This window comes from Gouania willdenowi (assembly GCF_900634775.1).
Source record: "Gouania willdenowi chromosome 24 unlocalized genomic scaffold, fGouWil2.1 scaffold_320_arrow_ctg1, whole genome shotgun sequence".
Taxonomy (NCBI): domain Eukaryota; kingdom Metazoa; phylum Chordata; class Actinopteri; order Blenniiformes; family Gobiesocidae; genus Gouania; species Gouania willdenowi.
In genome coordinates, this window is record NW_021144848.1 from 3,636,273 (window position 1) to 3,773,772 (window position 137,500).

Here is a 137,500-nt window from a genome sequence, read left to right on the forward strand (position 1 = left end):
GTTTCAGGTTCTTGAACATGTCCAGGTTCTGCTGCCGGTACTCAAAGTACTGGGCCAACAGGCGGAACGCCTCCGGGTGGTTGAACTTCCGGGCCCGGAGGAAGCGCAGGATGAAGGCGTCGTCCGTGCGCAGGAAGCCGATGTCCGGACGGGTGATGATGAGGTCGCGGACCTCCTGGATGTCCTGGTGCAGAGAGTCGGGGTTCTCCTTCAGCTCCACCTTGGCCTTCTCCAGCGTCTCCGCGGACAGGCCCGCCTGGAGGTGCGTCATGCTCCGCGGGCCGTGCGCGTGCGTGCGCTCCTGGTTCGGCTCTGTGTGTATGTGTGTCGCTGTGCACGCTCACTGGGGTGTTCTGGGAACCGGCTCAGCCTCCGGGAGGGGGCACCGACGCATGGCCAACGCTCGCGCCTTTACGCACGCTCCTGGTCCTGGTCCTGGAGCTCCGAGCATGGCGGAGCTGCTCCGGGTCCTGGTCCACAAAGAAGGAGTAAAACCACCTTCAGACTGATGATGCTGCTGCTCTTCCTCCTACATCATCATCATCATCATCTCCATCATCTTCTCCATCCTTCTCAGAAGGCCTCAGACCAGCAGCAGCACGAGCTTCATCCTCATACTGGGTTCCCTGCGTGTGCGCGTGCGTGTGTGAGAGAGAGGGGGAGGGGGAGGGGGGCTACCGTCTGTTGCTGGGAGGGTGACGGACATGTGGAACAGCTGGGGGAGGGGCGGAGCCACGAAGGGGAGCATTAAGACATTATCTAGTGGTTCACCATCATTCACAAAATCATGTTTGATTATTATTAAAAGCAATGTTTTTCAACCTTGGGGTCGTGACCCCATGTGGGGTCCCGTGGAATCCCTTAAAATGTTTAGGAATTGATTAAAAAAGAGTTACTGTTTACATTTTTTAAAATCTTTTATAATATTATTCTTTTCAAAATTAAATTACAACACAATCTTAAAAAATTATTCTCAACCCTGGGGTCGGGACCCTATTTGGGGTCGTAAGACTCTGGGAGGGGGTCCCCAGATGCCTTCAAGAAACTAAGAATATTTTCTGAACAATTTGAGCTTTTTTTTTTTTTCTTTTAACATTTTTTTCAACTCCACCAAACTCACCATATTTTAATCTATTTTCATCACTTTTTCTTGCCATATTTTTGCTCCTTTTAATGTATTTTTGTTACATTTCTCCCATTTCTGACACTTCTACATCACATTTTAATATCTTTTCTACACATTTTTTCCACTTTCCAGACATGTTCATCACTTATAAACCATTTCTACCACTTTTACACCTAATGTCACATATGTTGACCCATTATTGTCACTTTTAACCACTTTTCACCACATTTCATGATTATTTTTGCAAATTTAACCACATTTACAATTTGTCATGCCCATTATTTGGCAGTTTAAACTAATTGTTTAAATATTATGTTGGGTGTGGGATACATATGTATGTGTATATACGTATATATGCATATGTGTGTATCCATAAAATGAAGAGTCCGTCCTTAAGACTGCTCTACTGTAAAGTGTCTTGAGATACCATTGGTTATGATTTGGCGCTATACAAATAAAGATTGATTGATTGATTGATATTAACACTGTATGTTCTTTCCCACTCTAATTTGCTGTGGTTTTTAAAACCCAATTTTATCACCTTTCCACCATTTTTTGTCACTTTTAAAATTTAACCCATTTTATTTGTGATTAAAACAAGAATTTACATTTTAAGATGACTATATGCTATGGCCTAAATAATACTTTTATTATAGATAGATTAAATTAAACTACAATGTTTGCAGGGTTCACTTTTCCCAAGTTTGTAGAACTGAATGGAAGTAATTTTTTATCTCAAATTGTTGAAAGAAAACAAATTTTTCCAAAATTCTGCTCAACCCTCAAATTATTAGACAATATTTCCTCAAATTAAATAATTATAGTCTCTACCTGTCACCTGTTGGTTGGATATTGTCTGTGCCTTATATAATACATACTTTGTATCATTTATACATGGAAATGCAAAGTAGCACTAATGTGGAAATGGTTTGATTCCCAACCTGTGTTGAAGGACATTAGGATGAACACCAGGCTACAGTATTTGGCCCCTGACCTACAGGCTCACACTGCCCTCTGCTGGACCTCACAGTTAATCATGGATCATAGGGATCTGTGTGTGTGCCAGGAGGATATGACGTCATCAGACCACAGGCATTATATGTCGAGTACAGATGTAGAGTGCACGTACTGGCTGCGCACGTGGAGCGAAATGCAAATGGTTTCATTTCATTTTCTCTGTGAAAATCTCAAATTTTTAACAATTTGTTTCTGAATCTTTTGGAAATGACGTCGTTGTCTGAAAAGAAGAAAAAAGTGGGGCCAGCCTCTCTTGTCTTTTAATTGTGTTTGCACACATTAGTTGACCTGGAACTGAGGGCTTAGGGCTGGGCCGCCGCCGCCGCCAGAGGCCTGGCGATCAGCCATTCTCGTGTCGTTGGTGTATGAGAGCGAGCTGCTGACCAATGGGATTCCACCACCGTTCATGGCAGAAATGACAAAGGAAAAATATTTCAGAACAAGATAAAGATGTTTGTTAGTGATAGAGGACAGAAATAGTGTTTATTTGGTGTCAGAGCTGTGACTAATACATAAAACTTATTCTGCAGTGATCAGTGTGAAATGTGGAAGAAAAATCGTTCTGAGACGTGATGTCATATCCTGATGAATCTTTATTTTAATCAAACATGAGCAACAAAGAGACACAACTTTAACTTTAAAACACACCCAACAAATGTTCTTAGAAAACTTTAACAGGAAGTTTATTATTATAAGTAAAAGGTAGTAAAACACGTGTTGGTAAAATCACAAGATAACATGATCACCAGCTGAATGGAAGCACCAACTGATCAGATCGTTTCAGTTATAAAAGTGGGCAAATTTATCACCAAAGGGCCACAAAAATGTGATTGTCTGATCAAAGGGCCACATTATCAGTATTTAGAATATAAAAACAAAGGTTTTTCTCTATTTTTGTTGTTTTGTTGCAGGTTTTGAGTCCTTTGGTGTATTTTTGTTGTAATGTAAATATTTTTCACTCAATTTCTGCTTTTTTGTTGTCATTTAGTACATTTTTTATGTTGTTTTGTGTATTTCCCTCTCATTTTCTGTTGTTTTTTGTGTGTTTGCTTTGGGAGCCGTACAGAATTAGACCAAGGGCTGAATGTGGTCCCCAGGCCACAAGTTTCCCATCAATGTTATAAATAGGATTATTTTTGATCTTCTCTTTTTTCACCTTACCTTCTTATTTGTTCTTTTTGCTGTTTCCTCCTCCTTTCCTCCCTTTTTTTTCCTTTCTTCCCCTCTCCTTACTCCTCTCTTCTATTTCCTCCTCTTCTGTCTTTTATCCCTCTCTGTTTTGCTCCATTTCCTCCTAATATTCTCCCTTTTTTCCGCTCTTTTCCTAACCCGTGCCTACATCCCACAGCAGAAGCCGTCGTTTGTCTGTATTTCACGTCATCGCCACAGTTGTTCGTTGGCCACACAGTGGGCGTAGGCGTCCTGGTCCAGGTAGAGAACCGCACACACCTGGTTGAGCCAACACGGACCCTCACAGGTGAAGCTGCTGTCGTATCCCACCATGAAGTGTCTGAAGTACGTGAGGAAGGCGTCGCTGTGAGGCGTCATCAGCTCCAGACCCAGCTTCAGCAGACTCTGAGGGCGCAGGTCGCTGAGGCCGAACGCCTCCGTCATCACGTACTCCAGCCTCCAGTCGGAGCGGCGCCGCTCGTTGGCTTCAGTCAGGTTCAGATAGTACTGCCAGATGTCCTACAGGAGCAGAGAAGAAGAAGTAAAGTGTGTTTCAATGGCGTTCCTTTTAAACCATAGCTCTAAACTTACAGAATGTCAGGATATCTGTAACTTCAGATTTACTTATTTTGAATTAACCAAACTCAACTGTCAATCTAGAAACTAAAGCTCAGAACATCTAGAATAACTACAGTGACTAATCCCATGGAGGATCATTTAATCTAAGTTAACCAAACTCGAGCAAACTTGAGGCTTGAATGTCAGAAAATGTTCACCTTCAGAGGATAACTTAGGTTGAATTAACCTAACTCAACCAAAACTTTAAAAGCTGCAGCTCTGAATTTAACTTCAACTTCATCCTTTAAGCTACACTAAACCACACCTCTAAATTTAAACTGGCTTTACGCACCTCAAGTAAAGGTCAGGATATCTTGAACTCCAGAGGATAACTTAATCTAAATTGATCAGACTCAAACGTTTGGCGAAAACTGAACCGTAATCTAAGTTACCATGGTGATTAACCTGGTAAGAAGTTAACCAGCATCGTAGTACAGGACATATGAAATAAATCCTGAACTTATTGCGATAAGAGGAAATCCATCTTTGTGGAACAGGACCCAGAGGATAACTAGACCGACCATGGCTTTTCCAAATCTAAAAATTTCAGCTCAAAACTTTAAGAATGTGAGAATTACTACAACTCCAGAGGATCATATAATCTGAAATTTTCCAAACTCAATTTGAAATCTAAAATCCAGAAAGTCAGGATAACTTAATTTCTTGAGAATAACTTAATCTGACTTTACCAAACTCAACCAAGACTTTGTGAAATCCAAAAACATGCAACATGAAAGTCAAAGAACATCAGGTTAACTTAAACCTCCCACGCTCTCCCTGGGACTAGGAACCCTCCATCGTCTCACCATCACACCGTAATCCTGGGGGTCGTACACGTAGAGGCGAAGGCCCGGGTTGTTGGAGAACGGATCTTTAGCATCTTTGATGGGCGTAACCGCCGGCGACACAAAGAGCGAGTTCACCGCTTTACCTGTGGACCAATCACAGAGCTTGATTCATCTATAGAGTCAGAACAACAACAACTTCAAAGGATAACTTAAACCTAACCAAACACTGCATTAAACAAACCCACAAATACAATCATTATGAAACAGAAGATGATTATCATAAATGATCAGATTATTATTATTTCCAATGGTTGTTGTATTTATACAATTGCCATAATTTATGATAAACATAATATGAAAAAATCGACTAGATGCTCAGAGTTCTTTTGTGACCTTGGTGGTTGAGGAGCACCATGACGCTGTCGCGGTGGGTGTGGCCATAAAACTGTCCTGTGATGACATCACTGTACTTCCTGTAGATGGACAGCAGCCTCTCGTTGTGTTCTTCTCTGATGGCCGTCGTGTTCCTGGCGTACGGAAGAAAACCCACGGGCACATGACCGATGATGAACACCTGAGAACACACCACATGATCACCTACTTCCTGTTTACAACACATGCTGCTAACAAAGCCCCACCTCTTTACCCTCTGACCCTGCACAGACTGCACTGCTATGTGGTAAGCTAACCAATCATGTGGGACTGGTGGCTACGTGCTAAGCTAACCCAAACATGTGGGACTGGTGGCTACGTGCTAAGCTAACCAAACAAATGGGACTGACTGGTCGCTACATGCTAAGCTAACCAAACATGTAGGACTAGTTGCTACATGCTAAGCTAACCCAAACATATACGGACGTCAAGCAATTTGACTCATTCTCACTTTTTTTTTTTCATGATAATGAACTTTGGTCCTCATGGCTTGCCGTAGCTTGAGTAACTTTGATTGACTGACCGAGATAACCAATCCCAGACCAATCCATGTCACCTTGTGCCTAAATCTAACCAACCATAGCAGGCATCACACAATAATGAACCAATCAGAAGCAACGTAAGGCGGGTCTTGACAAGCTGTCTCTAGACACCTCACACAACACGCACCGAGTCATCGACATGCTTTCAGAAAGAAAGTGTTTCTAGAACACAAACTCTGTCTGAGATGGTATGTACTGTAACTATACCTAATTATGTTCAGTGTTTATATTGCTCTGTGTGTGTGTGTGTGTGCGTGTGTGCGTGCGTGCGTGCGTGTTTCTCTTCTCTAACTAACTCTGCTGCTGCTGCAGCTAACGGGGCTGTTTACACATTCTTAAAGAGACAGTGTCCTGAATGTGATTTACTTTAAAAACTACTTTCAACAACTCAGAGCTGCCCTGAAAAAATCATCTCTACATCATTTAATCACATTTCAGCCTTAATGAAGGAAAAAGTCCAAATGTAGTTATTGTGCTGCTAGTGATTAATAAAAGGGTCTTTGTGGTTCCACTGACTTTGACCTATTATTGTTTTTATTGTAAAACTATTGATAAAAAATAAATGGTTTATATCACCTATTGTCATTTAGAGTAAAAATATATAGATATGAATATTGGTCCATATCACCCAGGCCTAATGTAACCAAAGCAGTAACGTTTTATCTTGTAAATGATATGATTGTATAAACTGTGTGAAATGAGGCGTTCAAACACTGATTAAAGTAGGATTTTATTATTATGAGTGTATTACCTCAATAACTAATAGAAATCACTAGACTGATATACTGACTTGTTATGTAGCAGTGTTGCTAATGCTAATGCTACACTACTTTAGTTAAACAAAGTAAAAACACTGTGACTATAAGAACATGTCAGACCTTTAGTTTAATGTTAATTATACTTAGAACCAGTTTGAAAAATTTCTTACATACAATTTAAATACATATTTGAAAATGATCTTGTCTTAAATTATATTTTATTCTTTTTTCCATTTAGGGCCATGATTTAAAGTAAGTGGATTGGTTTGTTTTATTGGTAAATAACTTTAAAATAGTCTGAATTATTTGAATGAAAAAAATTGTGATATGATTTTTCCCCATATCACCCACTCCTACATGTGTATGTCTGTGTTAGACATTAACTTAAATGAATTAAAACTCTTAATCAGCTACTACCAGTGTTATGAACACTGGTAGTAGCTGAATTACACTTGTAGGTTATATCATCATAAATACATAATCTAATGTTCATTTGAACTGTTCTTATGATTATTATTGTATGTAATAGTGTATTTCTATAGACATTGATTCAATGAAAAATGACTTGATGTTTGAATGTTTTTTACATGATGATCTTTTTAATGACGTCCTTTCTGTTGCAGACAAGGAGAGCTGAGGTAAAGGTAGCACTGCCTTGGGCCACAGTGTTTTAAGTGGGAGCCTCTGTCATCATCAACATCTGTGATAAACACCTACAACATGAGACATGTCCCCAGATAAATGATGGACAGTTGTTGATATGAAATATTAACTAATAAATGTATTAATTTGTGGTTGATTAAAACTAGCATTAGGAGGACACAGTGCAGGAAGAGCTGCTGGTATGGAGGTGATGACATCATTCTGAAGGTAGAAATCAACGTTAAAACAGGACAAAGTCATGTTAAAAAAAAACACTTTTTTTGCCGGAACGTATCAGGTCACTAAAGTCTCACTATTGTCATTTTCTGAAACTTGGCAGCCCTGCGTTAAGCTAACCCAAACATGTGGAACTGACTGGTGGCTACGGGCTCAGCTAACCCAAACATGTAGGACTGGTCGCTACGCGCTAAGCTAACCCAAATATGTGAGACTGGTCACTAAATGCTAAGCTAACCTAAACAAGTGGGACTGGTGGCTACGGGCTAAGCTAACCCAAACATGTAGAACTGACTGGTGGGTACGGGCTAAACTAACCTAAACATGTAGGACTGGTAGCTATGTGCTCAGCTAACCCAAACATGTGAAACTGGTTGCTACGTACCAAGCTAACCAAACATGTAGGACTGGTTGCTATGTGCTCAGCTAACCCAAACATGTGAAACTGGTTGCTACGTACCAAGCTAACCAAACATGTAGGACTGGTTGCTATGTGCTCAGCTAACCCAAACATGTGAAACTGGTTGCTACGTACCAAGCTAACCAAACATGTAGGACTGGTTGCTATGTGCTTAGTTAACTCACACATGTGGGACTGGTCGCTACATGCTAATCTAACCAGACATGTGGGACTCATCTAGGGTATGTGGGGGTCAAAGGTCAGACCTTTTCCAGGCGCTGAGCGGCTCCAGCCAGAGTTTTCTCCAACCAGAGGAACTGTCCTGCTGGGTCGCTGCCATTCCCTACAGCTTTGTTGGGACCGTAGTAGAGGATGGTGTTTACACTGAGCAGCCGCAGACCAGGTTTGACCAGCTGGGAGTAGAAACCTCCTGCAGGTCACAAACATCACGCTAATGACAACAGCAAAAAGATAGAAACGTCATAAAGAGAGAGGGGGAGGGGCACCTTCAGCCAGAGTCAGCAGAGCATCGTCTTTCAGCCAATCTCTCCACAGCTCAGCAGCAGCTCTGTAGATCTGATTAGTGAATGCTGGCAACTGGTCCTGAGGGCGTAGAGAGAGGGCGTGTTCACGCCAACCAATCGTGGAGCGGCTAAAACGCTCTAGCAATAGTTTAGTGTTAGGCCTGGCCGATATATCGAGTTCTCCATTTTTTCTTTAGTATTAAAAAACTTGTTTTAGGAGTCGTTGCTTTCACTCTCATAACAACATGATAAGTTAGATGGATTTCAGAGTGCATCCTAACAAACCACACTACAGAACACACTCACACATGCTGTCCAGGAAAAAAGCCAAAAGTGGCTCTTGCACTCAACAAAGGCAGACTTTTAGCTCTGCTCCCTCCCTCCCTATCTGCCCGTGCTGCTGCTTGCTTCGTCTTGTGCTGTCTTTTTGTCTCTTTACATATCTATCTAAAACCAAAATTATGGAATGAATCAGCTGGTCTCTCAATGCAATCGACCAAATTTTTTCAACAAAGATTACGGGAAGAGGCGAGCCCGCCTGTCCTGGTGGAACGTTTGTGGTGGGATATGCAATGGACTCCTCAGAAGTGGAGGATCGTATGTCTATCTATCCTTTCCTTTGAGGATGTAGAAGACATTTACATGATTGGAATCATAGTAGCAGGCATGCTGCTGATTGGAGCTGGCAGTTTTCTGATTGATCACAAAGTCCGGATTACGTCAGCAGATGTTTTGGGAAGGCTGCCAGTTTCTGATGGATTGGACAGGGCTCTCAACCTCATGTGATAAACAAACTCAAAACTAAGCAGGATGCTACTTTGGAACGGAGAAGTTAACAGCTCAGCTTTTGAGATAAGGGCCACCATATTGGATTTACTGCTTGAGAGATGGACCCTAAGATGATGGAAAATTGTGCTCAGCCTGCTGAAAACAAATCCTTGTCTTCATTCGGTCTCCCCTCATTTATCTATTCTCCAGGATATTTGTATCGAATGATGCTCCGCAACCACCTGTGAACTTTGTTTCTGAACTCCGATCTACCCAAGGTCTTTTCACGTCATCTGCGCCTGGGCTGAACTGTACGCATTTGAAGCTAACCCCCCCAAGCATACATGCTGTGTCCTCAAATTTTGTTGTAAATGTTTTTGACAGGCTTATGTGCTGAGGAGTTTATACCTCGTGCTACACTGACTCCCCTAAAGGAAAATAGTTTAGGATCTGCCTTTTCCCCCCTCTCCTTTCCTCTCGTTTTTCCATTTTTCATCTAAACATGATGGAGCCGCAGATGGCTGCCTTGGTGTGTTGGTGCTCATGTTCTTCACACCAACTGCCAAGTTAAATTCCTTGTGCTGTTTTAAACTATACCTGGCGAATAAAATCCTTTCTGATTTCTGATATTGTGCAGCTGTTCCATTATCACATTGTGTATTTTTTCTCTTTTTGTGTATTTCTTTGTTTGTTTGTCTGTTTTATTGTTTTATTTTTTCTCCTTTTGTCCTATTGAGTATTTGAGTTGTTCTTTTGTGTATTTCTCTGTTAAATTGTGTGTTCGTAGTAATTTAGTGTATTTTGTGCGCTTACTTTTGGGGACGCTAGTTGCCCATGTTTGTGATACACAAGTATCTTTTTTTTTTAACTAATCTTAAAGCACTGGGATGTTATTTTAGTCTGTGTGGTATTTTGCATCAGCAATTTAACCCAGAATTGTCTTCCTGGTCAGACTTTATTTAAATTAAAATGATTGAGATTAATATCATATATCGCCAAAAATATCTAAATCTGAATTTTGGTCCATCTGGTCCAGCCCTAGAGTGGATTAGACTGGAGAAGACTAGAACTAAGAAAATGTTTGTTTGTTTTGGCGCCACCAATTGCCCAACGTTGGCTCCGCCCTCTCTGTGACAGTAGCCGACCTGCTGACCCAGCATGCTGCAGTACCATCCCCCCACACTAGGTGGCGTGTGTACCTGAGGCCAGTAGTCATGGTTCCCGATGGACGGGAAGACGGTGGTGTTGGGGAAGTGCTTCCTGAAGGTGAGGGTCATGTTCTTCATCAGCTGGATCACAGCGTCTGTGGACAGCTTCTCTGGAGACACGTGAGGAGGGCTGTCCCTGTGAGGGGGGAGGGGGGTAGTAACCATAGTAACCACAACAACACGACAGGTTGAGTTCGTAACCATTTGACGTCATTTCAACTAATGCTCAAGACATCCCACGCACTTTGGTATCAAAAAGTTCAGATTTTTGTTGATTATTGTTCTGTGATTATTTAATATTCACACAGTAAATGTTTAGTTTGATTAGATGAACACTTTTTGAAATATGGACAATTTAGTGGGGGGGGGGGAGTGTATGTGTCCTTATTTTTCTACCATCTTCATTATTTTTTCAGACCAAAGTGCGTGGATTTTTGTTGAAATGTCATGAAATGACCCTATAGTAACCATGACAACAAGAGGGGGGGTTCTGACCCGGTCCAGATGATGAAGTCGTGGGCCTGCACCAGAGGCTCCATGTGGCTGAAAGCTGATTGGATGAGGCGATAAGGCGAGTCACACAAAAAGGCTCCGAAGGGGCCGGCGTCGGAGGCTGGGCTTCCTTTGGAGGAGGAGCACACCTCCCTGGGGTCAGAGGTCACATGGTAGGTTGGGTCGAGGTGAAGATCGGTGATGTGCCAGAACCGAGCTGAGAGACAAGTGAATACATTAATATAAATATATTAGTTCAACTAACATCACTAAAGTAAAAAAGATCATCTGATTCCTGGCTTTTACACTCTGTCAGAAGTCCGTTTATAATTTAAAAAATTGAAAGTATTTTTTCTCTTTGCAAAGAAAAAAATGTACTTTTTAACATTTATTAAAAGGACATAAATCTAAAGCGTCTTGTGGAATGTGCGGCGTGAGTCACGTGTTCACAGAAGTTCCGGTTCTAATGCTAAAGATAAAAATAATACAAACTTTACTTAAAAACACACAAATAGGGACCGCACAGCGTCACCAAACAAAACAAAACCCCTCAGAGAAGAACGTGTAACGTCACCGTCTGGTTGTTTTGGCGTAAAAATGACGTCATATTCTGCCTCACCTGAGTCCCCCAGGTGCGCGCTCCCGGTCGGAGCTGCGGCGCGCAGCCGCAGAATCAGCACGAGACACAGAAGTTTGTAAACAAACATGATTCAAACAATAACAACAACACAGGACCGTGTGACGTCAGCAGGTGCAGGAAGTCCGAGGGCTGGTCATGTGACCGCAGAGGAGGCGGAGCTTAAGGAGACAATCTGGTCAAGTGACTGTTCTTTTCACACACGTAAACAGCTATGGGCAACGTGCGGCCCGGGGGCCACATGCGGCCCTTGGCCTAATTTTATGCGGCCCCCAAAGTAAAATACACAAAACAAAAGAAAGATTACAAAGAATTACAACATTGCAGGAAAAATGCACTGAAAATACTCCAAAAACACACAAAACTACTAATCACATGAACAAAACGACAACAATAATATACAACATGACTCAAAATCATACATTTTACAGGAATACGCAAATCAAAAACAAAATGATACAAAAAATATACAAAATTACAAAAAAGGACAACAAAAGAACAAAAACTAGAAAAACACAAAAATTACTCCGCACACCCTCGGTACTAACATACAGTACACAAAAATTACTCCAAATAGTGCAAAATGACAATGTAAATCCTCAATATGACTTCAAAAAACACATCATACAAGAAAAATAAACAAAACGACATACACAAAATGACAAAAAAAATATGCAAAATTACAGAAAATTAAAACAAAAGTAGACAAAAACACAGAAAACGACTGCAAACACACAGTAACAAACAAGCAATACAACAAAAATACACAAAAATTACTCCCATTTCTGACACTTCTACATCACATTTTAATGTCTTTTCTACACATTTTTCCACTTTTCAGCACTTATAAACCCTTTCACCACTTTTACACCTAATGTCACTTTTACACCTAATGTCACATATGTTGTCCCATTATTAACCTATTTTCACCATATTTCATGATTATTTTGCCAATTTAACCACATTCACCATTTGTCATGTCCATTATTTAAAGTTATTGTTCCATTAGTGACACTTTGAACAATTTTGTCCACTTTTTCTGTCTGTTTTTATCCACTCTAATTTACAACTTTTAACCAATTTCTGTGGTTTTTAAAATCCGATTTCAACACATTTTCCACCATTTTTGGTCACTTTGAACCATTTTATTAGTGATTAAAACCAGGAGATGACTATAAGATAACTATAATAATAATAATAATAATAATAATAATAATAATAATAATAAACTTCCCTCTGTGTTCAACCACCTTCAGCTACAGTGGATGTCCCTGAGCTCTGGAAAAGTTTGTGTGTGTGTGTGTGTGTGTGTGTGTGTGTGTGTGTGTGTGTGTGTGTGTGTGTGTGTGTGTGTGTGGGTGTGTGTGTGGGTGTGTGTGTGCGTGTGTGTGTGCGTGCGTGTGTGTGTGTGTGTGTGTGTGTGTGTGTGTGTGTGTCTATGTGTGTGTGTGTGTGTGTGTGTGTGTGTGTGTGTGTGTGTGTGTGTGTATGTGTGTGTGCGTGTGAGTGATTGGACTTGAACATACCCTGTCTCATGAGATCATGTGATCTTATGCATTGATCACATCAAAATCTGTCAATTGTTAAAATTTAAAAACTTTTTAAATTCAATTTTTTTAGAATTCAAAATTTTAATTTTATTTTTAAATTTCAAATGTTTTAAATTTGAAATATAAAATTAAAAAATGAATTTCAAATTCTAAAAATGTTAGACTTGAAAATTTGGAATTTAAATGTAGTGATTTAAAATCAGAATTTAGATTTAACAACTGTTTTAAAAGTGTTAATATCAGGTCGATCAATGCTGATTCATTTTTTATAAATGCAAAACATGTTTTTTTATTTTAGTCGACTAAAATTTGACTATAACTGAAATGATCCTGATGACCAAATTTTGACTAAAACTAAATGAAAAATGTGTTTGTGTTAGCTTAGCATTTTAGCGGCCATTCCCACATGTTTGTGTTAGCTTAGCACGTAGCGGGGCTAGCTGTGCTGTGTGCTGTTAAAGGGGCGGAGCTATGTATTTAGCGTTTCTCTGTGCGTTGATGAACAACAGAAGTAATATGATTATTGTGTTTGAAGTTGATGTAAAATGAAGGAATTCTGTGTGAAAATGTTGTAAAGTCACTGAAATGTGTGTGTGTTCAACAGGACGTTCAGTGTGTTTGTGTGTTGAAAACGGATCAAATGAATTTGATGTAAAATAATGATAATGTTTGGAGAATTATTCTAAATCTCTCAATATATTTATGCATAAAATAAATAAAGCTGATGTATTTTTCCATCTTTCCCATTCGTCCTTCCTCTCACTCCTTTTCTACGGAAGCAAATTAGGGACAATTTGGATGGAGAAAATATCAAGATTAAAATTGAAAATTTGAGAATAAAGTTGAAATATAATGTTGAGATTAACGTCATCATGTTCTGTAGATTTGATTTTATTAGCAAACCTTTAACTTTTAACACGATATTGTATTTTGAGTTCATTTTCAAAATTTCAATTTTAATGTCGTGTTTTTGACATTAATCTTGAGATTATTTTTCAACTTTATTTCATTTCAGATTTTATTCAATTAATTCTTGATTTTTAATTGTGGTATTCTAAGGCCTAGGTTCCCAAAGTGGGGTACGGTACCCCCAGGGGTCAGCAAATTGTCATAGGGGGTACGTGAATAAAAATAAAAAAAACAGATTCATTTACCCATATTTGTACTTTACATGACGTATAAATCATACATAAAGTATGTGCGGCGCCAACAATATCTGAGCAATAAGTGACGTAGCAGTCATTGCAGGATTTTCTCTTTTAAATTTCATTAATTTTGAGACTTATTTGCATTTGATTTGTGGAAATTATTAAATAATTGCAGGAAAATTAACTTCTTTAAACAATTTTACATTTAAAATGACTGCAATCATGGGAAACATTGAATTTGTGTATCTACTGTAGATATCTGAGCTGATTTATCTACAACTGAATTATTTGGTCGTCTGGACAATAATTTATGTTTTTTCTGTTTTTTTAACTTTCTCCTTCAGCCTGAATTTCATGGTTTAAAGGATCAGATTTTAACTGTATATGACATTACATTATTATGTTTTTAGGCATGCAGGAGTAGGGGTACATGGGTTCAGGTTAAATGTCTGAAGGGGTACGAGACTATGAAAGGTTTGGGAAGCACTGGTCTAAAGATAATGTCAGTATCATGATTTTTATTTTTATTCTTACATTTCAAAGAATGAAATCATATTTCTGACTTTTAATCTCAGATTTCTCATATTTAATATATTTCTGATTTTATTTCATGAGTTCTTGGATGGAAAATCATTGATTCTTAGTTTTCTAATTCTGATTTACTCTAACGATGATGTCAAAATTAGGATTATTTTTGCTATAATGATTTTTATTTGTATCTTCACAATTCAAAGAGTAAAGTCATTTTTTGACTTTAACTTGTATCGAGAAAAGAATATCTTTATTGTTGATTTTTAAAACATTTACAACGTAATTACAATTTCCTCCCTTCAGTGCACATTCATAAAAGTACCATAAAAAATAACAACTAAATAAATAAAATCATCACTTAAAGCCACATGACACATTCTGTTATTTAACAATGCCTCATAACTCATGTTTAATATCATAATTCAGTTTTTTATTACACTAATTATTGGATTAAAAAGTTTAATTTCTAAATTTCCAAAATCAAATGATGATGTCAAAATTATTAAATAAATCTCAAATAAAATTTCGTACTTTTATTTCACTTTTTTCCCTCCAGATTTATTAACTTTTATTTCCGAATTAACATTTATAAATCTTGAAGTTCTGAAAAATAAACTCATGTCAGACATATATAAAAACCCTGCTATTTATTTTCCTTTTGTAAAGTTTTAATTTCTATTGTTTTACATCTCTACCATTGTATGATTTTTTTATTTGTTTATTACATGTTTGATCTAAATTAGACTAAGATTTCTGACTTTTAATCTCAGATTTCTAATATTTAACATTATATTTTGGATTTTATTAAATGAGATCCAGATTTTTGGTTTCCTTATTCTGATTTTTATTCGTGGTACTCGAACGATGATGTCAAAATTATGATTTGATCAGGATTTAGATTTGCACATTCATAAAAGTACCATAAAAAAGTAAATAAATACGAAATAAATAAAATAATCACATGCAACATTCTGTTATTGCACGAAACCTTTAAACTCATGTTTATTGTCATAATTCTGTTTTAATTAGACTAACTATTGGATTAAAAATAATACATTTCAAATATCTGACTTTTATTCTGGGATTTATTTTACTTTTTCCCTCCAGACTTTTTTTTTTTTAACTTTATTTCCTATTTCACATTTATAAATCTTAGACTTAGAGTAAAATAAACTCTTAAATCAGATATTTTATGTTAGATATTTATTAAAAAAAAAAAAAAAAAAAAAAAAAAAAAATGAAACATTCATCTATTTCCGGTGGCCCTGATTTTAAATAGAAATAAAATAAATAATTAAAATACATCATGAATAATTTAGTGTCTGTTCAGTAAAACAGCGCCTCCTACAGGCTGGTGGTGTGGATCCCGGTGTGTGACGTCACGGAGCCGGTTCCCAGGCCTGCTGCGGGGATCGGAGGCTGCTGGGCGGGGAGACTGAGCAACGGGCTGCCGGAGTGAAACACCCTCCTCCTGGAGACACGGCTCAGCCTGAGACGGAGCGCTCATTCCCGGCCTTTTATCTGGGACACACCGAGGGGGACGCTGCCCACCGAGCCACCGGCGGACACTGGGGAGCTACACCCAGAGCAGGTGAGCGCTTATAGCGGGGAATCCGTGCTTCCTCCTCAGGGATGGGAAGCTAGCAGACGGCTACAGCACATCCAGTCACTCCGGTGCTGGTGGCCGTCAGCACAGAGCTGATTCCCGGCAGGAAAAAGCGTTCACTGCGTTTCTAAATGTACCTGTTTAACAAAACCTTCATCTTTATGTCAAAGTTTGTATTTTTAGCTGCAAAAACGGTGTTTGTAAGAGTAGCTTTGTTTAAAGGATGGGACACCAGGCCCCGTTTAAAAGCTTTCAGTTTTTACATTTTTCTAACTTATTAACAGGATAATTTATAAAGGTGATACAATGCTACGTCCAGTTAGTATAAGTATGTGTTTATCTTAAATACGGCTGTCATAATAAGTGACTTTTAAAGAAATGACTTGTTCTAATTAGTGCCACACTCCCATGTCGCCATAATGAGAAATCCCTTTGCAGGACTTACAGAGAATAACAGGCGTAGCCTCATTAAACGTGGGAATGGAGGTTGGAGGAATGTTTGCTGGTAGAATTCTCCGCCGAAAAAAATAAAACTATTTATTGTGTCTGGAAAACTGATGATTCATTGTTCACAGTCAGGTGAATGGAAGGCAATTGGCGTCAGGGACGAAATCCCACTTTTTCTGAATGAAGTTCGGTGCGTTGAGCAGCAAGCAGCTCTGAAGGCACCATGGAGTGTTGGGAAGGGGATGGCAGTGGGCTGGGCAGGCTGTAGTGGTGCGTTCATGGTACGGGAGGCTGCAAATATGTTGGGACTCACAACACTGGCACTGCTGACACACGCACACACACGGCCTGGGGCAGGTTGTGTGACACACACACACTCATTTTGCATAAGTAAACGCACAGAGGTTGTGTTGCAGGTTGATGGATGAACCTTGTGTGTGAGAGATTATGTAACATCTCTGTGTTAGCATGAATCAACATGACGTGTGTGTGTGTGTGTGTGTGTGTGTGTGTGTGTGTGGACTTTGACTCTCTCTCTCTCTGTTGTACAGGAAGCACTTTTATGTCTTTATTGTCTCTGATGTGTTTTAAAGCCTGTCTTCATGGAACTGCTGTAGAATTATTGTCCTAGAGTCTTAAAAGTGTTAATTAGTGACAGTAAACTGTTTTCATACGATACATTTAAAGGGGTGGAGATAAAGTTTGACACATAGATAAGATGTTGACCTCGAGCACAGTGCAGCGTTTCTATCTCCCACCCCGACTTAAACTGGGCTAAACAAAGCCAGGATCATTAAAACTAGGATTAAAGACTGATTAGGGCTGATATACAGACTTTTTTCAAGATCGGCCAAAAAAAGAATTATTATTATTATTATTATTATTTTTATTATGTGACCATCAGCAGCCCTCCCTAAGGAATGATAAGAAACACTTAATTATAGGGAGGGAGGATATAAAAAGTATATCAGCTTTAGGTATTGGCCATCGGCTGAATTTCTTTTGGTAAAAATTGGCATCGACATTAGAAAATCCCTCATTGGTCGACCTCTAAAACTGACTAAATTACGGCAGAATGAGTTCTCGTTAGCTCACTAGCAAAGAGGCGGAGTCTGAGCCCAAAGCAAACATATGGAAGCCCAGTTGCAATAACTAACCAATAACATAAACCAAACAAAAAGTGGTAATAGTAAAATAATAAAAACAATTCTTAGCTCATAATCATGAGATACTATTGCATACTAATAGAGTTGTCACGATACCAAAATTAGTAAAAACGATACTATACCAGACAAAGTATCACGTTTCTGGGTAATACCACGATACTGAAGTCTTTTTTTTTATTATTAATATTTTTATGAACTGCAATGTATTTGTAGAAGTTAGAAATACTTATTAATTACTTGTAGTGTTATTTGGTGCATGATAAGAGTACATAAACAAAAGCATATAAGCAATAAAAAAACTAGTAAATGAAGTTAGAATTTATACGGTTGAAATTAAAAACTGATTCCCTGAGAAAACTGTATTTGTACATTTTCTGGATGATGTCACTAGTGTATTATGAGATTGGATGTGAGCCTCCTTTATATGTATGTCATTTGTAAATATTGTTTGTACATTGTAAATAAAATAAAAAACAGATCGCTCTGAGTCCGTGTGTAAAAAAACAAAAAGTGTTCCTCCTTTGGCTCCTATAGCTGGTGACAGCGCCTGCACAGTAGATCTCCTATTGTTTTACCATCTCTGCCTCGTTTAAAGCCAAAATAGTTCCAGATGGGACTTTTGGAGTTTGGTTTTTTGAGTAAAATTAGTGACGCCACTAACGAGGCCGCCGCTCAGGCCTGGTGCTTCTGTCGTGTGTTGTCTGGTGTTTGTGATTGTAAGCTGTGCACGCGTCCAGAAGAGACAGAACTTTAGCTTGTTGTTTGTTTTGAAGTGAGTTTCTGTCAAAGTGGAGCTGTCTTCAGTTCAAACACACAAACAGCCAATCAGCTAACAGAAGGGCGGACCCAGCGTGCAGAAACAGCCTATCATATCCCCAGACGTCACCAGTAACAGGCAAACAGCCAATCATTCAGCAGCTGTGGAGTTCGGTTGCCATGTTGGTTTGTTTTCAAGTGAATAGCGTGCAGTGAGTGTAGACTGCAGTGAGAAACCAGGAGGAGAGTAGAGGAAACTGGTACCAGTAGTATCGTAATCTATGGTAGTACAGTGTAGAATTTCTACTATAGTAGGAACCGTTACAATATGGAACCACGGGGTATCGTACAACTATAATACTAATGACTTAATATTTGATAATTATGACTTAAGATCTCATAATTATGACATCTGAAAACTAAAGATGTCTCAATAGAACTTTTTCATTTCCGATATGATGCCGATATTGCAGCCTTGCATATCGGCCGATACGGATATTGATCCAATACGATATCAGCATAATTAATACATACTCATTACTTAAAAAAATAAACTTATTTTGTAGTGTGGAATGTTAGAAAAACTTGATCATGTGATGTCACTCAAACAGAGAACAATGGTCAACAACAGTAGGGATGAGCAAAACTGACCCCTTTATTATTAACCAACTGGTTACAAACATTTTAACCTTCAACATGATATGTACAGTATTCTACAATTGAATAAAATAAAATTAGAAAAAAGAATTGTCAAAAAAAAAAATTGGGAATTTGAATCTGATATTTGTTTTCAGGCTGATATCGGATCGGGACACCCTACTGATAATTATGATTTAGTATCTCATAATTATGACCTAATATCTGGACTCATAATCTCACAATTATGACTTAGTATCTCATAATTATGACTTATGATCTGATAATTATGACAGAATCTGATAATTACAACTTAGTAACTCATAATTGTTAGTATGTCATAGTTATGACTTAGTATAATTTGTAATTTTGTTTATTAACCGTATTAAGCATGTTTAATGAGTCTGATTATTAGGGAAAGAAAACTAGGGATAGACATATATGGGTTTTTTAGGGCCGATACTGATTTTTTAACCATCAGCCTTAGCCGATGACCGATACTTACTGCTGATTTTCTTTAGCCGATATTTGGAGCTAATACTACTTTTGCTCCCTCAATTTACATCATAAAAGTTACACAATGATGATAACAAATGCTACAAATCTCAATTTAAAAAAAAAAAGGGAACCTCAATTGAACTTAACAAAGGTGAGGTAGAACCACACCAAGTCAAAAATATTTAATAAATAATAAAAACAAGTGATGTAGAACAAAAGTGAAAAATAGAGTGAGACATCTCATGAAATATTATGAAAGATAACTGTCCTTGTCCTAAAAATAGCTTTGACAAAAGTTGAAAATGTATATTATTAATAGGATTATTGAGTATAATGACATATAATATTAGTATTAAACACAAAAAGAAATCATTAATAATAGTCCATTCCAACACAACCCCAGAACATAAATTAGTAGAGGAAAAAAAACATGATGTCAGATGAACATTAAGCTACAAACTGATCAAGTTTCTGTTCTAAATTACATCAACATTAACAAGAATAAATATTCAAACAAGTAGTAAACTGCTTCTCAAAGTTTTAAAAACTTCTTCTCAGCGCAGCGCTGAGAGAGAAGCAGAGAGAGAGTGTGAGAAACACACACGCACTAAACCTCCAGCCAGCTGCTCGTTAAATACAACAGCGACGACAACACGTGGAACCACGGAACAACGCTAAGTTTAACAGTGAAAAGATGCTTTGAAAGTTTAAAAGTTGTCGTTGGGGTTGAAGAGCTTCCTTCACGCTAGTGAGGGGAGGGGCTCTGCACTCTGCAGCCTTTGTCTCCAGGAACACGAGCAGTCTGTGGCAGCCGTTGTGTTTATAAAGTGTATCAGCAAAAGCAGCAGCGAGCATCGGCCGATGCCGGTACATGTAAAACACACACAAATCGGCCGATGAATCAATCGATCACTAAAAGAAACACAAAAAACTGAACTAATGTCCAATCGGTGGCTAATTTGGAGGTAGGGGGAGGGGCTGGCTGTTAAATGAGCCAATCAGGAGGCGTTTTTGTGTGCTAATTAATAATAAGGTTGAAGAACTGGAGTTTATTTAGATTTAGTCTTGTATGATGATCCTCAGTACACACACACACACACACAGAGGATCAGTTTCTCACGCCGTGATTCCTGCTTAAGGCTCGTGTCCAACAGTCTGACTCTGGATAAGCACTTTATCACCATCTTTATCCTGAGCGTGTGCGTGTGTGCATGAGGGGATTCCCTGTCACACACAGTTTTTATCAATCACTAAAAGTCTTCTCCTAATCTGTGATGAAGGATCTGATCAGCTGATCGATTAGAATGGAAACGATAGGTGGAGCTGATAATGTAGCCCCGCCCACATGGGACTGGCTGCTAAGTGCTAAGCTAACCAAAGCATGTGGAACTGATCAAAAAGATTCCAAAAGACACAACTAGTAATGATGACCTCCCAGCCACACACACACACACACACACACACACACACACACACACACACACACACACACACACACACACACACACACACACACACACACACACACACACACACACTTCATTCTGTGCAGATGTGGAGTTGTTGTTCCTTCTCTTTAATGTTTGTGCATTTTATTTTGAAATTGTTTAGTACTGCACATTACTTTATTTATTATATTCATCCGTTGATTTTATTCTAGTTTTTTTTAAACCTGTTCTTAATTTTTTTTCTCATGGTGTTTTCTTTCTTTTCCCCTGAACCCCTGCTGTGAGCTTTAGAGGAGAGAAACCACATCTCTGTCCTGTTCCAGTGAATAAAGACGCGTCTCCTCTCTGTGAAGGTCATGAGAAAGTGTCACACGTTTAATTTAACTGCTCATAAATCATTCACAGCATGTAAACGTTTGTCTGTAACTACAGTAATGTGGATAAATCAAAGTTAAAGAGTTGCCTAAAGATGGAAAAATGTCAGATAATCGCTCATTAGAACATAGATTATCATCTGAGTCAGATGTACTCAACATGTGGGTCACTCAGGAGCCAAAAGTGGCCTCAGAAATGTTTCTCTGAAATACAACTTTTTCAAAATGCGACACATATTACCCTTGTTATTCAACATTTGATACTTCATTTAAAATAGTTAATAAACTGTAAATCCTGAGCAGACAAAACCTTTGCACAAGCATATAATATATATATATATATATATATATATATATATATATATATATATATACACATAGATACAATTATAAATTAGGGGTGTGCACATTGTCATGAATTTGATGATACGTTTTGCATGTCACGATACAATATATCCCGATACTAAACAATGTGATGTTCATTGCAATATATCACAGTAATTACAAATTCCATCTTTACAAGATCAAAATGATATGAAATACAATCTATTTCATATTTTAACCTTGTGAGAACAGTAAATAATAACTAACTGTTATTCAAGCACAAATATCAAAAGCAACTGGAATGTTTATCAAACTGTCAAATAACATTTTTGTAAAAATTCTGATTCTGTTGAGTTCTCAAGTTCTTTATAAATAAGTAACCACATAATTTATAAAAGTATCCAGTGTGTTTTATTAAAATAAAGTTAAAAGTCATTGAGGAGTGAGGTCGTTTAACACGGTCTGATGGTGCGTTCACTGACACCTAGTGACCGGGAGTTTATGTGCACCACTGGGACAGAGCTAACATGCTAGGCACTCGTCAACCACTGGGACAGAGCTAACATGGGGTTCAGTGTCTTGCCCAAGGACACTTCAACACATAGTCAGGTATAGACCAGGATTGAAACCCCCAACATCTATTATTATACGATGCCTTCAGGCTGCTGTGTTTGTGTGGGATTTATTAGTATTTACAGACTTTATTTGATGTAATCTTACTGTATTATTGTCATGATTCATGATGAGTATCTGTCACCTCTGAGGTGTTTCACACTGTGTTTCTCTGAGCAGCAGCTTATGGAGGATTACACTGTGTGTGCGTGCGTGCGTGTGCGTGCGCGTGTATGTGTGTAATGAACTACGCCATAAGCTGCTCGTGACACATTTTTATTGTGTGTAGACTTGGACTGTAGTGCGACCACTGTTAATCTTTAAACAGATCACAGGGAGTCTTTAAAACATCAGCACTTTGGAAAAACACGCGTTGGCTCGAGGACGGACACGCAGACGGATTCACACACTCAGCAAATTCTACACTGTTATGAACCCGGTGTAGTGGTTTAATTAGCTCACTGTGTTAAATGAAACACTCCTAGACTAGTGGTCACACAGACACAGTTAACAAGTGTTAAATTAACTCTGACTCAGTGTTAAAAAGTGTAAGTGTTAAATTAACCATCAGTGTTGAAAAAAACTCCTGATTAGAATACCTAAAGGTAAATATACTTTTGACTTGACGAAGTTGACTTGTGTATGAGTTCTATACATGTGTCCAGTCTACTCTGTCTATATCTGTGATATCTACTCTGTTAGAATGGAACTGCTCATTATTGTAGCTAAAGTATGAGCTGCATCAGGTTAATGAATGCTTTCAATCTGTGGTTTGTCTGTGGCCGCACCCAAAGCAACACACTGACAGGGTGTGTTCAAGTCCATTCACACACACACACACACACACACACACACACACACACACACACACACACACACACACACACACACACACACACCCTGGCCCTGGGGTAAACACTACCTGAGCAGACAAAGGTTGCTCCAGGTTTCAGTTTTAATGACTTGAAAATGAGCAGAAAGTCTGATGTTCAGGACTTTTCATTCCTCTGTAACTTTGAGTTAGTTTTGTGTGTGTGTTAGTGTGTTTAGTGTGTTAGTGTGTGTTAATGTGTGTGTTGCAGCCAGCAGGGGGCGACAGCGTGGACATAAACTCTAGGTTTCTAACTATCATGTCTCTCTGTGTGACAGAAGCAGACATTGATCCTCAGAGGTTTTCCATCATGTGACTTGGACTCACAGTGGGAACAATCAGCTGATTGTCACAGAATCAGACGCACAACTGTTGTGTTTCCCTCCCGTGTGAGCACACAAACCACACACAGAGACCTCAGGAAGTTCAAAGTCAGAGAACTGTAATTGTATCAGATCTGAGGGTCACATGATCGACATTCATACCTGTTTGTTGTCTTTCCTTTTGTCTATTTTTGTTGTCATTGTCATGTGAAGTCTGCTGTTACATCACTGGTGATTAACTGAAATTGATCCACATGCTTAATTAGAGTTTTTTTTTTTTTACATTTTTTACATTTTTTTGTTTCAGGAAGTGAGATAAGCATTCCAAGGAAAATCATAGCTCTCGCCTGAGTCATGCTTTGAGCACTTTGAAAACTACAGTATTAATGCTGAGTCATGTTTTGAACGGTTTAGACGCTACGGTATTATTGCAGAGTCATGATTTGAGCAGTTTGGACACTACAGTATTAATGCTGAGTCATGGTTCGAGCAGTTTAGATGCTGCAGTATTATTGCAGAGTCACGATTTGAACAGTTTGGGTGCTACAGTATTGTTGCAGAGTCATGGTATGAGCAGTTTGGACACTACAGTATTGTTCCCGAGTCATGGTTCGAGCAGTTTGGATTCTACAGTATGGTTGAAAAGTCATAGTATGAGCAGTTTAGACTGTACAATGTTGATGCCGAGTCATGGTTTGAGCAGTTTGGTCACCACACTATTGTTGCTGAGTCATGGTTTCAGGCTACATGAGAAATGGTCCTAAAAGCCTTTCTTTTTATTGATGCTGAGTCATGGTTTTTAGCACTACAGCCTACCTGTGTAATCTTTCAGAGCAGATGAAGAACCACAGGTTGAAAACCTCCAGCTTTGGTTTACTACATGTTGTGTGTTTGTCTGATCAAAGTGTGATTAATGTGTGTGTGTTTTCAGAGCCTCAGAGTGGAGCGATGGATGATGGGAAGCCCGTGTGGTTTCCTCATCCGACGGATGGATTCCAGCTGGGAACCATCGTGGACATCGGAGCAGACAGTCTGAGCATCGAGCCTCTGAAACAGAAGGGAAAGGTCAGCCTCCGCACCACGTGTTTCACACCTCTGATACACCGGATTTAGTATTTATTACAAGTTATTAGTATTTATTACACATTAGTATTTATTACATATTAGTATTTATTACATATTTTTTAGTATTTATTACACCTTGATTGGTATTTATTAGACCTTTATTCATATTTACATCTTTATTACAACTATTAACATTTATTCCATTTTACTATTTATTACAACGTCAACAAATTTTCATTATTTATACATTATCAGTATTAATTATGTTTTATTAATATTTTATTACACTTTTTTTGTATTTATTACACCTTTTTTAGACTTTCATTAGTATTTTAAACATTAGCATTATTACACTTTTTTTTACATTTCTATTAGCTCTTATTATACAGTCATTAGTATTTATTAGACCATTATTACATCTTTATTAGTATTCATTACATGTTATTATTTATTAGACTTTTATTACATCTTTATTAGTATTAATTACATGTTATTAGTATTTATTAGACCTTTAGAAAGAGAGAGATGGGACTAATTGATTTCGGAGTTCGGAATGTAATTGTTCTTGTGTTTGGTGGTAGGAGTGGGGGTAATGATTCTATTATGTATGATAATATTAGTATTAATGTTAGTACTGATATGGTATAAATGTAGTAGTATGGTTGTTATTAGTAGGGGTGTGTATTGCCTGGCATCTGGTGATACGATTTGTATCCCGATACATAGGTCACGATACGGTACGATATATCTCGATATTAAAGTATAAGGCCATTATTTAGATATATATATATATATATATAAATATATATATATGACCTAAGAAACAACTTATCTGTAAATGTGTACACCTTCATGAGAACATTATGTACGAAATATATTTTATTGGCATATTTTACACTGAAAACATTGGCTTTAACATGACATGTGTCAACAACTTAAAATAAAATAACATATAATCTGCCTGTGGCTTTTAAACCAACTTTGACTTGAGTTCAACATAACTGAGGTTTATTCTCTAGAACAACAAATAAATGCAGAAAGTTAGAACTTTATTTTTAGATTTTTTTGAAAAAACACAAGCTGGGCATGTTGACCAGCCGGGCAAAAAATAAATAAATAAATAAATAAAATTGATATGGATGCATTTTGAATCGATCCGAGAATCGCACGACGTAATATCACGATGTATCGCAGAATTGATTTTTTTCAACACCCCTAATTATTAGTATTAATGTTAGTACTAATATGGTATTAATGTAGTATTATGGTTGTTTAGTATTTATTGTTATTAATATTAGTATTATTCTAATGTCTATGATATAAATTATAAAAATGTTAGTGTGTAACAACGTGGTTCTGTGCTGAGCTTTTATTAGTAAACACTCTGAAGGAGAACCTGTAAACACACACGTTTGATCACCTGCAGGTTTATCCGTTCTCTTATTTTCCTGTCATAGGTAAAGCCTTTAATGATGCTGAGGCCGTTACCATGGTAACACAGGATGCTGTGTGTCCGTTTGTGAGCTGATGAAACTCTCACTGTGCATTAGTTAAATAAGTTGACAGGCTTTTATTTTGAAATGTTCCATTTCTGTGTCTGACAACAATGGTCGGTCTGTTCTTCTCCAGCTGGTCTGTGTCAATGTGTCATGGTGTGTTCACTGACCTAGAGTTTAAATCAGATCTGGTTAAACTAGTAATGGTTCAACGGTCCAATAACTTTATTGATTCCTATGGAAAGTCTTTCCTTGTTCTTTATTGATCCATAAAGAAATATCTTGTCTTCCTTTCTTTTTCTTTGTCTAGTCTTTCCTTGTTTAGTATTAAATATTTTTTCTTTTTTTAAAATTAGTATTTCATTGTTTTCAAAATGTACAACAAACATTCCCTTACAATACAAGCACATTCCTTCCAAACTCAGTGTCCTTTATAATGTCTATACTTGTATTCAAATGAATATTTATAAAAAAAGGAAAAGAAAATCAACAGATGAGACAAAAACTGAAAAAAGCAAAGGTTGTAGCTCAGAACCAGGACTGTAACTGAAAAAACCCAAAAATGAGCTTTTCGTCCTCAGTGGAATAGAGAACCGTCCTCAAACCTGCATCACACAGATAGACATCATCCATAAAAGCATACATACATGTCAGAAGGTCCTACACACTCAGGTCTATGTTGTCCAACATGATATCATTAAATGTGTCAACCTCCAGTCTAAGTGACGCTGTCAGGTTCTCCATATTATAAATGTTTAGCATTACATCTAACCATTCATCAACAGTAGCACCAGATCACAGCGCCATCTCCTGGTTATTGTTTTTTTTACAGGCTAACGTCGTAATCCTCAGTAGTTTACATCCTGTTTATTTTTAAAGTTCAAAGTCTTTAATAGCCCCAAAACAAAATCTTAAAACTAGTTGGAATCTTAAATCTGATGACCTCCTCCATTATTTACACTATCTGTCTAATATTGATTTATCATATATGGAAATGGTCTGCTTTAGCTTTAGCTTTAGCTTCCCCACAGGATCGCCAGCATTTTGTGTCTCAGATTCAGAAAACTTTATTAATCCCAGAGGGGAGTTTCAGTTCCATCTCGACCAAGAAACATGAAAGACAATAACATATCACATGGGGCACAGGAATACTGCGGAGCAGCCACAAGAGCAGCGCTCCGTTTCTGAGATGATAAATATGAAACAATGGGTAGGAAGAAGACGTAAAAAAGGCAAAAGTCAAACTGGGCCCTTGTAGAGAGGGGCGGAGTTTAGGATCAAAGAGGGTAGAGAAAGAAGCAGACCTTGACAGACCGTTCATCTCAGGGAGCTGACGGGCTAGACATAACATGACTGTCAGCCTTATTGTTCCTGGTCAATTCAATACATTCCAATCATGTGGCCGTTCCTTGAAACAAACTCTCCACTCCTCTTAAATTCACACGGTGGAATCCATCTGTGAGTTCTGAGACATTCAACTCCTTTCATCTGTGACTAGCGACCAAAATGCTGCAAACGTAATCCGACTTTTGCAATGAATCAGAAAAATGCTAGATCCAATCAGCAGAAGACCTGTTATTATAAATTCCAATCTGGTCTGGTGGAGGTCTTCCACCTCCTCAGGACTTACGGACTCTCCCATTGCCCCTAATCCTTGTTGAGAGATTTGATGAAAAGTGAAGACAGACCAGATAATCGATTCCATGATTAGATTGAGGATCAGAATGCAGATAGAGACTCCTGTTAGATTAAAACAAGACAAAAGAGCAGCAAAGCAAAGCGTCCTCTCCTCAGAGTACAACTCAGGCTATCTAATTTGTTGGGAGCAAAATCCGAATCAAACGCAATCCACCGGAGGAATTTCCTCAATATTAGACCATATTTTAATTAATACCCCAACCATGGATTTAGATATGTTTCCACTGGGACCTCAGTTTCCCGTCACTTATTATGTTTGTACTGGGAGCCCCTCAAATAATCTCTCCTCAATATCTTTCCACCTTGCGGAGTACCCTGGGTAGGTTAACAGGACCCTTAACTGTGCAGCTTGGAAATAGCTTTTTAAAACAGGGAAGAGCTAAACCACCCTCTCCTTTTGGTAATTATAGGTTCTATTGTTTGTTCTTAGCTTTGCTCCTTGCCATATGTATCTGGAAATAGTTTTATCCCATTCCTTCAATTCTATTGTAGTCACTTCAACTGGGATGTTTTGGAAAAGGTATAGTAGCCTGGGTAATAGGTTCATTTTGATCACCCCTACTCTTGGTATTAAGTTCTATTTGTCCAAATCATGTTTTCTGATCATAATGTGAGGATGTAAAATTTTCAAGCTCTTTTGGTAAAATGATTCCCAAATACTTTATAGTGGTCCCGTTCCCACTTCACATTATATTTTTGTACTACATTTTGATTAGGTTCATAGTTAAAAGTAATAATGGGTTTTCTGAACTTTACTTTGTACCCTGCTAGCTCTCCAAAGTCTGTAAGGGTGGTCATCAGCACAGGTAAAGAAGTGTTAGGGTTTTCCAGGTAAATCACAACATCATCTGCAAATAATGCTATTTTCTGTTGATCTCCCTCCATCATAATCCCTTTGATACTGTTATTTTGTTCCATCCATTGGTTTAGTGGCTCAAGAAAGATGGCAAATAAAAGTGGAGTCACCGAACACCCCTGGTGACCCCCCCGTTCTAGTTTGATCCTATCAGACAGGCTTCCATTTACCTTGATCCTCGCTGTTGGACGTGTGTACAAAGTCTGAATCGCTTCAATACATTGGTCGTCAAAGTTGAACTTCTTCATTACCTGGAATAGAAATTCCCACCTCATCAAATCAAATGCTTTTTCCGCATCTATCTTATCTTTGATGTGTTTCATGACGTGTAAAGTTTAACAGATATTATCATGTGTTTGTTTATGCTTTATAAGTCCTGTTTGATCTAAACTAATAATATCTGGCAGGCGTTGTGCCAAAATTGCAGTAAACACTCTATAATCTACATTGAGCACACTTTTATATACATATTGTTTTATCCTTGCCCTCCTTTGTAATGGCTGAGATTATTTTCTGTCTCTAAGAGTCAGGAAGTGGGATCCAGGTTTTCCTATAGGTTTTATACCACTCTGAGGTATATCCATCAGCACCTGGGTTTTTACGTTTGGAGATTGCTCTGTTCATTTCTTCTTCTGTAATTTCCGACACCAATAACTTATTATGTTCTTCTGTTACTTGTGGCAAATTTAGACCATTCAGAAAACTGTCAATTTGGGATCCATTGTTACATTTACCTGAGAGTAAAGCTTGTCTATAGTAAGATTCAAAGGGACTTAAGAATTTCTTCTGTTTTTTAAACTATAGATTTTGTTTGTGAATCTTTTATTTTGTAAACATGCCGCACTTCCTGCTGTTTTTAAACCTACAGTATATGCCAGTAATTTTGTGGATGCACTCCCAGCCGCTCAGTGCTTTGTTTAGTATAATTAAATAAAATGTTAATCTCTGCATTTGTTCTTTTTAATTTCAGCATTGATTTGACCATCTAAGGTGTTTTTATGTTTTCTCTCCAATTTTTCCAAATCACTTTGTAATTTTTAAGCGTTGCCTGTTTAAATTTTATTTTGTTTGCCAATCTTGCATTTAGTTTCCTCTCATAACTGCTTTGCATGCGTCCCACAGTACGACGGAGACCCCTCCCCATTATCATTGTGTTCCACATGTTCACAAATCTCCTTTTCAATTTCTCCTCATTTGACCATTAAGTAAGTTTGAGTTCAGCGTCCGAATGTTGTTTTCTTTTCTCTACTCATATTTAATTCAAAATACACTGGGCAGTGATCTGACAAATCACCATCCAATATCACAGTTTTTTTTTATCTTATATATACAGTATATACAGTATATATATATATATATATATGTCCTTGGTATAAATTTGAAAATAGTCAGAATGTGAATAAACAGAATGTGATGCTGAGAGGTAGGTGTAGTAGTCTCTTTTAGGTGGATTAAGTTCCCTCCATATGTCAAAAATTCCCCAATTTTATATACTTTTTTAATTTTATTGCCAAAACATTTTTCTACTGTGCTTGTCCTTTTGAATCCAGATGTGATTTTGAATCCAGATGTGAATGTAGCCTCTGATTGAGATCCCCTCCCCTGTTAGCATCCCCTGTCCTTCTGTTGTCACCGTAGCAAGATTTGTTTAAAAAAAGCCCAATCTGCATAAACATTCAATAAGGAAACATTTCATTGTCCAATCTTCCTACCACCAAAATGTATTTCCCCTCTTTATCTTTGAATATTTTCAGTTTTTCAAAATGAATTGAGTTTAAAATCAGTATAGACACACCTCTTCTATGACCTGATCTATAAGATGATGAGTATTCCTGATTGTAGCTGTATCTCTTTCATGTTTCATGTTCCCTATTGGTTTAGCCCCACACCTTTCTTCATTTTGCATAAGACCTTGTTTCATTTGATTGGGTTACACAACCCATTAACATTATAAGTCTACTTTCATGTGACCATTATGTCATTTATTTTATCAAAGCTGTATTAACAAAACAAACCAAAGAACAGTGATTAACACAAGAACATAAAAAAGAAAAAAGACACAAACCTGAGGTCTCACAGTTTCTAACTCTCTTCTAGCTCTCTATCAAAGGGACCGCCCCCGTCCAATGGGGGGCCCTTTTTTAGTCCTGTTTATCTATCAAGTCTTCTAATCAACAAGTGTCACCGAATAAACTTTAATGGGAGACCTGAAAATAGTCCACACTTACTACTGTATATGCTGGAACAATAATGCCTTTCACATAATGTGCATAACACTGGAACCTGTTACAGTCACATTTGTGAGCGTAGTCTCTCCTTGGTCCTCCTCCACTGATCTTCTAAAGGCCTGTAGTCTCTCCTTGGTCCTCCTCCACTGATCTTCTAAAGGCCTGTAGTCTCTCCTTGTCCTCCTCCCACTGATCTTCTAAAGGCTGTAGTCTCTCCTTGTATCCTCGTGAGGAGGCTTGAGTCTGGACCTGACTTCCCTCTCCCTTCTTTTTTTGCCACATCTGACTCAGGATCTTTTCCATTGGGTCCTCTGCTAGCTTGATGATGTCCACCATGTCTCTAGTACCTTTGCTGCTTAGTTGTACAGACGCGTCTCTCCCTCGTATTAAACCCGAAACTTAGCTGGAAACTGTTTGAAATCTTATTTTCTTCTCCCTTAATACTCTCTTTGCTTCAGCGTACTCCTTTCTCTTTTCACCACCTCTGGTGCATAATCATAATCTACGTAAACCCGCTGTCCATCATAGAGAGAGTCATTTTTCTCCCATGCTTTCTTTATAATGTCCTCTTTACATTTGTAGCTTAAGAATTTATCTACTATCGATCTTGGGGCCGCATTGATGAGTGGGCAGCCAGGGGTCAAGCGCTCTGTGGGCTCTCTCCACACTAAGCACATATGAAGGGGACAAGTCCAGGTTCTCTCTAAGTAAGGCTTCCACAAAAGCACCCATTGACTCTGCTCCATCTTCAGCCCCTTCTTTGACCCGTGCAGTCTGTTAGTATTTCCCATGACCCTCCCCCTTGATCAACTTGCTTCTCTTCTAGTTTTTTATGAAGCTTAATGAGCTCATGTCGCTTCCTGCATTGATCTTGCCGTTAGCCGTTCTGAGGTGAAGACCCCACCATCACGTCTAAACTCTCCTATCTCCTGCAGGACTGCGTTGAAGTCCAACATTTTCGGGTGTATTTTGGTTGTTTTGGGTGATTTCTCCTCCGTTTGCTCGGACACGTACAACTCACTCTCCGTTTGGCACGTTGTTAGCTTAGCGTGCTCGTTGTTGTCGTTTACCTCTCCTAGCCTAGCTTTCACCATCAACCTTCTGTGTCTCCCTTTTGACATTTTTCTTTTTTGGTGCAATAGCTCCGGAGGGTGGAAGTGGTGGTCCCACCCCCTGGGGGGGTGGTGTTGTTGAGGTGTAATTAAAATCGGAGGGCTTAGTAGGGCAGCCCGAGGTGGGAGTGCCACCCACTACTTAGTAGCACAGGCGGCTGCGCCCTCCACCCCTAGCCCCACCATCCAGCCCCCCAAGGGTTGGGTTTGTGAGTGTGGTGCAACAAGTGGGTGAGCCAGACCAGCTGGGGGAGTGAGTGACGTGAAGTGTCCATGTAGACATCTGACATCTGATTTAACCTCAGGCTTTAGACTTATAGGGTGTTTTCTTGACTGGTATCAGGGAGCTGTGTTGCTAAGCTGCTACTGTGCTCAACCCGGAACCAGAAACCACTCAAAAATAATATGTTTTAATGTTCAACAATGTCATGTCTACAATAAAAAGATCAACTTTATTGATGGTGAACTAAGTTCGTCTTGTCTTTGTAGTGATGGACCAAGTGACAGCGGAGCGTGTGACTGTCCCTGAGGGACACCATGAGACGGACTATAAAGTTGTGTAGTCCTGTCCTACTGTGTGTGTTCAGACCTTCCTGACTCCAGTGAACCAGGTGTTTCCTGCCGAGGACGACGTCAACACATGTGGACGATAATTGTGAGACGTGTGTGTGCGTGCGTCTCGGGGTTGTGTGTCTGTGTGTTGTGAGTGTGTGTGTGTGTGTGTCTGTGTGTGACGTGTGTCTGTGTGTGACGTTGTCCTCTGTGTGTGTGTGTGTGTGTGTGTGTGGTGTCTGTTGTGTGTGACGTTGTCCTCTGTGTGTCCCTCAGGTTCTCTGATGTATCTAAATGAAGCCACTCTGCTCACAACGTCCGTGTGAGATACAAGAAAGAGAAAATCTACGTGAGTGTTTTTCCTCTGCAGCAGCTGTTGTTGTGAGCGTTGTGTGTGTTTTTGTTTATGTAGTTTTTTGTTGTTTCATGGACTAATGCTACAAAGCTAGATTTCCTCTTATCGTCCTAACTTCTACGACCTAATCATTGTGTGCTGGGACTATGAAGCTCGCTAACGTCTACTAAAGCCCCGCCTCCTGACCAATCATATCTCTAAAAAACAACCTGCCCATATTAGATGGTGCTGGTTGGTGCAAATCTGACAACTGCGTTTAGGAAAGATTAGTATTATTTATAAATGAATCCTTTCATTTAGTGATGACATCATTTAGGATAAATATAGATTTATATCTGATGGACTGATGAAGTCTATGTGTCATCGTATGCGGACGTGACGGGTCCAAGGTCACATTAATTCATAGTGTGTGCGTGTGTGTTCCCTTTATTGTCATTCAACATAACATCAGAGATGTACTACAGAACCAGATTACGTTGCATTTGAAACCGTTGGATAAGCAGCAAGAATAAAAAATAAAACCAGGTCAGAGAAGGATGCAGTATAAATATATAAACAGGTAATAAAGGAAACTGATCAGAGCTCGGTTCGTTTATCAGCCAATGGATTAATATTAGAGATTCACCGAATGAAAATTGAGGCTGAAGCCAAATAAATATAAACGCTAGCCCGAAACTGTATATTTAATACGGTTGTTGAGTTTTTCACAATTTTTTTTAATAGTGCTTCTTCTTCTTCAGACGTTTGTAGCAAACATCCTGATCGCTGTCAACCCGTACTATGACATCCCAAAGCTTTATTCTCCAGAATGCATCAAACAATACCGCGGACGCTCTCTGGGAACGCTGCCACCGCACGTCCTACTCCATCGGTGAGACGCCACGCTGAGAGGGAGGGGCCAACTGTCCTCCATGTGTCCTCTGACTCATTGTGTGTGTGTGTGTGTGCTAAGGCTGATAAGGCCTAACAGGGACATGAAGGTCCTGAAGCTCAGTCAGTCCATCATCCGTGTCTGGAGAATCTGGAGCTGGAAAAACTGAGAACACAAAGTTTGTGCTCAGGTGAGGCTCCTTTTTCCTACTGGCTCTCAAACGCACCCACTCTGTATTATTCATGTTTTATAATCTTATAAGCTTTTGTGTTTTTGGAGTCATTTTTCCTTTGATTTTTGTCATTGTTTTGAATGTAGTTGTAGTTTTTGTATGTTTTTCCTTTTGGGATCATTCTGTGTTTTTCTGTTGTTTTATGTGTTTTTGGAGTAGTAACTTTGTTTTTGTTATTCATTTTAGTGTTTTTCTGTTATGTGTGTTTTTTTGTTGTTGCTCTGAAAGTAATTGTAGTTTTTTTTTACCGTTTTTGAGTCATTTTTCATGTTTTTAGTTGTTTTCTTGAATGTAATTGTAGTTTTTTTGTGTTCCTGGAGTCATCTGTGTGTCTTTTTCTGTGTTTTTCTGTTGTTTTGTATGATTTTGGAGTTATTATCTGTGTTTTTGGAGTCTCTGAGTGACGTTCAGTGTGTGCTGATATGAGTGTGTGCTGATATGAGTGTGTGCTGATATGTGTGTGTGCTGATGTGTGTGCAGGTATCTGACATCGTCCTACGGGACAGGACAGGACATCGATGAGAGGATCGTGGAGGGTGAGATATCACTGTTCCACATAATTTATTCATTTATAAATAATTATATATGACTATTTTAGGCTATATATTTCTTTATTAGTTATTTGTATTCTAGTTGATTTATTTATTTAGATTTTTTAAGGATTGTTTCTCTGTTAATATTTCCTTATTGATCTATCTTCAGCCAATCCTCTGCTGGAAGCGTTGGAAACGCCAAAAACCGTTCGAAACAACAACAGCAGCCGTTTCGGCAAGTTTGTGGAGATCCACTTCAGTGAGAAGGTGATTTTATTATTATTATTATTATTATTATTTTAACTGACTTGACCAGATTATCAATAATATTGCATATGTTATGTTTTACTAGGAAAACTTAAGATAAGTTAGGGATGAGTTTATGTAGGATAAGTTAGATAAGTTTAAAAACAGGATACGTTGGATATAAGTTAGGATAAGTTAAGTATTGTTAGGAAAAGTTAGAATAAAACAGGATGAGATAAGTTACAGTAGAACAGGATTTGTCAGGATGGGTTCAGAATAGGATTAGATTAGTTTGAATAAGTTAGGATTTGTTTAGATAAGATGATACGTAATAATAAATCCAAACAGGTCACATTCAATGAACAAATGAAATAGAAAAAGAGAATTATGAAATATAGAATAATGATAGATGAACGTTTAATAGATCTTAGTGATGATGATGGTGATAATGATGATAATGATGATGGTGATGATGGTGGTGATAATGATGGTGATAATGATGATAATGATGATAATGATGATAATGATGATGGTGATGATGATGATGATGATGATAATGGTGATGGTGATGATGATGATGATGATGATGGTGATGGTGATAATGATGATAATGATGATGGTGATAATAATGATGACAATGATGGTGATGATGATGATGATGGTGATAATGATGGTGATTATGATCTCCTGTAGACGCGGTGGTTGGAGGCTTTGTGGTCTCACTACCTGTTGGAGAAATCCAGGATCTGCAGACAAGGCCAGAGGAGAGAAACTACCACATCTTCTACCGTCTGTGTGCGGGGGCTCCTGAAGACATCAGACACACCTTCCCACCTCAGCGCCCCGACAGCTTCAGGGTATCAATAAAGTTCCATTCAACATACACACTCATCCACCTCATCTACAGTCAACATAGGATTTAGTTACTCTAAACTAAAACTGAGTTTTCCTCATTTCAGCTTCAATAACAGGATTGGTTGTTGTTGTTGTTCACTACACGGCCACTAGAGGGAGGCCTCTGCCTATTAGTTACACCACATTAATTAACCCTTGACTTGGTTTCTTATTTCAGTTGTACTGCCTCAAGTTAATTAAACCAGCTAATATGAACCAGTTCATATAAACCAGTTAAATTAAACCAATTAGTTTAAACAAGTTCAATTAAACCAGTTATTTAAGCCAATTAAGTTTAACCAATTTGACTTAAACCAGTTAATATAAACTAGTTAATTTACCATTTAATTGAAACCAGTTAATTTAAACCAGTGAAATTTTTTGTCTTTAACATTATTGTTTAGTTTTAAATTTTTCGTCATGATTTAATAGTTTTCAGTCATACTTTCACTAATGTTCTGTTTGATTAACTCTCAAAATAAAAGCATCAAATACAAATGAGGCCTGTGTGAATATGAAAGTTCATCTGATTTTATGAATAATTAATCTTCCTGTTTCTCTCTGTTGTGTGTGTGTGTGTGTGTGTGTGTGTGTGTGTGTGTTGTGTGTGTTGTGTGGCGTGTTGCGTGTGCGTTGTGCGTGTGCGTGTGCGTGTGCGTGTGCGTGTGCGTGTGTTCAGTATTTGAACCGAGGATGCACGCGATTCTTCGCCACCAAATAACCGATAAGACCATCCCACAGAACCGCAAGAGTCCCAGAGGTAGTGTTTGGATTTCACAATAAAGACTTCCTATGATGAGATGATGAATTATGTTGTGTGTTGTGTGTGGTGTGTGGTCAGCACCTGAAGGCCGGGCCCCTGAAGGGACCCCCTGCTGGACGACCACGGGACTTCTCCAGGATGTGCGTGGCCATGAAGAAGATCGGCCTGGACGACTCGGAGAAGCTGGACCTGTTCAGGACGGTGGCCGGGGTCCTGCACCTGGGCAACGTGGACTTCATGGAGGAGGCGGGGAGCACGTCCGGTTCGTACGAGGTTCCGCCCCCCTCCCCTCCCCTGCTGTAGGTGTGAGTGTGTGTGTCACTGTGCCCTGCTCTGTGTCTGACAGGCGGCTGCACCATCAGACACCAGTGCAGTGAGAGCCTGCAGCACTGTGCTGAGCTCCTGGGACTGGAACAGGACGACCTGAGGGTCAGTCTGACCAGCAGAGTGATGCTGACCACAGCAGGGGGCGCTAAAGGCACCGTCATCAAGTAAGACCCTCCCCACACACGCACACACACCTCCCACTGCTCAACACACGTTGATTTAACAGGACTAGACTTTATCCACACCTGAATATAAAATATCTACAGTTGGTTTTTTTTTCCATTCAGTTTTTTTTGTCGTTGTGTTGTTTATTATTTTTTGTGGATAAATTTTTTGTATTTTTTATTTATTTATTACCTCTGAGAAGGAGGCATGTTTTTATTAGCACCATTTTATTATATATTTATAAAATATATATATAGAGCTATATTTGATAAGTTAATATAGATGTTAGTAAATAAAGTTAGAATCAGATACTTTGGATGTAAGTTAAGTAAGTTTGCCAGGAAAAGTTAGATTAAGTTAAGTTAGGGATGAGACGATGTAGAATAAGTTAATAATAAGGTTAATGTAACAGGACTAGACTTTATTGAGCAGTAACGTACACACGCCTGGAGATAAAATATTTATCAAGCTAGTTTAAAAAAAAAAAATCATTGTTTTCTTTGTTGTTGTTGATTTCTGTGTTTTTGTGGTTATTACCTTTGACAAGGAGCTTATTTTTTTGCTGGCATCATTATTTATTTTATTTATATTCATTTTATTCATTTCATTTTATTTATTTTAATGTATTTATTTAAATGTATTTTTTTTTTTTATCAATTTAAATGTATTGTATTTTTTAATTTAAGTTTTTAATTGTTTTTGTTTGTCTGTAAACAGTCTGTATTTTGATGATTAGATATTGGGAGATGATCTGGATCAGTTTTATTAATCAATAACTCCCCATGTTCAGGTCTTTAAGCTGCTTCTACAGCTCCTCCTGCTGGTGCCTCTGCACACTACACGTTGTGGTCATAATGAGTTATTCCACTTCCTGTTGTTGTTTATTTTCCCAGAGTTCCTCTGAAGGTGGAGCAGGCTAACAACGCTAGGGACGCGCTAGCTAAAGCCGTCTACAGTCGTCTCTTTGACCACGTGGTGACGAGGGTCAACCAGTGTTTCCCCTTCGACTCCTCCGCCAACTTCATCGGAGTGCTGGACATCGCCGGCTTCGGTCAGAGTCTCTCCTCCTCTCATTGGCTCGTTCATCGATCATGTGACCTCTTAACAGTGAGCGCTGTGTTTTCCCGCCTTTTGCAGAGTACTTTGAACACAACAGCTTCGAGCAGTTCTGCATTAATTATTGTAACGAGAAGCTGCAGCAGTTCTTCAACGAACGCATCCTGAAGGAGGTAAGGAAGCTGCCCTTTCACAATAAAGCTCTGCACCCTTTCAGAATAAGACTCCAAACAAACTCCTGTGTGTTTGTGTTTTCAGGAGCAGGAGCTTTATCAGAGGGAAGGACTGGGAGTCAACGAGGTTCACTACGTGGACAACCAGGACTGTATCGGTACGTCTCACTGTCATTTATTCACTTTATTCACTTTATTTACTTTAACTTCATTAACTGATGATGTTTCAGGTTCACGACTTGAAAACAATTTCTTTAAAAAAACAAAGAATGGCTGCAAAATAAATAGGCAAAAAGTTTAAAATAACCTATTAAATGTGTCACGATAAAGACTTTTAAAGACTTTTTCTTTAAAGTTGGAGATTGCATTAATATAAGTAAAAAATGTTGTAAATTCCTTAAGATTTCATGCAAATAACCTCAAATGCAAATATTTCCATTGAATTCCTGTGGATTATTTTGTCCAGTTTGTGGCCAAAAATAATCCCACATAATCACCTTTTCACACTCTGACAGAGATCTAGATTATTTTCATCGTTGTAGCGTTGATTCCTTGAAAGGTTTTTTTGTGGAAACGTGGTATCTGTTTCTAAGGCAGAAATGCTGAGTTAGCTGCTAAAGCTAATGCTGCTAAAGATAGTGATGCTAAAGCTAATGCTGCAAGAGATAGGAATGTTAATGCTTCGAAAGCTAATGATGCTAAAGCTAATTCTGTTAAAGCTAGTGATGCTAAAGCTAGTGATGCTAAAGCTAGTGATGCTAAAGCTAATGCTGCTAAAGCTAATGCTGTTAAAGCTAGTGATGCTAAAGCTAGTGATGCTAAAGCTAATGCTGCACACAAGCTGAAAATTCATGTTTTTCCTGCTTTTTAAACAGTGATCAATCAGCTGATCAGTGCTGTTTCACTTATCGGCCTGTTTAGTGTCCATCTTATGCACTTCCTTCAAATTTGTAAATGTAATAAAAATATCAGCTTAATAAAAATAATCATGGACCTGGTTAGTGAATGGTGTAAGAACTCATACTGTCCTTTTCACACTCGGAAATCTCACTTGTCCTATCAATAATATTAATAATAATTATACATTTTATTTGTAAGCACTTTTCAAAAACTCAGACACTTTACAGTTGTTAAAACAATTACACAAGTCAAAAAAAGAATGTAACAATAGGTAGATAGTAAATAGGCAAGACCTGTATCCGCAAGGCAAATACGTATTTGGAAATTCATAATTGGCAAAAATGACAACCTGTATCTGGATTTGTTGACAAGTTATATAATGCAGAAAAAAACAGAAGACTGACCTTGACCTTAAATATGACCTTGAGCGAAGGTCAAGGTCACACATTGAAAGGAAGTGTTTTTCAATGGTACCAGTCTGAGCACTGTATCCCAATTTGTGGCCAAGTTATAGGAAAAAGGTATTTTTTTATCTACTAATAAAAGCAAGAAAGGTCTGCGTGCGTGTTGTTTGTGTTCGACCTCAAACTTTGTCCACGGCTTCAAATACGTGTGTCATCTGTTATTTTGGAGTAATTTAATGTTGCAAAACGTTCATATTATTTTAAGATTACAGCTCCCTCTCGATAGTGAGCGCGGTATTGAGCGCTGTACTTCCGGTTCTGGTTCCTGTGTCGCAGTTTGTTTGGGTTTAAAAAAGGTCAATATTAAAATTTTTGTGTACTGCTAAAAGTTATTAAGTTAATATTTCATGGTTATTTAAAATGATTCCCGTGATTCAAACTTCCTTTAAATTGTGGGTCACAGAGTCCACTTCCTCCTCCGTCTCATGCTATCATGCTACCATGCTATCGTTAGCGTCTCAAACACGGAGCTCAGCCACTGGTGAGTCTTTTACCGACGAGTTTCCCATTGTTTAAACCATATACTGTAACTGTTGCTCAATAACGCGCTGTTTCACCAGAGTCGGTATTGATCTCAACCCGTTCAAAACTCATCTAGAAAACTACAGATTCTCTGTGGTGCCACACATGGAAGTTAAGCTCTGACCAACTCGGTTCGAAGGTAAACAATGATTTTGTTTTTAAACAAAGGCAGCTGAATTGTAGATAATACATTAATTTACTTAATGACTTACGTAGTTTGGAGCTTTACGTTATGTTTTGTTTTATTTTCTGATTGGTGCTACAATGGCTATGGAGTTTAGTTATCAGCTTCTCAAACATTTCACGGGAACACACACACACACACACTGTATTTATTTATAATGAAAATATACTAAGTGAGTAAAATAAAACAAAACAAAAAAAACACAAAGTGACTCCAGAATCACACTGTATACAAAAATGCACAAAAACACAACAGAAAGATAAAACACACAAAATGACTCCAAAAACATACATTACAGAAAAATACACCAAACAAAAAAATATAAAAATGAGTAAAACAAACAAACACATTTATCATGTTTATGTCTCATAGAATTAAACCAGATAAATCACACACACTATTTTATTTTACACCCACAAATAAACCCTTTATAACACTACAGTACAGTATGTACACCTTTATGTACATACAACCTTCAAACACACACATTTGGTCATAATTGACAACTCTAGTTAAGCTCCTCCCACTATACATACTTCTGACGGGCACTGTAGTAGTTTGTGATGTCATGAACTTTACCCCGCCCCCTCTCCAGGTTGCAGAGGTGACACTCGGTTCAACTCCACCCTGCTCGGCCATTTTTGTAGTTTGATAGAAGAGATATGGCTATGTAGCGGCGCAGAAACTTTTTATTCAGAGGTTATTTACAAAATGTCAACAACGTTAGACTTGTCCATCCAGCCTTACATGTTCCAGCCAGAGTCTGACCCAGTGGAGCGAGATGAAAATGAAGATGATGAACCTGCAGAACCCTAACAAGTGAGCTAACACAAGCACCGAGCTAACGCTAGCGCCAAGCTAACGTCACGAAATGCATTTTAATACAGTCTTTTCGGAGACAAAAACATCAAAATGAAATGACTAATGAAAACTTTAGACTTAAATTAAACCACGTAGGCCATATCATCAAGGATCTAAAACGAACACACAGCGCTAACATATGAAGACGGTGCAACTGCTAATGCTAACAAAACAATGACAGGGACGTCTTATCATCACACTTTTTAGCGTTATTTACAGCTTACCGAAGTGCTCTGTTCATCGTCTCCAAAGATAGAAGGAATTGAACCCTCAATCAGACAAAGTCTTTCTGTAAATCCTTCTTTATACTGGTGGAGGTTGATGAAGCAGTCATCATTGAAGTGCTTCACACACACAAAAATGAACCTTACCCACAGATGTGGTACATTTCTATAAAAAAATAAAACTCAACCAGACACTTTGAAAGGTTCTGATGCTGGGAGACGTTGTAATGAAGCGTGTGGGTTACTACATCCAAACAACCCAACATTTTGACTTATCCTCTCGTAACTTCTGCATCCTGGAGCTTGGACTACAAAATAAAAGCCAGAAATAAAAATGGCGGATTGCTCGAAGTGTTGGACTTGGAGTTGATGAACTAATTTAGCAGTTCTGCTGCAAATACTGTGATGTAATAGTTCAAAAAACGTAATAGAGAATAGAAAAATCGAAACAGATTGAAAAATATGACCAAAACAGAATATAAAGATATCTATGGAGCACCTGAAGAGATTAATTTGATTTTTTCTGTACTTCTAAGCACTAAATATACAACAAAATGCATTTAAGGGCTAAAAAAGTGGATTTAACATGATATGTCCCCTTTAATTCCTCTTTAAAGTGGAATAAAAGTGAATTCCTCTTTAACCTGACCTTGTTAACAGTGAATTCCTAATGCCAATTTAATTCAGAATTAAACATAAATCCAAATTAAGTGGCTGGTTTATTCTGATTTTAATTCTGAATGAGATAATTCCTCCTTCTTGATTGAAGCTGCTTTAAGGTAATTTCGATCATTTTGAGCATGTGTGACTTGCGGCGATGACTCGGCCCTGACTCCAGCCTAGACTATTTAATAAGAGCCTTAAAAGACATGGATGTAATGAAAAGAGTGGATGGACGGAGGCATAAACATGCAGACTTTCACATGGACTTATTAAACACACACGGACCTCGGTAAACACGGTAAACAGAACAGGTACTGCATTCACAGGCTGTGATATCACCAGTTTATCATTTTACCAGTTATTAGAGCTACTGTCTTTACCAGGGAGATAATATTTATTATTTAGACTTTTACTGGGATTTATTTACCAGTGATTAGTTCATATCTCCTTCCACTCCGCAGTCCAAACTGAAACTGTGTGTTATTGTTGAGCTACAATCAGAATAAAGGTGAAAACAGTTCTCATGTGTGGCGTTCTGTGTTATAGTCGACAATGAAAGGTTTGTTGTGATACATCACGTTCTCCTCCTGTCCAATCAGAGCCTTCCCAACCCCCAGACCTAAAGCAGAATTAGATCAAGCAGAATGAACCGGTTTTCCATGTAAACCTCAATTCGGGAATGACTATATGTAACTGTGGACATTGTCCCTATGAGATGACATACGTGTCATTAGTGCTGCATTAATAGTTTAGGACGAGTTCTATGACACAGGAGTTAAGGAAGAAAAATTAGAACTCCTACGAGAACAATGTGTTTGGCAATTTCCAAAGACAAATAAAGAAAAAAATCATAAGTTAAGGAGAAGGTTTGTCACTTTGATGCTGCTTCTTTCATCGGTTTTACAAAAGTGCTCAGATATGTGCATCATTCTTGGGTAGAGTCTGAATCCCGCCCACTGGAGACCCAGGTAGTCGCTGTTTTTCTGGAGTTTCTGAGAGAACGTCTCAATGTCCCGCCCTCAACAGCTCTACTTCCTCCCCTGCCTCTGCCAATCTACCAGAAGCCACGCCTCTACGTTGTGCACTCGCATTGCAAAACATAACAGTCACATAACTACAAAAACTACACATTTATTGTTAGCGTATCATAACTTTTGATTAAAACATGTTTATTACCTGTTCATGAGAAATGCTGGTCCTTTTAAAAGCAGCAAGTCCCTCCCCCTTTGAAAAGCAGCTCCAATATGAATTATGTTGAGACGTTTATCCACAAGCTTTGTACCCAGAAGTTTTATACGTTGGCATTCATGGAATGGGTAACTGGAGTTTCGGGGCATTCCTCCTGTTTGCTGTTGTCACGGTGCACATGCATTCACTTTGATTGACGGTGGTCCGCTCAGGAAGTTGACGCCTATCGGCTCGGTGAAGTCAGTGCTTTCTTGGATTTGTATAGGGGTCTATGGACGAAGGCGGGACTTATATACATTAATGTATATAAATGAGCACCAGCAGTAGACCATAGTCAAAGACGAGTTAGGGATTTTTTCACATTTCAAAGGAATGATACATAAATATAGATTTCTCAGAAACTCCGGATATCAGCTTTGACCAGAATGTTAAATATTGTGATTTTAATGAACAATCCTCCAGAGAGACAGAGCGTGTGTAAGTGTGTGCGTGCGTGCATAGTGAAACGTGCTGAGTCACTGTAAACGCTCCTTATGAAGCTGAAAGTGTCGTCAGGATAAAGTCTCAAACGCTCAGTGGAGTGTGTGTGTGTGTGTGTGTGTGTGTGTGTGTGTGTGTGTGTGTGTGTGTGTGTGTGTGTGTGTGTGTGTGTGTGTGTGTGTGTGTGTGTGTGTGTGTGTGTGTGTGTGTGTGTGTGTGTGTGTGTGTGTGTGTGTGTGTGTGTGTGTGTGTGTGTGTGTGTGTGTGTGTGTGTGTGTGTGTGTGTGTGTGTGTGTGTGTGTGCGTGCGTGCGTGTGTGTGTGGCGTCCATCATGCTGTCACAGTCTCCTCCAGGCTGACTGCCTGTGACGGATGGAGGTGAAGGTTTGTGACTCTGAAGAAGAAAACGCTGAGTCATGAACTCCTTCAACTCTTTTTACTGAAACACAGCGAGAACTAAACCATTCACTCCTGTCATGATTTATATATTTATTTTTTTTGGCTGATTTTTTGACAATTTAACCACATTCACTATTTTAATGCCCATATGTAGCTAGTTTAAACAATTTCCCCTACAGTTTTAAATTCCATTATGCACAATTTACAACTTTTAACCAATTTCTGTGGTTTTTAATCCTTTCATAAAACACCATATTTTACCATATACAGTACACACACCATTTAGCGTACACAATAACCATCGCTGTAGTCACACAGCAGAGAGAGAGAGAGATAATAAACTTTAAACTTACTTTATTTGAAGATGAAGTCCATGTGTCTGTGGTTCTGGACAAAGATGTTGATCATCTTCATGAGTCTCTGTCTCAATATGAGAAGCAGTGATGAAAGTCTTCTTTGCTCTGTCCTGTTGCAGCTGTAGGAGTGTGCAGCGTCTCTCATAGCGATGTTTAGTCACTCATTTGGTCTATGAAAAGCACAAAACATACTGTAGGCTATCGGAAATTGAAAAATAACAAAATATATTATGAATAAAACAAATAATAAAAATCAATTCATCATTCATTTCTATTCACCCTGGGTAGGCACTGCCTACCTTGCCTACCCTCAATGTTCATGTTTGTGTTCAACCACCTTCAGCTACAGTGGGGGTCCCCGCTCTCTGGGACCTTTATTTTGGTGGGTCCCTGCTCTCTGGGCCCTTTATTTTGGAGGGTCCCCACTCTCTGGGCCCTTTATTTTGGAGGGTCACCGCTCTCTGGGCCCTTTATTTTGGAGGGTCGCCGCTCTCTGGGCCCTTTATTTTGGAGGGTCCCCGCTCTCTGGGACCTTTATTTTTGGTGCTGAACAGGTTGAGAACCACTGCTGTTGACCAAACCATGTGTGTTAATAACTCAGTGGGGTGTTGTTCCTCCTCTCAGACCTGGTTGAGGCGAAGCTCGTTGGAATCCTGGACATCCTGGATGAGGAGAACCGTCTCCCTCAACCCAGTGACCAACACTTTACTGACGCTGTGCACAGCAAACACAAAGCACACTTCCGCCTCACGGTGAGACTACTCAACACAACGAGAAGACTCACAACACACAGTTTATCCTCTGAACACACTCTGCGTGTGTGTGCGTGTGTGTGCGTGTGTGTGGTAGATACCCAGGAAGTCGAAACTGGCCGTCCACAGGAACGTGAGAGACGATGAAGGTTTCATCATCAGACATTTTGCAGGAGCTGTTTGTTATGAGACGGTGAGTTCTACTGTGGTGTGTTCAAGGACTGTGGGTATTTCTATTATGAATACCCCAAAAGACAGGAAATAACTCAAACATTTACATAAGGACACCAAAATGTCAGAAAAATTCCCAAAATAAAAAATTAAATATGTAAGTAAAACACACAAAAGATATACACAAAATAAATGAAACATTCACAAAAGGATAAAATGACTGAAAAATACACAGATGGACAAGAAATATATGGATAAAAATATACAAAAAGACAGCAAATATACATGAAATCACTGAAACATTTACAAAAGGACAACAAAATACACAAAAATCACAGTAAAAAACAACAAAAATACACACAATGACTGAAAAATACACAGATCTACAACAAATATATACACAAAATGATGTGGATTAGGGCTGCAACCCTATCAATATGAATCACAATGAGGTTTTGACTAATGCAATAACGTCACCTGAAAAGGCTGATATTTTTTATTCTTTTTACTTTTAAATCACATCGTAACATGTTTAGTGAAAATGGTGCAGCCCTACTAAACACTCCTAAAGTGCTGAATGGTCTCCTGTTTGTTCTCAGACTAAGTTTGTGGAGAAGAACAACGACGCCCTCCACATGTCTCTGGAGTGTCTGATCAGTGAATCCAAGGATCCATTCGTACGGGAACTCTTTGAGAATTCCAACAACAGCAAAGATGTGAAGCAGAAAGCTGGAAAACTGAGCTTCATCAGCGTGGGAAACAAGTTCAAGGTCAGACATACTGCTTATTTATGTCATACATCTATAACTTCTGTTCTTATGTGACCTCTATTATCTTGCAACAGTCTATGTTTGTATATCTATGATGAGGTCATGTGATCAGTGTGTGTTTTTGTGCAGACTCAGCTGAACATCCTGCTGGAGAAGCTCCGCAGCACGGTCAGTGTCATGTGATCATAAGAAATGAACACACTATCCCTGCTTTTAACTTATTTATAAATGTATTCATTTCACCTTACAGCCATATTCAAAACAATTTAGTCCAATTTACCTCAAAGTAAAAGGAGCCTAGGGCAGGATGTATGAATCAGTCTCCATGGTGACACCACGGTGGTTAGTGTAACAGCTGATTAGTTACTGTAACTAGAAATGTGTGACCAGAACAAACTGTATCACAATGTGTTGAAGGCAATAGTAGAAATATGTGTGAACTCATTGTGTTTGGCTTTGATCAGTGGTTCTTAAACGTTTTGCAGTCGCGTTCTCCTTCAGACCTTTAACATGAACCCCTGAACCCATGAACCCCTGAACCCATGAACCCATGAACCCCTGAACCCATGAACCCATGAACCCATGAACCCCTGAACCCATGAACACCTGAACCCATGAACCCATGAACCCCTGAACCCCTGAACCCATGAACACATGAACACATGAACCCCTGAACCCCTGAACCCATGAACACCTGAACACCTGAACCCCTGAACCCCTGAACCCCTGAACACCTGAACCCATGAACACCTGAACCCATGAACCCCTGAACACCTGAACCCCTGAACCCCTGAACCCATGAACCCCTGAACCCCTGAACCCCTGAACCCCTGAACCCCTGAACCCATGAACACCTGAACACCTGAACCCATGAACACCTGAACCCATGAACACCTGAACCCATGAACCCATGAACCCATGAACCCCTGAACCCCTGAACCCCTACTCCTGCACACTCAGAAACATGATACTGTAACGTCATATACAACGTAGCTGGTCCTACAGTGAAATGTGTCCCTGAGTTTTATCCAAACTGTTGAGAAATAATATATAATAAAAATAATCATCTGTAAATACACAAGAAAATAACTTATTCAGAATTATAACTTTTAGATTTATTTAATTTGTAGCCAACTGGCATTAAAACAATTCTCTCTTTTTAGAAAAATAAATCTCCAGATATTTTATTTATTTAACATATAAAAGTTATGCAAATTATTGATCATCATGAAATTGTAAAAAGCAACTTTAATGAGAAGGTTGAGGTGATGAAAACAATGTAGTTCCTACTGCTCAGGAACTATTGTTATTATTATTATTTTTTAATTGTTAATATTTAAAAGGTTACCTCATTCATTCATAGTTTACATATATGTTCTTAACAGGAACTATGCACAATAATAAAAGTATATTAATAAACTTGTAAATATTCAGTAGGAACTAATCACAGGTAGATAAAGCTCTATTAAACTGTGTAAATCAATAACCAGGAATAATATTAGCTTCCTGGTAAAGTAGCTCTGACAACTGCTACAATGATAAACTTGGTGATATTACTCTGAGCAGCAGTACGGGGCAGAATATACTCTGTCTCCAGATGTTTCCAGATGTTTCCTGTGTTGTGCCAAAATCTGTGACCCGAAAAAATCTGTGACCGCAGGTGGCGACAGTTCTAACCCCTGAAGCTTCTCAGTGGACATTTACTCCCCCTTAGACATGTTTGTAATTCTTCTCCAGTCTGTATTTACTCCACCCACCATAGTGTCATGTTTAAGGGGGAGTAAACAGATCCTGAATAGCTATGAAGAGGTTTATGCAGTTGACGTAGAACTCTTCTTCTCTACCGTGGAGAAACCACAGCAGTCACAGATCTTAAATCCTGCTCTATGCTCCTTTAAGTGTTCCTGTTCATAAAGAGGTTAGTGGAGCTCCTCCTCTTTTAAAGCTCCACCTCAGACTGGAACATCTGTAGAACACATGGAAAACACAGGGTTAATTTATTCAAACAGCTTTTTATCAGTACATTTAAAATTTCATGTGTTCATATGTTTATATATTCATGTGTTTATATATTCATGTGTTTATATGTTCATGTGTTTATATGTTCATGTGTTTATATGTTAATATGTTCATGTGTTCATATATTCATGTGTTCATATGTTTATATGTTAATGTGTTCATATATTCATATGTTCATATTTTCATATTTTCATATGTTTATATGTTTATATGTTCATATGTTAATGTGTTCATATTTTCATATGTTTATATGTTTATATGTTCATATGTTAATGTGTTCATATTTTCATATGTTTATATGTTTATATGTTAATGTGTTCATATTTTCATATGTTTATATGTTTATATGTTCATATGTTAATGTGTTCATATGTTCATATGTTAATGTGTTCATATGTTCATATGTTAATGTGTTCATATGTTCCAGGGCTCCAGCTTCATCCGTTGTATCAAACCCAACCTGAAGATGATCAGTCATCAGTTTGAAGGAGCTCAGATCCTGTCTCAGCTGCAGTGTTCGGGTCAGTTTTAATGACTCTCTGGGAGGTTTCAGGACTCATCAGGACTCATCAGGACTCATCAGGACTCATTAGGACTCATCAGGACTCATTAGGACTCGTTACCTGTTCTTAAGACTTGTTTTACAATGTCAGGACTCACAAGGACTTGTTTTCCTGTTTCAAAATACTTTTTAGGTTTAAAAACTAGTTTCCTGTTCCATGGACCTGTTTTGTGTCTTTCATGCTTTTAAAGACTCATTTACAGTTTCCAGGACTCGTTGGAACTCATTTGATGTTTTTCAGGACTCACTTCACAGAGTCGGGAGTCGTTTTTTTTGTTTAAGAACTAATTTCCAAGTGTCAGGACTCGTTCTGGTTCCATGACTCATTAAGGTTAAGACTTTAGTACTCATTACGACTCAATGGGACTCATTACGACTCATTATGACTCATTAAGACCAAAGTCTTAGTGAGACCCGGTTCCTGACTCTCCTCCTGTCCTGTGGATCCTTGTAGGAATGGTGTCTGTTCTAGACCTGATGCAGGGGGGGTTCCCATCCAGGGCTCCTTTCTATGAGCTTTATAACATGTACCAGCAGTACATGCCCCCCAAACTCACCAGACTGGACCCCCGACTCTTCTGTAAGGTCAGTCCTCCACTACTACGACTACTTTTCCTTCTGTAGCTATAGCTGTAGCTGACCCTCCTGTTTGTGTCTCAGGCTCTTTTCAAAGCTCTTGGACTTAACGACAGTGACTATAAGTTTGGACTCACCAAAGTCTTCTTCAGACCTGGGAAGGTGAGTTTATCTCTGTGTGTGTGTGTGCGTGTGTGTGTGCGTGTGAATGTGTGTGTATCTCTATGTGAATGTGTGTGTGTGTAGTTTGCAGAGTTTGATCAGATCATGAAGTCGGACCCTGAACATCTGGCTGAGCTGGTGAAGAAGGTGAACCAGTGGTTGATTCACAGTCGCTGGAAGAAAGTCCAGTGGTGCTCGCTGTCCGTTATTAAACGTGAGGAACGCTACGATACACACACACACACACACCTCCACAGGAGTTCACTGTGTGTGTGCGTGTGTGCGTGTGTGCGTGTGTGTGTGTGTGTGTGTGTGTGTGTGTGTGTGTGTGTGTGTGTGTGTGTGTGTGTGTGTGTGTGTGTGTGTGTGTGTGTGTGTGTGTGTGTGTGTGTGTGTGTGTGTGTGTGTGCGCGCGTGTGTTAACAGTGAAGAATAAGATCCTGTACAGAACCAACGCCTGTATCACCATGCAGAAGACTGTGCGTATGTGGCTGTGTAGGAGGAAACACAAACCACGGTAACACACACACACAAACCACAGTAACACACACACACACAAACCACGGTAACACACACACACAAACCACGGTAACACACACAAACCTAACCTTTGTTTTTCTAAACCGTATTTCTTTGATTCTTTGTCCTGGGCTGAGTTTACTGAGTCTGGTTTATTTAATCCTATATTCTCAGGTTTATCTAATCCTATAAACAGATGTTTATTTAATCCTATAATTTTAGGTTTACTTAATCTGATTTGATCTGTTTTTTTTAATCCAATATCCTCACATTTACTTAATCCTATAATCTCAGGTTTATTTAATCCTATAGACTAACATAGCATCGAAATGTGGCATCCTAGCCTTAGCGTCCTAGCGTGGCGTCCTAGCAATAACGTCCCAGTGTTTGCGTCCTAACATTAGCGTCCTAGCATTAGCATCCAAGCGTTAGCATCCTAACATTAGTGTCCTAGTGTTAGCATCCTATTGTTAGCGTTCTAATGTGGCGTCCTAGCGTTAGTGTTCAACATTAACGACCTAGCATTAGTGTTCTAACGTTAGCAACCTAGTGTAGCGTCTTAGCATTTGCGTCCTAACATTAGTGTCCTAGCGTCAGCCTCCTAGCGTTAGCGTGCTAACGTTAGCATCCTGTCTCCGTAGCATCGACGGGCTGGTGAAGGTGCGTCAACTGAAGACGAGGATGGACCGTTTCACTGAAGTGGTGTCTGGGCTGAAGGAGGGGAAGCAGGAGATGAGTGGGCGGATCCTAGAGCTGGACGCTGCCATCGACGCCCTGATGATCAAAATCAAGGTGGGCATGGCTTCCATCGGGCCTGGGGGCGGGGCCTAGCTGCTCAATGAGCGTAACCCGACCTTTGTCCACAGTCGTCCATCATGACGCGTCTGGACATCGACCACGAGCACCAGGCGCTGGTGACGCGCTCAGAGAAGTTGCTCAGTGACATGCAGAAGAAGAAGAAGGAGGAAGAGGAGCGAGAACGACTGAGGAAGATCCAGGAGGAGATGGAGAGAGAGAGGAAGAGGAGGGACGAGGAAGAGCAGAAACGCAAACTGGAGGAGGAGGAGCGGCGTCTGTGAGCGACGCACACACACAGATACACACACACACACATTTACACATACACACACACAGATACACACACAAATACACACACACATAGATACACACACAGATACAGATACACGCACACACACACCGAGATACACACACAGATACACACTTATACACACACACACAGATACACACACTGGTACACGCACACACAGACACACACATAGATACACACACACCTAGATTCACACACACACAGACATATACACACACACATAGATACATGCACACACACACAGATACACAACCTCATAGATATATGAATATGACGTATTTATTTAATTAGTTAATTACTTAATGAGTCAATAAATGACTTATTTATTTATTAAATATTGTATTGTTTATTTTTTAGGAAAGCTGAGATGGAGCTGAAGAGGAAACAGGAAGAGGAAGAGAGGAAGAGGATGGAGGAGGAAGAGCGACGTATCCAGGTTTGTGTTTCCAATGAAATTATGCTATCATGTTAGCTTATCGCTAAGTGTGTGCGTGTGTGTGTGTGCGTAGGTGGAGATGGAGCTCCAGCTGGCGTTGGAGCGTGAGGAGGAGTCATCCCGTCAGGCCGTCCTAGAGCAGGAGAAAAGAGACCGTGAACTGGCTCTGAGGATCGCTCAGAGTGAGGCGGAGCTTATTCCAGAGGAGGCGCCCAATGACGCGGGCCTGCGCAGGTAAGCCCCGCCCACAGATCAATAATAACACAGTCTGTCCATGGTTAATCTTCTTCTTCTCTTCCTCTCAGTAACGGTTCTTCAGTTCCTTCGTCTCCAGAGCGAGCAGCGTAAGGACCGCCCCTTTTACCTTCACTGTGACCTTTGACCTCGAGGCCCTGCATGCTCTACTGACCTGTCTCTGACCTTTGACCCCTGACTAACACCAACAGACCATCAGAGTGCTGCAGTCGCTCCCTACACACACATTATTTAGTATTTATTGATTGATTCCGTTATTTATTTATTTATTGTTGACGTTGGGGCATGGGCGTGCGAGGGCGTGCGAGGGCGTGTGTGTGTGTGTGTGTGTGTGTGTGTGTGTGTGTGTGTGTGTGTGTGTGTGTGTGTGTGTGTGTGTGTGTGTGTGCGCGTGTGTGTGTGTGTGTGTGTGTGCGTGTGCGTGTGCGTGTGCGTGTGCGTGTGCGTGTGCGTGTGCGTGTGCGTGTGCGTGTGCGTGTGCGTGTGTCCGTCCTAACCCTGTGATCCTCTGTTTGCAGCGCGGCAGTCACCACAAAGCTCCACAGTCTGACCATGTAGGTGCCCCGCCCACTCAGTCACGTTTTAGCTCAGTCACCGTTAGACTCGTGACAGCCTTGGTGATCATGTGACACATTGTTCAGTGGTTCAGGTTAAAACCTTTAAATCTAATGTGAGTTTGTGCGACGGCGCTACGTTTCAGGGAGGAAATGGCGAAGGAAATGACGGAGCTTTTAGCGAGGTGGGTGAGAACCTGCAAAGTCATCCTCTGATCAGCCTGGAAATGTTAAATCTGCGTGACTCTAAAATCCACTTTGAGTCCAATCAATCACACGTTTGAATGTTTTGATTCTGATTGATCGGCCGTCGTCGCCTTCACAGGATTGAAATGTGAAGGAGAACCTGCAAACCTCTGTTCTTCTAAACTTTTCCCTTTTCTAACCTGAAGCTGCTTCTTTGTCCTGAGTTGAGCTTACTGAGTCTAGTTTATTTAATCTGATAGGCTCAGGTTTATTTTTTTTATTTATTTAGTCTTGGTTTTTATTCAATCTAATGGCCTCACATTTATTCAACCCTTTGATGTTGGGTTTACTTAATCCTATAAAGATTAGCCATTTGATCTTGGATTTATTTAATCTTATAGTCTCAGGTTTATATAAACCCAATAGTCTCGGTTTAATTCATCTCTATATTCTAATCTGATGGTTTTGGGGTTATTTAATCCTATAGTCTAGTTTATTTAATCTCTATTCTCAGGTTTTTTTAATCTGATTTCATTTGTTTTTAATAAATCCAATGGCCTCACGTTTATTTAATCCTATAGTGTCAGGTTTATTTAATCCTTTAGTCTCAGGTTTATATAATCCTATAGTTTCTTTAATCTGATGATCTCAGTAAGCTCCGCCCACCTATCTTCCTTCCTGAAGGCGTGGCTCCTCCCTCTGTGCTGTAAATTGCATGTTCTCACTCCTGTTCTCTATAATCAGAGGTCCTCAGGTTCAGGCGTCCAAGGCCGCCGCCGACGCCAAGAAGTTCGAGCTCAGCAAGTGGAAATACGCTGAGCTACGGGACGCCATCAACACGTCCTGTGGTGAGTCAGCACTTTCTGTCAAATCAGTGACTGTACCTCCATGTTTATTTTGGCTCCTCCCCCACACAGATATCGAGCTGTTGGCCGCCTGCAGGGAGGAGTTTCACCGTCGACTCAAAGTTTATCACGCCTGGAAATCAAAGAACAAGAAGAGAAACGCTGACACGGAGCAGCGGGCACCCAAGTCTGTCACCGACTACGGTACGAACCCTCACCATGAATCGGCAATAACTTGAACCCTCACCACGACTCAGCAATGACACAAACCTCACCATGATTCAGCAATGATACGAACTCTCGCCATGACTCAGCAATGACACAAACCCTCACCATGACTCAGCAATAACACAAACCCGCAGCATGACACAACCCCTCACCATGACTCAACGATTACATGAGCACTCGCCCTGACTCAGCAATAACACGAACCCTCGCCATGACTCTGCAATAACACGAACCCATGCCATGACTCGCTCTGGTCCTCGTGCAGGACTGTTTTTAATCTTTCTCTCACCTTCACACCGCCGCATCGTCATCCTGACAACCACCTCATGTCTGGTTGTCATGGCAACGCAGAGCTCTGCTTTTGTGTGCACACAATGGCCGACGTGCACACGCATACCAATCACAACCCCTGGATCCATGGACAGAGAACTGTCCTCCTCTTTAACACACACAGCAGTGTTCAAACCATGACTCAGCGTTCCTTCTGCTCTCAGAGGTTTCACTTTAGCTCTGAATGTTTGTAAATCATTGTTTTTTACTTTTCTTTAATTTGTTTGTATGATTGGACATTATTTCAGACTTCCTGTTTGATCCACTGACAGTGAGACGTGTCTGTCTTTGTCACATTCTGCCTCGTCATGTCTCCATTTGTCCTCACTGTGGGCTCAGGTTTATTTAATCCTATAGGCTCAGGTTTATGAGGAAACGATGACTCGGCTGTTTCCTCCATGTAACCTGGCATGTTTACTTTCAGATCATTCACCTCCTGTGAGAAAAGCATGTAAGTGTTCTACTGTGTGTGTGTGTGTGTGTGTGTGTGTGTGTCAGTCACTAACAGTCCTGTCCTGCGTTAACCCCTCCCACCTCTCGGCCAATGGAAGGAGAACTTTTGTTATTTTCTCGGTGCTTGGATGAGGATGGTGATGGTTTCCATGGTAACCGCCTCCTCCAATGGCGGCGTGTTTGGAGGAGATTATTGAAGCGTTTGGAGGCTTTTCTTTTTTTTTATTTTGATAAAAAGCCGATGGACACTCTAGGACGTAAGGACGACACACATTATCAACACAATTAAAAAGTCATCATTGAAGTGTATTGATGTCCTGTTTACTGAGTAAAAACCAGTATAAGTTCATATAAACCAGTACAAACGTTATAACCCAGTAGAACCAATATAAACCAGTATAAACAGTCAAACCAGTATGAACCAGTATACTGACTGATGTGTTAAACTTCACTGCTGTTCTGCTCATACTGGTGACCATGTTATCTGGTGACCAGCTCACCAGATGGCTGCCGCTGTATGTTGGTGCACATTGACTGCCCTTTGTGCTGATTCTCAGTCACCAGTTAACACGACCACCAGCTGCTTTAGAACACCACTAACTAGTCAGTGCTCAACGGCACAGTTGTTCAAATATTTCCAGTTGCAGTGCATTGTGGGAGCGGTGTATGGTTTGCGGTGGTTCTTCTTCTATGGTGTGGTGGCTCTGTGGGAGGAGAGGAATGAGGGGGTTTGCAGGTTCTCCTCCTTTTGCTTCTCATCCAATCAGTAGATGCTCACATCAGTCTGTAGTTTATCTATATGCTATATATCTACGTGTGCTATAGCCCCTCCTCTCCTCAGCATCATTGTCACATGACCTGGAAGCTCCGCCCACTCGGTCGCATGCAGCGCTGGTTATTCATGTGATCCATCTGTTAAACTAAGAGTAAAAATGTTTATCTGTAAAAATTATTTTTTTTTTTAAATGTAAAAATTATTGAGATATTTTCAAATAATATGAAGCAAAAAAAGTCAACTATTATTTTTTGAATGATAAACATTGCATGAGGACAATAGGAGGGTTAAAGATATTAAACAATGTGAGAAGGTAGAAGTTTTCCCGGCGCTGCACGTGACCTCCAAGCCCTGGCTGCTGATTGGCTGCTGCGGCTCCTCTAACTCTAACTGTCTCTGGTCCAATCACAGCACAGCATAATGTGGCCCCGCCCATCCCGGCGCGGCAGGTGGAGGTGGCGATGAACCGTCAGCAGCGTTTCTTCAGGATTCCGTTCATCAGACCCGGTGATGCGTTCAAGGACCCTCAGAACAAGAAGAAGGGCTGGTGGTACGCACACTTTGACGGGCCGTGGATCGCACGTCAGATGGAGCTGCACCCCGATAAACACCCTATCCTCCTGGTAGCAGGTACTTAGCATTTAGCTCTGGTGTTAGCTTTGGTGTTAGCTCTGGAGATAGATGTTTGGGGTCCATCCATAAAGTCAGTAAAATGATGGTCCATTGTTCTATGAATCTGTGATAACCACATTTATTTATTCATCTGAATAATATCCACTGTTATCCAGGAACGTTTCTTATTATTATTATAATCATCTTAAAGATGGAAATCCTGGTTTTAATCACTAATAAAATGGTTCAAAGTGACCAAAAATGGTGGAAAAGGAGGTGAAATGAGATTTTAAAAACCACTGACATTGGTTAAAAGTTGTACATTAGGGTGGTTAAAAACAGACAGAAAAAGTGGTAAAAATGGTTCAAAGCGTCAAAATTGGTTTAAACTGGCAAATAATGGGCATGAGAAATGGTGAATGTGGTAAAATTGGACAAAATCTGGTGAAGAGGTTAAAAGTAACAATAATAGGTCAACATATGTGACATTAGGTGTAAAAGTGGTAGAAAGTGTTTATAAGTGATGAACATGTCTAGAAAGTGGAAAAAATGTGTAGAAAAGTCATTAAAATGTGATGTAAAAGTGTCAGAAATGTGAGAAATGTAACAAAAATACATTAAAAGGAGCAAAAATATGGCAAGAAAGGGTGATGAAAATATGTTAAAATATGGTGAGTTTGGTGGAGTTGTAGAAAAAAGGTATTAAAAAAAGTAAAAATGGGCTCAAAATGTTCAAAAAATATTCTTAGTTTCTTGAAGGCATCTGGTGACCCCCTCCCAGTGTCTCGTGACCCCAGTGTTGAGAACCGCTGCCTTAGACGTGCTGTGTCGTGTCGTCCACAGGTAAAGACGACATGGAGATGTGTGAGCTCAGCCTGGAGGAAACCGGCCTGTCCCGTAAACGTGGCGCTGAGATCCTCCCGCGTCAGTTTGAGGAGATCTGGGAGCGCTGCGGTGGCGTCCAATACCTGCGCAGCGCCATCGAGAGCCGCCAGGCGCGGCCCACGTACGCCACCGCCATGCTGCAGGGCGCCTTCAAGTGATTCTGGTTCTAACCTCCCACTGCTTTAACGTCTTACTGCCACGCCTTAAACGCCACGCCTACAGGGTCCGCTCGCCACGCTTTGATTGGACGGCGAGTGGCCACGCCCCCTGAGGAAGAGCCGACCATGCGGCGTGTCCTCTTTCCTTCTCCTATGATTTAAGCCTCCATGATTTAACCTGTAGTGAAGATGCTCTCGCCCTGAGGACAACCGTGTGGTTTCTCTCTGATGACGTCGTGTTTTCTGGACGCAGCTGATTGGAGGAGACGCTCGAGGGTTGTGGGCGTGGCTTCTTCCAGTTTCAGACTGGACCATTTCCTTTTAACTGGAACATTTCTACACTTCCTGCTCGCGTTCCCATGTCTTTTTTTACCAGAAGCAATAAATCAGCGACGGCTGTACCAACACGAGAACAGGAAATGGCATTCAACACGCAATGTTAGCATTGAATGTTAGCACGCCCACATCAAATCAAATGATTGATCATCCCGTTCTTTACAAACATAAGAGATGCTAACATTCGATGCTAACATTTGAAGCTACATGGTTTTTTTCTTCTTTGTGATTAAAGTTTAACGTTTAATCGCTGATGGAACACTTTTTCTCTGCGTTTTTTTTCCTCACTTTAAAAACTGACCAATGGCAGCGGCTTCAGGACCAAACCTCTCACACGTCACGATGCTAGCTCTGATACGTTCTGATGCTAATCGTCATTATTTTCTATGTTTTGAATCATGTCGACTTCCTGTTTTCTCATTATTTCTTTGTTTGAATCTCAGATTTAACTGAACTGTAGCTTTGTCCATGTTTTGGTTTCAGTGATCGTTAATGAAAACAAAACCAATTACTGCCCCCTGCTGGGCCGGAGGAGTCATAGCGTCATCGTAAGCTAGCGTTTAACATTCCAGTCGACTTCTATTTGCACAATGAAGAATAAACGTGTGATATTGATTCTGTTTGTAATCCTGAGAGTTTGACCTTTTTTCTTCTTCTTCTGTTTGTGATTTACGACAACTTCTTTCTTCAGACGGTTTGTTTCAGCCGTTGCTCATCAGGGGAACGTTTGTCTAACGGCGCTCAGGAATCGTTTGTGCGGTTCATGCCGCATCTCGGTCACCCCTGTTTTTTTTCTAACATTGAATCTTTAACAGACAAATAAAATAAAATGCACTTCCTGTTTGACTTCACGCTCAGCTGCTTTTTTTCCCTTCAGAGAAATGAGCCACGGGAAGAAGAGAAAACTTTATTCACAGCGATCGTCGTCAGTGAGTTACAGCAGCACAAACTAGCAACACAGCTGTTACCACGGCAACGGTCAGCGACAACGTCAGGACCGCCTGCTGCTATGGTCAGACTGGTCATCGTGTTATCTTCTGTTTTTATTGTTCAGATGAATGTAAACACTGAAGAGTCACTGGATATAATGGTGACCAGTTGATGTGCTACACCAGTAGGAGGTTCTAATGTTGTGGCTGACTGCTGAGGTTTGGTTTAGAAAAACATAAATACAAAATAAACACTAAACTCACATTTTTAAGCACATTTTGAATAAATAAAAAAAATCACAGTTTGATGTTCAGCTGCTGCTCGTTTCACTTTCTTTTTAAAACTTGTTCTTTGTTGGCAAAAAGTGAAGCTTTTTCATTGTTTTACTTAAAATTGCAATTATCTACAAAAAATGTATTACCATTTTCTAGCAAATTAAGTGCATTTATCTTTGGTTCATCAAATAAAAATATTTATAGAATAAAATTCCACCTAATTTTGTTAACTATTTAAATTTAAATATTTACAAAACATCTATTTATTTATGTAAATTTGACCTTAGTTTACTGAATAATTAAATAAAATATACTTTGTATAACCTTTTTCTTTAAGAGTAAATGTTTATTAAATGTTTACAAAAATAAATGCATTTTATAAGGTAAATATTTCTTTATCTGTAGGAGTAAATTTAGACGCTATTAAATTATTTACATTTTTAAAAGTCACCAAATAACTAAAAAATTTATGAATTTGATTATTCCATTAATTAAAACTAACAATTGAGTAAATAAAAGTATTATTTAAAAATATATTTTCTAATCATTTGACAATAAATAATATATTTTTTACATTTTTATGAAATAAAAAATTATTTGAGAAATTATTGTCTATTATTTTAAGAATGAAATAGAAATGTATTGTTGGATGTGATCTAGTATAGATTAGAGATATATGGTCAGTGAGGGGTCATCTTCATCAAACATCTTCATCTTCATCAGGAGGAAGATGAAGGAGCTCCTCAGGACGTCTTAAAGCTCTCGACTGTGGGGAAAAAACAAAGGAATCATCAGTGATTGTGATTGTGTCGTCTGCACAAAGAAGATCATTAGAAGGTAGTGACCTCTGACCTCTGACCTGAAGGAATAGGAACCAGTCGCTGCACAGACTGTGGGAGGTTGTTGGTTCACTGCAGCTCTGACGTAAACTACCTCACAGACAAGAATTAAAGCTTTAATTCCCTTTAAAAGTAGGATTTTAAGTCATTTACTAATAAAGCAAAGCAGAGCTGATGGATGAGTTTGATTCCTCACGAGAAGAAAATATCACAACCTCCAACGAGGCTCCGCCCACAAAGCATTCACTGATGTGGTAAACGTCTCCACATCTTTCAGTCTGAGCAGCGACCGTTTCATATTCCTTCTTTTAAAGGGAGACCAGTCAACATGTTTGGTTAGCTTAGCACGTAGCCACCAGTCCCCCGTGTTTAGGTTAGCATAGCACATAGAGACCGGTCCCACGTGTTTAGGTTAGCATAGCATGTAGTGGGATAGCTTAGGACGTGTTCATTGTGCGATAATGAGTTGAGTCTTGCCTGCACACGGCTCCATGCCCTGGCAGGATGTGGCACCGCCCCCCGGGGCACCGGTCAGGCTGCAGGTCACAGACGCTCCTACAGGGGAGGCCGTCAATGGACAGGAACCCTGGGTTACAGCGGCACTGAGCCTCTCCACTCAGAGGGTTCACCACACAACCAGAGAACGGGTCACACGCTGAAAACTTACAGGGATCAGCCTGATCAGCTACACACACACACACACACACACACACACACACACACACACAGGTTACACTATGGAACAACAATACTGTGTAACACAATAATGTGTACCGTCACTAAGTGTGTAACACCTGTTGTGTAGCGGTGCTGACTCTGGCCTGGTTCTACGTACAGTGAATGTGTGTCTATCGCTATGTGTAACGTTGTGTTACCTGGTTCTACGTCCAGTGAGTGTGCGTCTATTTCAATGTGTAGCGTGGCGGCGGCGGTTGTACACGCCTCCTCTAGGACGCAGGTCACGGCCTGGGTCACGTTGTACGGAACCGAGCGGCTGAACTTCACACGACTGTTGACCACCACGCTGCCCTGCCTGAAGTTCAGGATCTGAAGGTCCTTGAAGCCCGTCAGGTTGTTCTGGAGGTAAGGCATGAGCTGTAGGAGGAGAGCAGATGCTCCACCATCATCATCATCATATGATACAACACTAGCTCCTCTCAGCCAGCCAGTGTGGAGGTTCTAAAGTGACTCTGAGAGCAGCTGACATTAGTGAAGGAGTCCAAAGTGGATCCTGAGAGCTGCTCCAGTCCACACGAGCAGAAGATTACTCTCATTATTCTGCGCACACACACACTTAGCCAAAAAATATATATCTGCATTTCTTGAAGAAAATTGGCATTGGCTAGCATTAGCATTAACTTAAGTTAACATTAACCTTACAATAGCATTAACTTACCATTGGCAATAACTTAGCATTATCATTAGCCAATAATATTAGTCTAGCATTAAAACTAACCTAGCATTAACATTAGTCTAGCAATTGCATTTGCCTAGCGTCAATAATAGCATAACATTGTCATTAGCCTAGCGTTAGCCCTAACCTAACATTAGCATTAACCCAGAAATAGCATTAGTCTAACATAATCACTAACCTAGCATTAGCCTAACAATAGCATTAACATTAGCCTAGCGTTAACATTAACCTTGCAAAAGCATATGTCTAGCAATAGCATTAGCCTAGCATTAACCCTAATCTAACATTAACATTTACCCAGCAATAGCATTATTCTAACATTATCACTAACTGAGCATTAGCTTAGCATTAACACTAACCAAGCATTAACGTTAGCCTAACATTAGGTTTTGGGGAGGGACTTTCCTACATTGTGGGTTTAGTGATTTTTACAATTAAAACATTTAAAGTGGTTTTAAAAATTCTTCAAATGGGTTTTTTTTAAACAACTGAACATATGTTGTGCACATATTGATTTGATATTTGATCAAAGGATATCCCGATACAGCAGTGAGGTTTCTCAGGAGTGTGGGAAGCTTCTGGTTGGACTGAGGAGAACTCACCAGCTGGAGGAAGGAGTTCTCCAGGGCCCGGTACTCCATGGACGTCTTGTTGAACAGGTCCACGGAGAAGTTCATGTTGGTGACGCGCAGGCTGAAGAAGACGACCAGCTCGTGGCCATGGTTAGCGCTGGTCATGGAGGGCGTGGTCAAATACCTGAGAGGAGGCGAGGCCGTGCTATGCTCCTCCCACACCGATTGGAACCCGCTCCCCTCCTCCAGCGTGTCTGTTCCAGGCGTGTGGTCGAGCTCCACGGACAGATCCAGCACCGTCTCAGAAGAGGCGGAGCCGACTGCGGGAAGCTCCTCCCCCATGTTCTCATCGATGACCACGACAGCTGGCTCGCGCTTCGTCGGTTCTGCTGCATTCTCTGAAAGCTCAAAGAGCCCGGCGTCGTTGGTCGGAGCAGGCGGAGCCTGAGAGGGCGGGGCCTCAGAGGGCGGAGCCTCAAACACTTCAACCTCAGGAGCGAGCACTGCTTCGACAAACAGAAAAACATTTGGAACTTCATATCTTCACAAACTGCTCTGTGTTTGTCCCTAAACTAATTAAGGAAGGAATCCTTATGTTCGCTGTTACGCAGATGATACACACATTTATCTCTGAGACACAACAGATCCCAGACTTTCACAGGTGGGACACACTGAGAGGTTCCCTATTCCACAGAAAGGACATCTCACAACTCTAAAGGACGGCCATCGGTAGATCTCCATGGTCTGTAACCATGGAACATCTCCATGATGGAGGTTCCTTCTTATTTCTTAATAAACAGTGAAAACTGAACTTCCTTAAAGTTTTTCTTGAAACTCTTTTATGTCTCGTGAACTTTTCGAGCAGATGGAAGTGATGAAGGTTAACCTGAACCTTCACCACTTCCCTGTGTTGTCAAACATACAGAACGTCTCAAACCTCAGACTCACCTGGGACGGCAATGGTCATGTGGACTTGTGCGTCCAACAGGTCGGTGCTTTCTCCTCCTTCCACGGTGAGGAAAAGTTCAGAGTCTGGTGCCTCGTGTTTGCTTTCAGGTCGAACCTCCATTGTCTCCACAGGCAGATTGTTCTGGAGATACGGGTCGGACTCCTGAACATGATCTTCTTCAAAGCCAAGATGGTCAGGGACCTGCAGGACTTTGATGGCCTCGGCTGGTGGATCAGTGACGTCTTCCTTTGGTTCTGATTCTTCAGAAAGCTCATCGTCTGGTGTGGAAACATCGACCACCTGCGGTTCTTGAGTAACAACAAACTCTGGTTGTTCTCCTTCAGTTTCTGGTTGAAGTTCAGGTACTGCAGATGGTCCATCCAATCCTTGTTCTTCTTGTCCTCCTGGGATGAGTTCAGTAACTTCTAGTTCTGTTTCTAGTTCAAGTGATTCAATATCACCGACTGTTTGGGCTTCAACATCTTTTTCACTTTTACCCAAAACATCCACCAAAGTGTCTACAGCTTCTCCCTCTGGTTCCAATGTTTCTGGTTCTTCTAAATCCTGAACCTTCTCGTCTGGTTCGGGAGGAATAACCTCCTCTCGACTGACCGATGTCTCCACAATTGGAGGTTGGACTTCCAGTGTAGCATCAAGTATTCCTACATCTGGTTGGAAGACATCGTCTCCGTCTGTCCAAACGTCACCTGGCTTTGACTCTTGGACCTCCTCCTCCTCGTCGCTGTCCCGAAGGTTCACTGCGATTTCTTCTGAGTCAAAAATGACGATGTCTTCTTCAGGTTCTTCTTCTGACTGTAGAACCTTGACCTGTTTGCTCACGTCGTCTCTGACCTCAGAGTCATCAGCTGCTGTTTGGGAGTCTTCATCCAGCTTAGATGTTTCCTCTGATTCAGAATCTTCTGATTTCTTTACTTCTGGTGCTGTAACAATTATTTCTTCTGGCGTTGGTTGTAAGACCTCCTGCTCTTCTTCTTCTTCGTCTTCAGGCTCAATGTGCAAAGACTCCTCTGGTTCCAGCAGTGTGACTTCAGGTTCTTCATCTGGAACAACGATGTCTTCTTTGCTCTCCTCAGGACTTTCTGTGGAAAAGGTTGTTTCTTCTTCTTCTCCTTGGATGTTTGGACCGTCCGTCCCTGGTCCGAGTATTCCTGGAGGCGTGGGGTGGTAGCCTCGGACCAGTTCTCCAGTTTCCTTGTTGTAAATGGTTTCAATCTTGTGTTCGATGATGAGCGACTCTTCTTCGTGTTCCACTGAGGATAGAGGACGGCTGCTCGGTGTTGCCGCTCCATCAGAACCATCCAGCAGCGTGACCAGGGCATTCTCCTTCTCGGATGGGGCGAGGGGATCCACCGGGACCAGACGATCAGCCGCCGGATCAGCCGTAAACACCTCCAGCTCGTTGTGGGAATCCGGTTCATTGGACTGTGAGGAACAAACACCGTGTGTCAGAAAACCACCAGGTTCTGTTTTTCATCAATTTGGAGAACATGCAAGACCTCAAAACAGTCCTGGTTTGTTGGATTAGCTTTTATCAAGTCAGGTGGAACAGGTCCAATCACATGATCAATACAAAAGAGTCACTAATTAGTCCTGGAGAAGTATTTCTCTGTGAACCAATGGAACCGCATTTTTACCATATGTTCAGATGAAAATACGGTTTCATCAACCAGCGACAACACCTAGTTACTTAGTTACTAATTAACGTGGTTAATCACTTTTTCTTATTTATTTATTTACCTCCTTACCTTTTACATAGTTACCTAATTACTAATTTACATATAACTTAATAACTCATTTACTTTGTCACTTCCTTAATTATTTACATATTTATTAATATACCTAGTTAATAATTACTTTAGTAACTAACTTTAATTACTAATTTACTTAGTTACTTGCTTACCTTTTTACATATTTACTAATTTGCCCAGTTACTTAGTTTTCCATCATTGACAGTTACCTTATTCCTAATTTGGTTACTTGTTTACTAATTTATCTCGTTATTTAATAACTAATTTAATTTGTTACTTATTTACTAATTTAGCTACTTGTTTATGAACTGATTTAATTTGTTTCTTACTTCTCTAATTACTTTTTTGAGTCATTAAATAGTTGTGGAGCAGTATTTCTCATTGAACCATTGTGTTAAAAATGAAAGATTAGAAAGTTTTATCAATGACACTTTATGTTGACAATTTAGCAACTTTTTCAGAATCATTGATATTTTAGCGTATGTACGATATTTGCTACATTATCTTAAGCTACATATACAGTATGATGGACTTTAATGAGAATTCTGATTGATGAGTTTCTGTGGAGGTTTACTGGTTCAGACGGAGAGTAGGACAGGGGAGGGCAGTTCAGGGAAGACCTCCAACGCTTCCATCATTTTAAAGGAAACCAGTGAGTCTCACCTGGTCCTTCAGGAGCAGTGAGGACGTGGACGTCTCTCCTGTGGAAACAATGACATCACATCAGTTCACAAACATCCTGAAATCCTCCTCCTGACCAGTAGGGGGCGCCTCGGGTCAAAGGTCGCTACTCACCAGGTGTGAAGCTGAGCGAGCTCCAGTCCACGGGCAGAGAGGCATCTCTCAGGGCGTGGGACACCCTCTCCCTCAGACCCAGGTCGACCTCGGGGTCGGACTCAAAGAGCAGAGAGTAGTGCACAGAAATCCCCCCAGGCCTAGAACACACCAATACAAATCAGAAACAATTAACAGACCATCAAACACAGCCTGAACACTGATGGTGACTTTTTTAGGAATCTTTTAAAGGGTCCATATTAAGCTAAATTAACGTTTCTGTGCTTTAAACATAAAAAAGTGTTATTATGGCTTCATACACATGGTCAAAGTGTTTTTTTTCATTTATTCCCTCAATCGTTAGTTAGAGGAGGATTTTCTCCTTTCTTACTACAGGGTGAACACAAACATCTAGCTCCAAATTGATGACTCATTCCCACTTTGATGACAAATTTGACGTGTCATGTCTATAGATACGCCCACTCATGAATATGCATAAGTAGGCCGCAAATCAGCCTGTTTGTGTAGAGTTACTCAGAAAGTGACTTTTCAGAGGCTAAAACTCTGGAAAATAAACCTCAAATACTATGTTTTTATGGTTCTTAGAACAAATGGAGATGATGGTGAAAAATGCATGACCTTTAACTGATTTGTGGGTTTTTTTTTTTTTTTTTTTGTTTCCCTTTAATTTTTTAGTTTTTTGTCTATATATTTCTTGTGTTTTGTGTCTTTTTTGGTCTTTTTTTCATTCATTGTTGTTATACAATATATCATTGTTGTCATTTTGTGAAGCATGTAGCGTCAACCAGTCTCACATGTTTGGTTAGCTTAGCACCTAGCCACCAGTCCTTGATGTTTGGTTAGCTTAGCATTAGGGATTGGAATCGAAAACCGGTTCTTTTTGAGAACCGGTTCCCAGTTATCCAATTCCTAGGAATCATTTGTTTGCTTGTATTCCAGTTCCCCTTATCGGTTCCTCTTACGTCGGGAGACGGACTGGTACTGATCATTGTCTTTAGTTTGATCTTTCACACACACACACACGGCTGATGATGTCACATGTAACAACGGGGACGGTGTCTCTGAAGGTCCATTTATAGAAATGTAAACAAAGTCTAAACTAAAGCTTTAGCGTTTAAATACATAATAAGTGCAGCTGTACTTTATGTTAATATGTTTGTTACAGAAGAATTATTTATTTTTTGTCTGAATTAGTTTTGGATCAAGTTGTTCAAGTTCAAAAGGAACACTGTAAATATTCTCAAATGTTTTTAGCCCAAATGTGTCATATGTAATAATAATAATAATAATTCATCAATTTTATTTAGCGCTTTTGTATATATTATTATCCAGTGAAAACAATCTATATCTGGTGGATTAAAATAGAGCTGATATTCCTGCAGGAAATTAAAGAGACAAAGATAAAATAATAAAGAAATAAAGCACACAAATCCGTTTGTATTATTTAATTCCCTCACACAATGAGAATCAATAAGGAATCAAATCGATAAGTAGTATCGATAATGAAATCGGAATCACTAAATTCTTATCAATTTTTATCTCTACTTAGCATGTAGCAGCACTGACTGAACAATGTCAGAGAGTAAATGAACTCACCTCACAGAGTCCTGGGTCTCCCTGTAAGACAAGGAGAGAAACACTGTCAGTGTGTGTGTGCGTGTGTGTGTGTGTGTGTGTGCGTGTGTGTGTGTGTGTGTGTGTGTGTGTGTGTGTGTGTGTGTGTGTGTGTGTGTGTGTGTGTGTGTGTGTGTGTGTGTGTGTGTGTGTGTGTGTGTGTGTGTGTGTGTGTGTGTGTGTGTGTGTGTGTGTGTGTGTGTGTGTGTGTGTGTGTGTCTCACTTTATTCCCAGGACATGGATCTCTCTGAATCCACTCAGGTCTTCAAACACATGCAGCATCTGTGAGGACAGAAGGAGTTTGATCACTTCCTGTCTGTCAGTCCATCACTAGGTTTGTGTGTTTCCATAGCAACAAAGTCGGTCATTCATTGGTCCAGGGTGTCTCCATGGTTACCAAGCAAACACAGAAAATACGAGCGAGTGCCTCATAGCGTTACATCATACGGACAAAATAAAAAAATGCCTCGATTATGGGCAGGGCTTCTGGAGCAGTTAAGACACGCCCAGTCTATACGCTAAAATATATGCTATGCTAACTAGCTACTCAATACTCACTATTGCTCTCAGTCCAACCTACTCCCACAGCTGAGTTTTTATAGGAGGGGGCGGAGCCAAACAACATCACAAACACTGTGTGTGTGTGTGAGTGAGTGTGTTCTTTTCCCTATGTTTGCCCTGACAGGTAGTGATCAGGAGGATTGGGCGTGGCCCTGATGCTGTGCCCCTCCCTCTCTAATTCTTGCAGTAGGATCACTATTATGGTGTGTGTTTGCTGATTGGCTGACCTGCTCCTGGAGGTGCTGTGATAGGTCGACGTACTGCGGGGAGGCGGGGTCATCCAGGAGCTCTCTGTAGCCACGGTCTACCAGGTCTATGGAGAACTCCACGTTCTGCTCCCAGAGGTCAGGACGTTCAGGCACCGCGTTAGGAAGATCAGAGTCCTTCAGAAAATACACAACCATGGAAGTAAATAATAGAACACACTGACATTTAGACTGAGACTCTGTGACACGTGTTGCTTCTTATGAGAATCATCAACACTTGACTTTTCCAGCTGCTGATAGAGAAGCTCCAAACCTCTGTGGGATCCTCAGCTGAGACGCTCCACGAGGGGGCGGGGCTGGAGGTCAGAGGTGCTGAAGCAGCGACTGTTGGAGTTTCTGTAAAAACACAAACACAACTAAGAGTGAGTCACTAATTAGTCCTGGAGCAGTATTTCTCAGTGAACTGATGGAACAGCATTGTTACTAAATGTTTAACGAAACGATAAGAAACCACCAATAACAGCTGGAGATACTTTACCTAGTTACTTAATTACTTATTTACCTCCTTATTTACCTAATTACTTAGCTACCTCCTTAGTTATCTAACTACTTAGTTACCTCCTTAGTTACTTAGTACTTCCTTAGTTACCTCCTTGGTTACTTAGTACTTCCTTAGTTACCTCCTTGGTTACATAGTACTTCCTTAGTTACCTCCTTGGTTACTTAGTACTTCCTTAGTTACCTCCTTGGTTACATAGTACTTCCTTAGTTACCTCCTTGGTTACATAGTACTTCCTTAGTTACCTCCTTGGTTACTTAGTACTTCCTTAGTTACCTCCTTGGTTACTTAGTACTTCCTTAGTTACCTCCTTGGTTACTTAGTACTTCCTTAGTTACCTCCTTGGTTACATAGTACTTCCTTAGTTACCTCCTTGGTTACTTAGTACTTCCTTAGTTACCTCCTTGGTTACTTAGTACTTCCTTAGTTACCTCCTTGGTTACTTAGTACTTCCTTAGTTACCTCCTTGGTTACTTAGTACTTCCTTAGTTACCTCCTTAGTTACTTAGTACTTCCTTAGTTACCTCCTTGGTTACTTAGTACTTCCTTAGTTACCTCCTTAGTTACTTAGTACTTCCTTAGTTACCTCCTTGGTTACTTAGTACTTCCTTAGTTACCTCCTTGGTTACATAGTACTTCCTTAGTTACCTCCTTGGTTACTTAGTACTTCCTTAGTTACCTCCTTGGTTACTTAGTACTTCCTTAGTTACCTCCTTGGTTACATAGTACTTCCTTAGTTACCTCCTGAATTACCTAATTTCACGCAGGCTTCTGTCAGGACACCTAAACATTGTAAAGGCTTTGAGGAAACAAAGAGAGCAACTACATGGTCTCATTCACACTGTGAGAACTTTAGACATAAATATTAATACACACACACACACACACACACACACACACTGGAAGGTGTGTGTTGTACCTGAGAGGTCAGAGGTCGGAGCTCTGTAGAGAAACAAACAAAACAAAACAAGTCACGTGTGTGTGTGTGTGCGTGTGTGTGTGTGTGTGTGTGTAGTTTTCAGATTAAAATCAATTTCCAGATTTAAATCACAGTTTTTTTTTAAATAAAGTCAGTTTCTAGATTAAAGTCAGAATTTTCAGATTAAAGTCGAAGTTTTCAGATTAAAGTCAGAGTTTTCAGATTAAAGTCAGAGTTTTCAGATTAAAGTCAGAGTTTTCAGATTAAAGTCAGACTTCTTAGATTAAAGTCAGTTTTCAGATTAAAGTCGAAGTTTTCAGATTAAAGTCAGACTTCTTAGATTAAAGTCAGAGTTTTCAGATTAAAGTCAGAGTTTTCAGATTAAAGTCGGAGTTTTCAGATTAAAGTCAAAATTTTCAGATTAAAGTCAGACTTCTTAGATTAAATGAGTTTCCAGATTAAGTTTTCATGACGTTATTTTCAGGATTACACTATTGGTTCTCTGTAACGTCAGTGAAAGTTATCTGAAGTTGTGTTTCTGTGTATTTATTGTTTCCTCCGTCACAATCCTCAACATCTGTGTGATGTTGTCTTCATCTGTCTGCTCTCACCTGGACGGAGGAAGAGGAGGAGGAAGAGGAGGAGGTTTACTTCCTCTCAGTCGACTCATTCTCTGCAACGAACACCCAAAAATATTAACAAATTAATTCCAGATTAGTTTGAAAATTACTTACAGATTAAATCCAAATAAACAATCAACATATGAAATAGAAAATGTTTCTATAACAGTTTGAATGAAACATGCAGTAGAAACACATCCAGATGTGGAGGCACGTCCAACATTGACATATTTAAATCTTCTGAACCATGTTCACTAATCCTGAGGGTCAGACCAGGTCTCTGATGTTCTCTGACCTTCTCCACCAGGCTGATGTGCTCTTCTGAGCTGCTGAAGTTCTTCCCCAGGTCTGAGATACAGAACGACTCCTGCTGACACATGTGGACCCACATCTGGTACTCAGAGGTTCCAGGAATCCTGTCCAAGAAGATCCTGAAGGCCTCCCACACAGCTTCCTGACACACTGACACACACACACACACACACACACACACACACACACACACACACACACACACACACACACACACACACACACACACACACACACACACACACACCAATGAACAAACAACCCAGACTAAAGAAAGCCTGACATTTCCTCAAAAAGTCCAATATTTTTTTTAAAGGCCTTTTCAGAATAAAAGCACAATATTACTTAGTACTTTTTCAGGTATAATACCAGGAAAAACATTTGTTTACAGTAAAAACTTGACTAAGATCGACTGAATACAGGAACTGGTCTGACTCAAAACACGACCGTTGAATAGTCACCCAGTGGTATCTGTCATTGTGCCCTTGGGCAAGGCACTTCACCTACATTGCCTAGTATGAATGTAGTGTGTGAGTGAGTGTTGGTGGTGGTGGGAGGGGCCAATGGTTCACTATGGCAGCCTCGCTTCCGTCAGTCTACCCCAGGGCAGCTGTGGCTACAATAGTAGCTTACCACCACTAAGTGTGGAGTGAAAGAATAATGTCTTAATTCTGTAAAGTGACTTTGAGTGTCTATGATAAAGTGTTATATAAAACTGATGCATTATTATTATTATTATTATTATTAATATCAGATAAGTTTTGATGGGATAAGAAGGGAAGAGATTAGTTCAAATCAAATAAATTTATAGGGTTAAATAAGTTAAGTTCGGATGAAATGACATAAGTGAAGATAACTCAAGTTGAAACATAGTGAGATATATTAAGATTAGGTAAGTTAAGGTAGGATCAAATTCAGTGGGATTAGTTGAGATAGGTTGATGAGGTAATCTAAGATAAGATCAAATAAGTTTGTTGTAGGATTGGATAAATGACGTTCAGACCAGGAAAGTTTAAATAATGTGACGTAACATAAATTAGGTTGAAATAAATTCAGATTAGGTCAATTCAGATAAATTAGGATGAGATACATTAAGATCTGTTAAGATGAAATAAGGTAAGTTTGGTTGAAATAAGTTAAGATAAGATCAAATAAATGTGTAGGGTTGGATCAGTTAGGATAAGTTAAGTTGCGATATGTTAGTATAAGTTAAGATCAGGTAAGATAAGAAAAGATGAAGTGAGATGAATTTGGTTCAAATAAGTTGAGATGAGATACATTAAGAAAGGTTAAGATAAGATAAGTTAGAATGAGTAATGTTAAGATGAAACAGGGTTAAATTGAGTTAAGATCAAATAAAATACGTCGAGATAGATCAGATTAAATAAGTCCGTCTGCAGGCTCCACAAAGACAAACATTTGAGGCGTTGGGTTCAGTTTAAGATTAACTCTGGTTTTCATGGTTACAGCATTGAGGGGCGTGGTCATGGGTGAGGGGCGTGGCTACCTCTGAGCTGGTAGTACGCCCTGTGGCTGTTCAGCACGTCGCTGGTCGTCTCCTGAGGACAGATTCTAACGCCTGAGTGGAGGAAAACAGAGCGCCTGGACCTCCGGGGGCCGCCCTCCGGCCCCCAGCCTCTGGACAGAAGCCCCGACAGACGGCCAGAGGGCAGGCCGTCAGGGCGCCCAGCCAAGGCCACGCCCACAGCTGAAAGAGGAGGAGCACAGAGTGAGAGGCTTTGCTTTGTTTTTGTGTTAACACTGCCTTTTCATTGGTTTATTGCTGATGTGTTTGTCTGACAGTGTGTGCAGCGGTGCTCAGGTACTGCTCAGGTACCGCTCCTCTGACACGCCGTGGGAAGCTGCTCCACTAAAAATACCACCACTTCAGAGACGAGCTCACAGAGGACAGAAGGTGATGATTCACAGATTTACAGGAAACGCGCCGCTCGCCTCATCTTTAGCTTTTAGCTTCGTGCTTCACTCAAAGCTTTTAGTGAAGGTGGAAACGTTCTTTCACTTCTTCTCAACTTTCTGTTTTAGTCAAAGCTTTTTCACAAATCAGAGAATTGTGTTGACTTTTCTGTTGTTTCTGAGTTTTTATTCCATCGTTTCTTGTGAAATCACAGGAACATGTTGAGTTTTCTTTGTGTTTTCGTCTCTTTCTGCTACATCAGCTGACGAATCATCTCTACGCGTTACGATGTTCATCTTCTCAACGATGAGCGCGCTAACTCTACGTTTACAAACTCTGATTACATCATTGTTTTTTAAATAATATGTTCAGGTTTCGCTTATTCAGGAAATATGATCTCCTGACAAGGACAGAAAGAAAGAACTCATAAGGACACATGAAAGGCATCAGTAGATGCTTTGATGTTTTCCTAATGAAACAACTACTAGGGGCACATCAAAGCAATCACCTTTGAGGAAGACTGGGAGTTGGCATTCAAAACATGTCAAGAGATCAAATTTCCGAAAAAAAAAGTTGTCTGAGTAAAGAAAACCTGAACATATTATCTGTGATTACATGAGGAAAACACAGGATTGGCTCTAAAAGTTAAAGAATCAGAGGAAAGCACTGACATTGCTTTCACAGCCGAGCTCTTATGCAATGCTAATAGGCTTTAGCGCGTCCAGGCCGTTCCCCTGTAAGTCCTTCATTCACTGAAAGCTTCAGGTGAAGGTTGATTTTTTAGAGCTTTGGGTCTTACCTGGGGCGTGTGCAGTGGTGTGTGTGGTGACCACCGTCAGTAGACCTAGTCCAAACGTCCACAGCATCCTGTCCCACCTTCACACACTGTCACCTGAGTTGTGAGGAGCCTCTGAGGCCTGGACGACGCTCCTCTGGTGATGATGATGATAATGGAAGAGGAGGAGGAGGAGGAAACCCTCATAGCGGGTGTGGCAACAGTGACGAGGTTGAAAAAGCAGGAACTGTTTGGGGCCTAATCTGTTTATCTGCTGCTCAGACATAATCCTGAGCGTTGGCGTCATCCTGTTACAGGCTTTCTGTGGGCATCTGTCAGCTCACTCACCACTCCGTCCACTACACCCCCTGCTGGCAGACGCCCCCCCATTGATCTCAAATAATCTGATTTCACAAAATGTCTCAGACTGAGCTGAAGAGGGAGAACATGTGACCACAGGGAGCGCCAAACAACAACTACAACATCGTCTGCAAATAACAACTGCAGTAACCTGATTGGTCCAATCACAGGAGGCGGAAACGTTTCCCTCCTTTTTATCGACTCATTCTGTGTCTCTTTGTGTCATTTATTGTGTATCATGTCTGTATCACTCTTCTTCTGCTGCTACCAGCGCTAATGCCACACATACTAACACTGCTCCTTGCATTGTTGCTAATATTCCAAAACTAGCTGCTAATGCTAACGCTACAATCGCTGCTGCGTCTCCCGATCGTTGCTCTAGATTACAGATTAAAAACATTTTCTAAGCTGTTAGTTTAAACACAGGAAGCTCACGCTTAACTTTCTCCCACTTCCTGCTCCAGCACAAGGTCACATGACCAACCAGCAGACCATCCTCATCCTCACTGTGTGTGTGTGTGTGTGTGCACCTGTTCACAACCCCGACAAAATAAAAGCTGTGTCAAATACAGAAAATATAAAGTCTAAGAGCTACTAATCCTTTATCCAAAGAAAACCAATAACTAAGCCCCACCCCTTTAACTTTTGTCCCTGTTCAGCCAGCGCTGCTACGTGCTATGCTACCTAACCTTGTGGTCCTGGTTGCTACATGCTAAGCTGACAAGACATATGGTTGCTTTGTGCTAAGCTAACCAAACATCCAAGACTGGTCGCTACGTGCTAAGCTAACTAAATATTTGGGATTAGTTGCTCCATGCTAAGCTAACCTAAACATGTGGGACAGGTTGCTACGTGCTAAGCTAACAAAACATGTGGGACTGGTTGCTACGTGCTAAGCTAACCAAACATGTGAAACTGGTTGCTACGTTCTAAGCTAACCAAGCATGTGGGACTGGTTGCTACGTGGTAAGCTAACTAAACATGTGAGACTGGTTGCTACGTTCTAAGCTAACCAAGCATGTGGGACTGGTTGCTACGTTGTAAGCTAACTAAACATGTGAGACTGGTTGCTACATTTTAAGCTAACCAAGCATGTGGGACTGGTTGCTACGTGGTAAGCTAACTAAACATGTGAGACTGGTTGCTACGTTCTAAGCTAACCAAGCATGTGGGACTGGTTGCTACATTGTAAGCTAACTAAACATGTGAGACTGGTTGCTACGTTCTAAGCTAGCCAAGCATGTGGGACTGGTTGCTACGTTGTAAGCTAACTAAACATGTGAGACTGGTTGCTACGTTCTAAGCTAGCCAAGCATGTGGGACTGGTTGCTACGTTGTAAGCTAACTAAACATGTGAGACTGGTTGCTACGTTCTAAGCTAGCCAAGCATGTGGGACTGATTGCTACGTTGTAAGCTAACTAAACATGTGAGACTGGTTGCTACGTTCTAAGCTAGCCAAGCATGTGGGACTGGTTGCTACGTGCTACGTCGGAGGGTCACTGGTTTGAATCTCACCTGGGCCAACACTGTGGAATGTTGAGCAAGTCCCTTAACCCCTAAATGCCACACCATGGCTGCCCACTGCTCCTCAGGGATGGGCTAAATGCAGAGAACACATTTTGTATACAGTGAGGAACATGAGTATTTGAGCACCCTGTTTTTGGTCCACTTCTCCACACAGATCTTCTCTAGGTCTGTCAGGTTTTGGGGCTCCCGCCAAAGGTCTTCTATGTGATTTAGGTGCGGAGACTGGCTAGGCCACTCCAGAACCTTGATCTGCTTCTTATGGAGCAGCTCCTTGGTTATCCTGGCTGTGCTTTGAGTCATTGTCATGTTGGAAGACCCAGCCACGACATATCTTCAATGTTCTGACTGAGGGAAGGAGCAATACACGGCCTCATTCATCCTCTCCTTAATACAGTACAGTTGTCCTGTCCCCTCTTCAGAAAGGCATCCCCAAAGCCTGATGTTTCCACCCCCATGCTTCCCAGTAGAGATGGAGTTCTTGCGATGGTACTTACTTTTCTTTTTCCAAACACGGCGAGTGGAATTTAGACCAATAAGTTCTATTTTGGTCTCATCTGACCACATGACTTTCTCCCATGCCTCCTCTGGATCATCCAGATGGTCGTTGGCAAACTTTACACGGGCCTGGACATGTGTTGACTTGAGCAGAGAAATGATTTTAAATCATGACTGCGTAGTGTTCTACCAACAGTAACCTTTGAAACTGTGGTCCCAGCTCTCTTCAGGTCATTGACCAGCTCCTCCCGTGTATTTCTGGGCGGATTCCTCACCTTTCTTATCTTCAGTGATACCCCACAAGGTGAGATCTTGCATGGAGCCCCAGTCCGAAGGAGACTGACAGTCATCTTTAGCCTCTTCCAGGCCCGGAGTGGCTAATCAGGAGGACCGGGACAATTCCCGGTGGGCCGTCTGATGATTGGACTGTGAGGGCCAGTGTCACAGACTGAGTTTGCCTCATACTGAGATTGATTATGACCATATATGTGCATACAACCCTCACTCTAACCCTAACCTAATCCAATAAACTAATAAAACACACGGTCTTTCACTTTGAAAACAAAAATAAACTGATTTTTTTTTCCGATAGTGCGCATACATGCTCATAATCTATCTCAGTACCTCAATCATAACTATTGATCACTCTACAGAAGTCACTGATCCTCCACTGAAAGCTCTTTTCTTTTTTTGCTGACTCATTACATCCATGCACTCTGTCAGTTTTAGGGGTCTCTAAACGTGGTCCTGGAGGGTCGGGGGTCCAACAGGTTTTAATGTGTCTCTGTTCCAACACAGCTGGAGACTCGTTAGTAAAACTGCTTCAGGATGTCAGACACATTGACCCCTGGTATAGACATATGAACTACAGATACACCCCCTCCCATGTGCCCCCCCACAGCCCATCAGCCTTGAACCCCTACTTAATTATGCTTTAAAAAAAAATAAGAATCTGAATTAAAAACCCAATCAGTCTGAATAATTAATATTGAATAATTAATACATTTGATATGATTTTCCATCTTGTTTTTAATAAATGAAGCAGGTGATTAATTATAGATGTAGTTAGTGTAGTTTTTCATGTTTCTGCCTTCATTGATTAGTGTAGAATCTGCTATTTTTAAAGACTAATGATGGAGAAATGAACTCATCTAGAAATAAATCTACATTTTAAATGTAATGAAATATTTAGACTTTACAGAACATCATGTTATTGTAGACTCCACATGTAAGGTTAGAACATGATTATTATAATAATATGTTTCTATCTACAGTATGAAGCTCCAGTCTGACTAACAGTTGATCTATTCTCACCAAACTGTTTGACAGTTTCTTTGTTGTTGTCCATGGTGGTTACAGTGTGACTGACTGTGAGGTGGACGGGTGTCTTTAACCAGTTCTAACAGGTGTTTCTATTGTAGATGAATACGTGGAGTAGAGGTGGACTTTTTAAAGGCAGAGTAACAGCTCTTTCCATTCTTACTGATTGGCATATGTTCAAATACTTACTGTATGTTCCTCGTATGTGTAAAAATATGACGACCCCCCCTGATTTTTTTTGATAAGTAAAACACAAAGATTAATTTTCTAGTTTCCTTCTTTGTCACCTGACAGATACACGTTTGTTAGGAATATGAGACGGCTGCTACTCAGACTGTCAGAGAAAGCCCTGAAACATGTGGAGGAGACGTTTTTAATCTTTCTAATTAAACATCTGCGTGTTGATGTTCCTCCACAGAGGATTCATTGTTAAACCGCTGAGATTAGGAACCTGAAAGACAAACAGCAGGGATTACTAAACACATCCATCCACAGAAACCATCCAGACAGAAGCTCAGATAATCCTGTTCATTCACACGCTTCAGCGCCAAATTTAACCTGTCTGCACTACAAATACCCCTGTCTGTAAACAACAACAACTATTACCATTACACAACTAACACAACACACTAACTACAAATAAGACTTACAATAATCACTATTATAATAAAAAGCACAAACAACAATCATCGCTACAACTTCATTGTGAAAACAAACCTCGTTTCCTGAAATAAACAACAATACAACACTAACGACTTTCACAAGAATATGACAAAAACAACTAAAATAATCACAGGAAATATTCACAAAATACACAAAGTGAAAACAACACGACACCAAAAACACTGAACAGCAACAAAACACTTTAAGTTTCCTTTTCCCTCACCTGTAAACATGTGTTTGGTAAGAATATGAAACGGCCACTGCACAGACTGTCACAGAAAGTTTGTGCATTTTGTATATTATTTTATACAGTGTTGTTTCATGTGTTCTGAGACATTTTTGTTGTCCTGTCATATGTTTATCACTTATTTATTTGTTGAGTTTTTGGAGTCATTTTGTGTGTTTACTTTGGGGGCCACACAAATCTAGATGGAGGGCCGTATGTGGCCCCTGGGCCACTGGTTTCATAGCAACAGCAGAAACATTTCCAACCAATGAGAGCGTTCTGATTGGATCGTCAGCGCTGACCTTCTAACCACATGTAACAACCTTCATCATCAAAGCATAGGAACGCCTCAGGCTGTCGGTACAGGGAGGAGGGGCTTAGTTTCATATGACACACACAAACACTCCCTCAGTGAGTGTGAACACACACACACACACACACACACACACACACACACTGTTAGTTACTCTAACACACACATGGAACTCTAGACGCCCCCAAAGTGAACACATAAAAACAACAATGAACATAAATAATAGATTTATACAGAAAGACAAAGTACATGTAGAAACCATTATTCATTAACACCAGTCACTCACACAGTCATACTGATGGTGGTAAGCTACAATGTAGCCACAGCTGTCCTGGGGCAGACTGACAGAGGCCCCTCTGACCACCACCAACATTCATACAAGGCAGTGTGGGTAAAGTGCCTTGCCCAAGGAAACAATGACAATGACTTGGTTAGAGCGGGATTCAAACACAAACCCTTTGGTTATTGGACAACCCACTCTACCACTGAGCCATGGTCGCCTGTAACTTCAGTAATATTTAGTAGTATTTGTACTTTACTTAGAGAACACTTTGTACTTTCACTGTTACATAAATAATACAAGTGGGTAGAAACGTTTTACACTTGTTTTTACAACTTTTGAACATTTTTAATGAGAATATGATCAAATATGCTTTTATTTATTATTATTATTATTAGCCTGTATATATCACATCCATTCTGTGAAGTGAAACTATAGGTTACTTTCGTAACCCCAGGTCCATGAGTAATATAAGTGAGATGTCTCACTATGGGATGTCACCTCTGCTACATTCCTCAGAATACTTAATTCACTTTGCCAATCCTGATTGGCCGGTGAAGCGCACCAGTCCAATGGGAGAACCTCCCACCTCCTATAAGAGGAGGGGACGAACAGGTGCACGTCATTTTTAGTAAGCGAACCTCTTCTCCTCGTTCGAGAAAGAAGGGCAGTCTGGTGAGACATCTCACTCATATTACTCATAGAACCGGGTTACAAAAGTAACCTATAGTTCCATTTCATAATATTTCGTGAGATGTCTACTATGGGATATGGAAACTCCCGTAGTGCAGACAAGCTTACCGAGCGTCACCAGCCCAGGGGGCAGGAGCCGTGCACGCCAGAGCGGCAGCGTTGGAGGGAGCAGACAGCCGGAGCTGGAGCTCGGAGCTTCACGCCTTGAGGACAGCGCCTCACCACGCAGAGCAAGGTAAGAGCTGGTAAACCTTACCTTCTGACCTGGTGTGGTCTAAAGCTAGGTGTTTGTCGACAGGAAAGAAGAAAATCCAACCTGTAAACAGTTCAACTGGTCAGAGCCAAAAATATGTGCGGTAGTTGAGAGGAGAAGAGGTTTAAAGGTGCAGTCTGCAACTCTTTTAAAAGTGATTTTTGTCATATTTATAAAGCTGTCACTATGTAAGGACAGCCTTACATCAAACTAGTAGTTTGTGTGAAAAAAACAGACTCATTGAGCCCCGCCCCCTGCTGCTCCTGCAGCCTTTGGCAGATTGCCAGAATGCACCGCGGCCGAGCAAAAAGAACCAATCAGAGCCAGGATTGTGTTTGATGGACTGTCTGACAGCTGTAGCTCACAGTCCCCGCCCCTTTGCTGGAGCTGGAGCGCCGTCTTTTTTACAGTGTAAGTTATGGAGGAGTAGAAGATGAAATTATGTTTGATTTATAATTGTTACACTAGTGCATGTGTTGTTCATGTGCACGCAGCAGCCTCCGTTTGAGCTGCTGTAAGTCAGGACTGACAAGTTTCATAAAATAACAATAGTGAGACTTTAGTGAAATGATACGTTCCAGCGAAAGAAAAAAGTGTTTTTTTTTAACATGACTTTGTCCTGTTTTAACGTTGATTTCTACCTTCAGAATGATGTCATCACCTCCATACCAGCAGCTCTCCCTGCACTGTGGCCTCTTAATGCTAGTTTTAATCAACCACAAATTAATACATTTATTAGTCAATATTTCATATGAACAACTGTCCATCATTTATCTGGGGACATGTCTCATGTTGTAGGTGTTTATCACAGATGTTGATGATGACAGAGGCTCCCACTTAAAACACTGTGGCCCAAGGCAGTGCTACCTTTACCTCAGCTCTCCTTGTCTGCAACAGAAAGGACGTCATTAAAAAGATCATCATGTAAAAAACATTCAAACATCAAGTCATTTTTCATTGAATCAATGTCTATAGAAATACACTATTACATACAATAATAATCATAAGAACAGTTCAAATAAACATTAGATTATGTATTTATGATGATATAACCTACAAGTGTAATTCAGCTACTACCAGTGTTCATAACACTGGTAGTAGCTGATTAAGAGTTTTAATTCATTTAAGTTAATGTCTAACACAGACATACACATGTAGGAGTGGGTGATATGGGGAAAAATCATATCACAATTTTTTTCATTCAAATAATTTTAGACTATTTTAAAGTTATTTACCAATAAAACAAACCAATCCACCTTCTTTAAATCATGGCCCTAAAATATAAAAAAGAATAAAAGATCATTTAAGATGAGATCATTTTCAAATATGTATTTAAATTGTATGTATATGTATGTATGTATGATATTTATCAAACTGGTTCTAAGTATAATTAACATCAAACTAAAGGTCTGACATCTTCTTATAGTCACACAGTCTTTTTACTTTGTTTAACTAAAGTAGTGTAGCATTAGCATTAGCATCACTGCTACTTAACAAGGCAGTCTAGTGATTTCTATTAGTTATTGAGGTAACACACTCATAATAATAAAATCCTAGTGTCTGTGCACTGGGGGGGGGGTTAGTTTTTTAGAAGAGTAAACTAATACTATCACACGCACACGCACACAGACAGCAATATAAACATAATTAGGTAGATACATACCATCTCAGACAGTCTGTCCTCTAGCAACACTTTCTTTCTGAAAGCATGTCGACGACTCGGTGCGTGTTGTGTGAGGTGTCTAGAGACAGCTTGTCTAGACCCGTTGAGCTCTGTGGCGTGTGGTGTGACTGTCACACTCAAAGCGTGAGTCTTGGCAGCTCTGTGTAAGTGACACGTGTTGTTGCTGCTGCTGCTGAGGTGTGTGCACATTGAGAAAGAGGAAAAAAACCTGAGACCAATGTAAAAAAAAATCACAACAGAAGCAAAATGACGGCAAATAAACATAAAATGACTCAAAAAAATACACACAACACAAACTCTTTGTTCCCTGTGTTAATGCTCTGGTTGGTTGTTATTCTAATGCTGACATGAATGTTGATCATGTGACCCTCAGATCAGATACAATCACATGTTTGTGGTCCCACCCCCTGTGAAAAATCTGACATCTTTGTTCCAACAGTTGTTGTTGTTGTTGTTGATGTTTAGTGTTCTTCACGTTATTGCATTAGCATTAGCATTAGCATTAGTTATTCCTGTGATTTCTAAGGGCTCCTGTTTGGTATTTGCAGCTGTGTTAATTGTAGAGGAGAACATTAGAGTGCTGAGGGATGATCAGTGTGTGTGTGTGTGTGTTAAATGAACAGCAGAAGGTTGTTGGATCCAAACAATTAACAACTGATGGAGACGAATGGTTCAGCACATCATTTACAATCAATGCAGCTGACAGAGCTGCTGTGGGAGGGGGCGGAGTCACACACACTGAAAAACACACACTACACATCTAATTCACTCTGATGATGTCACATCATCATCATCACATCAACACAACGTCTGTAGATTATTCATCTTTACTAGGTTTAGTCTGTGTGGCTTCATAATGCTGCTACATCATGCTAACGGTGTGTGTGTGTGTGTGTGTGTGTGTGTGTGTGTGTGTGTGTGTTTTGGCTCTTATTAAAGGCTGTCAGTGATGCTATCAAGGCCACGGTGTGACACAGGCCTCATGTTTTATTACATCTTTCACATTATTGGTGTTCAGCAGCTGCTCAGTGATTTAAAGCTGAGACAAACACACAAATCACAGCTACACACCTCAGCTTCTACACACAAAGTACACAAAAACAACACAGTGTTTTTTAATCAGTCCTCAACCAAAACACATTCATTCATTTATAAATACTGTAAGTTTGAAACCAGACGGACTAACAGTCATTATTAATATTATTAGGGGGCCAAGCCCGCGGGGCCAGGGAACCGTGTATGCTTACATACGTGGTTCTAGGACCAGCGGTGCGAGGAACCTACTGTAATCATTCCGATTATTGTTACCTTTTATAGTTCCGTTGGTGAAAGTGTTGCTGCAGGCTAAACCGTGCAAGGGAGGGCGGTGCCCTTGGGAGGGTGGGTCCAGAACCCCCAGCGGACTGCCAGCAGGTGGCGCTATAACCAAGGTAAACGCGTTTTGGCCAATAACTCCCACACCATATGTCGCACATTCAAAAACTTCATATCCACAGATTCCCTTAATAGCACTGAATCACCTGGGCTAGGCCACGCCCATTTTTGCCTAACTTTTGTTGGAGCAAATTTGCAAACACTGAAAAACCTACTTTTTTCGAACTCCTCCTTGGGGTTTTGTCCAATCAGTGTGAAACTTGGGACGTAGAGTCTTCAGTTGGACCTGATCTGAAGTTCTGCAATGAATTTTGTTCGGGCAAAATATGCACAACTTGTTAACGAGTAAAGTTTTCTAGCTAGCTAAAAAAAAAGGTGAACTGGGACATATCTCAATCAAAATAAATACTAACTACACCAAATCTGAGATCCTTGGTTGGCATGTGACTGTGGGGGTATGCGCCAAATTTGAATAATGTAGGTCACTGGGGGGGCTGAAAATAAGGGATATTTCTATCTCCTAAATGGCAAGACCGATTTTTACCAAATTTGGTGGGTATGACCTCGGGTAGCTCCTGAGGTCATATCTCAAATTTATTCACGATTGGTCAAAGTGGGCGTGGCTTATTACATCATAACATGTCAATAAAAAAAACATTTATTTCTGCTGAATTATTATATTGAGGGCTGTAAAATTTACAGGGTAGATATAGAAAAGCACACAGATCACCCAGAGCAAAAATTGTGCCACCAGGTGGCGCTATAATTGCAAACACAATTTGGCTTCTAACTTTCACACTTTAAATCACATCTTCCAAAACTTCATATCCACCTGTTCACAGCAAAGGTCACGTTGGTCTGTGTCCTGATACTCGCCACAAGCCCGTCATCCTTCATGACGTACTTCCATGGGCTCCGCGAAACCTGGGGGCCGAGTCGCGTGGGAAGGCTTGGCCCCCTTTCATAACTGCTTGCAGTTCTAGTTATTATTGTTTTTGTTTTTAGTAGTAGTACTGTCAGCAGTGTAAACAGTCCATTATTTGTTATATAAACAGATATTATACCTTAGATCAGAAAATCCAAGAAAAACAACAGCAGCGGTGCCAGTTCCTGTTGTTCTGAAGGTTTGATGTTGTAAAGATTTGATGTCCTAAATGTTTGACGTTCTAAAGGTTTGATGTTCTAAAGGTTTGATTTTCTAAAGGGTTGGCGTTCTAAAGTTTTGATGTTCCAAAGGTTTAATGTTCTAAAGGGTTGATTTGCAAAAGGTTTGATGTTCTAAAGGTTTGATGTTGTAAAGGTGTGACATTCTAAATGTTTGATGCCCTAAAAGTTTGATGTCCTAAAATGTTGACGTCCTAAAGGGTTGACGTCCTAAATGTTTGACGTTCTAATTGTTTGACGTTCTAAAGGTTGGACGTTCTAAAGGTTGGACGTTCTAAAGGTTGGACGTTCTAAAGGTTGGACGTTCTAAAGTTTTGATGTTCCAAAGGTTTGACGTCCTAAAGGGTTGACGTTCTAAAAGTTGAGGTTCTAAAGGTTTGAGGTTCTAAAGGTTTGATGTCCTAAAGGTTTGATGTCCTAAAGGTTTGATGTTCTAAAAGTTGAGGTTCTAAAGGTGTGAGGTTCTAAAGGTTTGATGTCCTAAAGGTTTGATGTCCTAAAGGTTTGACGTCCTAAAGGGTTGATGTTCTATAGGTTTGATGTCCTAAAGGTTTGACGTCCTAAAGGTTTGACGTCCTAAAGGTTTGACGTCCTAAAGGGTTGATGTTCTATAGGTTTGATGTCCTAAAGGTTTGACGTCCTAAAGGGTTGATGTTCTATAGGTTTGATGTCCTAAAGGTTTGCCGTCCTAAAGGGTTGACGTTCTAAAGGCTTGATGTCCTTAAAGGTTTGACGTCCTAAAGGGTTGACGTTCTAAAAAATTGACGTCCTAAAGGTTTGACGTTCTAAAGGTTTGACGTCCTAAAGGGTCGACGTTCTAAAGGTTTGATGTCCTAAAGGTTTGACGTCGTTAGGGTTGATGTTCTAAAGGTTTGACGTCCTAAAAGTTTGACGTCCTAAAGGGTTGATGTTCTAAAGGTTTGACGTTCTAAAAGTTTGACGTTCTAAAGGTTTGACGTTCTAAAGGTTTGACATTCTAAAGGTTTGACGTCCTAAAGGTTTGACGTCCTAAAGGGTTGATGTTCTAAAGGTTTGACGTCCTAAAAGTTTGACGTCGTAAAGGGTTGATGTTCTAAAGGTTTGACGTCCTAAAGGGTCGACGTTCTAAAGGTTTGATGTCCTAAAGGTTTGACGTCGTTAGGGTTGACGTTTTAAAAGTTTGACACCCTAAAGGTTTGACGTCCTAAAGGGTTGACGTTCTAAAGGTTTGACGTTCTAAAGGTTTGATGTCCTAAAGGTTTGACGTTCTAAAAGTTTGACGTCCTAAAGGGTTGATGTTCTAAATGTTTGACGTTCTAAAGGTTTGACGTCCTAAAGGGTTGATGTTCTAAAGGTTTGATGTCCTAAAGGTTTGATGTCCTAAAGGTTTGATGTCCTAAAGGTTTGATGTCCTAAATGTTTGACGTTCTAAAGGTTTGACGTCCTAAAGGGTTGATGTTCTAAAGGTTTGACGTTCTAAAGTTTTGACGTCCTAAAGGGTTGATGTTCTAAAGGGTTGACGTTCTAAAGGTTTGACGTTCTAAAAGTTTGACGTTCTAAAGGTTTGACGTTCTAAAGGTTTGACATTCTAAAGGTTTGACGTCCTAAAGGTTTGACGTCCTAAAGGGTTGATGTTCTAAAGGTTTGACGTCCTAAAAGTTTGACGTCGTAAAGGGTTGATGTTCTAAAGGTTTGACGTCCTAAAGGGTCGACGTTCTAAAGGTTTGATGTCCTAAAGGTTTGACGTCGTTAGGGTTGACGTTTTAAAAGTTTGACACCCTAAAGGTTTGACGTCCTAAAGGGTTGACGTTCTAAAGGTTTGACGTTCTAAAGGTTTGATGTCCTAAAGGTTTGACGTTCTAAAAGTTTGACGTCCTAAAGGGTTGATGTTCTAAATGTTTGACGTTCTAAAGGTTTGACGTCCTAAAGGGTTGATGTTCTAAAGGTTTGATGTCCTAAAGGTTTGATGTCCTAAAGGTTTGATGTCCTAAAGGTTTGATGTCCTAAATGTTTGACGTTCTAAAGGTTTGACGTCCTAAAGGGTTGATGTTCTAAAGGTTTGACGTTCTAAAGTTTTGACGTCCTAAAGGGTTGATGTTCTAAAGGGTTGACGTTCTAAAGGTTTGACGTTCTAAAAGTTTGACGTTCTAAAGGTTTGACGTTCTAAAGGTTTGACATTCTAAAGGTTTGACGTCCTAAAGGTTTGACGTCCTAAAGGGTTGATGTTCTAAAGGTTTGACGTCCTAAAAGTTTGACGTCGTAAAGGGTTGATGTTCTAAAGGTTTGACGTCCTAAAGGGTCGACGTTCTAAAGGTTTGATGTCCTAAAGGTTTGACGTCGTTAGGGTTGACGTTTTAAAAGTTTGACACCCTAAAGGTTTGACGTCCTAAAGGGTTGACGTTCTAAAGGTTTGACGTTCTAAAGGTTTGATGTCCTAAAGGTTTGACGTTCTAAAAGTTTGACGTCCTAAAGGGTTGATGTTCTAAATGTTTGACGTTCTAAAGGTTTGACGTCCTAAAGGGTTGATGTTCTAAAGGTTTGATGTCCTAAAGGTTTGATGTCCTAAAGGTTTGATGTCCTAAAGGTTTGATGTCCTAAATGTTTGACGTTCTAAAGGTTTGACGTCCTAAAGGGTTGATGTTCTAAAGGTTTGACGTTCTAAAGTTTTGACGTCCTAAAGGGTTGATGTTCTAAAGGGTTGACGTTCTAAAGGTTTGACGTCCTAAAGGGTTGATGTTCTAAAAGGTTGATGTTCTAAAGGTTTGATGTTCTAAAGGTTTGACGTCCTAAATGTTTGACAATGTAATGGTTTGTCGTTGGTTTTTTGCTCTAACTTACCAGTCTTGCTTTATTCGTGTTATTATTTTGTGTCTTTTTTGTCCTTTTGTGTCCTAATTGAGTGTTTTTGTCCTTCTGTTGTCCTTTTCTTCCTTTGTTGTGTGTGACACAGTGAAGTTTCTGATGTGTTAAGCCCCGCCCCCTCCTGTTGGATGATTGAACACCAGCAGTGAAGGAAGGCCGTGACCTGCGGCAGTCCCAACTGGGGGAGATTCATTCTCTAATAAATCCATAGAAGCTGATTTAGGAAGTCCCTCGGCTCGTGAATCAGCGGGTCCTGATGTGCTGGCCTGAGGCAGCGTTATTTACGCTCTGACAGAACGTTTGAGGCTTCGCTGCATTTCAATGGAAAGTTTCTTTAGCACATTTTCAAAAAGTCTCACAAGACGAGATCGTTCAGCGTCCATTTCATATTCCTTCCAAACATGATGTTTATCTTTCCAGGTGAGAGAGGAGGAAACTTAAAGGTTAGTTAGCTTAGCCACCAGTTCCACATGTTTGGTTAACTTAGCGCGTAGCCACCAGTTCCACATGTTTGCTTAGCTTAACGCGTAGCCACCAGTTCCACATGTTTGGTTAGCTTAGCGCGTAGCCACCAGTTCCACACGTTTGGTTAGCTTACCGCGTAGCCACCAGTTCCACATGTTTGGTTAGCTTAGCGCGTAGCCACCAGTTCCACATGTTTGGTTAGCTTAGCGCGTAGCCACCAGTTCCACATGTTTGGTTAGCTTAGCGCGTAGCCACCAGTTCCACATGTTTGGTTAGCTTTGCGCATAGCCACCAGTTCGACATGTTTGGTTAGCTTAGCGCAGAGCTGCCAAGCCTCACTCTTTGAGTGTAACAGTCACGCAATTTGATGCATTCTCACACCACATGCCACACCTGACATTTCTCACGCTTATATTTCCCCATTCAATACTATTTATTTTTCCGTGATAATGAACTTTGGTCCTCACGGCTTGCCGTAGCTCGAGTAATTCTGATTGACTGACCAAGATAACCAATCACAGACCAATCCATGTCTCCTTTTGCCTAAATCTAAACAAGGCATCACACAATAATAAATCAATCAGAAGCAACATAAGGCGGGTCTTGATGAGCCGTCTCTAGACACCTCACACAACACACACTGAGTTGTTGACATGTTTTCAGAAAGAAAGTGTCTAGAGGACAGACGTCTGAGATGGTATGTGACTACCTATTTATGTTCAATGTTTATATTGCTGTGTGTGTGTGTGTGTGTGTGTGTGTGTTATAGTGTTAGTTTACTCGTGTAAAAAACTAACAATTTATGCATGTGTATTTCTCTCCCACTCACATTTGTATAAGGGTGTGCGATATGATGATATTAGATCGTTAGGATTAAAACATGACGATGATCTCCTAAATCACGGAGATCGTAAATCTCCGTAGTTCACATTTTAACCATTGCGGTGCCGTGTCTGTGTCATATGTCTGTGGTCCATACACAGAACATTCACAGGTTTATTTCTCTGTCAAATCACATCATTTAGTAGTCAGCATGTCAGCGTTACAGACACTGCATTATTATTAAGAGCTTAAACAGGACAGAAGTACGCTCTTTAAAAACTACTTTCAACAACTCAAAGCTGCCCTGAAAAAATCAACACTACATCATTTAATCACATTTCAGCCTTAATGAAGGAAAAAGTCAAAATGTAGTTATTGTGCTGCTAGTGATTAATAAAAGGGTCTTTGTGGCTCCACTGACTTTGACCCATTATTGTTTTTATTGTAGCCACCAGTTTCACATGTTTGGTTAGCTTAGCACGTAGCCACCAGTCTGACATGTTTAGTTAGCTTAGCACGTAGCCACCAGTCTGACATGTTTAGTTAGCTTAGCACGTAGCTACCAGTCCCACATGTTTCTATAGTGCACATTTCACATATTTTGAGCTCTTTCCTTCTGCTTCGTGTGGAGTCTGAACTTCTTTTCTCAAACTGAGCCGTGAACGTTTGATGAGCCTCTCGTTGTTTTTCTCATAGTGAAATATTGTGAAATATTGAGCAGACTGTGAGGAGGACGACCTCATGTTCTCCATCATCAGTTAGAGACACACATTCATCACCATCACAACAACAGACACATCTCAGCCAATCACAGAGAGGGACACATTATTGATCATCACTGAGGTCTGTTTGTGTGTGTGTCACTGTATGTGTGTATGTGTGTGTGTGTGTGTGTGAGTTGTGCGTCCTCTCCTCCTGTTCATCACTGTGTTTGTGGGGCTCAGCTGGACACAGAAAAGACTTTAACTTTTATGAGGATGTGACCTCTGACCTTCTGAGAACATGTTGATGAGCTGCTGCATCACTCACTGAAGACTTCTGATCCTCTCATCTAACCTTCACCACATCTTAACTTATCCTAATCTTATTTCATCCTCTTCTATCTCCACTTTATCTAGAGAAAAATCTGATTTGTTTTAACAAATGATGGAGTTGACATGTTAATTCATTCAATGTCATTTCATTTTAAAGAACTTAACTCATTGAAGTTCAGTGTGTTGACGGCTCAGTAAACTTCACACAACCATCCTCTGCTTTGTGTTGAATGAGTTGCTCTGAGGCTCTGCTCTGATTGGTCCTCAGGGTCACTGGTGGGCGTGTACGGGACTGACCAATCACAGCTCCTCACCTTCAGACCATCTGTGACACAATATGGAGAAGAAAGGAGTGAGAAATGTTCCCGTCCTCCCACTCGTTCCTCTGTCCCTCAGACGCTTCCCTCACAGACAGTTCAAATATGTCAAGAGAACCAATAATATGCTGTGAACATGTCATTAGAACTAATAATATGCTGTGAACATGTCATTAGAACTAATAATATGCTGTGAACATGTCATTAGAACTAATAATATGCTGTGAACATGTCATTAGAACCAATAACATGCTGTGAACATGTCATTAGAACTAATAATATGCTAACATGTCATTAGAACTAATAATATGCTGTGAACACGTCATTAAAACTAATAATATGCTGTGAACATGTCATTAGAACTAATAATATGCCGTGAACATGTCATTAGAACTAATAATATGCTGTGAACATGTCATTAGAACTAATAATATGCTAACATGTCATTAGAACTAATAATATGCTGTGAACATGTCATTAGAACTAATAATATGCTGTGAACATGTCATTAGAACTAATAATATGCTGTGAACATGTCATTAGAACTAATAATATGCTAACATGTCATTAGAACCAATAATATGCTGTGAACATGTCATTAGAACTAATAATATGCTGTGAACATGTCATTAGAACTAATAATATGCTAACATGTCATTAGAACTAATAATATGCTGTGAACATGCATGTTAGTTCTAATGACATGTCATTAGAACTAATAATATGCTGTGAACATGTCATTAGAACTAATAATATGCTAACATGTCATTAGAACTAATAATATGCTGTGAACATGCATGTTAGTTCTAATGACATGTCATTAGAACCAATAACATGCTGTGAACACGTCATTAGAACCAATAACATGCTATGAACACGTCATTAGAACCAATAACATGCTGTGAACACGTCCCATTGGTGTGTGAATGTGAGAGTGATTGGGTGAATGAGCTGATATGTAAAGCGCTTTGGGACTGTTTCAGTGGTGATAAAGCTCTATATAAATCAAGTCCATTTACCATTTACCATTAGAACCAATAACATGCTGTGAACATGTCATTAGAACCAATAAAGTGCTGTGAAAATGTCATTAGAACAATAACACGCTGATCAGACACGTTATTAGAACCACTAATGTCCTTCACACTCATTTATGAACAACAACTGAAAACATTTCCCTCTCAGCGAGAACCCATGACAGAAAACACACGTTATTTAATTGATCAAAAACCAAATCATAAACTTATCAATGTGTTGAGAAATAAATCACATGTTTTTATCCTGAGTCTCAGCATCAGCACCTGTTGGACATTAATGATGATGATGATGATGATGTTCATCTTCATCAGCTTCAAAATGTTGCTGTTTAATAACTACACTGAAGATGAAGATGAAGATGATGATGATGATGATGATGATGATTTTCTTCAGTTTGTTGTTGCTGATCTAAACCATGACTCAGCAGTTGAACCATCCACAGAGTTTATCAGTTAGTCCTCAGCATATTTAACATTTAACATAGATTTTTAATACCATTTATAACTCCAGCTGCTCCCAGGATCCCTGGGCTCGGATGGAGCTGCAGGACTAAAGGTACTGATGGAAAGTTTCCATTTAGAACATATGATTAAAACGGTTTTAATTATAATGTATATAATATATTAAATATATTAGAGTGGAGGAATGCTGAGTGATTGCGCAACATGGGGGGGGGGGGGGGGGTGCTCTGAGCAGCTGGAGGACTGACACACACACACACACACACACACACACGCACGCACACACACACACACACACACACACAGGAGATGAGGATGAGGGGCGGTGGGTGTCCGGGGGTCCGGGCTATGATTGATCAGAGATGATCAGGATGGAGATCGAAGCCCTGTCCGTGCTGAACCTCTCCTCCCCCCCCCCTCCAGTGGGGGACGGGGACCCGGTCTGGGACCAGTGGCTCCGGGTCGCGGTGTCTTCGGTCCTGGCTCTGATCACCGTCAGCACGGCTCTGTCCAACGCCTTCGTCATCGTCACCATCTCGCGCTCCCGTAAGCTGCACACTCCCGCCAACTTTCTGATCGCGTCCCTGGCGGTCACGGACCTGCTGGTGTCCGTGCTGGTGATGCCCGTGAGCGCGCTCTACACCGTGACGCGCGCCTGGACCCTGGGCCAGGTGCTGTGCGACCTGTGGCTGGGCTCTGACATCACCTGTTGCACCGCCTCCATCCTCCACCTGTGCGTCATCGCGCTGGACCGTTACTGGAACATCACGGACGCGGTGGAGTACTCCAGGAAGCGCACTGCGGGGCGCGCGCTGGCCATGGTGTCCACGGCCTGGATCATCTCCATCTCCATCTCACTGCCTCCTTTCTTCTGGAGGCAGGTGAAGGCGGGGGAGGAGGTGACGACCTGCAACGTCAACACGGACCACATCTTCTACACCATCTACTCCACCTTCGGAGCCTTCTACATCCCCACGCTGCTGCTCCTGGTCCTCTACGGACGCATCTACGTGGAGGCGCGCAGACGCATCCTGAAGCAGAGCAGGAAGAAGCCCGGGAAGAGGCTGACCTCAGCCCGCCTCCTCTCTGACTCCCCAGGCTCCGTGGCCTCCACCTCCTCCTCCTGCTCCTCCTCCCCACAGGTGAAGGTCACCGTGTCGGACGCGCTGCTGGAGAAGAAGCGGATCTGTGCGGCGCGGGAGAGGAAGGCTACCAGGACCCTGGGCATCATCCTGGGGGCGTACATCGTGTGCTGGTTGCCCTTCTTCATCTACACCCTGCTGCTGACCTGGTGCTCCTCCTGCTATCACACACACCTCTTTGACCTCTTCACGTGGCTGGGGTACCTCAACTCTCTCATCAACCCCGTCATCTACACCATGGCCAACGACGACTTCAAACAGGCCTTCCACAAACTGGTCAGACTACGCTGCTGCAGGGCCTGAACTGGACTGGGAGGACAGGGAGAAGTGGAGAACAGGGAGTTACTCTGCACACTGAACAGGACCAAAGAACGTCTTCATTAACCATACTTCATAAAACATGGAAAGATGATTGATTATTGATCCTAAATGTGATATCAAACAGTTAAACTCTGCTAGTGATCAACTTTGGTTTATAGTAGATCTACTCGTATCGTAGATTTCACTGGTAAAGGTTTGAATTTTTTCTAAAACCATATTTTTAGTCTATTAGTAAAATATTTAGATTTAATAGTGACTAACACTGAGAGTCAAGATAAATTGACCATAAATTTTATAGCTTTTTAAAATAAAATACTGGCTTTAGGAGTCGCTGCTTCCGCTAAACAAGCCACACTACAGAACTCACTCACATGTGCTGTCTGTACAAGCAGAAAAAGCCAAAAGTGTCACATATTGTGCTGCTGTTTGTCAATAAATGTGCACATGTGACATTTTGCATCAGCAAATTTAACTCAGAATTTTTCTTTCTGGTCAGAATTTATTGAGGTAAAAATATCAAGATTTACGGTAACGTATATCGTCATTTTGAAGAAAAATATTGAAATGTTGGTCATCAATATTGCCCAGCTCTATTTACTATAGTAAGCACTCATGCTGGTGTTCTCAACCTTGGGGTCAGGACTAAGAACATATTTTAAACAATTTGAGCCCATTTTTGCTTATTTTTACCATTTTTCTACAACTATACACTAAACTCACCATATTTTCATCACTTTTTCTTGCCATATTTTTGCTCCTTTTAATGTATTTTTGCTACATTTCTCCCATTTTCTGACACTTATCACATTTCAATGACTTTTCTACAAACTTTTTCTACAGACATGTTCATCACTTATAAACCATTTCTACCACTTTTACACCTAATGTCACATATATTGACCCATTATTGTCATTTTTAACCTCTTTTCATTATATTTCATGATTATCTTTTCCAATTTAACCACATTCACCATTTGTCATTCCATTTTAAACTAATTGTTCCAATATTGACAGTTAAAAACATTTTTACCACTTTTTCTGTCTGTTTTTACCCACTTTAATTTATAACATTCTGTGGTTTTTAAAATCTCATTTCACCTCCTTTTCCACCATTTTTATTCACTTTGAACCATTTTATTAGTGATTAAAACCAGGATTTCCATCTTTAAGATGATTATAATAATAATAATAAACGTTCCTGGATAACAGTGGATATTATTCAGATGAATAAATAAATGTGGTTATCACAGATTCATAGAACAATGGACCATCATTTTACTGACTTTATGGATGGACCCCAAAAATCTCTCCTTTATTCCCCCTTATAGATGGTCCTGTCTCCACATGACTGTTCTTCAATGTTCATGTCTGTGTTCAACCACCTTCAGCTACAGTGGGGGTCCCTGCTCTCTGGTACCTTTATTTTGGAGGGTCCCCACTCTCTGGACCTTTATTTTGGAGGGTCTCTAAAAGGCTGAACAGGTTGAGAACCACTGGTGTCGTACACCAAAAACTTAGTAAACTTTGTTTTGTTTACTTGTACTACGAGTACACTTAAAACAATGGTTGATATCACATTTATGATCACTTTTATCTGTTTAATCAATGGGAAGGTTTGGACTATGAATGCTTGGATTGAAAGATTGTAATTAGACATTAAGAATGTTTTTATTGGAAATGTTTTATTTTTTTTACTGTAGTGAAAACTTTGTGCCTCACTAAAAAACTAAACCTTCAGGGTCGTGTTCCATAAGCTAAGATGAACATCTGATAAGAACTGTTATGTGTGTGTGTGTGTGTGTGTGTGTGTGCGTGTGTGTGTGTGTGTGTGTGTGTGTGTGTGTGCGTGTGTGTGTGTGTAAAGAAGCCAGATGTACAGCTAAAGTATTATAATTTCTTGACATTGGGAATGGTGGGAATATGTTTGATGGGAATGTTTTCTGACTTAATATCCGAGTTCTTCCTGGAAACTGGAATTAAGATTAAAATGTGACTTTTTCTGCCTCTTTGGAGCTTTTCAATGGTTTGAACTATGATGGTGGTCCTGGTGGTCCTGGTGGTCCATCTCTACTTCCTGAAGGTTCTCTGTGGATTTATTGACTCTAGAAGAAGTCTAGAGCAAATCCTTTTCCGTTAACAGACCAACATTTAACTGGGAAAACCTGTGACTCATTTTTGACTTGGTAAAAAAAATCACTCCAGATTGTTTCCCAATATTGTCCCCTTCAAAATAAAAGCACAATATTGCCACCTACTGTTGGAGCAGGAGGTTGTTCTGTTAACGTTTTCTCCAAAGACACCGTCGTCACTTTATGGATCAACGTTTCACTTCAAAAGACTGAAAAACTTTTCCACGGACCGTCACTGATCACTATCATCAGCCATTAATTAAACCATCATCTCAACATGTTGACCCTTCAGTATAAAGTCCCTACTCTGTCTTTTATTTTGGTGGTTTAGCCTACTGTTGTAGACTGGTCTCTCTTTAGCTGTGTTCTTGGAAATGAGCAAAATATAAATAGTTCAATAAAACTAGTTATGAAAACACCTGAATTTAAAAAAAAAAAAAAAAAGCAAAATATTGCTTTAATGAGAAGGTTTTTCAGACATTTTGATCTAAATATAAGTTCTAAGATTTGGGGCGTCCATCTTCCTGCAGTGATTTCACCACAGTTACCAGGCTGCACAACAACCTTCAAACACACATTAGACTTTAGAAATATAATTATTATTTTATAAAAAATTTAAAAAAAAAACCTGTAATGGAAACACAGCTAGTGACTGTGAAAGGGGCGTGACCAAATACTTTGGTCCAAAAATGAGCTTGATGGTTTGGATGGGCCTCCAGAAAACGGATCGCAGAAAACCAACGAAATTCACTTCCTGAAACTAAAATTATTATTATTGTTTTATTGTTTATTATGGGGCCAGGGAACATGTATGTAAGCATACGCGGTGCTAGAACCCTATTATAATCATTCAGATTTTTGTTATGTTTCCCCCGGTAAAAGTGATGCTGCAGGCTAAACCGCGCAAGGTAGGGCGATGCCCTTGGAGGGTGGGTCCAGACCCCCCCCCCCCCCCCCGCATACACTGGACACAAAAACTCACATATATCTGCCAACAGGTGGCGCTATAACCAACGTCAACACGGTTTGGCCTGTAACTCCCACACCGTATGTCGCACATTCAAAAAATTCATATCCACAGATTCCCCGAATAGCACTGAATCAGCTGGGCTAGGCCACGCCCATTTCCGCCTATAGTTTTCTTGGTGGAAAATTACAAAAACTTGAAAACCTACTTTTTCAAACTCTTAGAGTCTTCAGTTGGACCTGATCTAAAGTTGAGCAAAAAATTTTGTTCGCTCAAAATATGCGCAAATTATTAATGAATAAATTGTTCTAGCTAGCTATAAAAACACAAACTGTTGCATATCTCGGTCAAAATAAATGCTAACATCACCAAATCTGAGATCCTGTGACTGTGGGGGTATGTGCAAAATTTGAATAATTTAGGCCACTAGGGGGCGCTGTAAATATTACAGGGGTTTTTTTCATTGCTTCCACACTAAAATGAATAGTCGTACACTATTAGTAAAACCTTACACTGAAGAAGTAAAACATCAGCCCATATTTGTACAACTATAAACACATTGTTAACCTCACACTTGTTGCTAAACTCTACACAGTGATTTGTAAAACATTAAACACACTTAACATACATTACACACATAAATCTATCATGAAGTCACTTCCTTAAATACCAAAGCACTGACTGTCACATGACCACACCGTCCACCAATTGGTTTGTTTAATTGTAGACACACTAATCAGGTGTGTACGCCCTATAAAAAGCAGCAGGTGAGTTCATCGTCTTCAAGCACAATGGAAAGAGTCAGAGAAAGAGTAAGACGAGGAGGAGGAGGACGAGGAGAAAGAGGAGGACCAGGAGGAGAAAGAGGAATCAACAGAGGAAGAGAAGGAGGCCATGCTGGAGGTAGAGGAAGAGGAAGACAAGAAGGTTCTCAAAGAGGACCTAATCTGACCAATGAGATCAACACTGGTTGACCACGTTATCAACCACTGCCTGACGCTGAGGGAGGCTGGACTGTGAGTACAGTCACATCTAAGCTGATATACAGTAACAAGTGTGATAAGAACATTTCTACTGGAAAATAGGTTTTATAAAAATATCAAAAACATCTGCATGTTTCAGTAACTGCTTACAGTACTGTAATATATGCACTATCAGCACTTCTGTTACTGTTTCCTGTGAAATGACTTGTATTGTAAACTGTTCTTTTTTTTCTACATAGGATTGAGGGTCAGGAACGACAAGGGGGAGGGGCCTCCCATGTTCACAGAACAGCAAGAGAGGGAGATAGTAAACATGGTTTTAACCAACAATGTAATAACACTCAATCAGCTCCAAGCTAACATTATCAATAACCATATTCAACAATGTCCATCAGGTCTGGACATCAACACTGACACGCATCATAAAAAAGAACCATATTCAAATGAAGATCATTTATCCAGTGTCTTTGGAGCACAATTCTGAAAGGATGAAACGACTGTAACATGATTATGTAGAGATATGTATTCACTTTAGCAGTGTGATCATGTTTACTGTCTCATAATCTTATACTGTAATATCTATACTAGATCTACACAGTGCCTGATACTGTTCTTCAGAGAGTTCTACAAATGGATGGAGAGGAGATCCAGCATGAGTTCATGTACGTAGATGAGGCTGAGTTCAACCTGACGAGAACACGAAGGAGGGTCAGAAACATCATTGGCCACAGGGCTATAGTCAATGTCCCAGGGCAACGTGGGGGTAATATAACACTCTGTGCAGCCATTACACAGAATGGGCTCCTCCACCACCATGCCCATATGGGCCGTACAACACAGCACTCATACTTACATTCTATAGCACAACATAACAGCATCAAATGGATCATATTCTATACATTGTTGTCTAGAACAATGTGTCTTTGCTCTGGTTCAGAACTGGTTTCAGCAACATCTACATTTCTTATATCTTCCACCATACTCTCCATTCCTCAACCCTAGAGAAGAGTTTTTCTCATCATGGAGGTGAAGGTATATGACCTCTGTTTCCAGGCTGAGGTACCCCTCATCCAATCCATGGAGGAGGCCTGGGACCAGATGGAGGTAGCAGCAATGCAAGGGTGGATTCATCATTCAACACGTTTCAAGGTGTCTTGTTAATGACGACATTGTCTGTGATGTAGATGAAATTCTCTGACCAGATCCAGTTACAGTAGATGAAGAGACCATGTCTAGTTTGTTTTGGTCACATTTTGTCTCAGTATATGAATCTCCATGTCAACATTATGGGCGTGTTGATAAATAAATGAGTTTCTTCAGTCTGCAACATTGGTGTTGTGTAGTGTTTGGTGAATTTACATAATATTAGTACTTTGTTGATAGTAGCCTACTGTAATCATAGGGAAGTAGAAGTGTTAAAAGTGTTTTAGGTTTATCACAGCAGACTGTAACTCATGTAAACAGTACAGTAATGTGAAACGTGTGTGTTTCATATGGTAACAAAGTGTGGTTTTTAAAAAGAAGTTTATAGTTTTTACAAGAGTGTTTAATTATGCAAATGATCTGTAGTGTTTAGCTAATTGTGTAGTGTTTTGAAAACACGGGCCCTGTTTTGAAATCGTGCAATCTAAAAAAACTGTAACCTAAAGAGAAAGTTATTTAACTGTCGAACCCTGTCCGCCAGCAGGTGGCGCTATAACAAAAGTCAACGTGTTTTGGACAATAACTCCCACACAGTTTGTTACAAATTTAAAACCTTCATATCCACAGATTCCTTGAATAGCACTGAATCACCTGGGCTAGGCCCCGCCCATTTCCGCCTAAACTTTTCTCGGAGCAAAATTGCAAAAACTGGAAAAGCTACTTTTTCTAACTCCTCCTTGGGGTTTTGTCCAATCAGCGTGAAACATGGCACGTAGAGTCTTCACTTGGACGTGATATACAGTTATCAAAATTAGTTTGTTTGGGTAAATTATGCGCAAATTAATGAGTAAAGTTTTTTAGCTAGCAATAAAATGCGAACTGTTGCATATCTCGGTCAAAATATTTGCTGACACCAAATCTGAAATCCTTGGTTGCCATGAGACTGTGGGGGTATGAGCCAAATTTGAATAAATTAGTCCTCTAGGGGGCGCTGCAATTATGAGAAGTTTATATCTCCTAAATGGCACAACTGATTTTTACCAAATTTGGTGGGTATGACCTTGGGTCGCCCCTGGGACCGTATCTCGAAGTTAATTACAATTGGTCAAAGTGGGTGTGGCTTATTAATACATAACATATAAATAAACAAACCTTTATTTCAGCAGAAGTATTATGTTGAGTGCTGTGAAATTTACAGGGTAACTATAGAAGAGCACACAGATCACCCATCCCAAAAAGTGCACCACTAGGTGGCGCTATAATGGGTGCAAATGCATTTTGACCTGTAACTTTCACACTTTAAATCACATCTTCCAAAACTTCATATCCACCTGTTCACAGCAAAGGTCACGTTGGTCTGTGTCCTGACGCTCGCCACGAGCCCGTCATCCTTCGTGACGTACTTCCATGGGCTCCGAGAAACCTGGGGGCCGAGTCGCGCGGGAAGGCTTGGCCCCCTTTCATCACTGCTTGCAGTTGTAGTTGTTATTATTATTACAAGCTAAATCTGCTTTCTGACAATAAATAAATCTTCACATGCATGTTTTGGGAAAAAAAATCACATTTACACACATTTTGTCTCATTAACAGTGGACAGAGAAACTGAAACGTTAATTCTCGCACAAAATCTAACATTAGTTTATGACGGACTTCACCGTCTATGTAAATATCTCTATGACACGGAATAAAAACCCTCACCTGCATGTTTAGAGACCCTTTCTATGATGATGTCATGCTAACATACTACTCATACTAACGTACTACTTATACTAACGTACTACTCATACTAACGTACTACTTATACTAACGTACTACTTATACTAACGTACTACTCATACTAACGTACTACTTATACAAACGTACTACTTATACTAACGTACAACTCATCCTATCATACTACTTATACTAACGTACTACTTATACTAACGTACTACTCATACTAACGTACTACTCATACTAACATACTACTCATACTAACATACTACTCATACTAACATACTACTTATACTAACGTACTACTCATACTAACATACTACTCATACTAACGTACTACTTATACTAACGTACTACTCATACTAACGTACTACTCATACTAACGTACTACTTATACTAACGTACTACTTATACTAACGTACTACTCATACTAACGTACTACTTATACAAACGTACTACTTATACTAACGTACAACTCATCCTATCATACTACTTATACTAACGTACTACTTATACTAACGTACTACTCATACTAACGTACTACTCATACTAACATACTACTCATACTAACATACTACTCATACTAACATACTACTTATACTAACGTACTACTCATACTAACATACTACTCATACTAATGTACTACTTATACTAACGTACAACTCACACTAACGTACTACTCATACTAACATACTACTCATACTAACGTACTACTCATACTAACATACTACTCATACTAACGTACTACTCATACTAACATACTACTCATACTAACATACTACTCATACTAACGTACTACTAATACTAACGTACAACTCACACTAACGTACTACTCATACTAACGTACTACTAATACTAACGTACAACTCACACTAACGTACTACTCATACTAGGATAGAAATTACCAGGTACCAGATAGCAATACCAGGATGTATACTATATGTGTGCACGGTGGGCACACTAGTCGTACTCAACCATCCCATGATGCATTGGGAGCTGAATGTAAAATGGACCTGTGACCAGCTTCAAGCTAAACATCAAACAACCCCTTTTCAAAATAAAATGATCTCTTCTTGTCTTCCATTGGTTTTTAACTTTGTTGTAAATAGGGCTCTTATTTTGAAGTTAACAGGAAGTGTAGTCAGTAGACCAATGGAGGGTTTCTGAAAATGTGTGAATGAAATGTGTCTTCGTGAGTTTTATGGATCAAATGAGCACATGTTGATATTCTACTTGATCACTTTCTCACTTCAAATGTTTTCAGAACTTTCAAAGTAAAGGTGGAAAATCAACACAGATATTTAGTCTCAGTGTGAACAAGGTTTTTAACGCTGGAGGTTCCAGATGCATCTTGGGAAACTTGAAAGTATACTTCAGTGGTAACGCTGATCATCCTAATCATAATAATAGTATGTAGTAGTGTCTAGACAGTATATACTCATTGAGTTTGTAGTGATAGTACATTAGTGAGATATTTACTACACAGCCAATATCACACATTTAAAACACATTTTTCACTGTAAAACAGGTGGGCTAATGTTAGCTTTAGCATGTTAGCTAACATCTGGAAATCAGATTTCACGTGATCTCGGTGTGTGTCTGTTTCTGCTGTGTATAAATATTAAATTAATGACAACAGTTAAATCTATTAACGATATTAAGAATGTTTGGTATGATTTCATGAAGATTGATGGCCTGTAATGAAATAAGATGACAGAATTGTGTAAACTGATGAGGATATTGGTGCATTTAGTGTGTAGTTAGTTTGTGACACAGAGTGAGTGTGAGTTAGAATCTGACCGTTCAACAGCAGGCGTGTGCAGGGTTGACATTTCGTCTATCTGCTGATCTGAGCGACTATTTCAGCTCCTCTGATGCTCCTTTTCTAATCTCCACCACCACTGGGAAAATGTCATCGTCTGTCGAGTGAAGAGGAAACTGTGGCATCTGGAGAATCAGCGTTTCTCATTTTAACACACACACGTAAACCCTAGATTTTCCACACAGGACATTTGTGCTGTTTTCCATCTTTATGCTTTACTAGTCTTACATCCGATTTTTTGTGTTTGTCATATTTTTGCTATTTTGATGTCTTACTATAGCCTTACCTCCGTTTTGAGGCGTTTGAAGTTTTTTTGCCCGTTTTTATGCCTTACTACAGCTTTACCTTAGGCAGCAAGAAAATAACTGTCAAGACCTTGATCTGGTGGGACTTGAACCCACAACCTTTGAAATACTTAGAAACTACCTAAAAGTCCAATGTGCTATCCATTGCAATCAAGATCAAAACATCAATCACAGCTACAAGAGCCTTACAATAGCCGTACCTCAGTTTTGAGGCACTTTTGGCCGTTGATCACAATTCACCCATTTTAATGCCTTACTATGGCTTTACCTCCGTTTTCAGGCGTTTGAAAACTTGTCATTTTTTGCTTTACTGTAACCTTAACTCTGTTTTTAGGCGTTTGAAATTTTTTCGGCCGTTTTTAGGCCTTCCTTACTACAACCGTAACTCTGCTTTGAGGTGTCATTTCTTGGTCACAATTCACCCGTTTTAATGCCTTACTATAGCCTTACCTTAGGAAACAATAAAATATTTGTCAAAAACTTCACTCTGGTAGGACTCGAACCTACAACCTTTGAATTACTTGGAAACATTACCTAGAAGTCTAATGTGCTATCCATAGCGCCACAGAGACTATATCGTCATGTGATTCTTAGGTCTCGTTGAGGATCTGCTCTTCAAAAATCAAAAGATCAATTACAGCTACGAGAGCCTCACTATAGCTTTACCTCCGTTTTAACGTGTTTGAATTTTTTTTGCGTGTTTTTATGCCTTACTATAACTTTACTTCCGTTTTAAGGTGTTTGCAACTTTTTCGCCCGTTTCTATGCCTTATTATAGCACTTCTTTCAAAATAAAAGCACACATATTTCATTTCATCTCTCTGAACTCTAAGGAATAAGGTTATAAAGCAATTTATTATCTTTGTCATTGAAATACAAAAAAACTCAGACTTTACAGATTTATCTCCTCAGCATCGAGGAATAGAAAACAGGTAAACACGTTAGAATAAAAATAAAGTCAAGAGAAAATAAAATACACACAAATAATAAATAAATAAGATGGTTTGAGTTGGATTTGATTGCATTAATAAACACAGAAATAAATTCAAAAAGAGAAGAAAAGGCAATAAAAAAGGTTAGAAATGATAATAAATATGGTTTAAAAAGAGGAGGAGCTTTTCGTCAGGAGGCGGAGCTGTAGGTCAAGAGGAGGAGCCTAGCAGAGCAGCGACCCTCCACAGACGCACAGAAAACAGAGGAAACTCCTCAGACAGAGCAAACACTCGACTGTGGAGTACGCTCAGAGAGTCCTTAAGCTCCTCCCTCACCTCCACACGCTCCCAGACCTCCAGCCTCTGCAGGAGGACCTCCAGAACAAAGAACAGGTGACAGGAGCTCTGGTACGGGTTCAATGGGAACCAGTGATGACTGGACTCACTCTGGTTCTGCAAAAATAACACAAACATCCCCCGTTAACCTAAAGACGTCACCCTCTGCTCTACTCAGAAAAATAAATAAACCTTTAAGTTAATATTGAAAGAATAATTCTCCACTTACAGTTTAATGGTGAAGTTAAGGTAGCACTATTTTAAGGGTAAGATAAATATATGTGCTGTACATGTGTGTGTATGTATATATATAAAGAAAAAACACAAAAATTGAATAAAAAAATGAAATAAAAATAATTAAAAAACTTATTTTAAATAATTTAAAAAAGATTATAATAAAAAATAATTAAAAAGGAGAAAAATGTATATCAATATATATGTAAGTGTGTGTGTATATTTGCACAGACACTCTCTACCCTCATGTAAACTCTTTCACATCCAACACTGTAAAAAACCATGTTTCTACAGGAACAATGAATATATCTATGTCTGTTTTTACCCCTCCTTGTTATCACAGACTGACTATAGGAATTATAGTTATTACAATTATAGTTTAAAGTTTTCTCAATGAATATATCATGAACATTGCAAACAATACGTCATGTTTAGAAAAATATGATGTTTGCTCTCATCTTGTTTTGAAGGTCTGAATTATTTACATATTTCTCCTCTTTCACTCATGAACACACACATAAAACACAATCCCACAAAGCACAACCCATGACTCCCCCAAAGCTATCTGATTGGTTGCCGTAAAAACGTTGACCAATAGGAAAGCTTAAACCACCATAAAACCTAAAACATTACATTTATGTACATTTATTCTTCTTTGTCAGCTTTTACTTTCTTTGCAACCTCACAGTATTTCATTTGATCATCTTTTAGTTAAAGCAGTTGATGAAGTGGTCACAGATTGACACAGAGCTGTGGTGTTGAATAGAAACCCAGGATTGCTCTTGTTTTCTATATTAAAGTGGAATAATAAAAGCTTCTAGCTTTGCAGAGAGCTTTTTTATAAGCTAACAAACTTGGGTTAGCTTGGGGTTGGGCCTGTCGGGAGGCCTGGGGTGGTGGGGTTATTGGCTCTGGGATGGAGGTGGCTACTGCTTGGGGGTCAGCGTTTGCGTCCTGGGTCGCTGGGTAGCGGGGTGTTGCTGTGGGTTGCTCCGCCAGCTCGTCTGGGCGGGTGGGGGCACGGCCTGTGGCTTCTAGCCTGGCTGATCCACGTTGGGAGTGGTTGGTCTGCTGGATGGGTGAGCCGAGCCTCGTGGGCGCCATGCGGGGGTGTTTCGAGGTTGGCCCACGTCCCTGGGGCCCGTGTGCACCATCTACCCTCTCCGGTGGCCTGCTATGCAGACGGGCCGGGCTCATACTAGACAGGCCTCCAACGTGGACACTTCACGTCACTCCCAGCTGGTCTGGCTAAATCACTTTGTGCACCGTACCCCAATCCAACCCTTTGGGGCTGGATGGCGGGGCTGGGGGTGGGGGGGCGCCGCTTGTGCTACCATGTAGTAGCACGGGGGTGGCACTCCCACCTCCCTACCAATCCCTCCAATTTTAATCACACTTCAACACACCTGGAGGGTAAAACCATCACCTCCACCCTCTGGAGCGAAGGCACCATATATACACAAAGGTTGGGGGGGGGGGGCACCCCTCCCCTCCACTCCATCACCTTTTTGTTTGATCCTTTATTTCGAACATGTTAGGTACACAATCCTAACTCTGATTAAAAAAACATATATAAATAGAAAAGAAAATACAATTAAAATAATACATGTTCAAAATGAAGTAGGAAGAAGTTAAACTTATCCTACCTCCCATTTCCACGCTTTGTCATAACTTAACACATCCTTTGGTATTGAACATGATGTGTCTTTGGGGGTAAGCTACGAATCTAGACTGGATTAAACTCCATTAGCTGGTTTGAACTAACCAAACATTTATTTCCAGATATGTGCTGGACTATGAATGTCGATCAAAACACGCTCATTTAAACCAAGTGATTTCATCCTCGTACGTGTGCACTCACGTAAAAGGGGTGGAGATTACCACGTCTGACCAATCAATGGAGAGAACTGGTAGAGCGTCTTCACAGGAGGAACGGTTTATGATCTTAAATATAATAAATATAAATCTATGATGAAATGGAAGAGCAACAGTAGTGCAGGAGGCGGAGCTTTTATACTCGCTATCAGATCCATTTCATAACCTGGTCCTGATCGGTTACGTGTTGCATAAGTTTAAAAATATGAAGAACTAAAATTCATAATTCAGACCAAAAACACCAGTGGTGCTGCAGTAAAAGCAGAAAGTTATTAATGCAGGAATTGATGAGTGTTAATGTTTATATTTGTGAGATTATAAACAGATTCTGATAAGTTTCACTTCCTCTTTTCTTTTAACGTGTTATTGTGTCTGTGATCATGTGTTCATACAGATCTACATCATAAGGTGGAATATATTTATATTTATATTATCTACAGGACTGACGCTCTCAGCATTACATAAATGAATTCATGTATTGGTGTGAAAGTGATCAGCTGACTTATTTTACTTATTTTATTTGATGAGTTTATCAGATATAAATCTTATTTTTTCTATTTGATGTCATCAGTAAATGAAAGCATCACATTTCTCTCCTGTCAGAGTCACATCAGATCTACACAGTGATGTGATCACATCACCTTTCATTGGACAGCTCGTTTTCTAAGAGATCTGATTGGTCAGGAGGCGGGACTTTATCACTGGGTAATATCGGTGGCGTGGTGCGCTGGGTCCTTGGCTCCTTGGGGCTTTCTCGGGTGTGTATGGGGGGGGGCGATGGCTGCCTCTCGGCTTGGGATCTTGGGGGCGTTCGGGGGGCTGCTTGGCCGTGGGGTGGTCGCCGGGGGCCCTTAGGCTGCCTGCTCTTGCTGCTGGCCTGACTGCTTCTTCGGGCCCGGGGGCGGCTCTTGGGTTTTGCAGTGGCGGTTCTTGGAAATACATTTGTCATGGATGCACTGGCCTTGGGCTGTGGGATAACACTCATACTGGGCTCAACCTTAGACACGTTGTTCCCAAATACCTGTTTTATGGAATTTCCACTCACCTCTTCCTCTGTTCACAGCCACCACCATTATTCCTAAGCCACACACTGGTCACCAAACTGGCTTGATAACACAACAATAAGCACAATATACACAACCACAATTTCACATCGCATCACTTAAAACCTAACAACTATTCCCCACCCATTCTATATCCTATCTTGTATCCCTCTTCCCTGTTAACTTCCCCACCCCCCTCCAACCCCTCACCTTGGTGTAACACTGCGCTCTCTCTTTTACATCCTCCCTTTAATAAAGTATTTCTTACCCTTCCCTAGGGAGGGCTGGTGACGGTCACAATTATGCAATGAAATAAATAAATTTATTTAATTGCAATAATAAAATATGCATTGCTGTTAAAAGATTGCACTTCTTGTAGTGTTAACCTTCGACAGCATGTGCAGACAAGTAAAAAAAAAAAAAAAAAAAAAAAAAAAATCCCCCTGTATAATAAGTAATTGGTCATCTACAAACAAGCCAGATTTGTGTCTCTCACAGACCTGTAACTTCTTCTTTAAGAGGCTCCTCCTCCACTCGTTACCTGTATTAATGGAACCTGTTTGAACTGGTTATCAGTATAAAACACACCTGTCCACAACCTCAGACAGTCACACTCCAAACTCCACTATGGCCAAGACCAAAGAGCTGTCAAAGGACACCAGAAACTAAACTGTAGACCTGCACCAGGCTGGGTAGACTGAGTCTACAATAGGTAAACAGCTTGGTGTGAAGAAATCAACTGTGGGAGCAATTATTAGAAAATGGAAGACATACAAGACACTGATAATCTCCCTCCATCTGGGGCTTCACGCAAGATCTCACCCCGTGGGGTCAAAATTATCACAAGGTGAGCAAAAATCCCAGAACCACACGGGGGGACCTAGTGAATGACCTGCAGAGAGCTGGGACCAAAGTAACAAAGACTACCATCAGTAACACACTACGCCACCAGGGACTCAAATCCTGCAGTACCAGACGTGTCCCCCTGCTTAAGCCACTACATGTCCAGGCCCGTCTGAAGTTTGATAGAGAACATTTAGATGATCCAGAAGAGGATTGGGTGAAGGTCATATGGTCAGATGAAACCAAATAGAACTTTTTGGTAAAAACTCAACTTGTCGTGTTTGGAGGAGAAAGAACACCATACCGACTGTAAAGCATGGGGGTGGTAACATCATGCTTTGGGGCTGTTTCTCTGCAAAGTGACCAGGACGACTGATCCGTGTAAAGGAAACAATGAATGAGGACATGTATCGTGAGATTTAGAGGGAAAACCTCCTTCCATCAGCAAAGGCATTGAAGATGAAACGTAGCTGGTCTTTCAGCACAACAATGATCACAAACACATCGCCTAGGCAACAAAGGAGTGGCTTCATAAGAAGCATTTCAAGATCCTGGAGTGGCCTAGCCAGTTTCCAGATCTCAACCCTATAGAAAATTTTTGGAGGGAGTTGAAAGTCCGTGTTGCCTAGCGACAGCCCCAAAACATCACTGCTCTAGAGGAGGAATGGACCAACTTACCAGCAACAGTGTGGGAAAACCTTGTGAAGACTTACAGAAAACATTTGACCTCTGTCATTGACAACAAAGGGTACATTACAAAGTATTGAGATTAACTTTTGTTATTGACCAAATACTTATTTTACACAATAATTTGTAAATAAGTTCATTAAAAAAATCATACAATTCTGGATTTTTTTTCTCATGTTGTCTCTCATAGTTGAGGTTTATCTATGATGTAAATTACAGACCTCTCATCTTCTTAAGTGGGAGAACTTGCACAATTGGTGGCTGAATAAATACTTTGTTGCCCCACTGTACATGTTTAATGTGACTTCTCCAGCTCATTTGATCATCAATGACAACTCCAATAAATTTGCATCCATGAACTCATGGGGGTGCCTCTTCCCTTCGGGTGTGGCTTGGTGCTTGTCTTGCCTATCTGCGCCCATGGCTGGGGACTGCTGTACCACACCGGATGCGTGCCATTGGTGTGCCTCCTTTTCGCAGTGGCGGCCGTCGATCGGTCGCGCACCGGCAGGGGGCGTTGCCCTGTGGCTTGCGCTATCCGGTGGGCGGCAGGGCCTGGGCTGCTGTCCTTGCACCGTCTGGGGCAGTGCAGCCCTGCTGGATGGTGGGCAGTTCATGGGCTGGGGTGGGGGGGCTCTGCATTGGGGGTTCTCGGTCCCGGGGGGTGCCCTTGGGGTCCGGCAGGCTTGGCCTGCTGGCTGGGCCGGTCTTGGCACGCACGGGCCGTGCCCTTGCATGCCTGTGGTGCGGGGTGGCCCCTGCTTGTGCGGTGCCTGCCGGGGTGTGGGGTGTGAGTGGGGGTGTGGGGGTTAGGGGTTAGCGTCAGTGGCGAGGTGTGCTGGGTCTTTGGCTCTTTGGGGCTTTCTCGAGTGTGTATGTGGGGGGCAGTGGCTCCCTCTCGGCTTGGGATCTTGGTAGCGTCTGGGGGGCTGCTCGGCCGTGGGGGCGGCACTGGGGTTGACAGTAGCGGTGATTGCACATACATTGGTCTACGATGAACTGGCATGCCCTGGGCTGTGGGATAAAATTCATACTGGGCTTAAAGGTTGGGTAGGCAATTTTCAAAAGCTAGCATGATTTTGAATGTAGCCTCCCAGATGGCTCTGCCTTTACCCCACTTCCCCCCTCCCCTCTGTGCTCTGTTTCACTCACATGCATGTGCACAGCTGCTGCAGAAGAGGAGCTCAGCTCATCGCTTGCATTGTGTTAAAAAACGTAAACCAAAACTCTGATTTAACTCTGCGCGGCGGTGACACGCTTTCAGCGTGAGCTCGTGCATGTGAGGGATTGAGAACAAGCAGAGAGACAGGGAGACGTGATGGGTTAAAAAAAACGGTTCATTTTTTTCCATTGGTCAAAGTTATTTACATGTTTACAGCTGCTACAGATGATGGATTTTCTTTGTTTCGTTTTCAGAGAACATAAGATCTGAATTTCTGTCAGGACATAAGACGATTTTAAACCAAAAACTTAAAAAGTGTATCTGGAGAAAATTACCTACCCTATCTTTAACTTTAGACATGTTGATCCTAAATACCAGTTTTAGGTTTTACCACTCAGTCCTTCTCTCTGTCCACAGACACCACCATTATAGCTAAGCTTCACACTGGTCATCAGACTGGATTGATTACACAACATAAGCACAACTACAAAATCACATTTCACTTAAATTAATAAACTCTTCCCCCACCCTTTACTTTCCTACCCTGACTCCCTCTTCCCTTCTCTCTCCCCCCCACCCAGGTGTAACACTGCTCTCTCTTTTTATATTCTCCCTATAATAAAGTGTTTCTTACCCTTCCTTAGGGAGGGCTGGTGATGGTCACAACTATGCAATAAAATAAATTCATTTTTTTAATTGCAATAACCAAACATGCATTGCTGTGTTAAAAAGATTACACTTCTTGTTGTGTTGACCTTTGACAGCATGTGCAGACAAAGAAAGAAGAAAAAAAATCCCATAAAATGACTTTGAAAAACATTAGAAAAAAATCACTAAAAATATTTACAACATGACTCTAAAAACACAAAACTCAGTGACTGATAAAATACATATGACAACAAGGAGAGAAAAAACACAAAATGACTCCAAAAAAAGAAAAAGACAACCACAGTGATGCACGGTGGGAGCAGCATCATGCCTTGGGTTGTATTTGAGGAACTCATGGTAAATACTGTGTGATCATGGGTTCCAGTGGAACCATAGCACTAATGCTAATCCTCCACGACCTAAAGTCAGCTAAAAATAACCAGTCCTGCTCGCTTTCAAATAAAACACATTTAAATCCCAGTGTTTAACCTTTATCAGCTGATGAGCTAGTTCCATGACATTATAGCCCCGCCCCTTTACCATTAGACCCTGCTTTAGCCACCGCTGCTACGCTAATAGAGCTAGAAATGGCGGTGTTGTTCATTGTGCAGCGTTGAGTCAATTACTGCCCTTCACTGTCCATTAACACATCCTTTCAAACATCTATTTAGCGTCAGCGTCGTCCCAACAACCTTTCACTGAGGCTTTTAAAACACAGAGTGAAGAGGTATCAGCGACAGCACACTAACTTAGAGTGACTCAGCACAAAGAACAGCGACAGGATCTAACTTAGAGTGACTCAGCACAAAGAACAGCGACAGGATGCTAACTATAGGCCAGTGATGCTGGAAGCTAATGAACAGCATTGATCAGTAGTTATTCACTGAGAGACAAAAACGAGCTGAAAAACAGATTTATCATCACTAATCATGTGACTACTGTTTACACACACACACACACACACACACACACACACACACACACACACACACAACAACACACACAACACAACACATCTACTGTAGGTGTACATAAAATACCAAATATGTAAGAAACCAACAATATCTGAGTAATATCTGATAGATATCAGTTCCAACAACGATCTACACTTTAAATTTACTAGCTTTTGTGACCAATTTCTAATTTATTTAAGGAAATGTTAAGATTTTGTCAGAATTTAGATTTTTTTTCCCAACAGTTTAACATTAAAATGACTACAATCATGTGATATAAGCACCATGAAAACTGTTTCATTTACACAATGATTCATGTTTTTTCTGTCATTTTGTCTCCTCTGTGGGCCAAATTGGATGCTCCAAAGGGCCGGATTTGGTCCCAGGCCTCCAGTTTCAAAACTGTGATTTAACTTACAGAGTCCCTAAAGCCCTAAACAACGACTTCTTCCTGAAATCAAACATATTGTGTATAAAGTAGTGATGTTGATTGATTCTAGTCTAACTCTTCACATTTCACTCAAACTATTTAAATGAGTCATATTTATTTATTTAATGTCAGAGGTACTGCCCTCTATGGGTTGAAACCAGGATATTACAATTTCATTTTCCTATTGGCTGAGAATGAAGGTTTGTGACGTCATCGTACCATCATTAGAAAAATCTATAGGTGAAAAAATTAGGTTTAGTAATAGTAATTAGCAGACATCTCTGTATATATAATATTTAGTATTAGTTAACAGAGACTAGACTTATATTAATGTAACTAAAATGTTTCAATTACAGTCAGAATAATAAATAACTTTAAGGAGAAATGATGATCTCATGAGGACATGTTGAAGACTTACACGTGTCTCAAGGTTAGTGCTGGTTTAAGCCCGCCCCTTAATGACAGCGCTGCACCCTGAGGACAATTAAAAGGATAATTGTCCTCTATTAAATCTGTTACTGATTCAAAATCCATGAAGGATTTCACTATGAGAAGAAGAAATGTTCTGATAAATAAAACACTGACTCCTGACAGGACAACAAGTAAAAGATGGATGGAGACATCTCAGGTGGTCCAGAGGTCCCACTGACCCTCATTTATCAACATGTCCTCAGCTTTAGAACCTGATCATTAAAGAGATACAGTACATACAATAATGTATTTAGCTATTACACACATAGGACACAACAGTGACATTACACACACAGGTAGAACAAGGACACAATAAAATACAGGACAGAAGACAAGAATAAAGACAAGATAAAGGACAAGACAAGAAAAAAGACAAGACAACATAAATGGAAAAAAAAGAACAAGACAGAAGACAAGGTAAAGGAAAACAAGACAGGACAAAGGATAAAACAAAAGAGACAAGAACGTCCAGGGACAAAATGACATCAGGTATAAGACACAGGACAGAGAAGATTTAAACTTCATTAAGAGCTGAAATGATCACAGACAGCTTTAAAACTGCTGATTCATGTTTGACTCCAGAGGTCACTGTGGGACAGGAATAATCTAAAGTTAGAGAGAGAGAGAGAGAGAGAGAGAGAGAGAGAGAGACATAGAGAGACATAGAGAGAGAATGCTGGTCACTGTAATCCAGTTGTAATTGAACATGGATAATTGAAGGCGTAATTGTAATTATGAAATGTAATTGACCTCAACCACATTAGACCCACTCTGTTTATCACAAACTCATTTAAAGCACATGACACATATAATTAACAGTGGTTTAGCACTACAATCATCAGATCAGAATCCTTAAATAAATAAGATCATAATCAGATGACAGCACAGTAGAAAATAAAGGTGATGTCAGTGGTGGTGTATGAGTGTATCAGACACAGTGAGAGAGGAATATAATCAGATTAGTAATCCAGTCAGATGCAACAGCAGCTAAAGCCCTAAAGGACAGGAAAAGAGTGAGAGCGCCTGCAGCGAGTTGTCCTCTGGAGATAAAATCCTCATCAATGGACCACCAGTGCTTTAATGACCATCAAATGACTCATTTCATACAAACACGGCCCAGCGTTCCTCACAGCAGCACCACTTCCCCTGGAGAGGTGTGTGATGGGAAATATGAAGCAGAACGGCAAAGAGGAGGAGGAGGAGGAGGAGGAGGATGGATTGTTCTGCTGACAGCTGAGCTCAGAGATGGTGCTGGAATGGCCAGAGAATGCTAATAAGTCCTAGCATCATCACAGAGAGAGAGGAACAAAGCTACTTCATCACAATGCTCAGTCGTCCAACATCAGTGCCTGACCTCAATCATGCTCTACAGCAGAGGTCGGCAACTAATATGACAACAGGGCCACAAAAATGTGACTGACTCGAGGGTTGCATTATTAACATCCATGTCAGCAAGAATAATAATAATAATTTAGAATAATGATAAATCTGAGCATTAACAGTAAACAAAGGGTTTGAGATATTTTAACCACATTTTCTGTGCATTGGTTCATTTAGTGAGTTTTTCTTTTCAATGTGTTTGTTTTTGTAGCATTTTCATATTTTTATTGTCGCTTTGTATATTTTTTCTCCCTTTTTGTGCATTTTTGTAGTCATAACTTGTTTTTGTATAGTTTAGGTTTTTTCATTGTCATCTTTATGTTTCGCAAAACATTTTTCTATTTTCGTTTTCATATTGTGTTTTGGGAGTTATTTTTGTATATTTATATTTTCTATCAGTTTTGTCATAATGTTGTATTTTTGGGAGTAATTTTGTGTGGCTCAGGCACAAAGACAGGTTTAGCTAATGGTGTATTAGCTGAAGTGGTGATTGGTTTATCTGGTGACACGTTACAGCAGTGTGGAGGTTTAGTGCTAAAGGTGAGGGTGATTCTCTGGTTGGAGGAATCAAAGGTTTTATAAATACAGGTGCTGCTCATAAAACTAGAATATTGTATATTTATTTCAGTAATTCCATTTAAAAAGTGAAACATGTATAATGTATACATTCATTTCACACAGATAAGTGTTTATTTCTTTAATGCTGATGATTAGAACTGACAACTAATGAAAACCCAAAATTGAGTATCTCAGAAAATTAGAATATTGTGGAGAAAAAACTTAATTGCAATTTTTCCGACAGATAATGTGATTTCAATTCGATTTACGATTTTTACAAATATTTTATACATTTAAATGCATATGCGTTTTTTTTTTCTTTTTCTCCCAAATTCTTTTTTCCACATCAATTTTTTTAAATTCTGTTTTTTTAGAAATATTAATCAATTTTTTCAGAAAATATTAGTTTTTAACTCCTGTGAGGAAACAAAATACTAATAAATTTAAAAAAAAACATAATTAAACAAAAATGTATGTCAGAAATAAAGTAAAATACAATTAAAAGGTAGATATTAGTTGTGCTGACATGGATTATTCTGACTGCTGCTTTTTAATTATTCACGTCATATAAAGATGTAACAGAACAGCATTAATGTCACCCGATCCCCCTCAGGGATCAATGATTTACTGAATCTGATCAGGTTTATTGATTAAGTTTTGATCAACTTAATTTAAATTAACCTAATTTAAATGATATAAGAATCATGTAAGAAGTGTTATTTCATCACTAGGGGTCAGAATATTTACAGTATCAGAAGTTATCAATAATCTATGATGTTTCAGACTCTACAATCACTGTATTGATGATTTGTCCACAACAACAGATGTTCTGTAGATCTGATGAGATGTTTAAACGCTCTGAGTAGGTGAAGAAGATTAATGCTGAGTCAATGTTTTCACTGAGCACAGCAGCGCTACATGATAAACAGACAGATTTTCACAGACACTGGTGATTAGTGTAGTTTTTTTGCCTGGTTTATAGCATCCTAGTGGTAGTTGTTAGCGCACTCAGAGACTCGCTGCATACAAGCGTGTGTCCCTGGAACCATCTCTGATTGGCCAGCAGCCCAGGAAGGCAGATCTCAGCAATTCTGATTGGTGAACATTTATGTCACTCAAATGATGGAGACGAAAGAAAAACCTCCAGCATCTGAGGTTTTGTTATTACAGTAGTGAAAACCTTAATATTGATGTGATTAATGTTAATCGTTCAGACTTAGAAGAGGTTGAATATTAAAGACACCTGGTGTCCTGTAAAAGGCCTTTAAAATGGTCTCCAGTCTAGTTCTGTAGGTCTACAATCATGGAGGAAACTGCTGACCTGACAGAGGTTGGATTTCACAGAGTCCAAACCATTCATAGAGAGGTGAAGGGAAGGAAAAAGAGTGTGGTAGAAAAAAGTCTACAAACAATAGTGATAGCCACGCCCCCTGGAGAGGATTGTGAAACTAAACCCATTCAAACATGTGGAGGGAGATTCACAAAGAGTGACTGTAGCTGGAGTCAGAGCTTCAAGAACCACCACGTACAGACGTATGTAAGACATGGTTTCAGCTGTAGCATTCCTGGTGTCAAGACACTGAACTAGAGACAGCGTCAGAAGCGTCTCGTCTGGGCTAAAGACAAAAAGGACTGGACTGCTGCTGAGTGGTCCAAAGTGATGTTCTCTGATCAAAGGACATTTAGCATGTTCTTTGGAGATCAAGGTCCCAGAGTCTTGAGGAAGAGAGGAGAGGAACAGAATCCACGTTGCTTGAGGTGGAGTGTAAAGTTTCCATAGTCAGTGATGGTTTGAGGTGCCATGTCATGTGCTGGTGTTGGTCCACTGTGGTTCCTTAGGTCCAGGTCAACGTAGACGTCTACCAGGAAGTTTAGAGGCATTTCATGCTTCCTGCTGCTGACCAACTTTATGGAGATGCACATTTCATTTTCTAACAGGACCTAACACCTGCACACAGTGCTAAAGCTACCAGTACCTGTTTAAGGACCATGGTACCTGATTTTCACCCCATAGAACATCTATGAGGTATTGTGAAGAGGAAGATGTGAGACCCAACAATGCAGAAGAGCTGAAGGTCACTATCAGAACAACCTGGGCTCTCATAACACCTGATCAGTACCACAGACTGATCCACTCCATGCCACGCCCATTGCTGCAGTAATTCAGACAAAACCAACTAAGTATTGAGCACATGATCATACTTTTCATCTTCATACTTTTCAGTTGGTCAACATTTCTACAAATCGGTTTTTTTTTGTATCAGTCTTAAGTAATATTCTAATTTCTGAGATACTGAATTTGGGATTTTCATTAGTTATCAGTTATAATCATCAATATTAAAATAAATGAACATTTGAAATATATCAGGTTGTGTGTACTGAATGTATGAAATATACAAGTTTCACTTTTTGAATTGAATCACTTTTTCATGATATTCTAATTTATAACCATATCACACATTTCTATAGGATTTTTAAGTTAAAAGACAGGCTAAGCGTTAGCAATGTGGCTAACGTTGCTCTAGCAACGTAATAATTACCACGTTTACATAAATCATCTGAAGGATATACATATTCAATTAATATCAGTAGTCAACTATTAACACTATTTATCATGTTCGGTACAATTTAGAACATTTAATGATCAGTAAAGTTATTTCAACAGAGAAAGATGAACATTCTGCTCTCCCATTGGTCGCTAATCAATCATCAGTACTTACAGTTCACTGCTGTACGTTATATTTAACCATGGTATGTGAAAACAAAGCAGTGACATCATCCTGTTCTCAGGACTTTAAACAGAAATGTGTGACTGTCCCATGAATACAAAGTAAAGTTTTCCTTTATCATTCTGCTCAGAGCAGCAGAGCTTTATTGTGAAGGAGACACTTGTAGAGACACGCAGGGCTTTTGTCTTTTATCCTGGGCTCAGTCGGCCTCTGATTGAACGGTTACAGATCACAGCTTCTCTCTCAAAGCAGCAGTGAACTACAAACAGTCCACACTAAACCATCAGCCAATCAGAGCTCTTTAATATCATCTATTGCTGGGAAGGAGAAGTTACCTCTACCGGTTTGATTCTCCTCACTTCATTCTCATCCACATAGAAACGACGTTGAAATAAAACGTGTCAGAAACATAAACAGAGTGAATAGGAAGCACTGTGTGTGTGTGCGCGGTGAGCGAGCAGTGTAGTTGTTGGCGTGGCGTATGGTGCTGGAACCGTGGGAGCACAGATGGCTGATCAGGATGATCAGGATGATCAGGATGCAGCACTGCTGAAGGACACGGACATGAACGTCTCTAAGGACCAAACCCACTTCGGCTGTGAACTCCTCACATCCATAAAACTCTATAAACCTCAATGATTAATACTTCTAACCACTGACCAGGCTTTGTGCTAAATATACATGATTTATGAAGAGCTTTGTCACCACCCAGACTGACCTTTAGCATAAAGATCAGTAACATGTTCACTATATGTCTCTGGTCTCCATTTTGGACATAAAGAATAGATCTGTTTCTAAATGGAACAAAACACCCTTAAAAGGACATTAACAGGAAAAACAAAACTCTGTACAGCCTCCGTTTTATATTCCTTCCAAACATGTTTCATGTGTGGGACAAGAAAACCTGAAGATGAATCGTTGTGTTCCACTTACTGCAGATGGTAAATGTGCTTCTTTCTCTGAGAGTGAAGGAACTCCATACAGGAGACCACCCCGCACGTTTAGTTAGCTTAGCACATTGCAATCAGTGCCACATTTTTGGGTTAGCTTAGCATGTAACCACCTGTACCATACTGTATGTTTGGTTAGCTAAGCACATTGCAATCAGTGCCACGTGATTGGGTTAGCTTAGCACATAGCCACCTGTAACCACATGTTTGGTTAGCATAGCACGTAGCTACCAGTCTGACGTGTTTGGTTAGCTTAGCATAGTGCAACCAGTCCAGATGTTAGGTTAACTTAGCAAGTAGCCGCCTGTCCCACATGTTTAGTTTAGCTTAGCACTTAGCCACCTGTCCCAGATGTTTTGTAGCTTAGCACATAGCCACCAGTCACACATATTTTGGTTAGCTTAGCACATTGCAACCAGTCCACAAGTTAAGTTAGCACGAAGTGACCAGTCCCACATATTTAGGTTAGCTTAGCACATAGCCACCAGTCCCACATGGTTGATTAGCTTAGCATGTAACGACAAGTCCCACATGTTTGGGTTAGCTTAGCAAATAGCGACCACTCCAATATATTTAGGTTAGCTTAGCAAGTAGCAACCAGTTCCACATGTTTGGTTAGCTTAGCACGTCCGACACGTTTAAGTTACCTTAGCACGAAGCAACCAATCACACATATTTAGGATAGCTTAGCATGTAGTGACCAGTCCTATGTGTTTAGGTTAGATTAGCACCTAGTGACCAGTCCCACATGTGTGGGTTAGCTTAGCAAGTAGGCAACTACTCCCACATATTTAGGATAGCTTAACACGTGGTGACCAGTCCCAAATATTTAGGTTAGCTTAGCACGTAGCCACCAGTCCCACATGTTTTGGTTAGCTTAGCATGTAGCCATGCTTTAAATTGCTTTATGGTGATGAAAGGGAAAAATAATGAACCTTACCATTAGCATAGATATGTGCTAAGCTAATCATTATTGTGGATCAGCTCCAAGTTGAGTTTTCCAACTTCCAGCTTTGATCTTCAATGTTTATGTTTTGTTTTTAAAGTAAATAATCTGCTGTAATTCTGTGTTCAGCTCCAGGCTGAGGATAAAGTCAAACAGCACCTGAGGGTGTTGGAGTAAATAAAGCTCCATGTGAGGCCGAGGGACAGCTGGGAGTGAAAGAAAAGCTCCCCATGAGGGAAACCATCCACTGCTGTGTGTGTGAGAACAACAGAACGCCATATCGACCCAGAGAGGCTAATCAATGGAGAGATGGAAAACCAACAGCAGAGATGGATGAATAAAGGAGAGAAACCAGAACAAACAGATCCACAGCTTCAATCAGATATGATGGATACAATCTGAGGACAGGTTTGATTGGTTACTGAGAACACCGCTTTACGTGTCAAACTCAAGGCCCGGGGGCCAAATCCAGCCCTTTAGAGCAGTTGGTTCCCAAACGGTGGCCGTTGGGCAAGGTCCAGGTGTGCCGTGGGATTTGGAGACACAACCATACATTATTATTTAGTGCTCTATAAAATCCACATTAACAGAATCAGACTGAAACGCTGTGTCACCGTGAGGAAAGGAACGTTTTTCTCTTTTTTAATGGGGAAATGTTTCTGGGGACGTTTATTAGGTGCACCACCCGCTCCCCTCCCTTCCTGGATGCTTCCAACAACTCCTGAACACCTGAACCTCACGTCTAAACTGCCAAAAACTACGCAAATCCTCACTGACTCCTAAATACAGAGCCACCATTTTACTGTCTGTGAAGCTCCGCCCTACTTTCTCGTTGCAGCACTGCTCCATGAGAACATGAGCAGTTAACATTCATCTGTGCCACACAACATCTGTACGACAACAACATCTGTACTACCACAACATCTGTGCCACACAACATCTGTACTACAAACATCTGTGCCACACATCATCTGTACTACACAACATCTGTACTACACAACATCTGTGCCACACAACATCTGTACTACACAACATCTGTACCACACAACATCTGTACTACACAACATCTGTACTACACAACATCTGTGCCACACAAATCTGTACTACACACATCTGTGCCACACAACATCTGTACTACACAACATCTGTGCCACACAACATCTGTACTACACAACATCTGTGGATAAAGTTGTTGTTGCTGAGGACGAGATCATCCATTTGTTGTTGTTTAATTATTACGGTATGGAATGATGTCATCAGGATCATTTAAGTTAGGTGAATTTAAATTAAATTGATCAAAACTTCATCAATAAACCTGATCAGATTCAGCAGGCCGGTGGTTCCCCAACCAGGGGTACGTGTACCCCTAGGGGTACTTGGAAACATTGATGAATCTATTTATTTATATTTCCAACATGCTGAGTCATTTTTAAGCCTATTTCAGACACTGTACATGATTATCTAACATCTTTTCCACCCGTTGACAATAAACGACATTAATGGAATAAACAATAATGTAGCTTAATATCCTACTAAATGTTACCAACATGTTATGCACATTACAAAAAGTGAGGTAAATATATTCTCTGATATACAATAATTGTAATGCTTTGTGCGTTAAACATACAGGTTGACATGTTGAAGCTGTATGAGATTTCAGAGGCTAACATGAGAGAAAGGTTGAGAAACACTACAGTAAACCATTGATCCCTGAGTGGAATTTGCAATCCGGTGTTAGAAGAAGTAAACATCTAAAACATGCTGGATAGTGGCTCTTGAGGACCAGGATTGGGGACCCCTGGTGTAGAAGGCGTGGCTACATAATCTACGTGCTAAGCTAATCATAAATGTAAAATCATGGCTACATGCTACGCTAACCAAACATTAGTAAATATGTATAATATTCTCTATCGATAGAGTTTACCTGGATGGCCTCCCCAGCTGATTGGTCAGAGCGCTGATCTCTGATAGGCTGAGACGAATCAGGAAGAACCTGGGAATGCTGCTGCTTCCCAACACCATCACATACTCACACAGCTTCTCTGTAGCCTGGAGTAGAAACACAAAGTATCACATTCAGCATTACCCCACAGCTGGAGGTCAGATTCACACACATCCTTTTATTAGATGTTGTTAGTAATCATTAACAATGTGGAGGAAAGTGCTCCATGTTGTCCTTCAGTCTGAGCTGAAGGATGTGACAAAGACGCTGAGTCATCATTGTGTTGTTTATACTGAGTTAGAGTCAGAGTTAGTCTGTGTTTCTTCAAACACTTTTAGACACTCAGAGGCTTCCCTTTAATCTGTAGTCACTATGCACACACACACAGACACACACACAGCACAAACACACACCACAGCACAAACAGAGCACAGACACACACACACACAGCACAACACAACACAACACAGACACACAGCACAAACACACACCACAGAACAAACAGAGCACAGACACACACACACACAACATCAACTCTTCAACATGTTTGGGTTAGTTTTGCGTATTATTTTTGTTGTAATATGTCTGTTGTCGTTTTGTGTGTTTTTCTTGTGTTCAGAATGATTTTTCATGTCATTCTTTGTGTTTCTGATTTTCTTCTGTGCATTTCCCATTTCGTCTTTGTCATTCAACGTCGGTACTGTGCGTTAGTTTGTTCTGTGTGTTTTTTCATCCTGTGCTTTTTGTCTTTGTCTTAGCCGTTCTTTGAGTTACCCGATGTTGTTCTTTGAGTTACCGATGTTGTTTCTTTGAGTTACCGATGTTGTTCTGTGTGTATTTCAACCTTTGCGTTTCCAGCATGTCATCCTGTGTATATTAAATGTCGTCCTTTGCATTCTTATGCCAGTCTGTGCATTTGCCGTTTTGGTGCGTTCGTTGTTCTTGTGTTTGTCGTTGTGTGTGTTTCTGATGTCGTTCTGTGTGTTTTTATATTGTGTGTCGTCTCTTTCCAAACACACCCACCGTGCAGTCGCTGCTGTGTAGCAACAGCTCCATCAGCTCCTTCATGACCTTCTCCAGATGAGTCCTGAAGTCCACAGACCTCCAGGACCCCAGCAGCTCTAACGGCTCCCACGCACACGCTGCACGCCTCCAGGACCAGGTCACGTGACCCTGGGATGGCGTGTCCCTGCAGGCCTTCACCACACAGTCCAGCAGCTCACACACAGAGTCGGCCACCAGCGAGCAGCCGTCACCGTCCGGGCCGAGCCACAGCGCCCCCACGCTGCTGGAGCGGGCGCGGCGCAGAGCACACAGCAACTGCAGGAAGTGCACGTGAGGGAACGAGGCGTTAGGATGAGGCAACATGCATGTGCCAGAGATAGGCTCCGCCTCCTCCAGCAACAGGTCAGGAGTCTCTGATCCACTGGAAGAGGCAGGCGCCGCATTTCTGCATCGAACAAATCCTGAGACGCCAAATCTGGCAACAACACAAAACACACGCACACGCGCACACACACACACACACACACACACACACACACACACACACACACACACACACACACACACACACACACACACCACACACACACACCATACATTAATTCATTCATCACTCAGTCTTCAACACAATTTCATTTTATCTACATCATCACCTCTGGACCAATCAGCATTGTGTGTGTGTGTGTGTGTGTGTGTTGTGTCCTACCCGGTGTCTCGCTGCTGTTGGTCACTCTGTTGATGAGTTCCTGCTGCCTGAGCCTCAGAACCTCCTGCTGCAGCCTGTGGGCCTTCTCCCTCCAGCTCTCCTCTCTGCTCCTCAACCTAAGGCGCAGCTCCACGGCGTGCTGACGCCGCTCATTCCCTCGGTCCGGGTTCTGATGACGGCCACAGCTAAAGCTAGCTTAGCTTTGAAGAGAACCACTCAGCCTGAGCCGCTCCTGTGAAGTTAGAAGAACGATAAATAAACCTTGAAAAACTGATTTAATGCCAAAGTTAATCCATTACTAATAATACGATTAATAACAAATTATTTCAGAATTATTTCACCATTTATTGTTATCATAATTATAATAAATAATGTTCTTTATTAAATTAATTTATTTACAACAACTAATAGGAATTATTAGTTATTATCTATGGATTAATCTACTGTTCACCAACAATAATGACATAAACAACTGGAGCAGAAAAGTCAGGATTTCCTTCATCTTTGTTAAACTCACTCTAACAATTTATTACTCCGTTTCCATGGTGACAAACATTTTTCGGTGGTGGGTAAATCTAATAAACACAAATAAAATAATGTTTTCTTTTACATTCTTATCATAGATTTAACTAACTCAGAATTTATTAAGACAGCTTTTCCTCAAAAAAGATCGACTGACCATAGGAGGACACATTGTTTCTGCGTTGGTAACTTGGTATAGTAATAAAAGGGTAAGGTTTAACTAAATCAGAATTGGTTAAACCTGCTTTGTGAGATTTGACTTATTTGCTACCACGGTAACAAAACATAGCCACGACACGCTATGTTTCAGAGGTAAATCCAATAAAAATTATTACATTCAGAATTTAATTTAATCCATTATTACAAATAAAAATGTTTGGGGTTGACCAACTTTGGCTTACCCAACTCTGAATTTGGTAATTTTCGCATTTAGAAATACAACTGGACTTTGGTTCCATGGATCAGAACTGTCAAGTTTTGAAATTTTCTGGCGCCCACTACCAGCCGTCCCACCCCCAACCAGCTCCAGTATCCAGAGGTGGACAATAAATGTCAAATATCCACTTATCAACCATTTAATAATACAATGATGTGATTATAATCTGATAGGTCGACATGTATTAACATTACAATGCTGTGAACATTCCTACTAGGGCTGGTGATATGAAACCAAAACTCATATCTCAAATATATTTTCTAAAAAATGCTACACAGACTCATTTATGAACAAACAGCTGATCAATATGTGACCTTATTAATCATCTACTGAGCTTTACATGTTGTTCTAGAGAGTAAAAGCAGCGACTCCTAAAATGAGTATTTAATTCATAATAAGATATTATATATATATATAGATATATATAGATGAAATATTATAGTTTTCTATATCACCAAAATATACAACTTGATACATCTTGAGTTCTCGATTATATCGCACAGCTCTAATTCCTAAATTATAAACAACCTAAATAAAAACATAAATGTGTTTATGAAGCACATGTGTTTATTTAATATACTTACAGTTTATATACAAGTCAACATGTTACATATTTACTGTTAATTTCACATTGTTTGTCTTTAAGTTAAACATTAACATTTTATTTTATTATATATGTTATTATAATTCTCATACTCACTCATGTGGTTCTCTGGTATTCACTATGACTTATTAGACACATTTATTACAGACTTTACATTATTTAACACTTTATAAACAGTGTATATTTGTGGAGCTTGTGATTGGATGATTTTTCATGGTGACTTACGTGGTTCCTTCTGCTGTGGTAGACGTTAAAATATCAGTTATTAATCTAACAGAACGTGTAACTGTGTCACATCCTGATGGTCTTTATGAAGATAAACTCTATGTTATATTTTATAACATATTTACAACCAGTTCTCTTAGTTTTTATCACCAGAACATCTTCATTCATCATCTCTGTTCTGTTGTTTCTGGGTTTGTTGCTGATGTCAGCACTAATCACTAATCACTCAGGTCATTTCAGGAGGAAGTTCTCACGAAACTAGTGACAGCGTTCAGTTTAATAAGACATCTTTAATTATTATTACAGTAAAATATGGGATATTTACGGGAAAATAATAATTCGAGAATATGGCGGGAAGAGGGTAAAATACAGGAGTTTCCAGAACAAAACAGGATATTTGATGGTATGTCATGGATACAAATACTGAAAAGATAAAAACTAACAAAGAATAATAGAAGGTTTGGATCTTAATGGTTACTTTACCTCAAGCTTTTTTAAACCTTTTTACTGAAATTATTTTTGCTTCTGTTGCTATGGAACTAAACACTGACATTTTAAAAAGAAACAATAAAATAAAGTTAATAGTTAATCACGAGTTGAATCTACGTTTAAACAATTCAACTGTTGCCATGGCAACGAACTCTCGAACTACGTTTCTATGGTAAACCAAATTGGTGAAACCAACTGCATCTACGGCTACATCATAGTTTCAATTGTTTAATTGACTCCGAGTGAATTAAGAACCAACAAATATTTGTCTGTCTTTAATGGTTTGATGACCAAATAAACCACAATTTCATACTTTAAAACGTGATATGTCACAGTTTGTACCTCCATCTTCAGCAAATCTTGACATAAAAAACCCTTTAGATTAAAAATGTGTCAACATTTCAAATAAATATCCAAATTTTCTGCTTCAATTCCGGATATATTACGGTTTTAGCATTAGCCTTAGCCACAGCCTAGCATTTGTAAGTGTAAATTACGACACAGTTTAAAGCTACTGAACAGAATAAAGTGTTAAAGATTTACCTTTCAAACGGACCCGCAATCACTTTCCATCGACTGTGGATAAAAACCAAGTTTAAACGGATGAAACGGGCAGAGTTTGAAGGAGCTAGCTGAGCTAGCTAGCGCACAGGTGTAGCGGATGAATCTGTGACGCGGGTTAATCAGTGGGACAAGTGTCCGCCAATTTTAAAACTACAAAAATACAAATTAATGAATATAAACTGTATTTATGTGAAATAACAAATAACATGAGCCTTTAAAGCGCGGTTATGTACCTGAACTTTATTAATATGACACTTATAGGAAACATAAAGACTTATATTTTATTTATCACCTAAAAAAACCAGCCCTGACTTCCTGTATTTGATGTATGAGGCTACATTTGAATATTAGGCTTAGTTTTAATTCTAATTGTTTTATATAATTTATTATTCCTAAAAATGATGTCAGATGTGTCTTTGGATTATGTAGGAGAAAAGAAAAGAAAAACAGTGATCAAAATAGTTTATTATCATGTATTATCCTGAAGTATTTCTATATAATATTTATTCATATTCATATTCATATAATATTTGTGTAGAAGTGTGTGTGTGTGTGTGTGTGTAGAAATGTGTGTGTGTGTGGTGTGTGTGTGTGGCGTGTGTGTGTGTGTGTGTGTGCGTAGAAATGTGTGTGTATGTGTAGAAATGTGTGTGTGTGTGTAGAAATGTGTGTGTGTGTGTGCGCGTGTGTGTGTAGAAGTGTGTGTGTGTGTGTAGAAATGTGTGTGTGTGTGTGTGTGTGTAGAAATGTGTGTGTGTGTGTGTGCGTGTGTGTGTATAAGTGTGTGTGTGTGTAGAAATGTGTGTGTGTGTGTGTAGAAATGTGTGTGTGTGGTGTGTGTGTGTGTGTGGTGTGGTTTGTCTGTGTGTGTGTGTGTTTGTGTTTGTGTGTGTGTGTGTGTGTGTGTCGCTGTGTGTGTGGTGTGTGCGTGTGTGTGTGTCTCGTGTGTGTGTGTCGCCTGTGTGTGTGTGTGTCGCCCTATGTGTGTGGTGTTTGTGTCGCCTGTGTTGTGTGTGTGTGTCTCCGTGTGTGTTGTCTTTGTCGCCCTGTGTGTGTGTGTGTGTGTGTGTGTGTGTGTGTGTGTGTGCGTCTGTGTGTTTGTGGTGTGTCTCCGTGTGCGTGGTGTGTGTGTGTAGTGTGTGTATGTTTAGAAATGTTGTGTGTGTGTGTGTGGAGTCATTTAAGACAACCATTAGACCAGGGCTTCAGTGGATCTTTTAAAACTTGTACTTTTCAACAAACAAAGCCTTTCTGTTTCTTGCTGATTGTTAAAATGTCCACCAGGGGCAGGAGAGGAGTAGTTTATCAAAACGTCATTTAAAAGGAAGTTGACAACAAACTCAGCTTTAAAATTCTTCCCAAAGAAGCTGAAACAATGAGTTTTATACATGCGAATAAAATTCTAACATAAACAATTCAGTCTGTGAAAACTTCATTTGTTGAAGTTGTTCATCTTATTCAAAATGTCTGCAAATGGTTTCATATTCACGTTCAACTTTTATCAAAGGGGGCGGGGTCACAAACATGTGAGCGTCACATGATCTACATTTATGTCAGCATTAGAATAATCTCTTTTTTGGACTCACTTTGGGGGCCGCACTACACGAGTCCATGGGCCGCATGTGGCCCCCGGGCCGCCAGTTGCCAATGCCTCCATACGTTCTTATCTTTGTGACTGATTGAACGCACGTGGCTGCTGTTGATGAGGGGGGCGGGTCTCCATCAGTGAGGAGGGGGGGGGGACACACTCTGCTCCTCACTCCGTCATGGACGCACCGCAGCGCGCACTGCCCCGCACGCTCCTGCACCTCTTCGTGCTGACCCTGTGCGCGCGCCCGGTGGCCCCCTTTGAGCTGGTGCTGCTGCACACCAACGACGTGCACGCGCGCGTAGATGAGATTAGCGTGCACGCCGGGAGATGCGGCGGCGGCTCGGGCGCGTGCTTCGGCGGCGTAGCGCGCAGAGCGGCGAAGATCAGAGAGATCCGCGCGCGTGAGTCGCACGTGCTGCTGCTGGACGCGGGAGATCAGTTTCAGGGAAGCGCGTGGTTCAACTTCTACAAAGGAGCCGAGAGCGCGCACTTCATGAACGCGCTGCGCTACGATGCCATGGTAAGAAAACCCTCAAATAACCCTAAGGGCCCTTAAGAAACCCTATCCATTGGCAGAGTTTGAAACTCTGGCTTATTGAAAGCAGCCCACGTGATCAACGATTGACCTCAATATGTCCTGAGAACACAGATTATGATGACACTCTACCAGAAGCTGAGAGAAGTCAGTACAAGGAGAAACTGGGTCTGATCGGTGAGAATGAAACCTACAACGTTCCTGTTGACAAATGGAATGAAGATGTGTCTTATTTCCTAGGAGTGACTCATCCTGACATTGTGAACGACCTCATCTTTACATCTATAGCTCATACACTATAGACATATGAAAAGTTAAGGGACTGGAAGTTTACAGCCAGTTTGTTTGTGGCTGCTTTTATTCATAACAGACTCCATGTGGTTAAATCCAGGGTAAGTAGGTTAATTTTTCATAATTCATCTGTAATATGAGTGTGTAATGCTGGGTTTTCTGAATCTGAGCTATTTTATTGATGACATAAATTTGTGTGAAAAATAGATCTGCACACCTGGATCAATGCAAATAAAACTATTTAATTTCTGCAGCTTTTGGTTAAAGGACCTTCATCAGGGTAACAAACAACATGGCTACAATGACCAGGATGATGTAATACAGTTAATCAGTCACACCTTTGCTGTAGCACTCAGCAGATTCTGTTCTGTACAGGCTTGTTGTTTTCAGGTCAGTCCAGCACAGAGTGGTTCTCACAGGTATCCTGAAGAAAGACTGTTAGAACACCTAAACACAGCACTAACGTTTACCATGACTGTGGGATTTCTGTTTCACTATATACAGTTGGTCTCAAAACATTTCCTGCGGTGGCTTGTTCTTCCTTCATGGCACAGGACCGTACATCACGTGACCTGTGAGGTCATGGTCTACATGTGAGATACAGTTTAACATGGAGGGATAGACTAGCTGTTAGTTGTCAATCACTAAGTTAAACATCAGGTAGGATAGAATAAAATGATTCATATGGATTAAAAACATAGATTATGGCATTTAAAGTCCCTAAAATGTAATTCCACCTTCACTGATTGTCTATGTGCTCCCGTGGTCGGTGGATGTTGATTTTGTTGCAGAGGAGGGAGTAGATCATCACATCACTCAATCCACCGCTTTATATCCAGACTAGTGTGCACTAAGCGCAGGATTAGCTTGTTCTATGTTCCAGCCACTTGTTTTCTCAGTGCATCACTACAAACAATAGACTTATGTGTCCACAGATCACCCGCAGTGTCCGCCATGTTGTAAACAAACAAAGCTCTGAGCTGCTACAGGAAGTAGGAGCGTCAAATGTCATCGGCTGCTGGTCCTTTAAAACTTTTTTAGTTGGTTTTATTTTGTGAACCTTTGGATTTTATATCACAATTTGTATCATTTCCTAGTCACAGTGTTTTTGGCACTAAAAATATTTGAATATTATGTAAATTATATTTTTTGAATGAAAACTTTGATCACTACGGGGGGCAATTCCCCTGCAAACTCCGCATATGACCCTAACTCTAACCCCCATGGTAAAAAAACCCTAAGGATCCTTAAAAATCCCAAAGAACCTTAAAGAAGCATGGGACAGCCATGGTAAGTGATCCCCCAAAGGACCCTAAGGACCAATAAGAAACCCTTACCCCCATGGTAAGAGAACCCCAAAAGAACCCTACAGACCCTCTCGGAACCATAACCCTAGCCCCCATGGTAGGAGAACCCACAAGAATCCCAAAGAACCCTAAAGAACCTTAAAAAACCTAAACAACCCATACAGACCATAAAATAAACCAAAGAACTTTAAAATAAAATAAAGCACTTAACTTTAAAAGCACTCAGAAAGAATCTTAAGGAACCATGGGATAGCCATGGTATGAGAACCCCCAAGAACTTTAAGTAAGTAAGTAATATTTATTTATATAGCACCTTTTACAGACAGAAGTCACAAAGTGCTTCACAATACATACAGTGCATACAATACAATACAAATTACAGTTACAGTCACAAGAATATGATGGTCATAAAACACCCCTTTATCACTGGAATTTAAAATGCTTTCTGAAACAAATAGGTTTTCAGTTGGCACTTAAAAGCATCAACGGAATCAAGCAAACGCAAGGAAAACGGAAGATTGTTCCAGAGCGTTGGCACGACCGCCTGGAAGGAGCGATCTCCTCTGGTCTTGTAACGGGTACGGGGGACCCTAAAGAACCTTAGAGACCCGAAAAAATAACCCACAAAGAACCTAAAAGTACCTTAAAAAACCCAAAAGAAGCTTGAGTACTTATGGAACAGCCAGTAGGAGAACCCCAAAGAACCTCCAAAAACCCATAAAGAACTTAAAAATCCAACAAACCTTAAATAACTAATAAAGTACGTTAAATAACCTTAAAGAACCCACAAAGAACCATGGAACAGTCATGGAGGGAGAACCATTTAGAACTTACCAGGATGTGCTCCATGCTTCTACTGGTACATGATTTCTGATCTCACTGAAGAACCTGGATAACATAGAGGATCTATCCAAAACAAAGATCTGTATAAACGTGAACGTTCCATGAGACAGGAACCTGGTACCACCGGTACTGGTGTCATCGCTACTGGTGTCAAATGATCATCAATGATGAAAAATAAAGGTCTTTAGATCGTGGCTGAAGGAATTTTCAATGTAAAGTTACGTTTCTAACTCAGGGAACGTGGAGCCGTCTCCATGGTAACGTGACTTTCAGGTTAAGTCTGTCTTACTGGTGTCAGTGGTACTGGTATCACTGGTACTGGTATGGTACTGGTGTTAGTGGTACTGGTGTCACTGGTACTGGTTCTGATGTCAAATGGTGTACTGGTGTCAAATAAAAACAAAGATCTTTAGATCGTGGCTGAAGGAATTTTCAAAGTAAAGTTATTTACTGACTCTGAGAACGTGGAGCCGTCTCCATGGTAACTGACTTTCAGGTTAAGTCTGTCTTTGGACCGTTTGCAGGTTTTTGGGAACCATGAGTTTGATAACGGAGTGGAGGGTCTGATGAAGCCGTTCATGGAGATGTTAGCTTGTCCTGTTCTCAGCGCTAACATCAGAGCTGACTCAAGCCTGGCCTCCACCTTTGGCTCCGCCTACCTGCCTTATAAGGTGTTCACCATCGATGGAGAGAAAGTGGGCGTGGTCGGCTACACGTCCAGAGAAACGCCCTCTTTGTCCAAACCAGGTGAGTGTGAGCGATGATTCCACTAGGAGAACATTTCAGGTTCTGGTTATTCACAGGTTCTCTGTGTATATTTAATTCAATTCAATTCAGCTTTATTTATGTAGCGCAAAATACAACAAAGTCATCTCAAAGCGCTGAACAAAATATAGTCCATAGTAAAAAAGAAGAAAGAACCCAACAAGATCCACATGAACAAGTATTTAGCGACGGTGTGAAGGAAAAACTCCCTCTTTTTTATCGGAAGAAATCTCCAGTGGAACCAGGTTCAGAGGTGGCAGCCATCTGCTTAGACTGGTTGGGGTTAGTGAACAGAAGGACAAACAGTGTAGGATAGAAGGATAGTCCATCCGAGTGTTCCAGACTAGTTATCTCCAGCATCAAGACACCTGAAACAGAAAAGAGAGCAGAGGGCGAGGAGAAGGCACAGACTGCAGGAAAAACTATATACAGTATATATGGGGTGGATATCAGTGTAAATGGTGTGAAGTAGTGTGAGCAGTATGATGGGTATGCAACAAGGAACAGAAGTGGGGGGTTGTCTACAACCTGGCACAATCGTGTCCCTGGACAAAACATCTCATTGCAGCCCATTGGAGCTATGTGTGTAGATGGTGGATCATGTTTGAATATAATGTTGGTATTCTACTATATAATCCTAGTTCTTAGTTCCTATTTTTAGGTTTAGAGCTTTTTTCCTAGTGTTTAGGTTAACGCTATTATACGTATACGCTTTAGTAAATAAGGCACGGAGAAAGAAAAAAGTCGGCCTGACCGCTTTCTTCTTTTCCCCCAATGTTACAGCTGACTGTTCCTTGTTCACCAGCTCTGACTTTTTAGAAAGGACTGGGGCACATCTTGTGAAAGTGCCAACAGCCTCCGCTAGAGGGCGCCACCGTTCTGCGGATGATGCCTCTCACGGTGAGGAAGCCGGAGCGCTTGACCTCTCTTTCCCTGAGGATAGATGGGTGGAGAGCGCTCACTGCTCCTCCCTGGGTGTTACGGACAATATCAAAGGGATACAGGCTGCAGTTTGCATCTGTTCCCTCGCGGTTCGCCGGTGTATTACACTCACAGGCCCGAGGAGGTTCGGCCTGTGTGTTAAGAGAGGAGATCGCTTCTCTGCTGCACGAGGGCTAGCTGCGTGGTCCCTCCCGGTTGGTAACGGGGAGGGGACCGGGATCCGTCCTATCCTGGATTTAAGGGCCCTGAACAGGGGCCTCAGGAAATACACTTTCAGGATGCTCACACATTCCTAATTTGCAGGTTCTGTGTGTAATTTGCAGGTTCTGTGTGTGTGTAATTTGCAGGTTCTCTGCTGGTCTTTGAGGACGAGGTTTCCTCTCTCCAGCTCCAGGTGAATAAACTTCAAACTCTGGGCGTGAATAAAGTCGTGGCTCTGGGCCATTCTGGGTTCTCCGTGGACCAAGAGGTGGCTCGACGGGTCCGCGGGGTGGACGTGGTGATTGGAGGACACACCAACACCTTCCTGTTCACAGGTAGCTCTGCCCCCTGGGCGTGTCCCGTCTGTTCTCAGCCAATAGCAGCACAGTTACCTCATGGGACCAATTAAACTAGTAGAAGAAGAATCAGAATCAGAATCAACTTTATTGGCCAGGGGTGAATGAATACACACGAGGAATTTCTTTTGGTGACCTGTGCTCTCTCAGGTAGTATAACATTAAATAATAACAATCAACTAGAATAAAGAAAAGTAAATAAAATAAAGAAAAATAAATGAAAAAAGAAGTATAAACATAAATATAAGAGTAGTTAGACTAATATGTGCAAACTAAATAAAAATAACAAGATAATAATAATAATAATAATAATGAAATAAAATAAGAATACAATAATAACAATAATAAGATAATAGTGCAGTAGTGCATTGATGAGTAGTGCAGTAGTGCATTGATGAGTAGTGCAAATAGGTGAACATTTAAATGAAAATATTATGTACATGAACATTCACAGTGACAGGTTGTTCCAGGGTTGATATGTTTAGTTCCAGGTTATTTCACAGTAACAGAAACAGGTCTGACACTCTATGACTGTATAGTGTTGATCACAGTGACAGCCTGAGGGAAGAAACTGTTTTTATGGCGGGAAGTTTTGGCGTACAGTGATCTGTAGCGTCTGCCGGAGGGGAGGAGTTTAAACAGATTGTGTGCAGGGTGGGAGGAGTCTGCAGTGATGCTACCTGCCCGTTTCCTGACCCTGGACAGGTATAAGTCTTGGATGGAGGGCAGATCAACACCAATGATCTTTTCTACAGTCCTGATTATCCTTTGTAGTCTGTGTTTGTCTAGTTTGGTTGTAGATCCAAACCAGACAGTGATGGAGGTGCACAGAACAGACTGAATGATGGAGGTGTAGAACATTATCAGCAGCTCCTGGGGCAGGTTGAACTTCCTCAGCTGTCGCAGAAGTACATCCTCTGCTGTGCCTTTTTCCTGGTTGTGTCTATGTGGGAGGACCACTTCAGGTCCTGTGAGATTGTGGATCCCAGGAACCTGAAGGAGTCCACGGTAGCCACTTTGCTATTCAGAATGGTAAGGGGGGTGAGTGGGGGGGGATTTCTCCTGAAGTCCACTGTCATCTCCACAGTCTTGAGCAGGTTCAGTTCCAGGTGGTTCTGACTGCACCAGAGATCCAGCTGTTCCACCTCCCGTCTGAAGGCAGACTCGTCCCCATCCCTGATGAGACCGATGATGGTGGTGTCGTCTGCAAACTTCAGGAGTTTCACAGAGGGGTCCCCTGAGGTGCAGTCATTGGTGTAGAGGGAGAATAGCAGTGGGGAGAGAACACACCCCTGAGGGGCGCCAGTGCTGAGTGACCGGGTGCCAGATGTGATGCCTCCCAGCCTTACTTGCTGCTTCCTGTCAGTCAGGAAGTTGGTGATCCACTGACAGGTGGAGGCCGGCACTGTGAGCTGGGTGAGTTTCTGGTGAAGGATGACCGGGATGATGGTGTTGAACGCAGAGCTGAAATCCACAAACAGGATCCTAGCGTAGGTCCCTGGGGAGTCGAGGTGATGCAGGATGTAGTTCAGTCTCATGTTGACTGCATCCTCGACAGACCTGTTTGCCCGATAGGCAAACTGCAGGGGGTCCAGCAGGGGTCCTGTGATGTACTTCAGGTGGCTCAGTACCAGCCTCTCAAAGGACTTCATGACTACGGACGTCAGGGCAATGGGTCGATAGTCATTAAGTCCTGTGATGGCAGGTTTCTTTGGGACTGGGATGATGCTGGAGCTTTTGAAGCGGGATGGTACTTCACACAGCTCCAGTGATGTATTGAAGATCCGTGTGAACTAGTACTAGTTAATGTAGTTTAAAATGAACTTAAACTTCAAATTATTCTGTTGAAGATGTTAAATTATATTACGTGACATTTCTGTAGTTTATTATAGGAATGTAATGTATCATTAATACTGCTGATCATACACTGGTTCTGATGGTTTTAAACTAGTGATTTTATTCTGACTAGATTCAACTGAGCTTTTCCTAAACTTTTTCAACCTTTTCAAATGTTTTTTACTCTTTTCTTTTATTCTATTTTGATGTGTTTCTTCTTTAACTTTTTGAAAAAAGTGTATTTAGATTTTTACAAAATGTTTCAACATGTTTCATTTCAGGTTTCTTCAACTTTTTCAACTAATTTCAACTTTAAGTCAGAACCGCTTTAGTCAAAATAAATGATTTATTTACAATAAATGTGAATTTTTATTTACATAGTGCCTTTGAGCACTGTACATGGATATGCATGCATCGTATATTTGGCAGTATGGGTCTGTTCTGGGACCTCCTTGCCCTTTCCACAAGCTCACGAGGAAAGCCGGAGGTAGGGAGAGCACTCCTCCCTGACCTTCCCTGAGCCTTGGCTAAAGCCTAAAGCAAGGAGAGCGGTTTAGCAGAAACCCCCTGGAACAGATCAGAGCATATGTTAATGACAAAAATGGCACCCAGTTAGTTGGATACATACTGACCTGGAGGAGTTGGGTTGGAGGTGGGTTGCGAGATGCTTGCTGAGGTCGTAAGAGGCAGATGTTGCGATTTAAGTAGTGCTTCCTGTATGCTTTGACCAATAAGGAGCCAATCTAGGCTGTCGGTTGATTGGAGGTGTGGCTGGCTTGATGTCCGTGGCCTGCCTGAACTAACGCTATGCTCGATTTCTTTGCTTTTTTCTTTAGCATTTGTTCACATAATTCAATGTTTTTCTAACTTATCTTAACATTTTTCAGCTTGTCTTTTTGCAGCGTTTCAACCCCTCCATCCTCAATTTTATTTTCTTGAGGAAAATAAATTAAATTAATCTAATTCTATGGAACAAGTTTTAGTGCTGTAACATCAAGTGTGACATCATTAGAAGAAGATTTACAGTGGAACGTTTAAACCTTTCCAACAGTAAATTATTACACACACACACACACAGACATGTGCATGTGTTCCATAAATATCTGTTTAACTGGAGCTTCATGTTTCAGGAGGAGGATTTAGTTTAAATGCTGACGTTCACAGAACTTTACTGAGTTCACAGATATGGAGGAGAACTTTTAAACATTAGAACTTTAGGAGAACTTTTAAACATTAGAACTTTAGGAGAACTTTTAAAACATTAGAACTTTAGGAGAACTTTAGAGGAACGTTAGACGTTAGGGGAACATTAAGGGAACGTTAAGTTCAGGACTGAGCGGTGAAACCTTGTACAAACACGTGTGTGTTGCCAGAGATGATTCACTGAGACCAACGTCTCTGTTTAGTCTCAATCTTCACTGAGTCACTGTGGTTATGTTAATGTCAGGGTTTGTTCCGTTTCTGAGTTTGTCCACATCACTTCTGCTGCTTTCCTTACTGTAAATATTTGAAGTAGTATTTTTTGTCCAAATTAAACGTGTCTTGTTGCCATAAACACGCTCACTAAGGGAAGGATACAGTTATATACACTTTAAAGGTAAAAGCTTAGCAAAGAAAGAAATAAAGAAAAGTATCATGATTTCACTGTATGCGTGTGCGTGTGGAACCATGTGGCTGTAGTTACATTAGGCCCGATTGGAACTTTGATCCAATCACTTGATTCTGAAGTCTGTGGTTCTTCTCTTGGGCAGAGCGACTGGCGAAGAAAGTCTGTAGCAGCAAAGCTTGGTTCTCGGCCTTGGAGTGGGTCCAAAGAAACTGTTTCTGGGCCCTGTCTGGTCTGTTGCTGGGTTTTCAATGGTTGTTCAGTAGCAGCAGTTTTTCTGGTTCTAGCTGTGAATTCTTTACGTGGACTAGTTCCAGCTGCATGGTTTGCTCTCTCGTGGGCTTTCAGTGTTCGGCTCAGAGCAGTCTTGGTTCTTGAAGTCTAGTTCTTGGTTTGGTTCAGCAGCAGTTACAACAGGAGGTTTCTTCTCTGGACATGCAAGCTTATTTAAGGAAATAAAAACACTTTGAGGTCACAAAGAAAATAAAAAGATACAAGAAGACATACATACACCTCAGTGGGGCTGGAGCGACCAGCACCACCGAAAATCCAGTGATTTGAACTTTGTGCTTTGGTTTTATCGTGGTTTAAACACTTATTTGGTCGACGTGTTTTCGGGAGCCAATTAAATTGTTTGGGTGGTTCATGGGTTGTGGATTGTCAGTGGGTGTGTTCTTATGAGTTTGAATGGAAACTTTTGGAAAGAGAAATATGTGAATAACTCAGAACACAGTTAGATTATAACCATTGAAGCAAAGATTGTATTTTCCCGAACAGTCTGATACTAGACAAGATTTATGAGAGATATTCTTTAAAAACACTTTTTTTAAACAACTTTAAAACCTAATGATATTTTACCCCCTCGTTTATTGTGGGTGCTCCGTTTGGTCCTGTAACTTGCTCTGATCAGTCCATAAAAAATAGGCAGATTTGCACAGAAACCGTCCTATTGATCTACCATTGATCTGAGTTAATACAGCTACACAGTCTGTCAATCAGTCTGCATTCTTTGAAGATGATCTACTGACCATCATCTAGTAGGGCTGAGCAGCGCTGTGTCAGCACACGCTCATATGTCACCATCAGTGATCAAGCTTAATTTAGGCATCTGATCAGCTGATTCTGGCCTGACATCAATTAGACACGAGGCTTTGATGTTAAAACATGGACTGAGAAGAGATCAGTGGAGCAGTGAGTTCAAAGCGATATTGATCCATGGTCATATACATATATCCATCTCTACACACACACACACAGCCTTTTTTCCATCTCCGTTGTGTTTTCTGTCCACATTTACTGCAGTGATGATCTCTGCGTGCGTGTTTGCACCTCCTTCTCAGTCGTACTATTTTCAATCACCGCAAACAGTTCCAGATTTGGTGAATCACATTGCTCCCCCTGCATACATTTATTTGCATGTCCTTATCCTATATTTTTGCTCCCCCTGGGAGCTCCGCCTACTATGCATATTGATTAGAGGGAAACACGCTAAATGGAATGAGGGCGCATTTGGAAGCGCAGCGCGGGGCACACCTGATACCTTGGGCTTTCTACTCCTTATTAGCACGTGGAGTGACGTTTGCCCTGAGGCAGACTGACAGAACCAAGGCTACCAAAGTGCGACATCGGCCCCTCCCACCACCACCAACACTCACTCACTCACTTCATTCAAACCACTAATTAACCCAGACTCAACTAAACTGTGATACAATGTTTGGTTCATTCAAATAGTTTCTAACATCATTCCAGACCTTCACCATGTCATTCACAATCAGATCTTTGATATGTTTAATCATTTGTTTGAGCTGTGTCAGAATCTAGTAATGAGATATGATGTCAGTAGTAGTAGTACTGTAGTAGTAGTAGGTATAGTAGTAGTAGTAGTAATAATAGTGGCAGTAGTAGGTATAAGTAGTAGTAGTAGTTGGTGTAGTAGTAGTGGTGGTAGCAGTAGTGTAGTAGTAGTAGTAGTAATAATAGTGGTAGTAGTAGGTGTAGTAGTAGTAATAATAGTGGTAGTAGCAGATATAATAGTAGTAGTAGTAGTAGTAATAATTGTGGTAGTAGTAGTGTAGTAGTAGTAGCAGATATAGTAGTAGTAGTAATAATAGTGGTAGTAGTAGTAGTAAGTATAGTAGTAGTGGTAATAGTAGTAGTAGATATAGTAGTGGTGGTAGTAGTAGTAGTAATAATAGTAGTAGTGGGTATAGTAGTAGTAGTAGTTGTGGTAGTAGTATGTATAGTAGTAGTGGTAGTAGTAGGTATAGTAGTAGTAGTAGTAATAATAGTGGTAACAGTAGGTATACTAGCAGTAGTAGTAGTAGTAGTTGGTATAGTAGCAGTAGTAATAATAGTGGTAGTAGTAGGTATAGTAGTAGTGGTGGTAGTAGTAGTAGTAATGGTAATAGTAGTAGTAGATATAGTAGTAGTAGTAATAATAGTGGTAGTAGTAGTAGTAGGTGTAGTAGTAGTGGTAGTAGTAGTATTAATAGTGGTAGTAATAATAGTAGTAGTAGTAGTAGCTATAGTAGTAGTCCTTATAATAATAGTAGTAGGTATAGTAGGAGTAGTAATAGTAGTAGTAATAATAGTGGTAGTAGTAGTAGTGGGTATAGTAGTAGTAGTCGTAGGTATAGTAGTAGTAATGCTAGTTGTAGTGGTAGTAGTAGTCGTAGGTGTAGTAGTAGTGGTGGTAGTAGTAGGTATAGTAGTAGTAATAGTAGCAGTAGTGGTAGTAGTAGTCGTAGGTGTAGTAGTAGTAGTGGTAGTAGTAGGTATAGTAGTAGTAGTAGTAGTAGGTATAGTAGTTGTAGTAGTAATAGTAGTAGTAGTAGTAGGTATAGCAGTAGTAATACTAGTTGTAGTGGTAGTAGTAGTAATAGTAGTAGTGGGGTAGTAGTAGTAGTAATAGTAATAATAGTGTGGTAGTAGTAGGTATAGTAGTAGTAGTAGGTATAGCAGTAGTAATGCTAGTTGTAGTGGTAGTAGTAGTAGTAGTAGTAGGTATAGTAATATTAGTAATAATAGTGGTAGTAGTAGGTATAGTAGTAGTAGTATAGTAGTAGTAGTAGTAGTAGGTATAGCAGTAGTAGTAGTAGTGATAGTAGTAGTAGTAGTGATAGTAGTAGTAGTAGTGATAGTGGTAGTGATAGTAGTAGTAGTGGTAGTAGTAGTAGTGGTAGTAGTAGGTATAGTAGTAGTAGTAGGTATAGTAGTAGTAGTAGTAATAGTAGTAGTAGTAGTAATAGTAGTAGGTATAGTAGTAGTAGTAGTGATAGTGGTAGTAGTAGTAATAGTAGTAGGTATAGTAGTAGTAGTAGTGATAGTGGTAGTAGTAGTAATAGTAGTAGGTATAGTAGTAGTGGTAGTAGTAGGTATAGTAGTAGTAGGTATAGTAGTAGTAGTGGTAGTAGTAGGTGTAGTAGTAGGTATAGTAGTAGTAGTAGTAGTAGTAGTAGGTATAGCAGTAGTAATAGTAGGAGTAGTGATAGTAGTAGTAGTAATAGTAGTAGTAGTAGTAGTAGTGGTAGTAGTAGGTATAGTAGTAGTAGTATTCGTAATAATAGTGGTAGTGAAGTACGTGACCCGCGTATTTTAAAGGAAGTTTGGGATTACGGGAATAATTTTAAATAACCCTGAAATATTAACTTGAATAACTTTATCAGTACAAAAAAGTTTTTAATATTGATCTTCTTTTTTTTTTTTTTTTTAACCCAAACAAACTGCGACACAGTGACATCATGAACCTGGAACCAGAAGTTGTGCGCTCAATACCGCGCTCATTCCCAAGAGGGCCGTAATCCTAAAATTAATGTTTGTAATGTTTTTCTGCACCAAATTACTCCAAAATAACTGATACACACACTTGGGGCATTTGGAACAAGTTGACTAAGTTTCAGGTCGACCTCATACTGCGTCTGGGAGAGTATTTGTTACACACACGCACGTACACAGACCTTTTTGCTTTATAGATAGATGAAGACAGAAGTTATTGAGATTAGAAGGATCAGCACCGGGTGTTTTAGGATTGGAGGAAGGATGAGGGAACAGTTCCAGTGATGAGAGAGGAGTGGATGATGGTTCATGGGAATCAGAGAGGGGGGGGGGGGGCTTTGACCAGGAATGTGGGGAGAGGGTCCAACTGACAGGAGGATGGTTTGGACTGACGGATGAGATTCAGAGGGAGAAAGGAATGAGTAAATGGGAAAGGATTCTGGTGGGGAATGGGAAGAGGAGAGTTTCTGACTGAGGTGGTGATGGAATAGGAGTAGTAGTAATAGCAGTAAAAGGTAGTCAGTAGTAGGTATAGTACGGTTTATAGTAGTAGTAGTAATAGCAGTAGTAATGGTGGTAGTAGTATGTGGTCGTAGTAGTAGTAGTAGTAGTTAGTAGTAGTAATAGCGTAAAGGTAGTAGTGTAGGTAAGTAGTTTATAGTAGTAGTAGTCGTAGTAATCAGCAGTGAAAGGTAGTA

At 40.3% G+C, this 137,500-nt stretch overlaps 6 protein-coding genes across 7 annotated transcripts in view; 3 read left to right on the forward strand and 3 right to left on the reverse strand.

The window, feature by feature from the left end:
* Positions 1-641, reverse strand: part of clvs2 (clavesin 2) — an 11,146-nt gene extending 10,505 nt beyond the window's left edge. For both annotated transcript variants that reach the window (XM_028440678.1, XM_028440677.1), the window contains exon 1: positions 1-641. This exon is cut by the window's left edge. In XM_028440678.1, coding sequence (XP_028296479.1) covers positions 1-271 — 271 coding nt within the window. In that variant the 5' untranslated portion in view covers positions 272-641.
* Positions 642-3,102: 2,461 nt separating this feature from the next.
* Positions 3,103-11,507, reverse strand: smpdl3a (sphingomyelin phosphodiesterase acid like 3A). Its single transcript, XM_028440515.1, has 8 exons — positions 11,342-11,507; positions 10,726-10,939; positions 10,222-10,366; positions 8,237-8,333; positions 7,997-8,160; positions 5,113-5,293; positions 4,738-4,862; positions 3,103-3,832 (listed from the first exon to the last, which is right to left on the reverse strand). Exons 1-8 carry the CDS (start codon positions 11,427-11,429, stop codon positions 3,521-3,523), a joined length of 1,326 nt encoding a protein of 441 aa, XP_028296316.1. The 5' UTR covers positions 11,430-11,507; the 3' UTR covers positions 3,103-3,520.
* Positions 11,508-15,957: 4,450 nt separating this feature from the next.
* On the forward strand, positions 15,958-58,055 carry myo6a (myosin VIa). Its single transcript, XM_028440465.1, is given in 40 exon segments — positions 15,958-16,179; positions 24,581-24,714; positions 32,692-32,735; positions 32,737-32,759; positions 32,933-32,962; positions 32,965-33,005; positions 33,752-33,882; positions 33,973-34,018; positions 34,020-34,072; positions 34,595-34,650; positions 34,817-34,914; positions 35,587-35,650; positions 35,653-35,750; positions 36,467-36,503; positions 36,506-36,552; positions 36,629-36,812; positions 36,897-37,041; positions 37,936-38,093; positions 38,180-38,271; positions 38,357-38,429; positions 45,137-45,264; positions 45,362-45,457; positions 46,035-46,205; positions 46,335-46,373; positions 48,652-48,745; positions 49,241-49,371; positions 49,447-49,524; positions 49,609-49,738; positions 49,951-50,041; positions 50,685-50,835; positions 50,910-51,118; positions 51,509-51,587; positions 51,661-51,821; positions 51,893-51,931; positions 52,361-52,396; positions 52,543-52,581; positions 53,327-53,430; positions 53,500-53,631; positions 55,625-55,843; positions 56,669-58,055. Coding segments are annotated over 39 exon segments (3,864 nt in total). The 5' UTR covers positions 15,958-16,179; positions 24,581-24,597; the 3' UTR covers positions 56,869-58,055.
* A 998-nt stretch (positions 58,056-59,053) lies between these two features.
* impg1a (interphotoreceptor matrix proteoglycan 1a) lies at positions 59,054-72,436 on the reverse strand. The gene is made up of 16 exons (XM_028440727.1): positions 72,331-72,436; positions 71,047-71,247; positions 69,523-69,689; positions 69,219-69,280; positions 68,608-68,630; positions 67,443-67,525; positions 67,151-67,306; positions 66,586-66,644; positions 66,344-66,364; positions 64,748-64,887; positions 64,616-64,653; positions 62,183-63,626; positions 61,265-61,737; positions 60,124-60,343; positions 59,726-59,933; positions 59,054-59,175 (listed from the first exon to the last, which is right to left on the reverse strand). Exons 1-16 carry the CDS (start codon positions 72,434-72,436, stop codon positions 59,163-59,165), a joined length of 3,414 nt encoding a protein of 1,137 aa, XP_028296528.1. The 3' UTR covers positions 59,054-59,162.
* A 17,485-nt stretch (positions 72,437-89,921) lies between these two features.
* On the forward strand, positions 89,922-91,056 carry LOC114458221 (5-hydroxytryptamine receptor 1B-like). The gene has a single exon (XM_028440564.1). The coding sequence runs from the start codon at positions 89,923-89,925 to the stop codon at positions 91,003-91,005; it is 1,083 nt and encodes a 360-aa protein (XP_028296365.1). The 5' UTR covers position 89,922; the 3' UTR covers positions 91,006-91,056.
* Positions 91,057-124,518: 33,462 nt separating this feature from the next.
* The window catches only part of nt5e (5'-nucleotidase, ecto (CD73)), an 18,317-nt gene continuing 5,335 nt past the window's right edge, over positions 124,519-137,500 (forward strand). Inside the window, exons 1-3 of the mRNA XM_028440695.1 lie at positions 124,519-124,866; positions 127,847-128,069; positions 129,377-129,565. Of these exons, the coding sequence (XP_028296496.1) occupies positions 124,522-124,866; positions 127,847-128,069; positions 129,377-129,565 (757 nt within the window). The 5' untranslated portion in view covers positions 124,519-124,521. The remainder of the gene's footprint in view (positions 124,867-127,846; positions 128,070-129,376; positions 129,566-137,500) is intronic.

Excerpts from the sequence above, each read along its gene's own strand:
- smpdl3a (XM_028440515.1), bottom strand. The coding sequence starts at position 11,429 with ATGTTTGTTTACAAACTTCTGTGTCTCGTGCTGATTCTGCGGCTGCGC. Across the intron at positions 10,940-11,341 it reads CGCGCACCTGGGGGACTCAG|CTCGGTTCTGGCACATCACC; the intron begins GTGAGGCAGAAT and ends CTTGTCTCTCAG. Across the intron at positions 8,161-8,236 it reads TCTGCTGACTCTGGCTGAAG|GAGGTTTCTACTCCCAGCTG; the intron begins GTGCCCCTCCCC and ends TGTGACCTGCAG.
- impg1a (XM_028440727.1), bottom strand. The coding sequence starts at position 72,436 with ATGAGGGTTTCCTCCTCCTCCTCCTCTTCCATTATCATCATCATCACC. Across the intron at positions 64,888-66,343 it reads GAGACCCAGGACTCTGTGAG|GCCTGGGGGGATTTCTGTGC; the intron begins GTGAGTTCATTT and ends GGTGTGTTCTAG. Across the intron at positions 61,738-62,182 it reads CATGACCATTGCCGTCCCAG|TGCTCGCTCCTGAGGTTGAA; the intron begins GTGAGTCTGAGG and ends TTGTCGAAGCAG.
- LOC114458221 (XM_028440564.1), top strand. The coding sequence starts at position 89,923 with ATGATCAGGATGGAGATCGAAGCCCTGTCCGTGCTGAACCTCTCCTCC.